Raw genomic sequence first — 143880 nt, 5'->3', positions numbered from 1 at the left:
TTTGACTTTTTTCCTGGCTTTCCTGAATCTTGTTGTGATCTGTAAAATGTTACAGATCACACCCTTGATCAGTAACTGAATTAGACAATTGTAATTGCTGAAAAAATATTAAAATGTTTTAACAAATGGCTACATTTAAGCTCCTTCATTAAGTGACGCTACTTTGATGCTGTAGCCATTAAACTGTCTCATAACTATTCTATGAGTATAACCTGCATGTCCTATTGATTGTCAGATGGGACGTTTTTCCAGGTGAATTGTTTTGTTTTTGAACTTGCTCAAATCACAGTTTCTCTTGACTTTTGTAGACCTTGTAACTAAGATATGGTCTCTTGTTCTTTGTTTCTAGAAAAAAGCTGAAGAGGCCCATAAAGTACTGGAAGGTCTTGGTCCTATTGTTGAGCTGGTATGTGATTTATTGGTCAATGATGCTTTTTCTCCTTGCATATTGAGGTCATGCTTGGCTCAGTGGCAATTTTAAAAGGACTGCTTGTCTAACAGCTAATGATTAATCCGCTGGTTGTCCGTGGTCTGCTTTCTCTCTTCTTAGCCCCTCTACAATCAGCCGTCAGACACCAAGGTGTACCATGACAACATCAAGACGTGAGTATCTACATTTCTCATAGAGATTCATTTCATGAACATCTGTCGGCCTTGAAAAGGGCAAGAAACATCACATCAGACGTGATGCTTACCAGACCGAAAGGATAGACACCGTCTCAGCGGAGGAAAGTGTTGGATGTAGTGCTGACATCGGCTGATAATTCTGTCCTAATCTGATTGCTGAGTCGAAAGGAAGCCACAGAACGAGCGTCTGAATTAGGTGTGTTTTCAAAGTAGGGTTGGTTTGGGATTTGAAGGCCAGACCGTCTAGGATAAAACCGCTTATCAGTGTGTACCGGGAGAGCGTCCCGTCTGGCTTTTATCTTTTTATCAGGACAGAGACCCCCTCTGTGTGAATCTGCTGCGCAGGCCACACTCTCTGGGTCGGCTCTCTCACCATTCTCTCCCCACAGCCACCGGCGGGTTTCAATAGAAGAGTTCCCAGGATTTTCGAGCTGCGACAGTGAAAACAAACAATGATGTCTGTGTTGGTTTTTTGGCGGGGGTGTTGTAAAATACAATCTCTCTAAGAATGTTCTAATTTACAAATGTACACTTGAACTAACTGAAGGGACGATTTCTCTCTTTTCTGCTGAAATAATCAATAACAATAGGACTTCTTGTTGGGCATTACTTTTTTATATGTTGCGCAATGCTTTCTGTTAAATACCGCACTCATTTTGCTAATGAACACATTAATATCCTCATTTCTCTGATTAAGTGTTCTTCTCTTTTAGCAACCAAGTCATGCGGAAGAAGCTGATTTTGTTTTTTAAGAGGAGGAACCACGCTCGTAAACAGAAGGTAAGTGTCCCCGCTGTTAGGCAGGCATTGTGGAAGTTCCAGGTATTTGTGCCAGTGCTCTAGAAACAACCTTAGAGGCGCCACCCATTGCCACGGTCAGTGTAACGGTCGCATCATACCATCTGGGTGTTTGCACTCCGCTGACCAGGGGAAATATTATTGGGATTGTCAAAGCTTTTGATAGGTGGTCTCTTCCCTGTTTACTTAAAGCTGCGTAATATTGACACACTCTGATTCAACAACGTTTGCACACTCTGTGAGAACGCAGTTTTATTGAACATGAACATGAACTGCATACTTTTGCTCTAAAATAAGAAAGTCTTCTAATTACTAGGTGTCTTTGTAGTTTGACATGTAGAAATCGTGGGCTGCAGTCTTGCCAGCAGCCCCGTGAGGCTAACATGCCAACCTGCTCAGAGTGACGACGCTGATGTTTTACCATCGTCAGCATCTTAGTGTAGTGCGCGTGTTAGCATGCTGACATCTGCTAAAGCAAAGTGCGGCTTACAATGATGGGAATGCCATTAGTTTTGCAGGTATTTGGTATTAAACCAAAGTATTTGACTAATTCATATTTTGACATGATGATGAAAGTTAATGATTCATTAAAGTTATCTCAGTCTATTCGGGGGCAACATGAATGTCTGAACCAAATTTCATGGCAATCCGTCCGATAGTTTTCAAGACATTTCACTCACAACCATCAACCAAGCCAGTGGGCTGTTATCTGGGGACCACGACGTCTACAAAAGTTCATGGCAATCAAGCTATTTCAGTCTGAAGTGGTGGACCGACATTTCCATCACTTGAGCCACATTGTTAGCATGGCTGATAAAAACAATGCGTTTTATTTAGAGCACAGGGAACACTTGGGTTTCCTCTTGTTTGTTGAAAGGTGTATGCAGCAGTGAAATTATAATATAAATATTGCCACATCGGAGAACAGATCTGAGAAATCCCACCGTTTCTCTTCCTTATTGGTAGCTAGTGATTTCAATATTTCTGAATCGCCCCATGTTGAAACACCTGGCTCTTTTTTTGTTTTGCAACGGTTCAGAGAGTCCCACTTTTCTCTGCCTGTTCCCTGTCGGGGTCAGACGGACCTTTTGGACTCTGAACAATGGCAGAGTGCACATGGCTTCATGCCAAGAGGAAGGTGAATTGTGTGTCCCTGGCTGCAGAAAGTGGAAATGAGGCTGCATTGTCCTCCCAATACAGGAATCTTTCCATATCTTTCCTAAACATTTCAGCTCCTTTTGATTTTAGTTTTTGATATCGTAAAAGTGCTTTAAGCAGGAAAACTCAGATTATTTCTCCTGTCCAATTATAATCTACCAGACCAAATGTAAATAGTTGGATGTGCTGATTGAACAGTAAGCTTCTGTAACAACATTGCAATGAGCATAAATTCCTGAACGGCGTGTTCTCTCTCAACTCTTCTGCTCCCACAAGTTTCTGTCGTTCTGTTTATGTTTCTTTTCATGTTCAAGATAAACCCGCAAAATTGATTTCACCGACACGTGTACTTAAAAGATAAGACTGTCACTGATTCACTTCACTTCTAGACTCTAGGAATTGGAGACATTACAGTCTTTGTTGCCAGGTACTCAGGTGGTTAGAATTTGTATGAGAGGTTTCAAATAACCTATATTGAGGTAACATTATAGGTACGGCAGATCTCCGTATCCTTTTTAAATTGTAACACAGTCAGTTGTTTATGAAAACACTGTAGATGCAGGTGATTTCATTTGGGAATCCAAAAATACCGGCTCCCTCGTGGTATTGTATCCTCGTTGTATTGGCATGAAATCATTTTGGCTCTTACTGTAGTTACTCACTCCCACGCCTGACGTAGCATTTTCAATGCTGTGTACGCAGGAACAGAAGATCTGCCAGCGCTACGACCAGCTGATGGAAGCGTGGGAGAAGAAGGTGGACCGAATGGAGAACAACCCCAGACGCAAAGCCAAGGACGGCAGAACACGGGAGTACTACGAAAGGCAGTTCCCTGAGATCCGCAAGCAGAGAGAGCAGCAGGAGCGCTTCCAGAGGTAACAGGACTGGTCTTCACCTGTGACATTAGACTACGTTTGGTTCTTCAGAATTTCAGAGGTTCAGAAGCACACGAATACAGGTCTCCCCTTTGCGTTACAGTCTCCCTCCCTTGTAGTGCATATTGGTTTACATTGGCACGATTGAACCGTGTCGTCATACAGGCTGAGGCTGCAACTAACTTTTTCATTATTAATTAATCTGATGATTATTTTCCCAATTGATTAATTCATTTTGTCTTTGAAATGTGAAAAAATAAAATTGTGTAAATCCTCATAATTTCTGTGAGCCCATGTTTACATATTTCAACTGACCAATTTGATTGACTAGTTTGGCTGGTGGAAGGAGATGAACGGTATTCCTCCGTTATATTTTTACGGCTTCTTTTTAATACTGTGAACAGAGAGGATTGACATCGGACAAAGTGGAAGCCTACAGTGAAATATGAGCTGTTGCTTGCATTTCATACGGGAGGAGCGGCCCTTTCTGTTCGCACTAGATTGTACACATCACCTCAAATTGCACAGAAGTAAAAAACCTTTTAGTTTAAACAGTGAGGGATCTAATTAATGTCGGGACGTGGTCAAAGATGGAGGGACTAGAGTGAAATCATGATCACTCAAAATCGTTTGATGCTTTGATAATGTTGACAAGACATGTAGCGACACACCCGGACATTAAAATGGTCTCCTCCATCTTAACGATGTTTGTACAGCGATCATCTAAATACAGGACTGATTTGGGCGGAGACGCTGGCTGTCTGGGTGCCTCTGGGAAGGGAGGGAGACGGGGTCCAGCGTCTGGTTGTTCCTACGCTTGGAGATTTTAACGAAAGCACAAAGTGAAAATGTCAGTTCTGTCTCCTGTGGCTCATCTTAGCAATTTGACTGTTTTTGTTTGGAAAAGAAACAACTGTGAATAAGTCACGGATGCCTGGAAATTGTATTTCCTCTGAAAAGAATGGAAGTAGAATGAAACTGATATCGTCTTTGCACAGCATACACATTTTTTGTGACAAATTAAATTAAAGGTTGTTTTTTTTGTAACACACCATGGTTTCCACAGGGTTGGACAAAGAGGAACGGGCCTTTCTGCAACAATTGCAAGAAGCGAGCACGAGATCTCTGAAATCATAGACGGCCTTTCTGAGCAGGAGGTAGGTCTTATCTGAATACATTTAATCTACACGAGACACAAAGGCAGGAAGCAGATTTCCATAGGCAGAAAGATGGTTTACTGAACAAGGGAGACTGTTCTCTAGTGGAGTAACTGAGGTCCATGTCCCACAGAACAACGAGAAACAGATGAGACAACTGTCCGTGATCCCTCCCATGATGTACGACACCGAGCAGAGGCGAGTGAAGTTCATCAACATGAACGGCCTGATGGATGACCCCATGAAGGTTTACAAAGCCCGGCAGTTCATGAATGTTTGGACCGAACACGAAAAGGAGATCTTTAAAGAGAAGTGAGTTGTTTTTGTTGTGTTGTGTCGGCACGAGAGTGTCTGTGCCACAGCTTGTCCCTGTAGGTCTGAAGTGCAGCTGTGGTTTATAGACCTTAATGCCACCTTGGACTTTCGCTGATGTATTTTTTTGGCTTCGGTACAAAAATAACTGCTGGTATCTCTTTCCAGGTTTGTCCAACACCCCAAAAACTTTGGCCTGATTGCCTCCTACCTGGAGAGAAAGGTAAACTGGTGCCAATGTGCTCATTTTTGGATTATATAGCAGGATATTATTGATATTTCTTTTGTCAGAAATGCAATACTATAAATAGTTGGGATCCATGACCGTAATGCTCTATAGACCCTTTTACAGCAGATGTCATCAAAACTATGCGTGCGGAGGTGGCGTTTTGCCCCAGCCATCCGGACGAGTTAGCAAGGCTTACGTATCGTTGATTTAAAAGTGTTCCCGTCATCAAAATGTCTGGTTGTTGCATGGTCGGTGGTCACAATCGATATTCCAACAGCAGACTCAAGTTCTACAGAATACCCACGAGATCACGACCGTTTCAGAGCAGCAGGTGTTTCAGTTGACAAGTGGCCGTGTTAACTGGTGACTTTGAGCCAAATGCGTCCGTGGTTTCTCGTAGTAACTTACCATTATGTTTGCAAGCTATTGAACGTGTTGACTAAAATAATGTGCTTTTAGCGCCTGTTTTAAGGCTCAATAAGTCTATCTGAGTCTATGTCATGGGGATCGACTGTCGTACATGACCACAAATCAGGTGGTTGGAAGCATCTAATGACTTGAATTTTTTTAGTTTTTCTCCACCAAATAAATGTATGTATGTGACCATTAAGTATTGGGCCACTTGCTAATGTATTCTGTCAGTAATACCACGCGTATCCAGAAAGTCAACAAAGGCTGCATTTGTGATCAATACCCTTGCATAGCTTAAAAACTACTTATGTTGCCAGACTCTGTGTGCAACTGTAAAATGTTTATGTGATCACTATTTCATCATAAAAATAAACTTAGTTTCAAAGTTGTAATTGTGTCCTACAGGCTGTAATGAGGCTTTTGGCAGTGAGCTTTTATTTTAACACCTTCTAGACGGATCCAAACTGCTTATTCTGGTCTATTGTGTACAAGATAGTGACGTGTTTTTTCTTCTTCTTCTTCTTCTTCTTCTTTTGTTCAAAATGAACATAGAAATATCTTAAAAACTCTGCACTCTTTGGGTCAGTGTAACCCTTCACCCATTGGTCACACACACACATCAACTTTAAATGTGACATCTTGATGATGGCAGACTTGGCCATGTTGCCTCCGGTTTCAGTGTCACGTGTTTAATAACATGCCGTTTCTTGTTTCAGTGTGTTGCTGACTGTGTCCTTTACTACTACTTGACCAAGAAGAACCACAACTACAAGACGCTGGTGAGGCGAAACTATGGAAGACGGAGAGGAAGGAACCAGGTAAACCTGAGACTTTATTAAATATCCATTTGTTCCTGTTGTGGTTTACCAGATAAATGGCCACAGATGAAATGACAGGGAGTTTACAACTCTGCCACGGGACTATGGGTGTGATGGTTTCACATGCTGAGTAGCAGCATTGGGTTGGTCTGACATTTGGTGCACCAGTTTCATGTCTCCTCATCAAGTCTGTGACTGTGCAGTTAGTGTATGACAGATAAATATCTACCACATATATCGCACATGCGCCACACCTCTTAAGGAGTTGTTTTCCTACATAGCTGGCACTATTCATGGGGCAGAGAGCGAGTGAAACAGGAACCACTCCCCTCCTATTCTTGAATTATAAGTAATCAACCCTTAGATTATTTTGTCAGTTCTCTCATAGATACACCAGCATTATCTGTGAAAGATACAGCATGTAAACGTCATCAAATATAGATTAATATATTATATTTAATTATATAGATAGGAGTTTGCACATTCTGGAAACCGACGCTGTGGCTCTCAGTAAATTATCGTTCGGCAAAGTTTTGAGTCTGACGACAGTTGAACCAAGTCTTCCAGCGTACATTTTGAGTTTGAGACGTCCTGAAGCAGCAACGCTGTATAGAATATTAATTAGCAACAAAGCTGATCATATTCTCCATCAAATATATATAATTGCACACTGAAGCTTTTAAGAAGTCGCTCCAGTTTGTCTCTATATTTGACGCTGTGAAGAAGCTAGATTGATCATTTTATGAACATCTGTCAGCATGCTATAGCTGTCTCTGCTGCACGGGGCTCCATAAAGATTTTTATTTTCCTTCTCAAGCCTTCGTGTGAAATTACTGTCAAAGCTGGAATGTGAACTTTGTGGATGCCATCGTAAACTACAAAATGACTGCTGTGAACATTTGTTGTAGTGCACAGATTGTTGCTTCGGGCTTTATATAAATGTTGTCTTGCACCAAAATCCAGTAGAAAAAGAAGCACCGTCTCACAAACCCTGTCTTGGCTGACATTAAATATTGATATCACTCATTCTGTTGGATGTTTTTTCTTCCTTGCTGGGCTTTTTACCCACTTCACTGATGCCACAGGCTCTGAAACAGGACATTCTGTCTCTTGTGTTGTCGAGCTCATGTGCTATGTAATACCGCTGTGGACTGTGTCTCTTCATGGGAGGAGGTACCTCTGTGGGTTTTTTGGAGTACGCTGTCTTTTCAAACGGTGGATCAATACTTGCTTTTTGCGCTTACAGTGTTTGTTGTCCATTAATGCAGAGTTTGTAAAGGTGGCGTGGGTTTTGTCGTTCTTCGGAAGTTATACCCTCATCATTCACCATCTCATTGAGATCATCAGAGAAGGGATCGTTGCTCCAATACTCGTTTGACTTTTGAACACTGGTGAATATGAGGTTGTTGACGTTTACACAAAATCCAGTTCAGCATCTGTAGTGCTGGTAATATGGATGTCACCGTTTTGTAGTAATTCAATTCGATATTGTTTTTACACGTGTTGCAGGATCAGAACACTAACGCATGTTTTTATGAGTTGTCACTTTAATTTAAAAGTGGATCTAAGATGGCCTCTATTATCAGCTTGAGATTCAGGTCAGTTGCTTAAATGGCTCCGATGTTATTTCCCCCCCCAAAAAACCATCTTGTTGTTGTTGAGAATGTAGTGAATGCAGTTGTTTTTTTGTCTTTGCAAGAATACACATCAGGATGTAGTTGATTTCCGAGCTACTGGTGTGACTTAACAAATGCAGGGCGAGCGAGTCATTAGAGAGGGGAGGAAGGGGGCGGCGCGAGCAAAAGCACGAGCAGTGGAATGTAGGGCGAGTGAGTAAAACTGAGAGAAAAAACCCTGCGCGAGACAGAGTCAGCGCTGGCAGTTTATCCGCTGTGTGTGTGTGTGTGTGTGTGTGTATGCGCGCGCTATTGTTTTTTCGGCTTCCCATTTCCTCTTTCTTCTGTTCCTCTGAGAGAGGGAGGGAGAGAGAGAGAGAGAGAGAGAGAGAGAGAGTCACCCCTCTCTGAAAGAGCGGAGTTGGTACAGCCCGGCCATCTGACAGGCCCAAAAACTCTCTGTGCTGCTGTGAGTGCCAATCAAAGAGGAGTGCTCGGCAGGGATTACCTTGAGTGACCCTGCATAGATTAGTGCGTGCATGTGAGATGGACAATTCTTTGGGCGGCTTAAGCGGCCTGATGACACGCTTTCCCGGAATATGTGCGGCGGTGCCGTGGTCCGGCAGCCCTTCTAAGGAGCTCTGCTATGGTGCTGTCCTGCCCCTCGACTGCTACCGTTACAACCGCTATGGAAGTACTGGAGGGTAAACTCACATTTACAACACCGGTAAGCTGTGGCTCGCAGCACAGCAAAAGGGGTTTTATGACCAGCAAATGAGCTTGCAGGTATGTCTCTAGTTTTGAAACCACAGCGTTTGATTTTTAGTCGATAGCGCACTCCGTTTGTTTTCTCCTGTTCCGTATCTTCTTGCTTTTTTCCCCCCTGTGTTGTATTTTTTTTATTGCGCTGTTGCGGTTCGCTTCTTAGCCTATATCTTTACTTGAGGCTGGTAGGCAGTCAAACTCGGCTATTTTAGGGTAGTTTTTCTAGGACACGTGGAGACCAGGGTTTTGTTTTAACAGTCGAGCCAGAACTATGTAGAATGCATGTGTGCACGTGTTTATGCTATGGGGGAGGGACCTTTTGAGTGGAGAAAATGTATCCGTTAGTTTTTAATATAGTTTATAGTGCATATAGGCGTTAGACACGCTGGCAGCTTTATCAAATTCCTTGAGAAAATGTGCTTCAAACATTGAAGTACATGTCCCCCATGAATCTAAATAACTGCACCTTTTTGGGTCGAAATTAATCCGCTGACTCGGTTTGTGAACACACAAACATGACAACAGTAAACTCACATTACACCCCCCCCCCCCACACACACACACACACACACACACACACTACGTGATTTGGTTATTTTCAAAAGTAGAAGTTGCACCATGAATAGCTTGTCACGTCTGAGGTTCTGGTCGCTTATATTGCTTTGGTCTGACAAACAACTCGGTGGTTCATCCATTAAAAACAGTTTTGCTCAGTAAAGGAACATTTTCCAACAATCATTTGTTTCTTTGTGCAGCTTTAGTGTTACTACTGTTTATATGCAGGTCCATTTCAGACAGCGGTGGCCAAACTGTTTTGATTTTGAGCCATATACAGAAAAATCTAAGAAGTCACTGGCCAAACAATAGTAAATGTGTAGTTTTCAACCAGTTACACTACAAGAAAGTCAGTGTTCCTGTACCAGAAAGCCCCACGTGCCTTAGAAAATGAGTTTTCTAGCAAAGTAACTACACTACACTAATAAACAGTTTAACATTTGACATTGCAGTCAATTATTGGTGCCCACATAATACAAACAGTATTTCTGTATCTGTTGTCCTTAAATCCTATTTTTAATTAAAATGCCTTTGTGAAATATTTAGATTTCATGTGTAAATAAGTAAAGTTACAACACACAGATATTGCCAAATATCCCTTATTAGTTTCTGTTCAATGCCTAAGTGCCTACTTAACGGTTTCAATGCAAATGTAGGATATAAATCTGATATTAACATGTAACAAACGGCAGAAATGATAAAATATTGGTTTCTGCGCCAAGAGCTTAAGATCATTTCGCAAAATGTAGTCGACATCTAGTGTTTGTACTAGGATGTGCAATGTACATACAGTGCAGGTTATAAGAAACATGTTCAAGCCATATGCTCATTTATTTTAAAAATTCACTGTGGGCCTTGTAAAAACTGGCAGCGGGCCGTAGTTTGTCCACCTCAGATTTAGGACAAGCTGCAGGTCAGTGTGGCATTTTCTTACCTTCTGTAATTGATATTAAATGTATTGATTTGTAATATTTATCTGCTTTAGAAGAGATGTTATTATATTATATGTAACTTAATGCTGCAACTTTTACATTTATGTCAGTGACCTCCCAGGGCTTCACTGTGAAAACAAAAAGTATTTTTTATTCCAGTGTATTTGTCAGTTTACACAGCGTAAAGTTGCAATAATGTGATTATCGTAGATCACTGGTTCACCACAGTGCCCTTTAATCCTATTTTAGAGAAGTGGTTATTATCCGTTATCAGAATTGTCAATGTTTAAAAATGTTTTTTTAAATTAGACACATTGTCAAGGCAGGAATTACAGCTTTCATTGCAATGCTGCAGAAATAAATCCAGTTTTACTACACTGATCCCTTAAATGTAATCTGATGTTCAACAAAACCCTACAGGCCACATTTAGTTGTTGAACTTGCTAATGCAACACATTCATCAGAAGAGCAAAAGTCCAGAGGATGTTTGTGGTAAAATGTCCGAACGCAAAATAAACAGAACATCAGCACTTATGACGAAAGGTGTAAGAGATGTGCAGTTGTCAGTGCAACGTTTTAGTAGTTTTACTCAATTTAGCTGGTAGTGTTTTGAAATGTGAAATGTTTCATTCATGAAGATGTTACTGAGATAATATTGCTGTTCTGGTTGGTAAAGTGTATAGAATAAAGTAGACTGATATCTTCTCTTGGAAACATAATGTAGCCATCTCCTCTCTATTGTTTTAAAATATTATTTCTTTACATTATGGTCAGTATACTCCATACAGCCTCACATATGTAAGGTGGGCAACATATGTATTACTCTTTGGACATTTCTGTTCTTTTCTATGGGGGTCCAAAAAGGCACAATGTACCTTGAGAGCTACTTTCTTTAAAGTTTATCAAGCAGTTAAGTAGATTTTTTTGGCGAGCAGTTTTTCCCTCACAGAGCTCCCAGTAACCAAGGTAACTGTGGCAAATGCTTGCTATTTTTTACCCTTTTGTTTTGACAGTACATTTTTCTAAACATGATCGCTCGAGATGGTGCATTTTACCCAAAATGAATGCGAGCCATATACTATGGGGTTAAATGCTGCTGTTAAATGTATTTGTTTACATGTATTTCCTGTTCTTTTCATTCCGTTACAAACATTGTTTTTTGTAGTTGTGTCAGATGACGGCAATATCTGTAAAGAATTGCAATAATGGAGGTGATGCATAGTAATAATGCAGTAGATTTGAAATGTTCTATTCCTGCAGTGAAATAGCCCGAAGCCAGAGTGAGAGATTCCTCTGGTGGTCTAAGTTCTGTGGTAGGAAAGGGAAGATTGACTTGTGGCTCTGTCATTTCCTAAATCAAACAGCACTCGTGAATCAGCAAAAGAGGGGAGAAATTAAAACTCTTAAAATATTCAAGCCAGGTCAGGAAAGAGCTTCATTTAAAAACAGTGAAGGAACCACAGAACCGCAGGGCCTCATTGACTTTTGGAGAACATCTGTGTAGAGGCTCTTTTTAAGCAGTGTGGGAGAAGAGGCAGGAATGCCACGGCTCTCTGACCACCTCCAAAGCAAACACGAGCGCTCCCGGACCAACCAGAACAGTCCCACTGAAAGACATGTACAGGACAGGATAACTGATCTAAAACAGACCGGTCCGCCCTGCAAAAAATGTAAGTCTCTGAAATGGTCGAGCGCCAAAAACATGCTTTGCAGACGACTGCAGGCAGGAAATGAGTCAAGAGTTAAAGTCCCAGTCCAAGTTTGACATGGTCCTCTCTGCATACATCAACCTGCAATCTGAGCTCTGAGTCTGCAGGGCTTCCCTTCAAAATATGTTCACAGTGGAGCTGCATCATCATACCAAAAGTTACTGTAAATACTCCCATGCTATTTTAGCGTGCGATATTCTAAATATGGGGTAACGCACTTTTGAAATACTGTAGAAAGCACCGTCGTATAAGTCTGATCTGCATCAAAATGTAAACGCGAAAATAGCTCGTAAGCAACAATCTTGACGAATGAAGAGCTAACGGCGATGACATCAACTAAGAATCACATTTTCGTCTCCAATCGGTTTAAAGCACAAGAAGGAAAGGCTGTGAACTGAGCAGTACATGTGGGGTAAACCTGTGAGAGCATCACATGCTGTTTGCTTTACATTACTGAAGATTTGGTCTTGCTAGTCATGTAGCTCCATCCGAGCAGGCCAGACCCATGCGATTATTAGCAGTCTTTGGTTAGAGCTGGCTAGAACAGCCACTAAAAACAAAATAATAAAACCTTTATTTCAATCGTCACATCGTGTAATTAACTCATCCTAAGCATTTAAGGATCAGTACTAAGCACTAAAGAGCGCTGATTCAAACCGTTTTTGTGGAATTGCCAAGCACTTCTTTCTCACACTTTACAGTATGACATGGCAGGCAGACTCCATGTGTGCAGAAGCACGCTGTCGTAAAGTAGACAGGCGGCCATAACCCTGTTTTTTTTTTTTCTTTTTTCAGTTGTACCCCCAGTCTTCCCTCTCTTTGCCTCAGTCCATATCTTTTGCCTTTACCATTGAGCGGAGCACATTCCTTGGCCCCATCTGGTACCAGCATGGGATGTTTGGCTTGGCATAGCCAGACTTGTTCCAGCACAGCGCTTTCATGGAACAGGCAGGAGGAAGCATTCTGTGGTTACCGCGCCAGCGCTGATGAAAAAGAATGTTGCTCTGTCCTCAATCTAAAATTGACTTTTGAATGATGTTTTCACTCAACGCTTGCTGTACTTATCTGAACTCGACTCTCCAGCCGTTTTCATTTTACATACTTAGACGATCCTCTTTTCTACATGAGGTATACTTTTCATCTGTAGCAGTGTGGGATAACATTTGTAATGAGTGTTATGGTCAAGCCCTTTTCTCTCTTCGAGGGATTTACTGAGACTTCGGCCCTGTTTGGACCCGGCATTAACATATTAACATGTGTCTTGGTGGACGGGTTAGAGTGCACCCACGACACCATAAGGACCCTTTGAGATTTGATCGCACAGACCCCGGTGGTCACATTCTTTTAGCTCAAACGTTTTCTGGTTAACATTGAAGGACCGCCTACTCAGCTGAAGTGTGTGTGTGTGTGTGTGTGTGTGTGTGTGTACACTCGGGTAGCTTCTCTAGCCAAGGGTTACGTTGTTGCGCCTCTCCCACTTGTGCAAATGAATGCACAATGGCTTCACCAATATGCAAGTGAGAGTATGACGTTACTTTTAGCAACTGTTGGCGCTCGTGCCAGCTACTGTCATTGGAAAAGAGTTTGCAACACTGCACAGGACATACTGAATTTAGTTTTCCACAGTACCTTTTGTTTTTATCCACCGTGCACCATTTCCGCTACTGGGAACAGTAACTGCAAAGAAATGACATTGATACTTTTGGGGAACTGGAGATAGCTAACAATAGCTCCCGGGGAAAGCAAAAGCGATACCCTGTTCCCATTTTGGTTGCGCAATGATAATGTGTGCAGTGGTTGACGCACTTCCTTTGTGCCAAATATCGAGCCTTCATTTCCCCAGGAGATTGTACCCCGTGGCAGACAGAATAGCATAGTGAAAGCGAGGCTTATATAACCTGACCAGCCAGATGGTTTGTTACGCAGAACCACCTGAGAAGACGTCACTGGAAACCGTGTGGAAAAGGGCAGACTCAGGGGTCAGGAGAAGAGCAAATGCATCTTATGCATAGAGAAAAGCCCATAGTGCAGTTCTCTGCGCTTCTTCTTCCTGATATAACTGATGCTCTTGCAGCATCTACGCTAACTTCTTTAGGAGCCGCCATTGTTGTCTAGAGCAAACGGCCGCCTCTCTCCGCGTCGTCCCGTGCACATCTAAGCAACGCCTGTCGCCGCCAGTCGGTCCTCACAGGAGGCTGATTGGTCCGCTCACTGGCTCGCCAGACACAAGCGCCTTACATGAATTCTGACGAGATGTATATTCGTGTGATGTGTGGTCCGCCGTTTCTCACGCAATCTCGTGACATTGCGAGAATCCAGCTGCCATGCAAGGTGAAGGCTCATAGGGAACCAATCTAAAAGCTGACCATTATTCTATAGCCATACGTTGTGTAGTCAACATTTCCGTCACACTACTAAGTTAAAATTAAAAAGAAACGTGTCTATTGCCACTTACATTTAGTAAATAAAGCCGACCAATCAGTGAACAGTATCTGCAATTGTGTCATATCTGCCGATGCTGGACTATGTAAAGATTATCAATATCAATCTGTACAGAATGTATGACTAGGCTTTTCATCTTGTAACTTCAGTCCTTAGATTTACCGTTAGTCGCTATATTTGGCGTATTACGTTAACATTAGTGTTCGCATATTAGTTTTGAGGAAATTGTGCAGCTTGAAAGCAGTGGGTCTGATAACCAGATGGCAACTTACATTTCTGCTATTTACCTGACTTTGTGCTTATCAAGCTGAATATTTAAGCACTCTATTTATGTCCATCTTCTGTTGTCCAGTTTTAGATGGTCCTCTGGGCTCACAGGGCCAGTGCAGGCACTGCTATACAATTTGAAGTTGCTACTGCTTGATAGTATGCAGGAAAACTGGACCAGGAAGTGTGTAAAAATGTCAGTTTCCGACTGGTGGAAGATAAATTCATAGGAGGAAAAAAACAAGCGTGAATGCTTGTAGTTTTTTGAATGACCATTTAAATGTATAACAGGCTAGGTTTTTATATCTTCTGATATCTTTAAGGACTGAAAAGTATTCTCTGCTTTGTGTGTTGTGTGTTTTTCGGCAACCTAAATCACTTTTAGTAATCTACACATTTTTTCCTTTTTTGTTTCAGAGAAACTGCTAAATATTTTCCCTGTGTTTTGTTTCCAGCAAATAACACGTCCCTCACAAGAAGACAAGTCGGACGAAAAAACTGAAGAGGAAAAAATTGAGAAATCTGAGAAAAAAGAGGAAGAAGAAAAGAAGGACGAGGAAGAGAAAGATGATAAGGAGGATCCTAGGTGAGATTGTGGGTAGTGGTTTGTTCTGGTGTCACTAAAGTCCATCAAGCCCTGCAGTTAAAGCTCTCCTCCACATGGTGTCCGTCTTGGTTCCATACACTGTGATCGTTTTGGGAAAGGTTTGTTAAAGGGTGAATGCATTTCCTGATATTTCAGTGCATTCAGTTAATTATCGCAGTCATTATATGCAGCTCGATTACTTTTAATGCTCTTATTTAACATAACCCTTGATAGTCCAACAACCCTGTCCGGTTACAGAATATCAACAATATTCCTCCAGCCTATAAATAACTGACACAACTGTAGCGTGTGCTCTTTATGAAGCAATCCTTCCTGGACCTATGAATAGGAATGAACACGAGAGCGAAGATTCACACAGCTTGCTTCACATTCAGCTATGAGGGAGCAGTAGGTGACTTTTATCATATCGTAAGATTCAGTTAGAGTCATTGAGTTGCCAATGATAACTATGGTAAACTGAAAAAAGTAATGGGAAGTGATGGGAAGATTGAACAACCCCAGGCCCTCGAGGGAGTAATGAAGCTTGTTCGTGACTTGGAAAGGGAGAGCAGTGTCTGTTTTGGCGCGTGGCCAACAGACGAGACAAATTGCTAACTTGTTTATAAGTGTCTGGCTTGGGTACAGACAAATTCTCATGTGCTTTTCTTGTGTTTTCAGTCATAAAGGAAAAGAGCAGATTACCAAAAGGGCCTGCTATTGCTGAGTCAAAGGGGAATAGATATTTGCTGTACCAACAGTCTCTAATGCTGTGTTTTCTTTCCCATCTAAAACCACAGGGACATTGGCAAGGACAAAGACAAGTGTGACGGTGTGGAGGACGACGACGGAAAGGAGCAAAACACGCCGCGTGGCAGGAAGACTGCCAACAGCCAGGGCCGACGCAAGGGAAGGATCACCACACGCTCCATGGCCAATGAGGCTGCATCTGTGGCGGCTGAGGAGGCTCCTCCCACTGCCCCTGAGCCTGCCTTGCCAGATCCTCCGCAGCTCCCTAAGTCTGATCCAATGCTAAAGTCCATGAAGGAGCCTGCAAAACCCCAGACTCCAGTGGCTTCCATGGATGCTAATAAAGGTGAATCCTCTTGGGGGTGCTCTCTCGAGGTTGTTGAAAATGTTGTCCTACAACACAACTACACACTTAATGACACAGAACTGAGGGAAAGGAAGTTCACAAAAAGTATATATGTAAATATAATGCTTTCACTATATTTTTTGGACAGGCACGGAAAATAAAACATTTTCTAGTGTCACTTCTTGACTTTTTTATGCAGGCGGAGGCAAATTCACGAGAGGATTGCACAAACCTGCACAAATTAGACAAAAAAAAAAATGTAATTCCCAAAGTTCCCTCGAAGGATGAAATGCACCCCCAACTGTGCTGCCAAGCAAATAGTGTCCGGCGCCTCTGCGTTTTGCACATATTTAAATTTGGTAATATGCACACATTTGGCCCTTTTCTTTCCAAATGAGTCTCATTGCAAAAACAGTCCAACTCTAAGTTCAGCGCTAATAGCCTCGCATAGTTAGTGGAATTATTGCAGTGTGTTCCAGAGAGTTGATGCATACTGAAGTGCATTTATACTGGGATAATAAATCCCAAATATGGTTTAAATTCCTTGCCTGAAGTAGTTTTGAGGAATGCCTCTGCCCCTCGTTGGTTAGGGCCTGTAGCTGAAATCTTTTTTTCCCTCTCTCTCTTTCTGCCACTTTTCTTCTTACTGTGATCTTGGCGCAAAGGCAACGTGTATATACTTAACCACATGCACAATTGCAATCAGATGCAAAACCTTATGTGGGCATGTTTGCGCTGTAATGTCATTAGTGCAATGGCTAAATAGATAATATATACATAATATATAAACATTCAGTGTTGTATTTTAATTATAAATTGTGGACTTTATGATTGCAGCAATTCATGCAACCAACATTAACAATTACTGTTGAGTAAACACAGTGTCCATTCTCTGGCGTCTCATATTTCTTCTTAAATGTCAAAGTAGGCGAATAGATACTTTTTATTTTTCTCTCGTGAATGATCAGTGCTGTCACGTCCTGGTGTAAGGGAGAGTGTTCATACGGTTTGCTTTTTGACTTGTGAGAATTGAATAGTAACACGCCAAAGAACAACAATTTTTAGAGACACGTCAGAGTGTTGGTCTGCTGACTTTCTCCCTCCTGATATGTGTAGATTCATAGCCTAGAAGTGGGCAGCGGGTTTCAGGCGCTCTTCGCCAAATGTCAGACTGATTGTGTCCTGCGCTGCTGCTCAGGAAGCTGTATATCATCTGTCTATCACCATGGCAATGTGCTGCTCTGGTTGAGCTGTTGTCATGGTTCTCAGTCACGCACTTGTTCTCTTCCACCCTCCGGATGTCTGTCACTGAGACGATGCTAGCTCAGGTTTTCAGGTGTCCCTGTGTGTTAAGCTTGTTGTGGCGTTAATCTGTATCATTAATTCACTGTTTGGTGAAGTGTGCTTTGGTTCTCCACCACCTGCTCCCTCTGCTGTCTGCTGAGCTCGATCTCTCCCAACAGCCCGAGTTCTGCTAGGTCCGACTTATAATGTGATTAACTAACCGTCAGCAGCGTGTCCTTCCATCGTCATAAACCCTCTTGACCTTTTCTGGCCCTGTTCTGGGCGTATCATGGTTTACATAGGACTGGGTCAAATGTAATCTCCCTCAGTGACTACATTGTGGATTTTGTGTGTCTGTTTGCTTGCTCTGTTGTAACCCTGTGCCGCTGTGGGGGATTCTTGGAAGTAAGTGGGCTAGGTGCTAAAGGGTAGATATCTGTCAGTCTTGCCCAGTTGAAATGGTGTCAGGCAAGTTCAGGAAGCTGCTGATTCAGGGGGGGGTGATCTTGTTTAATGGTGTGTGTGTGTGTGTGTGGGTGTGGGTGTGGGTGTGGGTGGGGGTGGGTGTGTCCCGGGGGGACCTTTTGGTAGGAGCCGTCTGAACAGTGATAATTGATCTCCTCATCTTTGAGGTTGGGGGGGGGGGGGGGGGGGGGGAGAGAGACTCCTGTTGATGTCAAGGGTACGTACATCTGCTGCTATATTTGTCCAAATGTTTACACAGTATCAGTGGGTGCTATGAAGCAGAGTGGGCTAGAGTTCACTCGGCCCCCTCTGCACCAACCGTGCACTTCTGTGAATTTTGTGTGTGGCGGGGGGGGGGGTCGGTCGGTCGAACTGTGTGTGCGATGTGCAGTGTCATAGTAGAAGGGGTGGGAGGGTTTTGTGCTGGCTTTTCTATCTGTCTATTTGTTTCCATCCAAGGCCATTTCCCAAAGAGAGAGGCAGGGCTATCAACTCCTTCACTGTCTGGTGCTACATCAGCTGACCAAAGCCCTCCCCTTGTGGATTAGAGAGGAGGAGGGCTTGCTCTGGGCTTGTGGGGAAGGGGAGTGAGAGAGAGAGAGAGAGAGAGAGAGAGAGAGGAATGAGAGGGGGAGAGCGAGCTAGAGCAAGAGTGCAAGAGAGGGAGCAGGTCTCGGCAGCCCCTGAATGTAAACAGATTATTAGATTAGTGGCCATGAGAAGGAGACAGCCGAAGGGAGGACTGTCACTCGCTCGCTGTCTGTCTTTCTCTCTTTCTTTCTGTCAGTGCTGACGGGGCTGTGTCTTTTTTTTTTTTTTCTTTGCGATTTAGCTGGTGCTGGTGAAACCGGAGAAACTTCTCGCTGGACCGAGGAGGAGATGGAGGTCGCCAAAAAAGGTAGTGTTTCAATTTCTTTCTTTTTTCCGCTTTATCTCTCGGTCCTTCCTCTCTTTCTCTGTGTTGCTGTGGCTCCTCTGCTTTCTATGATCTTTCCTTTGCCCCCCCCCCCCCCCCCCCCCCCCCCCCCGTCTTTCTCTTTTCCTTCTCTGATTATCAGATGTTGCCTCACCCTGCCTGTTTCTTACATGCACACAGGCATGATCAAATAGAAACTCGTGCTGGTGCTTTACTGGAAGCTGTCAGTGAACCATGAAGGAGTTTTAGGGATCTTTTCTTCTTCTTTTCACTGTACTGCTCCGCTTGCTTCTCAGAAGTGATCTATTAAGGCCGTCCATCAAGCAATAGAACGTGACAGTTGCAGCTTGCTCCACTATCTATTATTCACATTTTAAAACTTTGTCAAATCCGTTACAATTTTTTTTAAGTTTCTTTGGTCTTATAAATTCTTCAAAATGTTTGTTGCACTCCGTGCCTGGTCTCAGGCTGCACCGCTGCAGTCATTAGTCAGGTCATGTGCCATTCAAGTATGCTCCCTCTCCCCCTTTTTGCCCGGCTTTGTTGATATAGGCTCTTACGCAGGGTTCCCTGAGTACCAACACCCATAGACTGGGGGAGTAAATAAAGGGATTAATGTGGATTAATTAAGACTCTCTTGGAGATTTGCCTCCCTCTCAACAAAAATACGTTGCTGCTGTGATCTCCGCAGGCATTGAGACCTTTATGCTAGACATGTCTGTGGATTAGTGTACTTTAAAGAGACCTGCACAACCTCCTCTAGTCAGACAAAGCACGTCTAGAAATCACTTTTATCCCACGCCGCCACGAATGGCCGGTCGTGCAAGCACATTGAACACATTTCCCCTGTAAGTCGTTGTAACCTGTTGATCTGCATAAGTCTCGCTGTAAATACCAGGCTAACGCATCTCGGGCCTAGCAGTCGCATCAGCGTTTTCATGGAGGAAAGAGGAGCTCGACTCTATCAAGAGAACTAGAATAGAACATTTTTGTATTGAATGTAGTTTCTCAACTGCATTGATTTGGTCATTAACAAATTGACTTTAAGCAAGTCAGAAAGTCCATCTTCCCTTCCCTTGTGTGATCAAAGATTCTCGTCGTATTGAGCTCAGATATTATGGTCAAATACTGGTATTCAGGGAAGTTGGAGATATTAGGGCTTCAGACATAGGTGCTTGTTGCAAGCACATTATTTGGACAAAATAGAACACATACTAGTTAAGAAATGATGCAACTCCTCTCTTACAACTTAACATTGAATGTTATGAGCTTCACAAAGGTGGCCTTGGAAGTTATTCCTTAATACATTTACAATCATTAGATTTGCCTGCGGCAAGTATCTACCAAACCAAAATAACAAAAAGAAGATGAAAACGTCTTCTTTGCTCTCTCAAGGACGCAACCTGCGCGGGTAGATCTTTGCTATGGTAAACTATTTTATGTATTTATGCAACAAATGTAACTGTGAAGACGCTTGAGCAGCCAAGTGTGAATTTATCTTCAGACATTTAAGTGAAGGGTGCCACAACTTGTGAGAACTCTTTCTTGTTGAATGTGTTGTGTGCGGTGCTCAGCTGTGCTATTAAACATCTAGGTGCACTTTGTAACAGTGTAGATTCTTTCCTGCTGACAGCGATCGTTATGTGCAAGAGCGTTTCATGCCTATTTTTTATGGCTGCTAGATGGAGATACCATACTGGTCAAAACAAAGGACATCACTTTTTACTCCAAACAAAGATGAGTCACTCCGAAAAGTCCCAACGCCCCCATCCTCTCATTTAGCTGGAGCAGTGATGGGGGTTTGTGTTTTATCTCTCTGGTGATTTGTCAAGCTGCCAGTATTCCTCGTCTCAGTAGAGCCGGGAGGGGAGGGGGGGGCAGGGGTCACAGGGGTCACAGGATTTAGAGAGGAGAAGCCCTGATGTCAAAGGTAAATGGCAGTCTTCCAGTTCACCGCAGCTTGACAGAGTCGTTTCAAAGTTTAGCGAGACCATCAAAGCTGATTGTGTGCACAGCTCAGTGTTAATCGGGACGGGCAAGACCAACAGCAAAACCATAGCAACCGAGGAGAGGGTCATTTCACAGAAATACCAAAGGTTTGCAGTCAATCATGTTAGCAACTGCAGCAACTTTCCACTCGGAAGAGAGACTGTTGAGAATGCATTGCGATCATCTTCTTGAATCATAGTAATGGCACTAATACAGCATAATTGGAAATATGAGTAATAGAAGTATTGCATGATGTCCAATCAGATGATCATGATGCCCAATCAGGCTTTGATGGCTTTGCTTCACCACTCTGCTGTTCCTTTAGATCATTTCAGTTGAATCCCATTTAAAGTGCTTACAATTACTGTAATTAGTCTGATAGAGCATTAGCTCACGACACCTGACAGGTGTTCACCTTCTCGTTAAGTTGTATTCTTTCGAAGCGTCTAAAGGCTGCAAGTCCTTCATGCTGAATTGTCTGTTTGTCCTGCACCAGGGCTGGTTGAGCATGGGCGAAACTGGACAGCCATTGCCAAAATGGTGGGCACCAAAAGCGAGGCGCAGTGCAAGAATTTCTATTTCAATTACAAGAGACGTCACAACCTGGACAACCTGCTCCAGCAGCATAAGCAGGTAAGCTATTTGACGTTCCGCTTTCTGTTATGGTTGCTCATTGAACTGTTGTAACAGCAACGCACGAATGCAAAATGTTTCCTCTTTCTGTTTCCCAGGACACACGGCGGGCTCGTGCTGATAGGTCTCAAGGTGAAGGTCTAGCCACAGCGTCACCTGACGATGACGACGATGACGACAACGCAGATGACAGTGAAGGTCAGAGAGATGGATGATAGGAAGCACGTGTTCATCATCAAACACGCAGATTTGATGCCCAAACACATTTGTTTTGGACATAGTTAAGTAAAGCGGGCAGAGATAAGTAGCGGGAAACCCGATCCAGAATGCCCTCTGAATTGTCGTGTAAGGATTTCATTTGAGTTGATGGCACTTGGTTTGCTCTCTACTGACTGTAGTTTTAATGAGAGAGGGAAAAAAAGGATCAAATGAAAAGAAGCAAGAGGGGGAGAGGTGGAGATAAAAGATATGAACCAATTCTGAGTACATGGGCGCCTGTTGCATAACAATTCTTGGCTTTGAAGACTCAACAAAGGCTGCTCTTTGAACACAAAGTACCGGTCCACTTGTTTGATCCAGCGAGGCTGCCTGTCTACCCGCCTCCCTGCTCTCCAGAGGTCCTTATCTTCACACGATTAAGGCAGCCCCCTATGAAAAAGATAGCGTGCAATATAAGGAAATAGTTTTTTGCTAAAAGGATTTCAGCAAAGTAAGACTGTCCTTTTTGTTTTAAGGCTCAGCAGACTTGTATGTAATTTGAACAGCCTCCAGTTGACATGACAGCAGTGGGGAGGTCACAAGGTTTTCTGTCATGTTTATTTGACTTTGTCTTTGTTCCATGGAAACCCAAACTGCGCTCTAGAGGTCTCCGTGATCAGCAGCCTGTTGATCTCACATTATGTACATCAGACTGTAGAGGAGGCATTCATACAGCTCTGTTCAAGTGTTCTTACCAACATTGTAATGTTTGCCGTGTTTCTCTGATTTTGGTTTGATACATAAAATGCATCTGCAAATTGTTTTTGCATAGACATACCATCTGGACTGCCATCACCATGGCAACAACTGCAGCGGTAGACAATAGGCAAACCAACAGAGGCAGGAAGATTTTTAAAAAATACGCAGTTTCTATCTTCAGGATGTATGATGTTCAGACATGAATTCATTTTTTTTATCCCTTTTTTTAAATTGCAGCTCGCTCAGGGTGTTGCTTTTGTCTCATGTCTATGCAGTTGACATTTAAGATGCTTCAACTCAAGTGTAAAAGAACAGATTATTAGATTTATTATTATTAGATTATTTGTGTATTTTGAAAGTCTGTTTTGTCGTATCTTTGAGGCCTTGGATTTAGTTTAGGCAATCTTAAATGGTATGAAGTAAGATCATTAATTAAACAAAAAGTCTTCATAGATTAGATTAAATACAAACGGTCAATTACGTGTGTGCTGAAGCAAAACGTGACTATGGATAAAGTCCAGATAATAAGAAAGAAGTGTGTGAACTTTTTGGATTATTACATGGAGCCTGTATACCACTTTTTAGTTTTTTTGTGGTGTCTTGGGTTAATCATTGATTCGATCATTTGTTTCACGATCCTGATACAATCGGTCTTCTAAGTGAGGCTTTTTCTACATGACGGATCACCCGTCGGTAGATTCGGGTCTTGACTGACCTTCGTTTATTGTCATTTTCAGAATTGTTTTATTTAGGTAGTCCTTTTTTCTTAAAAGGCATTCAAATGGGCTTAAACGTCTTCAGTTTCATGCATTGTTTGACTTGTACTAATTCATCTTCTCATGCTTCCTCAGGCGGTGACAACAGCTCTGACACAGAGAGTGCTCCCTCCCCCTCTCAGTCTGGCGACTCCAAGAGGGCAGACAGCACTGCAGGAGATGCTCATTGCTCTGACCAGGACAAAGGTCAGGCCAGTAATGGAAAGGCCCTGGAGCCCTTATACAGAGGACTCTGTGTCAAGGAAGAGAAAAGCCCCGAGAGTGAGACTGGATCTCAGGAGGAAAAGGCCAGGATGGCTTCCTATGCAGGCTCAGTGCATCCCAAAACTGAACCTCAGGACGTGGACATGAAGTCCGGAGAGGTTCAGATCAAGATGGAGCCTGACATCAGGGAGAGAGGAGAAAAGGGAGATCACGGCGAGAGGCACAGGGAACTCCACTCGGATAATGACTCCAGCGCCACCTGCAGTGCTGACGAGGATGTGGAAGCGGAGCCTGAAAGACAGAGGTGTGTTTTCATGTAATTCATGTTCTGTGTACATAATTGCGGTTGACAAGAACAGTACATGCTTATGGTTTTGAGTGTGACATTTATATATTATGCTTTGTGCCTCTGCAGAATATTCTCCATGGACAAGCCTACTTTGCTCAACCCTCCAGGCTCTGTGCTGGTGTCCTCGCCCAAGCAAACCCAACTCAACATCCAGCAGATGCAACAGCGGGCTGCTAACATCCCACCTATGGTTAGTCACAGCTTCAGGTTTATCCATTTAGACGGGCACGGAGGCAGGGCATGCATTAGGGCTCTCTGTGCAATGGAACAACAACACCTTTTCCCTCCTTTGTTTCTCTAGGTGCCCGGCCCTTTTGGCCCCGGCAGTGTGCCCATCAGTGGCTTCGCCATGTTGCAACACCAGATCAAAGCAGTGCACGAGTCGGCGCACCAAGAGGAGAAGCAGAGGCAGGATCAGGGAGACCTGGAGCGCAGACAGCCCTTCAACACCCGCAGCCCCACCGTAATAGACAGAGATGGTAAGAGAACAAAAACTACCCTCATTCTGTCCTCATCGCTCCCTCATCCTGTTCATCGCTCCGTCAGCCTCGTCCCCTGTCGCTGCCAGCAGTGGAGTATTTTTAGCTAATGCATTTCTTAGGCCCCATTCATTTTTCACTTTTGAGGGTGATCTGGTCGTAATGTGGTTCAGCCGGAGCCAAGAGAAAAGCATGTTTTAGATGTGATGCAAACTCAGAGGTGAAATCCTCATTGATGCCCCGCTTGAAATGCCTTTTGGATGAAAAAGGGGACTTGCTGCCTCTGGGCTGTCAGGCATAGGTCAGCCACTTAGTGTCAGAAGGGAGCGTGGTAATGTCACTTGGCAGACTACGTTGCGTCATGATTTTTTGCAAAGCTTTTAGCACCTTTTAGTCAGGGTGCTGAGAAGAGCAGCTGAGCTTTGACACAAAGCTATTTATTACAAAGGTGTCGGCGGGTGTGTGTCCAGTTGGCGGTGTTAGTTGTACAGAGACGTCCATTCAGCGCGATGCTCGGTGACCTTGCGTTCTTGTTTTAATAGTGGTTGTCTTCCCTTTGTCCTTTGTGCCTGTGTACTGCAGGTAAGCCCCTACCCTACATGCCTTATGACATGAAGCTTGCTCTGGACCAGGAGGTCCACTCTGGTCGGCCAGGCTCTCCCTACAGACTCTCCCCCAGGGAGCTGAGCAAGGCCTCCCCCCAGCCTGACCCCAATGCCTCCCGCTACAGTGTGCCACCAGGTAAAAGCACACATGTTCGCCTCCTCCTTCCTTCCCTCTTTGCCTCCTCCCTTCCCTTGCTGATACAAACAAGGCTTTCCTGTCTCCCATTGAGTTTATTGTGTTTGACAATGGAGGCACTTTTTAGACTCCCTTGGCAATAGAATGTTCTGTCGTTTGGGCTGCAGTATGCTTTATGTTTGAGCCCCTCTTGTATTTCACTTTGACATGTACAGATATCTATATTTTACAGCACAGCCTGTTTTTATATTTGGATACAGTTGCTTGATTGTCTTTATTTGAAGCTAGAGGTACAAAGCAGGGAGCCAGAGAAATAAAATGTTATTTTCTGATTGTTTCACTGCGGTTTCGTATCAGCCTCAGAGACGCGTGACAAGCGTCAGTATTTGACGGGCTGCACAAAGCAAAATAATAAGAAAAGAGAAAACACAGGCATAGGGTGCACACTTCTAGTTGGTCATAAATGACAATTGACTGGGATTATTTTTGTATGAGTCTATATATTGTTTTTGAGAAAGTTCCTTCATATTACACCTTAGAAATTGTAGCAGAGTTGTTGTGGAGCTTTTAATCCTGTCATAAATCGGGGTTTGGCAGTGTTTTGAAGCACTTGTGCATTAGATAAGTCGGGTTCAATTTCCTCTTGTCCAAAGGTTCATGTTCACACATTGCGTTCTTGTACTGAATGTATTTAGTCAATGTTGGCTGACATGAGGAGTATATTTTGAAACTTGTGCCAAAGTTCTGTCGAGGAATATGAAATGCTTTTCTAGTATTTTAACATTTTTACAATGTGCTGTTTTCTGTAAAGTATGTTTTGGTTTAATTTACATTTAAAAAAACTAATTTGGATATGTGTGTTTCGAGGCCACGCAGAGCCGGTATCCCTGCACTTGTACACGTGTACGGTAGCAGTCAAACAATCATGAGCCGGCTCTCTCGTTATATTCTCATACTAGAGATGAGGTTGGTGATTTTATTTTTATATGGCGATTATGTCAATGCATGAGTCATTTTTGGTCTGTTCGCTCGTGCACAGAGAAAACATTAGCTCGCTTCTTTCACCCCGAATTTTGGCTTTTGTCCAACATTCTGACTCAAAGAGGCTGAGGTGGGGAGTGAATCGCTGCCTGTCAACAGTTGCCATCACCAGCTTTCTTTTGTTGTTGTTGTTAGTCACACGTCCATGACTAAGAAGACGGCAGAAAGCACCATTTGTGTTTGTATTGGCTTAGTCAACCACCGACAGTCATTTATTCTCCATCTCCTCACTTTCACGCATGTCGCATGTCCTGAGCCCCATTTGCTGTGAATATGATGACATGGCACAGCGACAATAATGGAGTTTTTTCTAACCCGTTTACTTAATGGGAAAAACATAAATGCATAACAAAAACACACCTTTGTAATTACGTCCCAATTAATCATGATGAATAACTATATTTAATCTATAAAGCAACATTTGTTTTTTTCCTGCTCTGAAGTCATGAACAGAGGAGAGAAAGCTATTTAAAGCAGACTTAGAAAATGGATCACCAGAAATCCTTTTCCTCACTTCAACATAAAGGAGCACACATGGCTAGAAATACCTTTTACCTGTTTTATACACATTTTTAATGTTCTCGCACTATTGCACCATGAACTGTAATGAGACCCTTATCATCAAATAAGATTTCTTTCAGTTGAATTCCTATTCTTCTTCACTTCTTTTAAACATGTATGGCGAGCTTCCTCCCCTGGCCCATCACAATCATTATGCTCCCCTTAAACAGGATGTTTGTTATTGCCGTTGAGACACTGAATGAAAGCGGATCACCCAAGATTTTATGCATGCGGGACGTTTTTCAGATACTTGCAAGGATTTTATAGTGATACAACAGCCAAGTAATGTATGACGGGAACAGTAGTAGCATCAAAACTATTAAGAAGTCTGACGACGATCCTGCTGGCAAAATAGTTTCTCATTATTTCTAAGATCCACATTCATTTACTATATTTCAAGAATTATGGTTTGAGGACAGCAGCAAAGGCTTGCTTCTGCTTTAGGAAGCCAAAGGGGTGCAGTCCACCAAACTAGGGTGCCTAAAACATTTCCTGTGGAACAGCTGTTGTCGGTTTGGAGATGACATTTGGACTTTTACTTGAGTTTGACAACAATAGCTTTTCTTGTTTGCCATTTGGGGCAAACATACATCCCATGCCCTGACAAATTAGGGCGTCCCTGATGGTGAACTGCAGCATGAATGTTAATGTTTGACACACAGTCTCCCTCCAACAAGGATTTATAAATTTATCATAGAGCTGCTTGTTTTCCTGTCTGTCCCCGTATGAGCCAGCAGGATGGTGACGTCCGTTCCCCGCTGGAGGAGCTCTCACACAACCATTTGCATTTTTGATTTTGTAGAGTGCAGAGCATGAGGCGCACTCCCTGCATGGAGGTTACTCCCGGTCTAGTGTTTGTGCGTTATGATCCATTTTCTTTACTCAGCTTTCCCAGGAGACGGTAAATCAGACAGCAGACATGGGCCAAGGTTACCTCAAGTTGAGGACAGACTAGTAACTGAGGTCTTCAGTGCTGACGGGAAATGGCGCTTAATGGAACCCTTATGTTGGGTTGGTTGAAGTTGTGGTGTCTGGCAGGCAGAAGCATTTAGTGGACCGATCTATATTACTGCGTGAGCAGATATTCTGGGGTTTTTTGTATGCAAAAAGTTTTTACTACTGTGCTGTTTAGGTAGGTATCTAATCCTCAAATGTTGGCTGGTGAGCCGTCATCTCAGATTATTTTTTTCATATTCCCAACAGTCCTCCACCCTGCCGCCAACCAGCTGGTCCAGACGATGCCAGATGGAGTCCGCGTGACGTTCACCAGACCCAGTCGACCTCCGAACATTCCCTCTCCTCCTCCGCTCATTCCAACCTCCAAGCCCACGGACAAGCCCTCCTTCATCCAGGGGGGCTCCATCTCACAGGTAAGACCCCAAGGGGATGTGGTGTACTGTTGGACCCAGCAATCGTCCTCTTACTACCCACACCACGGACATTCCCACCATAGCGAGGACAAACCTTAAAGGGTCTTTGTGGAGTTTCTTGTAGTAGTGCTATGGAGATGGGGTTTTTAATTTAAATTTTTTATGAGTGGGTCCCCGTTTACATTTTATGTGATACATGTTCCTGCAAATGGCTTCACAATATTCCAAGCATGTTAACATGAATATAAACAATACTAGAAATACTTGAAAATTTGTTTTTTTGCAAATGTTTTATGAGAAAGGAAATGCATACAACACATTTGCTAAAGGTCAAGGATACACAAAGTGTTTTTATGAGTAACACTGAACGCAATCAACTTTTATTTGTTTATAAGAAAACTCCACAGAGAACCTTTTAATCATTAAATTCAGACGCGCTTCATTTTATGATGCGGTTGATGTTCCAATATATTATGAGAAAATTATGGACCATAAATTAAAAAGACACAGAACTTTGCATTAGACTTACCGGAGATAAGGGACACCGAAATGGATGCAACTCAAAAATGGATGCAGGTCTTGTATAAGTATTATTTCCTATAATTCTTTTCAGTCTGTCAAAGAATATTGGAAAAGAAACTTTGAATAAATAATACGTAAAATTATAAGTAATACAATTGTCATCCATTGAACTTGCCAGGTAGAATAATGATTCTTTATGAAACAAAATGATATTTGTAGGAATGGAAAGGAGCAATGAACATGTCTGCTCTGTCTTGTTTTTTCGTTGACCATTGTTACATAGGTTTATTTGGTACCACAGCTCGGACAGAGATGGAACAAGCTTCCTGTGTCTTGTGCATCATAGTGCTGACAGCGTGATCTCTTGGTAACAGTCAGCACAGACGTATCCCGAGTAACTAGGCCGTAGTAAAATGTCTATTAGTCAGGAAAATTAAGACTTTGTGTTTATTAGCTGGTATCATATAATTTACCTCAGTTTATAAATGAATAACTGAAACATTTAAAAGAATATCAACTTCACTCGACACCACTTTTTTGTTTACATGAACTCATTGACCTGACCTTGAAATGTGATCTTTGTTCCTGCTTTTCCAGGGAACTCCTGGCACATACCTGCCGTCCCACGCTGTCTATGGGCCAGAGGGGACGAAGAGCACAGTGGGCTCCATCTCTCTGGGTCTGCCTCGGCAGCAGGATCCTAACAAGCCTGGTAGGACACGGACTGTCACATTACTAAGAGTAGGCTTGAAGCAGCTTTAGACATTAAGTCCCGACCCGGCCTAGTTCAACGACACCTCTGAGGGATTACTATATTTTGAAGGCTGTAAGGTTTTTATCTCTCTGCATCATAGCATTTCGCTAAATCAAGCTTTTATTGAATAATGGCTTTTTTGCAAGCTCAAACATATTAATAAAAATAGATGGATCACTCATGGCACACTTAAAATATCCATGCTGTTTGGCAGTTGTTGTGATGACTAAAAAGTCAAGTTATATAAATTCATCCATACAGAGAGAGACAGAACATGGCCATGAGAATAATATTTTAATTAAAGATCACATGAACATGAGATACCAGGGTTTTTTATGGGAAGCGGTGTCTTTACTGTCATTGAGCCTGAACTGGATCAGTTACTGTTCCTTAAAGCTACAACCATTATATTAAAGCTCGTAACCTACAAACACTTATTTTGCACATGTTTTTGAAGTTTCATCGTCTGTAATCAGTTCTGTGTTACCTCATTCGACGACAGATCTTTGAGATTGTTACTTAAACTCTTCTTTTTCCCTCTGCAGTTCCATCCATACAGGATGGCAGAGGCAACCCAGCAAAGATGGGCGAGGGTCTGACAATGAGAGGATCAATCACTCAGGTAATAAATGGATGCAGTGATTTTTGCTGTGAAATAGACAAGTGACGGTTTTCAGTGGTCCAATATTTGAGGCTCTGTGATTCTGCTTTTTTTATGTTTCATTATATCTTTGCTCTTCTCTACAAAATAGGGCACACCGGCCCTGCCCCAGTCCAGCATTGCTGCTGACCTCCTGAAGGGCACGATCACAAAGTTGGCCACAGAGGACCTGAGCAGCACAGACAAGGCAAGGGGAGAGCAGCTATCTAAAGGTCATGTCATCTATGAAGGCAAGAGTGGTCACATACTCTCGTATGATGGTAAGTGCTTTGATTATTGATACAGCAAATAATTATAGCTGGTGTTCCTTTACCAAGCACACAAACTTCATCATGTATTTTTGTGTTCAAAAGCTATCAAGAACCCCAGGGAAAACACCCGCAGCCCCAGAACAGGCCATGAGCTGAAGCGCACTTACGACATGATGGAGGGACCCATGAGCAGGGGACACCCTGGAAGGGAAGGAGCTCCATTTGAGGGTACTGCGCGTGTGTGTGTGTGTGTGTGTGTGTGTGTGTGTGTGTGTGTGTGTGTGTGTGTGTGTGTGTATACATGATGTGTCATGGTTTGTTTGTCCTGTATCAGGAGAGTGATTGCGCTCGTTTGTTTCTCAGGGTTGATCAGCAGAGCCTCGCCCAGAGAAGGTCCACATGGAGATCCCAAGGAAAGACCATTGATCACGGGATCTATCATGCAAGGTAGCTCATTGCAAAGCTAGCCACAGTCCCATAAATCACCCACGTTTACAAGTAGCATCAAATTCTGATAAAAGGCAGTAATACCTTTTCATATCTTTCCAGGAACACCTAGAACCGCCGCAGAGACTTATGAGGATGCCATGAAATATGGAAAACAGATAAAGCGAGAGAGCCCACCGATCCGCTCCTTCGAAGGGGGCATCGGCAAGGGCAAGCCCTATGAGGGAGTCAATACTATCAAAGAGATGGGACGCTCCATTCACGAAATCCCCAGACAGGATCAGTCTGGCCAGGACATCTGCAAGACCCCTGACCTGTCGGACAGGAGGGTTATGGAGGGCTCCATGTCTCAGGTAAGACAATTTGACTTTTGACTACTGCCATTCTTTAGATCAGTCCAGTGAACACGTTACCATATTAATGGCTTTGATATTGAGGCTGTATTTTACCGCAAACCTTTTGATATATGAATATGCTAAATAAACAAATAACCTATGATATTGGTGATGAGTTGATGACTGACCTGTTGTTACTTTCATTTACCAGATTCACCCTCTCAACCAGTCTACTATCAAGCACAACGTCAAGTCCCTAATCACCAGTCCCTCTAAGCTCCCCCACAGCATGCCCCAGCTCGAGGCCATGGAACGTGCCAAATACGAGGAGAGCAAGGCGGTACGCCACACCGTGGTCAACTCCACCGCCTCTGTCCTGCGCTCCACACACCAGGAGGCTAACAAATCCCAACTTAGCCCCAGCATGTACGAGGACGCCAACGCTCGCAGGACCCCGGTCAACTACAGCACCAATCCCGTGTCCAGAGGATCACCCATGTTGGGGCGTGGACCAGAGGGTATATTACCATTTTATTTACAAACTATGGAACTTATGGTTTTCAGCCATTCATTACTCGCCCAGGGCTCTAAATTCAACAATTATAGAGCTAGACAAAATGTATTGAGGCATTTATCTTGCTAAACCAGGTCATCTTATTTGCTAGAATAATGTGCACCCAGTGCTGAGGGCATTAAGTTAACATTTATTTGGTTTCTTTTTCTGTCAGGAGATGATATTAAGTTTTTGTTCAACAAAGCAATAACTCATTTGATGAGCCTTGTGTGTTCCTCTCTTTTACGAAGGTGTTATGAGCTCTGTGAAATCTGCTGCTCATGAAAGAAAGAGTGCCATTACCCCGACACACAGGGACAGTGTCCCAGCCAAGTCCCCAGTGTCGGGTGGTGACCCTCACCCTGGAGCCTCTCACAGCCCTTTCGACCCCCACCACCGGCCCGTTGGACCCGAGGAAGTGTACAGACCCCACCTGCCTCCACACCTCGACCATGCCATGGCCATGACCCTCCACAGAGGGCTGGATCCTGGTACAGTGTTTATATCCTTTCCACAATAACTTCAAACAGAGCAATAATAGCCTTGTTTCTGAGTAAATTGACGAAGGTAGTAGCTCAGGCCCTCTAAATCATAGGGACTACATGGCTGGGATCTTTTTCAGCTATTGACGTCAGCAGTGGCGATCGGTATCTGTGAGCCTTCTGTTCATATGTTTTATGTTTGTTTTTTTTTCCCTCCCGCCGTCTGCTACAGCGTTCATGTTCCCCAGGCAGCCGTCTCCAACAGGCTACCACAACACCTACCAGCTGTACACCATGGAGAACACGCGGCAGACGATTTTCAACGATTATATCACTTCCCAGCAGATGCAAGTCATCCGACCTGACATGGCCCGAGGGTTGTCGCCACGGGAACAGCCCGTCGCTATCCCTTACGCAGCCGGGACTCGAGGTACGGACCTACACCATCTGACCCTCTCTCACCTGCCACAACAGGCAGGGGAGAGGCCGTGGGAGGGTGGGGCTGTAGTATGCAGACTGTGTGCTTGTGAAGTAGTGGCTACCTTTTCCAGACGCCCAGAAGCAAATGACCTGGTCAAATTGAGCTGATTTGCTCTTAGTATTGGGGCTGCAATACTCAATTTATCAATTGGGTATGGTCATCCAAATCTCCATTTGCTGATTGGTTGCCTCATCCAAGTTGACCACTATTCCACTCCCTTTGCAGCCCTGTTGCTTACTGATCAGATGAAGGTGGTGGGTTACAGCTAAATGTATACGGTGTTACATACATTCACAAATTGATGGATCGGTTCTTGTTGTTCACCGTTGGCCCTTTGCTTCTGTCTGTAAAAGGGATTATTGATCTAGCCCAGATGCCTCCAACTATCCTGTTGCCTCACCCTGGGGGAACAGGTACTCCCACGTTGGAACGCATCTACCTCCCTGGAGCTCAGCCCCCTTTCCCTCCTAGGGCTTTCAACCCAACCTCCATATCGCCAGGTGAGGACCCCTCCCTTTCCCATCCCCACACGTGTTCCCTTATCTACCCTGCCACGATCTCTGTGTTCCCTCACACCTCTGTATGAGTGCAGCCCTGCACTGGCCTGAGGCGTCAAAGGTCAGCTCTGCTTGTCCAGTGACGGATCAAGTCGAGTCTTAATGCAATCACACTGGGAGGGATTTCTCACAAAAAGGTTTTCTTTGTAAATATGGTAATATTCCTGAGACAGAATATTACCATGCTTATGATATGAAAGATTCAGAAGTTGTTCGCAAGGCCTTTTGGTTCAGATTTCTAAAGGAAGCCTGATCCGTCCTGCTGAGTCCCTGTGTGTTTTAAATCTGTGTGTGTATGATGTCTTGTCATTGTTGTCTCCAGGCCACCAAGCCCACCTTGCTGCTGCAGCTGCTGCCAGTGCAGAGAGGGAACGGGAGCAGCGTGACCGGGAGCAGCAGGAGAAAGAGAGAGAAAAGGAAAGGGAAAGGGAAAGGGAGCACCGAGAGAGGGAACGGGAACGAGAGCGGGAAATGCGAGAACGAGAGCGGGAGAGAGCCAATGAATACATCCGTGGAGGTGAGTAGTTTTGTTTCTGTTTAAAAGTCGTGAAAATCTCAAATCAAAGTCATTACCTTTTGAGATGCCGCAGAATACGGACGGTTTCAGAACCGTTTCCCCCCTACTATGTTATGTATAACGTATACCTGGAGTATCTTAATACCGCCATGATTGTCAAACAGTAACTGCTCTTGGGCACTTTATTTTGAAACCCACTGTTTCAATGTTTCATGATTGTGTGTGTATCAGGTGGACCAGAGCAGCCAGGACGGCCAGGAAGTCGAGGTTATCTGCACTCCGTTTCTCCCTCGCTCAGGACGCAGGATGTCGTGGTTCAGCAGCGGCCTAGCATCTTCCAGGGCAAGAGTGTCATCACCGCTCTAATGTAAGTCTCAACCGACACTTAGATGAGCTCACTTTGTAAAATGTCTGCTCATCTATGCATGAGGGTTTGTGCTCAAGTTATAAGCGTGTTTCAAACTGCATGTCTTTTAACCGAACCCATTCATCAGGAAATATGGTCCTTCATCTCTTTATTTTACTCTTCAGGCCCCATGCAGCAGCAGCAGCAGCAGCGGCAGCGTCGGCAGCAGCAGCACAGAGTGGCTCTCGCTACAGTACTGCAGCTGATGCTCTGGCTGCTCTGGTGGATGCCGCTGCCTCTGCCCCGCAGATGGATGTGGCCAAGGTGAAGGAGAGCAAACACGACCGGGATGACGACATGTCTTCGTCGGCTGCAGCCCGGCGAGCGGCCAGCCTCTCCGAACAACAACAGCAGCAGGAGGCAGAGAGGCGGTCCATGCAGTCACCATATGGCGCTATGTCTCTGCCAGGGGGTAAGCCCCATCCAGCTTACTCTGAGGGCCCTGGAGCCGGGGTTAAGGACAAGGGCCCTCAAACCTCAAAGTCCCGCATCGAAGAGGAGCTTCGGACTCGTGGAAAGACGACTATCACAGCCGCGAACTTCATCGATGTCATCATCACACGGCAGATAGCCTCGGACAAAGACTCGCGAGAGCGAGGCTCTCAGAGTTCTGACTCCTCTAGCAGCTGTGAGTGTGTTGGACACATGTGGATTAAGAAGTAGCTGATGTTATTCAAACTGCTCATACGTGCACTGCAACGCAGCTGAGTGGACAAGCACACATAGGAGTTAAACCTTAAATCTAATCTTTATTCTTATAGAAGAAGATGACCAAAGCTTAAGATTGCGTCCTTTGCTGAGCATTAATAGTAACTCTTGGTCCGTACTTGTCCTGCAGTGTCATCCAGTCGATACGACAACACCGGTGGAGGAGCCATCGAGGTGATAAGCCCTGCTAGTTCCCCAGTCCAGCCCCAACAGGACAAACCTGAGGAAGGGCAACAACAGGCAGCAAGTATGAACACCCCAACTCCGTTTGAGCATATGATATTCTCGTGTAAGTAGTATAGCGAAAACGTTTCAATTCATTAAAAGATCGTATCAAAGATTCTGTGCTTCAAGTCAAAGAGGACATATAACAGATTTGGCTGTGAAGGCTAAATTTAGCTGCTTGGCTAATGGAGTAAATGACTGTAACTGAAATGACTTACCCCACTGACCTTGTCATGTGAGACTTTCAGTTACATTCCTTTGCATCAGTCTTGTCACGAGACTCCACTTGAAGTTATTACTGTCTCCTGCAAACAAATGTGGATCATTTGTTTTTGGCATACAGTGTATTAGCTCTTCCCTGTCTCTCTACACCTCACCCTGACTGTCTCAAAACAACTACGCTCTCTCCCTTGTCAACCTTCACCAGCTGGCATGCGGGGCTACGACATGAGTCGTTACCGGCAATCAGGGGAGCCACCACAGCCCAGTTCCCAGCAGCCCCCGCCCTCTCAGATTGAGAGCTACTCCCAGGTTCCCAAGACTCACAAGGTCATGACCTTAGCAGACCACATTTCGGTAAGAAACGTTGGGGAATCTAAATAAAAGTATTGCGGCACATACTAGATTTACCATGTTTATCAACCCACCATACATACCTAACCTGTTTTTATGGTCACTCCCTGTCCTGCAGCATATTATAACCCAGGACTTCGCCCGGAATCAGGACCCTCCTCCTGTCTCCTCCTCAGCTTCGGCCACATTCCAGAGCGCGGTGCCATCTTCAGGGCGAGCCAAGATGCCCAGCCGCTACAGTCCTGAGAATCAGGTTCAGGCCTCACACCACCAGAGACCCTCCAGCAGAGTTTCCCCAGAGAATGCCCCTGACAAGCCTAGATCCAGGTACTTAGAGCAGCCTGTTAACCCTGAAATGATCATAGTGAATCTAATTTATTACTCACCTGTCAACAATTTCTCTCTCTCTGCTCCCTGTCTAGGCCGGGTAAATCTCCAGATCGAGGCGGCAGGCAGATGGAGAACTATGAACCCATCTCTCCACCACAGAGCTACCAAGGCATGGAAAAACAGGAGGCGATCGGGCCTCCGCCCCAGAGGCGAGAGGCTGACAACTCCGAGATCAGGTACGGGATTTCAGAGTTGTCATAATAACGTTTCTTTTTTTACAACTAACACTTGAAATGATGAAGGCACTTGCAAATGACATGGTAGTAAAAAATGTAAACCATACTCCACTTCATATACTTATTTTCTTCTATGAAACAAAAATGAAATCATACCCTCTAAACTAAAAATACATCTGGTTTGAATTCATCACTAAACACTTTAATTATGCTTGTTTACAAGATGTTCATAGTATTTATATAAGCCAGTATATCTCTTAATACTGTAGCTTAAAATTGATTCAGAGTTAGTATTGATATTAACATTGTAGGAATATAGTAACTGACACAATTTGAATGTTAATTAAGAAAGTAGTTCATAACAATAAAATGTAGACAAGTGTGCAACTTGTATGAATTGAAATGTAAATGTATTGTCAGCTGTAATGATGTTGTGAATATTACCAGTTTTTCTACACTTGATGCTAAAGTTATTTTGCTGTTGGCGCTCTGACATTTGATATATGAGACTGTAAATCTATTTCTTGTATGGAGGCCAGCAGGCAGAACGTTCCCCCCTGTCAGCACTCGTTTGACATCCCAGTGGGGCTGAGAGGGCCTTGTGCCAAGAGCTTGTTGCCCCAGTTGCTCCTTTGCTATTTGACTTTTTACCCTTTGTCTGGTTGAAGGAATGACTCGCGGTCCCCAGGGAATGTCACCTATCTGCCAGCCTTCTTCACCAAGCTGGAGAACACCTCGCCATTGGTGAAATCAAAGAAGCAGGAGATCTTTCGTAAGTTGAACTCCAACTCTGGTGGCGGTGATTCTGATGTTGGTAAGTGGGTCTTCTCTTATCCTCCTCCTTCAAACCAACATGCATGCATCAGACAATGTAACAAACTCTGCTGAAATGTGTGCACGCAAGACATTTGTATGTAATTACCTCATTCCTTCTCATTTTTCAAGCTCATTAAGCATGTGATAACACAGGAACATCTTGACTCATTGTATCACGTTAAACTCCGTTTCATGTCAGATATTTAGTTTTTTTCAACAGCAAAAAATTGTCTTGCAGGAAGCGCACAACCAGGCACAGAGATTTTCAACTTGCCTGCTGTTACCACCTCAAGTAAGTAGCAGTTAAACTCACTCAGAGACTTAACACCTCAGTCTAGTCTGTCTCCTTTTTCATTGTATATTTTTGTTCTGGTTTGTAGGCAGCATCAACCCCAGGAATCACTCATTTAGTGACCCGGCCAATAACCTGGGCCTGGAGGACATCATCCGCAAAGCCTTGATGGGCAACTTGGAGGAGAGACAGGAGGACCACCAGGGAGGACTAGGGGCCATGAACAACACACCCGGCCCAGGCATTGACGCCCGCCAGGAGGCCAACCCGTCACCCAGTATGGGTAGGCCCAATTTACATGATCAAAATGACACATGATCAGAAGGGATCTGATGTTTATCACGTTGCTGATTTCCACATTCTGCCTGTTTTGAATCGACAGGGAAGCAGAAGCACAGCAAAGCCAACAGCCGGAAATCCAAGTCCCCTAACCTTGGTCAGGCCTACGCTGGAGGGGAGCGCCCATCTTCTGTGTCCTCCGTCCACTCGGAGGGAGATTATCACAGACAAGCCCAAGCTCAACCACAATGGGGCTGGGACGACCGACCTTCGTCCACAGGTGAGCTGTCCTGCCTCTGCTGTCGGTGACTACAAAAAGTGCCTCCCGGAAAAGTCAACCTGGAGCTATCTTATCTAATTATTCTCAAATGTTCTCCTTCTTTGCCCAGGATCCATGCAGTTCCCTTACAACCCGCTGACCATGCGCATACTGAGCGGCACGCCACCCACCTCCATAGCTTCCCCCTCCATACAGAGCCAGCAGCAACAACAACAACAGCAGCAACAACAGCAGCAGCAGCAGCAGCAGCAGCAGCAGCAACAACAACAGCAGCAGCAGCAGTTGCCTCCAGCTGGAGCACCAGTGGCCCAGCAGCGTGTATGGCAGTCTCTGCTGTCAGAGCAATACGAGACCCTGTCTGACAGCGACGACTGAGCCCTCCTCACTACAGCCCCAAAAACCAGAAGAGAGGCCTGCGCCAAGGCTCGTCTTTTCTCACACACCCCCTCCCTGCCACCTCTCCCAGAACTATCCTCGCTCACTGGCGAGTGTGACAAGTAGATGGGACGGTGTCCTTTTTATTTTTGGTGCTATGGCGCCCACTGGCTGTTAGCTGAGAGTACAAGCAACAGCCTCTGACAGGCGGGGCTCTCCAGAGCAAGACTGGCTTTGGTCTGGAAGAACTCACCCAGCCTGTCGGTGAAACGCGACTGAGGGGATGACGTGAGCTATAGTGAAGAGGAAGAGCTTAAAATGTAAAAAGAAATGACATAAGAGACTATTTCTGAATTTTTTGGATTTCTGTAAAGATATACCTTGTCTTTAAGAAAATCATTGTATGTAAATAGAGTAACCTTTTGCAGTGTTTTTCTTAACTTGATTATTTCTTATTTTAATGTCGCTTTTAAATTGATCCACTTTAAATGGGAAGAATAGGGGTGTAATCTTTAGTATCACAGTTGGTCTCTCCCAGTCCACCCCCACACCCCACATGACCTGACACCCACTCTAATATTTTTACCATAGCGACGCTGAGAGAGACTGTACGTTTTGGTTTGTCCTTGACCATGAGACCGTGCCATCCCACCAAAGCACCACCAGAGCCTGAGCATCGTGGACATTCGAGGATGTAAAAACAAAACACAGACTAACATTTCAAACAGCATTGATATTTGATGACCATCTACGCCACACAAGGGAGACTGTGTGGATTGTAACTATCAGATGGTAGCGGTGATTACTAGACGGAGACATGTCTTCAAAACAAGTTGAGAACACTGGTGTCATAGCAGAAAGGTGAAAAGTCTGATATAAGCTTAATTTTGCCGGAAAATATATCCTTATGCCTACTCCTGGACCCCGTCTGAATAATACAAGTGAGCCAATGTTTTTTCTTTTTTTTTCAATAGAGCTGTCCATGGTGTGTCACATGTCGCTGTCTCTCTCTGCAGTTTCCAACCTGTCCAGAATGATCTGCTCTGCAATGTTGTCATGGTAAAGAAAGTAGTACGTCAGGTTTTGCCTTGTGACTTGAGAAAGAAGGCAGCTTTAACTAATTTTCTCAGAGATATACGTTGGTGTTTGATGTTTGTATTTGTTTCTGTAGTCCCTCTTTTCCTTTTTTTTTTGGATACTTTCCTGACAGAAATCTGAACTCTGTAAATTGTCTTTTCATTACAGAAAAAGACAAAACTAACCAAACATAAAGAATGGTCTGCACCATTGTTGCACTTTTTTTGCTTTGTAGCTTGTGACAAAAAAAAAAAGCATACTACCTGCTGTGTAACTTATTCAACCTCCAGCACAGGAGTATACTAAGATGTGCTTTAACCTTTTCCCACCACTCACAGAAATCTGGATGTTTGGACTTCCTGTCTCTTCTTGTAGCTGGTACATGATTTTGTAGCGTTGACACTTGCATCCAAGATACAGTTTTAGGTGTATGGTACCGTTAAATGTTTAGGAGTTTGCCATCAGGGTGATTCTTAACCGTGACCGCTTGATCTCTTTCATTGTCAATCAAAAGGCATACAGCTTTGAATATGAATTATTATAGGTCAACTTCATAAATGGCAGTAATGTTCCTTTGCAAGTACGTGAAAAAAAAATACCACACTTTGGCTTTCAGCTTTCACTTTTCTCAGTTAACAATCCCATTCTGCTTTAAACTTGATATTTCCTTTCTTCCCCTCATTTTGATTTTGAATCATTTGTTATAGCACATGTTCAGATTTTTATTTTCTGTCATTTTCAACATCTTTGTTATTCATCCTGTCTACACAGGATGTTATGTGTTTACAAAGGCAATGACAAAAAAAAAGTTTACAAACTTGAATCTTAAAGAAATCCGACATGAAGCCGAAAAAGAATTGGAGCATCTTTTCAGCTCTCTATCAAACACACAGTGGTGACTTTCTTTTCTTTTTTTTTGTCTTTTTGAAATTGAGACTTGAAAACCCGTGTATCCTATGATGTTGAAATGCAATGTTTGTATCGCACAATGTCTCTTAGTAGGCTATTACAAGAGTTCAGACCAATCAAATAAAGTGGATCAGTTCTCCACCGCTGAAAAGTGTAGAGGTTCTTGATAGGTGTGCCATATGAGGTGTACGAAAACTCTTCAGGTTAATTCATGCAATATGAAATGAAAACATTATGGTTTTAGCAATAGCAACTTGTATTTATATATACAGGTGAAGACGTGTTCAGTCCATGTCCTCACCTGTATTAATGTACAATACAGGTTTTGCTGCGGTCAGGTTTTCCTTTCAGGCCACACATTTAAACATGAGCCATGTGAAAAATTCACTTTGCATTCGGCCTGCCGTGTGCTAAATGAAGGATTTTCTTAACTCATTTAGATCACAATGCTTACGGCAGTGAAGTCGACGGTGTATTCATAATGCCATCCTGTTGGGAGCCTTTTCGTCTGAGACTTGACTGTCATAGTGCAAGATAATGGACTGTAATAGAGCTTGCTCAAAGCAGACGTTTGAGTGCTTTGATAAGGATCTGTTTCACGGCAGACATTTTGACATCTCGTTGCGGTAAAAGCAAAATGCCCCCGATGAGAAAGGGTTATTTCTGCTGACCTCTGCATTATACTGATTTACTGCAACAGACTACAAGAAGAGTCGATACCAGATACACAGCAAGGAATTATTGGTATGTTTTGTTTTTGTGATTACCTTATGCAAAATGTATTGAAAAGTCACAACTTTTACCTTCTAGGGCAACATAAGTGCATTAAAATATGACTCAAACCAAGTACCGCTTGGCATTAACATGTTAATTATAGTTGTTTGGTGGAGCATTGATAGCTTTATTCTAAGTTGGTATTCTATCTGTTTGGGACTTCCTTGTCTTTAACATGCACATGCCAAAGGAGACTATTGTATTGATAAAAGCAGGCGATGCTCTCATTAAACATATAGTATGAGTACATATACCAGGAATTTGACTCTGGCTACTTTTGCTCTTGTTGTACATAAGCAGAAATAAAACAAGGACAAATGTAACCTGGAAGCTGTTATGCACATACCAGGTGAAAGGGAGATAGTTCAGTGTCAAGTGATCACTACAATGCCTATAACAGTTGGAATATTAACAGAAGTGTTGCTTACGCAGCTGTTAAGACTTCACATTAGAAAAAGGTTAGTGTAGGGTTGCCAATATTGAAATTGGATCACAGAACATTAAGTGAACATACTATGGACTGACAAATCACAGTACAAACCTCTTCAATCTGATCACTAGTAGACTGCAGCGGGCCCAAAGAAAAACGCTTTCCCAAAAATACTTATGTAAGCACCGTTGTAGCTCAATAACGATCTAGGGCCACATATGCTTTTCTTGAAAGGAAAACAAATTTAGAATCTAAGGGTATTTTGGGGGAAAATGGATACAAAAGTATTCTCCCCTGTCGTGTAACACTGTGGGGACATCAAGACAAAGTAAGTTTTAATCATTTGATTACTATTCTTTTGGGGCCAAAACTATTTCAAATGTAAATGATACATTTGGTGTTTGAATTATACTATTTTTGTTTCTGTTAAAATAGTCATTGAAGTAAAGAAGAAAAACATCAGTAAAACAGGTGACCACAAACTTTTAAACGGTGTGTATACACACAACTGTTTCTGTGAATTGTAAACAATAGTGCAATGGTGCAGAGTGCAAATATGCTGGAATAAATATTGAATCTAAGCGGCTGCTTTATGTACATGATGTAGGTGGATATATACAGTAGCCTATATGCATGCATACCTGTCAGATTACAGTATATTCAGTGTATACAGCAGCTTAGATTTATAGGCCTATTTGACAACATGTACATGTTACGATTTTATATATCAGACACATCATTTAATTGATGTTAGTGTTCATCAGAGTAACGGCCTGTGGGAAGAAACTACTTGTGTCTAGTTGTTTTGGCGGACATTGTGTGAAGGTATGCAATAGTTGCTTTGGCCACTGTTTTGCCTCAGTGGTAGTGGAAACATTAAAATAATATCCACCTTATCCGTTTACAACGTTACGTTATGCTTTTACTTTGGAGGGAAATCAAAAGTTCGAGCCGGAAGTTGTAATGTTTTGGCTGCACCTTATTGGCTACCGGAATCGTCGGTATCCGGAAACAAAACGGTGTGAAAATGCGTTCATTTTTACCTGCAGTGGCCGAACAGCTTTTCAGAGATGTTCAACAAACACACCAGGAAACGTCCCAAAGTAAGTCGAGGCTGCTGAAGAGAGACACACGTTACAGTTGACCCGGGACAGTTACAATTAAAAAAGTATCTGTAGCATCAACGTTACGCGCTAATATAGCAGAATGTGACAAACTCGATCGCGTGACTTTTCTGAACAAACTTAACGTTAACTCCTTTGTTAGAAGTTATAACTAAATTGTTTATTTTCCATTTATTAAAAACGCAGCTGTCTTTTCTATGCTTTACAGAAAAGTTAATGTAGCATTTGGTAATTTACTTCATCTTGTTCCAGCGGTTTACAACGATGTAGTTCCATGTCTGGCCTGTGGGAGGCGCTGTTGTAACACATTTCTCCAGTCTTTTCTCAGACTTCTGTTACTTTACACCACAACAGGCCTACACGCCTTTTTCACTGCAGACATTTAGCAGGAAACATCAATAATGCCTCTTTCATTTCGGTGGTCTCTTCCAGGGTCCTGCTATGAGCCTTTTTAACAGCAGATATATTGACTTATGGCATTGCTAATGTTAATAGTTCTGTTGTGTTCACGTGTCCCCCTAATGCATGATACCAAATCAAAAGCAGTTAAATCGAAATTAGCCATTCACCTTTTATTATTAATATTATTATCATTATTTACACCAGGCTCTTGACAGACAACATTGCAGTTCTTTAACACTAGTTACATAAAGCACTGTTTTCCCCAATCAGTTTCTGTCGACAGAACATAACATATGCGAATGTTATGCCACCAAAAAACCTACAACAAGGTTTTGTGTGTATTGTCCATAAAGGATTACCTCGTGCCAAGCCCTAAATCCCAATATTGCTCTGTATGCCTCAGTGGATTTCTATTATCATTAGTCAGTGGTTGTGGTTTATCTGTACGCGGCCATTTTTTACCTTCCAAACTGAAGAGCACAGCAGCCTTGACTTTGGGAAGAGCTGGTATTGTATATTGAGTCACGCTGAGGGACCATGTTTCAGCTTTCCTCTCTGCCTGTCAGACTGTTCACTGGGAGTGGATAGAAAAAGAATCAAATCCTTTACCAAAAAGTAGCATGATCACAATGTAAAAGTCTTAACAGAACCTGGCGATGAGTGAAATGTGCAGTGCTTCCCATTAAAATGCAGGCTAGAATATAAAAACGCTGAGTATTCATGTCCGGGCAAAGTTCTCCAGTGGCTAATGTGAACCAAACATGTAATCAGGACGTAAAGGATCCATCTGTGTATCTGAATATCGTATCTTTACCTCAACATCAACACAAAGCATCTTCAAAACGCATACCAGATAGAAATTGCTTATTAAAGTTTCATCTCTTAAAACTGTGGAGTTGATTTTTTTTTGTAAAGAATAAATTAATAAAAATACACGATCACATGTTTAAAGAGATAACTTGTGTTTTTCTCTCTTTTTTTGCAGTTCCTGATGACCTGCTCATTGCGTAAGTATCAATCTTATCAGTTCCTGTATTCCCCATTAACTTCCATCACAGAAAATTATGAATAAGTCTGCAAACATCAATTATTTTACTAAGACAATACATAAATGTAGTTATTCTCCAACATCTGAGTTATGATCTATGTCAACAAAAAACAAAGGTCTGCACATGGCTGAATCTGAGTGGGTGTGAAGTGAAGAAACCACCACGAGGAGGAAGTGGGGAGGAGTTTTTATTCTTTTTATTGCACTGGCTGTATTTACCAGAGTGACGTAGCACTGAGACACAGAGTCGTGGTGCGGCTCTGTGTCTCTACTGGGACATTTCCTGGCATTGTGGTTTGAGCTTGTGTGAGTGAAGAGGTGCTCACTGTCTAGGTGAACACAGCCACATCCTGTCTGTCTGCCTGGAAGCCTCTGGTTTAGAGGCTCTTCATCAACTCACAAGCAGACATCGATCTGTTGTTATCTCTCTCTCTCTCCCGGTTTCTCTCGTCTCTGCCTCGTAAAAACTAAAAACGAACAAATTGAGTGGTTGAAGTTTTTCTTACATCAGAGGAGTTTTTTCTGATCTAATGCTTCCCGGGGTCGCTGTTCATTGCATTGAACGTCAATATGATAAACTTACATTTTATTTCTCATCCTTTTGCCATAATAGTCTTATCATATATATAGTTTCAGAGCAAGCCAGTCATAGTGTGGTCTACACTGGTGCAGTTATAGTGAAAGAATAAAGACTTTGACACTGGTACAAAAATCCTACGTCTTGTATTTTTACACCTATTTATTTATTTTTTTTTGGTGTATTTTTCATTGGATGCACGATGTTCACATTTAGATATTTCAAACGCAGCTACAAACTGAATAATAATGTTTTTTTGCCATATGAGGTTTTGGTGTTCGTCCCCTAAAATTAAGAGCAAGAGCTTCACTCTGACTAAAAGAGGCAGATAAGCTGTTTGTTCTCCCAACAGTACCCCCGCAAGCTCACTGCCCACGGGGGGCATTAAAACACGCTTATATTAATGAGACGAACACTGTGTGAGTGTTCGTATATATACATTAGTCTGTATGCATACCATGTCAAATTTCTTTAATTTGCATAACCCAATGTGGACGCCTGCACGTGTTTCTTCTCGGCGTCCTTCAGGCTGAAGTTTGTCTTCGGGCCTTGTGCGCTGCAGGCGTTGGACCTCGTTGACCAGCATTCAGTCACCTGCCTGTCTTCACCCAGTGGACGCCAAGCATTCCAGGTCTGTCACGCTTCTGTCAACTCTGAACATTTACAAAACGGTAGCCCCACACGCACATATTACAAACATATGGTCTGCATTCTAACAAAGATCATTACCACAATATCTACCTTCCCCCACGGCAGTATTTTAATCCCTCTGAGTCCAGCGAACAGATGTTATGATTTTACTGCCCATATAACATCGTTTTCTGAGTATCAAACCAGTTTAATATCAGTTTGTAAATGTAAATAAATACATATTTGCCATCTATAGATTAACAAGATAATCAGCACAGTTGATCGTCGGGCTTTTTCCCGCTCAAACGAGTGCAGGACTAAAGATGTGTTCGGTGGGCATCTCCAGCCTCGTTTGAGTCTAACGATTCAGTGATCTCTCGTCCTGTAGAGCATCTTTTTTTTCCAGCTGATCTTTCATGAGTCAAAACATTTGAGGCCTCTGTTCTGTGCCACAGTGGCTTGCACCAGGAAAAGGACACGCTCTGATGTTGTGTTAAAGAAAAGCTGCGACACATTTTGGATACAGGTGTTGTAGCTTTAAGTTTTTGATCCGGGGTGTTTCAAAGAAAGCAAAAATAAATCCCCTCAGTCGGTTGTTAGATCTTAACTTAATGAATCCTTTTCATACTGTGGCACATCCATTAGTCAAGTACCGGCATGGTTCACACAAACGCACACTACACTATTGTGCGTAGTGTGTGTGTTTGTGTGTGTTTCCTGGCATGTGACATTTTATAACGGTATAATAGAGGCACTGAGAGGTGGGTACTTAGTGACTCTAAGATCACAATAAAAAGTGTTTTTTCTTCTGTGGGTTATATTATAATATCTCATTAAAACGACTGAGTGTTTGTTACATAATTGAGTGAGTTCCTTGATTACGTTCTTAAATGATAATCTCAGCGGGACGTAGAGTGGCTGGTGGGAGGAACGAGGCCGCCCACAGCACTGAGGTTGTGGTCATTGTGACCCAGATTTCCTGTAAACTCCTTCAGGCGCACTGCAAAAACAGGTTTTATGAAAAGAAAGCACAATGCAGCTAAATAAAGACGTGGATTCTATTCTGATGGGACACTTTCAACTCAATTGTTGATGTCAACTTAATTTCCCTCAAGGCTATCCGGTACAGAGGAAGAGAATTACCAACTGTTTTCCATTCTTGTTCTTACTGGCAAAGGAACTTTCACAGTACAAATGATATATCTTTACTAATATTTAGAAATCCCCAAATATACTAAGCACCTTGTGATATTTACATTTTGAACATTGAGGTCTGTAACTCTACAAAACATCTTGTTTATACGAACTGAGCCTTAAAGGTCTTTCGGACTGTTGGAGTCTGTCGGAGAAAATAAATCTGCTATTATTGCTGTTGCTGGTTCCAGCGTCTCGTCCATGACGATCGGCTTCTTTTCTTTGTCATATATATGATGATAGATGAAATATGATGATAGATGAAATATGTTTAGCTTTTGGACTGTTGGTCGAACACCACACACACACACACACACACACACAGTTAAAAGACGTCACGTTGGGCTCTGGGAGGCGATGTGTGATGGGCATAGAATAAATTGAGAAAATAATTGCAGCCTTAGCGGTGATTCATGGCATTAGACTGTAAGTTGACAGCAGATAATAAACTGGATGCAATGTCTTGCAGGCTGTAGTGATCAGACGAAGTGACGTGTGTCTGAACCTGTGGCAAGGGCACACATTTCTCCGTCTCTGCTCGGCTGCATCGCTGCACTCACGGCTGTAGATTGATGGTGCTGGAAGCAGCTCGCCTGTTTCCGTCTGAGGGTGAAAGAATCTTCCTACCAGCACTCACTAACACGTTAGATCTTGTTTGTTTACTCCGGAGCAAATCAAAGTGTAAAAAACAACAAGTCGCGGTTTTGTGCAGTATTTCAATAACTTGTCGTTTTCACGGATGAACTTTTAATGTCTCAGACTAACACAACCGAGCGTTTATGACTTTAATTAGAGAGTAATTCATCAGGATGTGCATTTGGTGGAACATGTGAGTATTTAATGGATGGCTTATGGATATTATTTATATTATATCTGATGATCTACCTGCAGGTACAGGCTTCTCTTTTTTTACCTCATGTGGTACAAACATAACTCTCAGGGGAAGTTTAAAAACATTCGCAGCACGTTAACAATTACATAACGTTCTTCTTTCTCTTCGTCGTAAATCTTGGAAGAAGTTTATTTGGTGGCGTTAGCGGCGGTGAGTGTTGCCGCTGTGATCTCGGTCGCTCTGCTTTATGTTCGAACCGTTAGTGATGCATTAAGTGAGGCTTTAGTGTATCCGGTGTCTGTTCAAACGCTGGCGTCTCAGCAAATGTTTAGCTTACTCTCTGACTCGCGACTTTAACGTGACAGCGAGTGCTTCATTTAAGCAGCTGTTGAAAACAGACCCCGGTCTTCCCCCCTATATATCTGGAAGCAGAACGTCGCTGCCATGGCATTAAGCTAGAGTTTAAGTTGGCTTAATGTAATCACAGCGTGTCTCTTGACTTTTAAGATGTATAAGTTTGGAGGAAAGGGAGGCGAAGGTGCCGCTCTGATGATCAGTCTGCATGTTTCTCCCTCTGGGTAGACCATATTTGGGCAGCGCGTGGCAGCACTGTGAGTTTAGAAGAACGTTGTTCAACCTCTCGAGGGGAGTGAAAGCAGTGATGACATTTTGGGAAGCGGTGGCTCACTTGAATCCAGCCACTCAGCCAAGAGTCCTTACATATTTCCCGCGTGAGGAGAGGATGAGAGAGCAGATTTCTCTCATCAGATCATGAAAAGCAACATCTTCACAAAGCGGAGATTAGTTTCCAGAAAATCATCGGAAAAGGGAAATGTAAATGTATTCTTTGGCAAAACCGGGCGTTGAGTTTACTGGAAGAGCTGTGACGTGTGTGCTGACTGGGCACTGCGTCAGAGAGATGCTGAAGTAGCTGATAAATTAACAAATTTCACCATTTTTATGTAATTTCCTGTAAATATTATGTTTCCGTGGGACACAATGGAGTTTGTCATGTTGCCGAGGTTATTCAGCCTCCTCCCTCAAACAAAAATAACAAAACATAACTCATGAGCGCATGGCATTTCACTGCTGAGAGCTTTCACCCAACCTCATCCTTAACGCTCAGTGACCTTTTCCTATGCGATGGTGTAGTGCGGCCTGTTGGGGAACCCAAGTAGTGAGTGAGTAGTGTATTCGCAACAGTAATGAAACGCCAACTGCATGAAGACGATCCCTCTGTGGGTGAAGAAGGTGTTTGCTCGTCTAAGCATGGCACAAAATATGGAGGTTGCTGTGGAGGACAGTAGTTCTGAAACCAGTAGTTTTGTAATTGATTCATTATCATAGGATTCAGGCTATAATGCCAAACATTTTCAGGTTCCAGCTTCATCAAAGTTGAAGAAAAATTAAACTGTAAATTGAATATTTCTGGGTTTTGGACTGTAGGTTGATGAAAACAAGCGATTTGAAGACTTTTGACGTCATATGCGAGAATAATTTGGGTATCTTGACCACAGTAATGTTGCGGGATAGAAGAAAAGATATGAGCTGGGAGTGTCACCTTTTCTGTGCCTCAGGTCGAGTTTGGCATGGCTCTTCAGATATCCGATTAGTCTGTGGGCAAAGGAGCAAAAATGTCCTCATACGGTGGCGTCGTGATGATGCTGTGTTAACTCAAGTGCCTGGCAGCTGAACTGCATCAGTCAGCCGAGGACCTCATACAGTGTGCTGGAGTACAGATACAAGAGTTCCGCAGCTCAACGACTTCCCAGAGCTTTAAACTTCCCTGAAGCCTTGTTTGTGGTGTGGGGTCCGTCCAAAGTCCGGTTCCTCTGGCTCACGACTGCTTCCCGAGAAGTATTCCCGTGAGAGCCAGCATTTCGGGCAGGAGCCAGAGCTTTGCTGTGGCTTTAACTCTGCAGCGACTGAATGGCAGATCTGGATGCATAGTGTCGTTCTGAGGAGACCTGGGTACCTGCCAGGCAGTGGAGGCCAACTTTGCGGCGTGAGCTGCCGCAGAGCTGCAGGATCAATGATGACAGCTTACAACAAAAAGGCCCAAGTGTGAGCTGGTTTTCAATAAACGTGGCTCTTTAGAAACCGTAGAGGTCCTTGGCTCGGTCTCCACAGTTGTACTTTCTTTCCATCCCCATCCTGCTGTGCATGGTGCTTTATTCATCTTCACTGGGGTGCTTTAAGTCCATGTGACTGTCTCTTTTGTGCCTTATTCATAATGAAGTGTCACGTTGAAGAAATGGGACGTTTCTGCTTGTGTAGGTCACAGGGAACGGTAATTAATCTAGGCTCTGGAGAATAATGGAGCCTGCTCTGCCATCTTGGGAGGCATTAGTGTGTTGTGGAGTGTCGGGCTAATCCTCCGACCTAATGTCCTCGTGTCTCATGTGCATGACGACGAGACTTAAATCAGTCTGTAGACGGGGAGATTGAGCGCCAGCATCGGGGACACGAGGTTCTGTCAGGTGAGGCCATTAGACGCCACATACATCGTTTCTATCTCGTCTCCTCCAAATAACTAATGTGAAAGGAGGAGGATGATGATGATGATGATGATGATGGTGGTGGAGGCAACCTCACCCTCAACCCAACCACCAGTCTGTCACTTCTTTGACAGATGCAAAAGGAGAGTCCACCCCAAAACAGGATTGAAGTCTGGATATTCTAGTGATTTTGGACTGTGAAGTTAGTTTCTAAAAAGGTGGAAATCACTTCAGGAAGACTTTAAATTGTGACGTCTTCAGGTGACATTAGCTGGAAACAGTGACTGACTCTGTTGAGCTGTGAATTAGAAGATATGCCTTTTTTCTGTGTATTATGTTTATTCTCTAAAGCACAAAGAACACAATCATACACTCTACATGTACTTTCCTGTTTTCTCCCCCTCAAGTTCCTCCAGATTCCCCCAACACACAACAAATCCCACTGCCTTATATTCAGAGAGCACATTACAGTATTAATAACTCGAGTAGACACAAAATAACTAAATAAAATATAGATAAAGTAATGAGTTTATTAAATATACAGTGTGTGTATACATATATATATTTTTTTTAAAGCCCAAGGTAAATAAGTTATGAAAGTAACTAATGAAGTATTGTACGATCGGACCCCAAGTGGATTTAAATTTCTCAGGATGTCCCCGCAGCGCAAACTTAAATTTCTCCAATTTAAAAAAAGAACACCAGATCCCTCAACCAAATGTGGGGGATGAGGTGACTTCCAGTCTTTTAGGATTCTCCTTCGTGCCAAAAGGGTTAAAAGAAAATGTTAAAAGAAATGTTTAGTCGTTAAAAGTTTGACCTTCGTCCCTCTGAACACCAAAGATGTGCGTCCAGCTGTTGGGTGGAAGATTTAGATTGAGGCGACTCTGATAAGACTTTGAATATTCTATCAAAGTAATTAGTCAGTTGTGGACGGAACCAAAACACGTGTGTAAGACCTGCGGGTGAGTTGTGACATCTATTGCAGCCGTCCACTACATTTTTGACAGTTTGGAGTTCGAGTAGTGCAGGAGACGCAGTACCTTGAACTGTTAGTGTATTTAACCGTGCACACAGAGAGCTTTCATTGACCCTAATTAGAGCCTGGATAGAAGATAAGCCTTCATCCCAGTTAAAAACCAGGACTGCTGTCATCACGTGTTGACAGCTTGATTTCACACGTAAAGTAGCTGCAGGGCTGGTCGCTAGATGACATCATCACTAGCCTCGACTCTCTGCTGTGTAACTTTCCAATTCACAAGTATAGAAATTTAGATTTTATATGAACATTTTAAAAAGAAACATTTGATTTGTTTTCACTTTTGAAATTGAAGAGTTGTTTTTCCCCCGTTTGTCAGTGTCAGAACAGATGCATGCATGATTGTATGCACTATGATTTGATGTTATAGAACATTTAGATTTGGACCTTAAAGGTCTGTGAAGTGAGATGGAGGAAGAAGAGAAATGTACTCCGTAGAATGTTCACTACGTGTTCTCTCTGATGATATGAGCTCAGCCGGTCATGTCTGGACCAGTTGAGGTATTGAGGTATACATGGGATCCAGGAAAGAGCTTGTTTTTCTTCATGCCTTCACTGTCTCCCTCTGCTCCTCAGCTGCACTAAGCGCAAGCGGCAGCCAGTACAAAACAGCATTTTGATCGCACTCGATTGGGGATCGTCCTCCCTCCCTTGTCTCTTTCAAATGAGGTCAATGCGCACAAGCGTCGCCACACATTTACATGCACTTTGCATGAATCTGTTGCAGGTAATCGGAGGCTCGGGGCGTTTGTACACTTGCTTTGTATCCTGTCACTACTGCCCGTGTCCGGCCTTCGCCTACACCGTGCTCCGCAGGAATGAGGGCCTGCTGGTGAGTCTCCAACACACTGTTACACACAAACGTCTATACGTGCAAGTAAAGGCTGGCTCTGAATGCTTGTTCAGACATCTATTCTTCTTTGGGCATACTTTGATCTGTTTCTGATTTAGGTCATTTTGCTACATTGATATAAAAAAGTAGAAAGGCTGCGTAAACTGCTGTTGTTTTCATACACTAACCCTCGCCACTGTCCTTGGCTGCCATATTTAATATTCATGCTCATCCTCACCAATCAATTAACGAAATGAACCCCCCAATTAACAGAAATGCCTGACCTCAGACAGAAGCATAGTGGAAGTCTACATGAACACTAACTCAGAGGCACATATACATGGTACACAGTGTGTACAGCAGCATCTTTATACACAGATTACATGAAAGCCATTGTGTCTTGTCAGTCAGCCGAGAAAACAGTCGGCCGGTCAAAAAAGTGAGACAAAGCAAACGTCTCAATGTGTGCAGCAGATGTATTGTGGTCAAGTCGTGTTCTTGTCTGGTGTCTCCTCTATGACTGGCTGTTGCTCTAAATATCTGCAAGCAAACGGCCTCGGCTGCTGCTCCTGAGTATCAGGGAAACTCGGCTCCCTGGAGGATGCTGCTAAAATCAGTGTGAGAAGCAGAGAGCTGAAAGAGACTGTGGAGACTCCCCCACGAGCACATCGGCACCGCTGATATCATTCCCCATGAAAAGAAACACGCGGAAGACAGAAATACAACTTCTCCCCGCCTCATCAAAGCTTTATAGCGCGGTAGATAAAGTTAAGAGTCGATTTTTGTTTAGTTGCATGTGTGGTATCTAAAAGACGGTGCAGAATAAGGCTCATGGTTTTAAAATAACTGTCCAGTCATAAAGTCAAAGGGTCAAACAGCTCTCAAGAGACTGAGTTTGACCATGCAGTCTGCAGTCCTCCCCCCGCTGGAGCCGCTCTATAGAGTCCAACATGACTGGATAAGGCCAAACAAGGTCCACACTGCTCTGACCGGTAGGCCAGAGGACAGATAACGGAGCTCTCCCACCGACAGCAGACAGCCATGCGCTAATAAACAAGAGTCGACGGGAGGAGCTAGTAAACAAACTTCTGTACCTTTGTCCTCTTCGCCACCCTTTGACTGATCGTTTATGTAAAACACTAATCCACCGGCGTGTCACTGTGGAGGAAATCTCATTGCTAATGCATCGAATAGGCTGAGGCTGAAAACAAGTCACTGATTAACACGTTAATAGTAATGAGAGGAGCTTCTGCATGCGTTCAGTGACACATGCACACAGATGCAGAACCCCATATTTTAACGTCACAAGTTAGGATCTTATTCATCGCACAAACACTCCATTTTGGAAAGTAATACACAGTCATAACAACCCGCTCGACCACGGCGCTTTTCATTTTTAGAAATGTTTATAATTTGATGTAATTATTGGAAATTGTTGTGTCATTTGCTTTGTGACTAATATTCCTGGATTGAAGTTTGCTCTGTGGGAAGTTTCCAGCAGGTCTGAGCCAAGCAGCTCGTCTGTAGTCTGGTGTTTAACACGAGAACTTTGAATCTGTACTTGTTGAAGCCCGCGGTCGTGTAACGCGTCTGGCGCTCTTTTCTCCGCAGTGCAAACACCTCCTGGCCGTCTACCTGTGTCAGGCCACGGGTGGGACTCGGCAGGAGAGCGTGTCCGATCAGCAGATGTCCGCGCTGCTCGGCGGGACGGCAGCCCCGTGACCTCCCTCCCCCCCCCCCCCCCCCCCCCCCGGTCCCGTTCAGTGCAGCAGGCGGACCGGCACGTCGTCGTGGGCCCTGTTGGATGGTGTTGGACACTTTGGGTCACCGCGGAGCGGTTCGGAGCACGGGAACTCTACCACGGTTTCTGCTCTTTCATTCGTCTCTCTGAAAGACACCAGATGTTGCTTTATTTATTTTTTTTCTTAATCGGTTTCCAGGGAAACCACACAGCTGCTCATTGAGTATGTGCGGCTTTACTTTTAGGTTATTTTTATCTGGAGCTGCATCAATTAGGGAAGTAGTGGGCGTCTGCGTGCCGAAGAGACCTCAGTTTCCTATGTGTCGCAGAAATAAATAGTCATATGATGTGAAGTGGAAATGAAGGAATACAGGCTGATCTGTAACAATATAAACATCGCCTTTATCAACTAAATAGTCCACCATACATACAGGTTGCATCATGTTAAATAGCAGTATCTGTTCGCAGTTGTGTTGAAAGAAAGAAAGAAAGAAAGAAAGAATGGCCTCTTGACAGTTTGAACATCAGCGTGACCACAGTGGATGTTTCTCCTGATTAGTACAACAACACTATAGCATACTGACAGACTGATCGGTACTTCGGAATGAAAGGCAGGAATGTTGAAACGAGATCAACTTATTGTCCATCTTACCTTTTTTTCTTTTTTAAAATCACAAAAGAAGGCAATTGTTTGACATCGATCAATAGCTTGTAGAAAGTTGGACACCTACAGTACTTATTTTTACACGTCAATCAACAAAGACAAATGACACAACAGTACAGTGCAGTTACAGTATAGATGTCTCCATTGGAATGTACTAAAACTTTGGCACACTCCCGTATTTAGCCCTTGGAGTTAGTTAGAGGTGGTACACTGGACACAACGGCAAATGACGGGCGATAGTGAAGCAGTGGAGGCTCAACACTTCTTAAAACACCAACACGACATGGTTCATCACCGACAATAAAGCACACCAAACAGGAAATAATCAAAAATGTCAGTGCAATGTGTTTTCATTTGTGTAGTGATGGCTCTGAGGTGACCCTCATTTCTTTTCACAAGTTATACTCCAAACAAAACTGTGCTTTGCTCTGACTTAATTCAAATTTGTTTTCTATCACTTTATGCCAATTTCTTCAGTTTTATAAGCTCAACAGGACCATTCACAATACTGCCAACCCCTGCTCAATGAAAAGAGACGAAGCACAAGTGCTTTAAGATCAGACACGGTGCAAAGCAGTATTGCCTCAAACTATGATGCTGCATACGAGCACCGTCGAGTGCAAAGAAGTAAGAGTTTGATTCTCAGAAAACATTTCATTTTTGTTACCTACTTCAAAATGACATAATACTATTTGTTTTTGGGGGTTCAGCTGGACTGGTCGCCTATCTTTGCTAGAGCCTTTAGTAGCGCTAAAGCGAATTGAGTCCTCAGTGCAACATATTTTAGAGGTTTCACCCTTTAAACAGGAATGTTTTCTCAAATGAAACTGATCATCTGAGTTCAGTCAGTGACTTCAGCAGGTCTGACTGTGCCAACGGGGCCGATGAGAGCCTCATGATCCCAGCTGAGTCTGGGGAGGGGGACCGGGGGGTTCTCAATGTCAATGGTGCTTTATGCGATGTATACATGTGGGCCAGAAGCTTGGATGATGGAAAAAAAAAAGAAAAAGTATAAAAAATGTGATTGCTCAAAGCAAAATGTCTCTGTGCAGATGCCATGTTTTTTTATAAAGGGTACAATCATTTTCCCGCTTCCTGAGCTTTTTGTCTGAAGAAACGTCAACATGGAAATTATATGGAGCACCGCCGCAGGTGTGTTTAGCTAAACTACTTCTTATGTCTGGGTCTGCTAGACTGAACCAGAGCATGCTGGCCACAACAATGCTCTCAGCCACAGGGGTCATTTTGGGATGGGAGATGATTCATGGGATCAAGCATTTCTGTTTTGTCAAGCAAAAGCATTCCCCCCCCCTACTTCTAATTAAGTATGTATGAGGGTGCCAGTCGTTTTTCATCCCTCTGCAGACGAGCGTGTCCCTCCGCCTGTACAAACATTACGTTGTGGAGGACTTACTAGTGCAGCAGCAGGACAACACCGGCACTGATAGTTGAAGCAACAGCTCAAGAACATCTCGGCTATAAAAGAAGTACTGATACAGAAAATCTTTTTGTAGATTGATGCAGTATGAACGAGCCAAAAATAACCACAGATGTAGACTACTACCATTGTGCCTCTCGAGGTCCACAAGCACAGTTCTAGCCACACAAGGTTTTTTGATCTTTAAATATATTAATAAACACTGTTGACAGTATAAAAAGGCAAAAGGAGTGTTTGGAGTTGAAACGGGGGATTCAGAACGATAAATAGCGTTATAGAATGTAGTTTGGATCCGGTTCACAGTCCTGCAAATCCAGTTAGCTTCAACATGTTTTTTAAAAAAATCTGAACTCCTTCACAATACAAAGGGTTACGTAAGACTCGCCATTCAACATCACACTGCCCGACCCCTGATTCATAAATAAATGTCCACATTCAAGGCGCGTTTGACATCGGTTCTTCACATATTACCCTCGTTCTGTAAACATATAAACCTCAGTGGAAATTAAAGTCAAGACTGAAACATCAGAGTTGACGCAGGTGAAACTCCCCTCGGTCCCGACTCTCTCTATAGCAGAGGGTCGACGGTCATGTGGATCGTGTCTCTGTTGCGGCTGCTGCCGTTGGAGCTGAGGTACAGCTCCTCCCTGCGGCAAAGGAAGTGCTGGGTCAGGATCTTGCGGAAGGTGTTCCTGAAGTCCTGGATGCGGTAAGCGTAGATGATGGGGTTGACCGCGGAGTTGGCGTGAGACAGAATGATGGCCACGTACATGACAATCGCGGGCTTATCCAGCTCCTTGTAGAACAGCGTGAGGCAGTTGAGGATGTGGACGGGCAGCCAGCAGACGGCGAACAGTCCGACGATGATGGAGAGGGATTTGGCCACCCGGATCTCCTTCTGCAGCAGCCCGTGGTGATGGCTGTCCCCGTTGCCCACGCACTTCAGCTCGATCTGTCTCAGCTGCTTCCTGGCCACAGTGAAGATCTTCAGGTAAATGCCCAGCATGATGAGCAGCGGAGGCAGCACGCACACAAAGAAGTTAAAGTAGACCATGTAGTGCATGTCCACCACGCTCTCAAAGAAGCACCTGAGGTTGCAGCTCTGCACTGAGTCTCCGCCGACCCTCGTAGCGTTGTCCGCCCCAGAGCTGCCGTTCCTGCAGCTTGTGTACTTCAAGTTCCAGCCAAAGAAGGGGATGAGGCCGATGACAAAGGAGAGGATCCATAAGATAGCGATGATCTCTCTGGCGGTCTTTCCCGTCATCAACTCCTTGTACCTGGAGAAAACACAGCACAGGTAGCCGTCTTCATTATTTTCCTAATGTAGAAGTTTTGAACAAAGGTCGCATTCAAGAAATGGGCTCTAGAGCTCGAGTACAGCCCAGTTATAACAGATACAAACACATCAACAGAGCGAAAAGGGAACACCGTGCTAACATGAATCAAACTACAGTATATGAGCTCTGATGACTGTTGCATCTTTATTTTCTTTTTTCTAGAAAATCCCAACGTAGCTCAAAGCTAGCAGTTGTTTAGTACTTTGTGACTTTAGGAAGGCTTAAATGTTAATGATCAACAAGTTGTTCAACAATCCTGAAAAAGATTTGATCCAAAATTCACATATTTTGATTAAAAAAAAAATGTTGCAACGGAGAAGCGTCTGCAGAGAAGTTAGTTTTTTGTTTTGCTCGTAGAGCGTGAGCCGGTGTCGGCTTTTGTTTGTGCGGTTTGTTGCTGTGGCCTTTCTGACGAATCACATTATTCTTATGCAGCTCTGTCTGTGCACCAAGATGCACATCGGCCTAATAATGGCTATGAATCAGGCAGACCATATGAATGATCAAGTGCGATGGTGAATTGCTGTGACTTGGTGCATTCAAGTGTTTGTAGAAAATATATTATCTTCAGTCCGTTTTTCTTTTTGGTTTTTCAAACCAAACAACAAAAGATGAGACAAACACAAGCATCCATCCCCCAGGCCTCAGGCAATCCCTCCAATAATTGTTGAGACATTTCAGTCCAACAGACACTGTTAACATTAAACGTCCCAATGATGGACCTGATATCCTGAAGTCGGAGCTTCACACTATAGTGCACGAATGCGTCACAAACAAACAGAGCAGTTTGTGTTCAGTGTTTGTTATTAATTGGTTTGAACACTTGAAATCCTAATGAAGGGACCTTAGATGACTTTACCGGGACCTTTTTTAATCCACGTTCATGGTCTCGTCTAGGGGAGGATGTACTCTGGAGCCAGTGCAAAGTGAACCCCCGAATCAGTTATAAATGTCAAAGAAGACTAAATAGATTGATACAGGAAGCCGCATCTCATATTGCTTTATTTAGTTTTCCTGTTACATCTGAGCACATGATCAGCTGCTGAATGAAAGCATGACGTCTGCTGACAGTATCTTACATACGGCTTCGCTCAACACACATAAGCAAGGCGTGTGTGATTTTAGCAATGAGGTATTCAGTCAAGATTAAAGACTTTTTCTTCTTTTTTTATGTCTCTTTAGGCATCAAACAAAAAAACAAAGCACAAACTGTCATATAGTTCCATCTGTTGTTTTTCCACTGTTGATGAAGGGATGAATGTTGAGTATTTGATACATTTTACACAGATTCAGCATGTTTCCCATAAAACCCGTCCCTCAGTGGAATGTGGTATTAAATTATGAACGGCAGGTTCACAGAGGCTGCGTATGGAGATTCGCGGGTGACTCACACAAGTGTCGTCTTGACCGTCCCCATCATATGAACAGCGCTCGAAGCAAAAATGAGCAGTTTCCTCAAAGTGAATCAGGCGAGCGACCGCATGGTAATGACTCACACACACATGCTGACATCCGCACGTGCACACACGCAGTAGCCAGTCTGAGCTGGAGGTGCCATACATAATCTCATTTCAACAGCTGCACCTTATATGATCACATGATATCAGCACTAACAGTATGTGTGTGTGTGTGTGTGTGTGTATATATTTGTATATACATGCCCTCCAGCATGGTATTCACAGTTGGCCTTTACAGGCCGCGGCTCGTTGACTGCAGTTCCCTTTTGCTGCTGGATATATTAACGTTACAAACAAACGATTCCTCACTTCCCCGGCTCAAACGTGCACACACTCCCCTAACAGCAGCACTTCCGAGAGTCAGCGGACCGCTTCAAACGGTCACATACTCCAAATTGGCACGGCACTAGTGTCATAGTATGGTATGCCATTAGAGGTGTCATAAAAAAGTCAGAGTATGTTTAAAAATATATATACAGTATATTATATACCATTAAATTGTATTAAAAATATCAAAGTATAGTACTAAATGTCTTTGAAAAAATCATATTCTTTGTATATTATGTCATAAGAAAGGTCATAAGTCATAAAAATGGGGGCGGGGGGCGACTGCACTGGTTGCAAATAGTTGATTATATCGTAAGTCTATGAGAAAACTACCACGGCGTATTAGGACCATTGTAGGTAATAAAAAAATAATAATTGCAGAGCAGGGTTGGGATAATGACAAACTGGTGAAGCCAGCCGTCTGAATTTCGTTGCTCCTTAATTAGTGTTATTATGGTAAGGATGGCCTCTTGTGATAATGTCATAACTGAATAATGTAGTAATAATTTAAATGAAATCTCACAATGTAACAATCAGCACATAATTTAAGAAAACCATGAGTGCATAACGTAATAACATGTAATAAGTTATTACATTATGTGAGAATGATTACATTAAAACTAGGCAAAAACTATTGTTGAATAATGTAATAATTTTAGTGTATAATTCCTAGATTAATTAGATTAACTAGATTAATTAGATACATAATGCAAGAGGCATATTTACTCTTAAACCAAACACAAACAAACCTAATGTACAAGAGTACACAACAACATAACTCTGAAACTCAAGCTCTTAAGGGACATAATATATTGCAAAATAAAGGCAGAATAATCAGTAGATCAAAAAAAGATTATAATAAACTACAAAATACAATGTATATCACTAGATGGCAACACTTTCTATAATGCTTATGTCTATAATCTGCTTAAAGCATCGTACAATTACAGTTCTAAGCGCTCATAATTCATACTGCTTCATGACAATAATCACAATACCCAACACTACTGAATATTTAAACTCAGTGAATGTTAGTCAACTTCTGCACCGTTCTAGGTTCAAAACCTTTACAGTATAGAGGAACACAATCCATTATAAACTAAGACATTATAAAATATGCCAAATATTTAAAAAATATGTATTTTATTTGGAACCATCCAAACGATATGTGGCAAAGCACAATCCCCGCCCTCATCCATCGGGTATCTTGGCCAAAAAGCGGCTTGGGAAAGGCCACAGGTGCGTCCAGCTGCTTTGTACAGCCTAATAATGCTGATGCAGCAGTTTCTCTCAAGAATCTTCAATATACATTTTTGGCAAGAACGGCGGGGAAAGCTGTGGAGTCATGTGCATATATATATATATATATATATATATATATATATATATATATATATATATATATATAAATATATATATATATAAACAAGAGTTCACATGAAGTGACAGCACTTTTTTGGTCAGCTAATAATTAAATTAAATTCATACGCCAGAATCTCTGGATCTCTTGTCAAATATCTGAGAGGCTTCATCAACTTCCATCTGATTGATGAATGATGCGTCTAATGTCGTGGTAGAAGGGTTCTCAAACTCCAAACAAAGGAAAATGCCTTTTTTAAATTGCAAATGATTACACTATGCACTAAAGTTATTATTAAACTTAATCCCCCCAAAAAATGTCTTAGTTTATGATTTATTATTTTCTTATAATGTAATAAATTACATAAAACACAAACTGTTGTAATGTCATGCGCTCATGGTTCTTACATTACGTGCCGATTACTACATTATAAACTTTTATTACATTTAAATTACTACATTATGCGCAGGTTTTACATTACGAGTCGCTGCACCAAGGTCCTGAAAGACACATAAGACGTGTTCTTTTATGAACCTGAATAAATAATAATAATGTAGAAGTTACAGGAAGATAGAGACAAACAACTTCTATCTTTGAAGGCGTCATTTATTTCAGCAGAGCTAATACTACGAACCAAACTATGAGAAGACGTTAAAACGTCCAAACACACTGCGTTACCACAGTTGCACACTGAAGCCTTAAGGGCCCGTGCCCAGTTACCATAGAGTCGGTGAGAAGGGAAAACAAGACCACACAGCACTGCTGGTGTTAACGCACAGATTATGGGGAATTATGTCCGTAGTTTCCTGGGGGGGAGGTCCTGCTGCTCCAGCCTCCGATGAGAGATGAGAGTGGATGAATGGAGAGTCCGCTACAATATAACAACGTTACCACAGTGTTCAGTGGCATATGTGGTGTGATGAGGTTAATTCAAACCTTGCAAAGTGAAGCCATGGGGTTCCTCAACAACAACAACAACAACAAAATCACTACTTTTTTATTACAAAGGTTTTGTGCTCCACTATTTTTCCAACTTAAATCTCAGAAATTAAAATAGTAATAATATATTACTCCTGTCCACTGGCTCCATACTTGTTTTCCTCCCTACAATGGCCCTGTTGTAGACAATGATTCTACTTTACACTTGATTTATCACCTCAGTGAACATTATGAATGTGAGTCTACAGTCTGTGACGACCCTCCCAAAAAATAGTAAGGTGGGAGCTGGGGCTGTATTAATGCAGGATAATGGAAGTGGTGTTGACTGCCCGGTGAGTTTCTTTTCTAAGAAGTTCAACTCACACCAGTTAAATTACTCCATCATTGAAAAGGAAGCACTGGCACTGTTTCTGGGCATTGAAACATTTTGAGGTTTACGTGGGTGGTGGTGTAAGACCTTTGGTGGTTTATACTGATCATAACCCCTTAACCTTTCTCCACTCAGTCCAAAACCCAAATCAAAGGCTTATGCGTTGGTGTCTTTTCCTTCAGCCATATCATTTAGATGTACGTCAGGTAAAAGGCACGGAAAATACAGTGGCTGATGCCGTGTCCCGAGCTGTAACTTTCAGTTAACTTGTGTTATTTTACTCCCTGCAGTGTCTCTTTCTATCTCTGGTTTTCTCCTCTTAAATTACTTCTCAGGTACCAAAGTTGCAGAGGGGAGGACTCTGGATGGTCATGTTTGAGATTGCCTGCAGTGAGGATCCCAATCTTAAGGGAGGGGGTGTGACGACCCTCCCACTTGCCAGGCTGTGGGACCTGCTCGCTGGTGGTTTCCTGGTGGGAGGAGCTGGGTCAGTCACCTGCTCCTCAGCTGCTCCTCAGCTGATTGGAGCCTCCAGGATAGCATAAGAGACAGCCCTCCTGGGAGGCTAGGTCTCCCTCACAGCAGGGCCTGCTGCACCAGCCTCACCCGTTGTTCGCTATGTGGCAGTTGTGCAGCTAAATAAACTACATTTGGGTTAAATCTCTGTGTGGCCTCCCTTTTGTTGCCAGCCTTGAGTCAGGTGGTAACAAGTCTTATTCGCTAGTTTCAAGTCTTCTTCAATACAGCCTGATGTCCTTTTAGGCTACCTTGTCACTACCACGGTGATGTCCGGTCTGTGTTTTCCTCTTAGAACTTTAACCCTTTCACACTGTGCTTTCAGGTCTTGAAAATTAATTTGAACATTTTGGTCGCCTACAAAATTCCGTATTCCTTATTCCATTGTACTTCTCCAACCTTAAAAAAGCAAGATGGCGACGGTCAAAAACCAACCATATCAAAACCACTGTTCACAAACCAAAGGGTGAAGTCATGGTGACTATGTCTACTTCTTATATACAGAAAAATGTCATAAAAACTGTAATAAAAAAAAAAGTTATAGTACAGTGATACTCAACGTATGGCCCCGCGTGGCCTGCCAACCATTTTCTAATTCACAATGAAAATGAACTGATTCACAATGGGAACCTGTTTATTAACTGGCCTACTGTCATTTTGCAAAAGTGTTCCCCGGGCAAAGACAGCTGGGTGTCCCTGGTATGGTATGGTCATGAAAGTCATAAAAAGGTCATAATATAATATGTCAAAAAACTAGTATTATATACCAGAAAATTGCCATGAAAACGTCATCATACAGCGCGCCATGAAAACATCACACTATAGTACGTTGAATTCTTGAGAATGCTGCAAGCAGCACTTCAGGTGGCCAAGCACCTTCCAAACGGGCCTTTTGTTTAAAAAAGACAAAACAATATTCACATCCCCACACCTACATTCAGAGAGCCACTGTGGACACATTCCTCGTGTGATTCCAGCATGAAGAACTTCTCTCTCTACACCGTATATATATATATGTGTGTATATATATATATATATATATATACACACACACACATCTATACACATATATACATATAAACATGAAACACCCTCTATTGAGCCATTGTATCGGGTTGTTATAGATATAATCCCCACCACAATAGTTTGTTTTGCTTCGGTAGGTGCAGATAGTGCTGTGTTGAGTTAGGACAGAAGAGGACAGAGTTCATCGTAATGACCCACCCAGTGGAACGCCCTTTCTTCAGTTTGTGACTGTTTTTGGACAATAAAGTACTTCTGTGGCATGGAGGTCAAATCTACGTCACCACATCATTCTCTGTGGAATTGAAATGTAAATAAAGCGATAAAACGAAGCCATTCGCTAAGAGGCTGCGAGATACGAGAATGAAACCAGACTATGAGGAAGTGTGTTCAACATGCGGCAATTCCCTCAGACTTTTAATAGCGCAGGTAGGCAGTACGCGCCATCGACGTGTTGTTTCAGAAGCAGAGACGTTGCTGGTAAATTTAAATTTGTGTTACTGGAAGGACACGTCTCGATCATTCGCCCAGTCTTCCTCTAAGTGGGCATTCAAAGCGAGAAAATAAAGCCCCGTCTTATAATAACTAATATTCCCAACACTCAATTATTTACCAGTGGTGTGCCAGCTCCGCCTCTGTCCGGCGACCCCCTGCAGGGAGACGAGTGGGTCGCCCCGGGGGCCATGAATAATGGAGCACTCTGCCCGCAGAGGGAGGAGAGGAAGCTCACAGTGTCCTCCTCACATCGCCGCACCGTCTCCCTGCTTCTCTCCTTCTTCTACTGCCTCTATCCGTCAATCACAAGTACAGCAGGCAGCACAAGGTCCGTTTCCCAGAGGGCCCACTCCCCCGCCCCCCCCCCTGCCCTCCCACCCTCTCTTTCTGTTTGGACGCAGCGAGCGGGCAAGCCGCTGAATGGATTAGTTCTGGCATGACAACAGCACGCTGGCATCTATCTTTGTTTTGCTTTCTTCCCCTGCACCATTCTCCATACATCCCCTTCTCTTCTCTCTGCCGCTGTGCTTCCGCCCGGGGCTACAGACCTCTGCCAGGCCAGGCCAGGCCACACACACACACACACACACACACACAAACACACACACTCTCTAAACGCTCACAATAACTGATTAAATGTGCGGCAGTGTCCTCAGTCCTGCTCCTTCAATCACATTCTAACAGGTGGCCATTCACACAGGTAGGTGTGTGTGTGTGGGGGGGGGGGGGTTATACTTAAACACGGTGTGTGTGCAAACACAGCTGTTCATCATTTGCATTATGACTTGTATTTGTGAGCATGTCTCAGTTGTATAACAAGGTAAAGGCACATTAATAAAGACGTGTAAACACAGATCTGAATTTGTAAAGCGTTCACGGCCAAATTAAAATTAGGATGTGGTGATGCAATGAATTGTTTTGACATAAGCAGGAAAGGTAAATGTCGATCAGACAGCTAAAGGACAAACCTGAGTGAATGAGTGGAGAAACAGTCATGTAACCATGTAGAACTGAGCTCTTCACACATCCGGTTCAATTAGTCCATACAACAAATAATCTGGTTATTATAATAATGAATAGTTTGGCATTTTGGGAAACCTGCTTTTTTTTGGTCAAGATGAGAACAAAGTATCAACCTTCTCGTCTAACTCAGCAGACGGTTGAGATAAATGTCTTTGGAAATCTTGAAATTTGTTTTTACTTTCTAGACAAGCTGCAAAACCCACAACACTGACACCCACTCCTAAACCCGACCTCTACCAAACCACACAGGGCAACCTACACACATTTTTAACTTTTTCCTTTCTTTCAAATTGCACATCATTGTCGCCTTAACTCCACAGCTGATCCCAGGTCATTTCAAGACTGGATTACCTATGCTTCATTAAAAGTGTGAGGATGATGCGTCCCTCACCGTGCGTCTACATCTTGAAGCGCATTTCCACCAGCTTCTTGTATTGTACTGTCCACCCATCAACAGAGCCTTGACTGCTTCTTTAACTCTAATACCGGAACTTTTCAACAGTTTTCATTATTTGTAACTCACCAGAGCAGGATGTTCATCTAGGATGACATTGTATCACACCCACTGCACCCCTAAAAGTGCTGAAACAAAGACAGGAAGACTCTGAAACTGCCCATTAAAATGATGATGCCCACTATTCCTGACCACCCTGAGGCAGTGCTGCTAGTGTGGGTGTGTGTGTGTGTGTGTGTGTGTGTGTGTGTGTGTGTGTGTGTGTGTGTGTGTGTGTGTGTGTGTGTGTGTGTGTGGGGTGGGGGGGTCCTTTGAGGTCTCTGATGTGCTAAAGGTTATTTGAACGCCCATACAGGACAGAGGAACAAAATAGCTAGAAGTTATTTTTCTGACAACGGCAAACAGTGAAGACGGGGGCTTGAAGAGAGCGTTGACTGGGTGGGTGTGCCCATCTGTCATCTCAGGGGGTTTAAAACATCTGGCTTTGGCCTTTCACTTCCACTGGAACCATCTGTGAAAACACTTTCATCCGAGAGCCCCAAAGGCCTGCAGACTGGCCAAACTCACACACACACACACACGCACGCAGCCACCATATCACTGTGGACATGTAATTTGAGCTGAACGTACAAACTGGTCTTATTATCGCATGCGTGTGTGTGTGTTGTGAAGCTGGGCTTTCAGAGGAAACCATAAAATGTGACGTTGTTATGAGCGTGTCGCCGGTTTGGAGGCGGCTTAAGTCAGTGTTGTTTTACTGTAAGGGGAGGCCGAATATGAGGTTTGGTTTCTGTCTGTAAATCAAAAATAGAAGCACAGATTGGGACTTTTACAAGCCACTAGGTTGGCGGGGGACAACGGTTTTCCCAGACTAGTGTCAAACTGTCCTTTCCTGCCAGCGTTTGAGCCGAAATGGAAATGACAGCACACGGCACAAACAGCCCCCAGAAGCACGTCCAGTGCCCACAACAATCACTGCAGAGAGTGTCGCCTTTAAGAGGAAAAACTACTGACAACTCTCTGACATGGTAAAATGCCCAAAACGACACAACACCTAGAGACAGACAATTCCCATCTGATAATAAAGTGTGTATTCATCAATTCACGGAAATATCAAAGCAACACTGTGCCGGCTGTCTCATTTCTGTCCCCTCAGGCTCAGAGGCTGCACAGTGGATTTCGGTGGCCTTTACCATCACGGCCGGTAGAAGCGACACAGTGTGGGCAGGTATTGATCCGGCAGGCTCTGTCAACGAAGGGGAACGTTTCGTGCCTTGGGTTGTTTTATGCAATATCACTATGAATCTTTCACATCAAACAGCTGCACGACAGATCTGTGCATCTTTTTAAAAGCCGCAGGAGTCGTCAGACAACAAACGATTTCTCGGGTCTCTACTGCTGAAAGTCACAACCATACTGGGTGTAAAGGACGACTTTATCTAAACCCTGCAGATTATTCAATCAAGGTTGTGAAACAGTCACTTCAAAGTGTTTGCCGAGTCCGTCTCGAACGCCAGATTCAAATGTTTAGAGAGGTTTTATCTGATTATCATTGCTAGTTGAGATATTAACGATGCTATTTATACACAAGGCATAAAAGCCAACAGGAAACTAATTCATGAGATCACAGAGCTGATATTCTTCCAGATCCTGAATTTGATTATTTTCCACAGGGGACACAGGTCAATTTGTAGGACTCTTGTCAACAGGATGAGAGCAACTCATATTGTTCTGCATATTTGGCACATTGTGTATTAACAAGTGAATAAACCACAACCACTTTTCATAAAAGTCAGTCCTTAAATCACTTTGATTATAAAAAAAACAACTAATTATCGTTTTATCATCTTCACCATTATCTTGTCAGATGAGAAAAATAACTTTCACCGGCTGAAGAATATTCTAATTAATTCCACATCAGTCATAAAATAATAGTACTCACCTCAGAGGAATTTTGACGGCCAGATATCTATCAATTGCAATAGCAAGAAGGCTGAAGATGGAGCTTTGTGTCAGTACCAAGACGAAACAGGCCAGGAAGAGGCATCCGTAGAAGTCCAGATCTATGCCGATGCTGATGGTTATGGCAAAGGGGATGGCGAGGCAACCGACCAGAATATCAGCCACAGCCAGGGACACGAGGAAATAGTTGGTGGCGTTCTTCAAAGTGGTGTTTATCGCGACAGCCCAGCAAACCAGTACGTTGCCGGATATGGAGAGAACAGCAATTACTACTTCAATCACGATGTAGAACGCATTCATCTCAGCAAAGTGTGTTGGAGGTCTCAAACCTGCAGGCTGAGCATAACAGAAGACGGTCATCCCCAACATACACACACACACGCGCGTGCGCTGCTTCTAGTCACAGAGGAGTAAAGAAGTCTTTCTGCTGTAATCCAGGAACATCCCACAAGTGTGAGCTGCAGAACCAGCCATCTGTTGGAAAGAAAGGAATTCACTTTAAAGCAGCTCTTGCGTCACAGAGTTTGACGAAAGCTGTGTAACGCATGGATCCTCCACGCCTGCCGCAAACCCGTGCACAGAGAACAGACAGAAAGTCACCGGACGATGCGTGTGCGCTCACCTTAATGAACCCGCACATCGTCTCTCTGCGACCGATCTGTGGAGCGCTCAAGCGGCATCTGAGGATCTGTAGCGCAGGCAGTGAGTCGCACAACTTTCCCCCCACAGACGGCAGTTATGAAGAAACGCAGCACAAGAAAGGGGTAAAGGAAAGAAATCCCTCAATTACACAGAGAAACCACGCCCCAAACACAGACGCGCGCACGCGGTTGCAAGTTGCGCGATGTGGGTGGAATCCCAAACGAGCGTACCGCTGTGCGTAATTACGCGCCAATTTAACACCGTTCAATGACGCCTCCACGTGCTTTCCGTTTAATGTAAATGCTGTCGTGTTTGTACAGCACACACACACACACATGTGCTTCCGCACTGCTCACAGACACGCCGCTGAATATGGTTTTAATTAGACGGAAATTGCGGAGTTTTTGCTCCCCACGCGAGAGAGGAGTGGAGGCAAAAGCAACCAAAACAACTCGATTTACTCACGTTTTTAATGTTTCGCTTTCCTTTCGCTTTTGGCGACACATGAGATCAGTATATATGATCATCAGATATATGATATATGAGATCAGATGTATATGAACATTAGTTTTAAAGAGGAAACCCAAACTAAGTTTGATTCTCTTCAGACCCATTTTATTGCGTTAAGATATTTCCATTATTTTTTACCTGCTGCCGAAATGTGTTTAAGTAGAACAGGTGTGATGTGATGAGCAGGCAACACTTTTCCAGTCAGTGTTCCCACATGCCCAAATGTTTCACAAGCCTGGCACAGAGTGGAAAAGTTTAACCTCAACTAGAGCGACACAGCAATACTCACACAGCTGCTTCAACTCAGCATCTTTGTGTCAAAAGTTTAAAAAAAGTGAATCATTTCACAATCCTTTATTGAGCAATATCCATCCGCCAGGACTCCAAATCTGACATCAGTAAATAGAAAACTGCACACTCTCTCACTTTTCAGGATGACAGTCTTGTAAATAAATAAATAACACTTTAATCTTCCCAACACACTCTTCTCTGACATGTAAAAGTCATCATCTCCTTCAAAATGTAACATGACAACGCCAAATATGTATATTTTGCAAAGCAGCCGCAGTACCATAGTTGTTGAGACGGTCTTGATGGAAAACGTGAAGAAAACACAGGAGGGCACGACACGATGGTTCCATTCTGCCAATCCTTAAATCCTATTTAGTTTCGCACCACACATGGCAGCTGGGGTTTGTTTGATTTCTATTCGGAAGAATGCACCCAAAGGTGAAAAATATAAAGGCTTCAGTTCTACTCAAACCCGTCAGTTGAAAATACTCTCTGCTCTGCAAAGTACAACTCCAACTCAGTATATGAGAGTTGATCCAGTTCTTTAAAGCAACATTTCAGCAAACGGAACAAAATTTACCGTAAGTTTGGTTTCACACAGCTTCCCTCGTGACTGCCTGTTGCTCAGTGGAAGTAGACGCCACACGGAGCACCCAGACAGCAGCTCAGGCTACACTGTCATCATGCATAGATGGTCTTGAACAAGTTGTGTCTTGGAAGAAGATTTGGCACATATTGAGAACGACCAGAACCAGAGCATTGGATTCACAAACACTGATAATTAGCAAATAATGGAAAAATATCTTTTGTATATGTATTTTTGTCTATTCTTTCAGAGTCAATGGAGAGAAAAGAATGTGTTCTGAATCCTCTCTTAGTCATGCTGCCACAAGGCTTGGAAAGTATTTTCACCATAATGTATTAGTCTGCTCTCATTGGTTTGTGAATCAGATGCTCAATTGACACTTGAAGCTGGTAAGAAGGTCATTCCTGTTTCCTGACTGCAGTCTTTGTCAATGTGGGCCTCAGCGCTCACAGTAGTGTCCCGTTAAGAAAAGAGAAGAGAGCAGCTCCGTGACTGTTTGAAACCTCTCACAAACGTAGAATTCCTCAGTCATGTCCCTGGTGTCAGTGAGCAGCATTCGGTCTGTCTGGAAGGTAAATGTAGACATAAAAGTGCTCCAGTGCCTCCGCTTCATCGGCCTCCAGCTCCTCTCTCCCCACGTCGGTCAGGTCTCAAAGTACTTGTAGATCTGAGAGACGTACTGCATGACGCTCTGCCAGTCCGGCCGGTCCGTCTTCATCAGCTCCTCCATGTCCTGTTTAGAACCGGAAGAGGAGTGAATGAACAACGACAGAGAGTTCAGGTGTGAGTTATTGGTGTTTGGATTGTAATCTGTTTGAGTCAGGCCAATCAGAGCTAAAGATGCTGCAATAGATCTGATCTGATCTGTTTTTATGTAAATATCTAATGTGAGCAGCATTCAAGTCACTGCAGAGAAGAGCGTCTGCCATATCTCATGAATATGGATGTTAAAAGATTTTCAGAATTACCGCATCCAATCACCTTTAAACACGAGAACGTAGAACAAACACGCAACCAGTGCAAGCTCACGTCACACAGACAGACACGACCCCAAATAATGTAATCATTTGCAAGAATCACTGTTGATTCAATCACTCATTGAGGAAATAGATAAGACAGGTGGCCAATGAGGTGTTTGAGGGGATTTACATTTGTTTTTCAGTTCTAAATGGTTTCTTATTTACATGCTTTTTGTGGACTTTCATTTTCCTTTTGTATTAATTTTTTATTTTGTGTTTTAGACTACTATTACATAAAGTATTCAGTATGTGTTTCAGAAAATGTGCTGAAGCTACTGTGTGCTTCAAATGAACTCTAAATCCTGACCCGACGGTGATGAGTCAGACAGTGAGCCAGGCTTTCACATGACTCCACATGGAGCCGGCGTCACAGCAGCTTCCCGTAGCGCAGATGTATACAGAGCTTCAGTCCAGTCACTCCCATGATGTCTCAACCTCCTAACGGGACGATGATCAGCTACTCTCTGTGTCTAATGCTTCTGTTTATGCTGCAGAGCAAGAAGCAGTTGAAAAGTGGAAAGTCATTGACATGGGAACTAGCTTCCCATGTCAATCTTGCAACCGCAACCACAACCAAATTAATAAGAAGTGTGACCTTTGGTCTCAGAGAAACATTGAAGCCTAATTCACTTCCCTGATAACGTCTTCCACATTTAGAGCAAACTGTTCGACAGTCAGAGAGAATGAATATCCAACAGATTGTTTGCAGCAGACCCTCGGCAGAGTCGAGAGTGAACTGTTGAGTTTAGCTTCTTTCACACGAGACATTTCTGAATCCGTCTGTGCTTTTCTCAGCGGTTTGAAGTGGGCGGGGCTCAGTTAAGAAAAAGGTGATGTCACGTACTTTGCAGCACCAACGAGGATCAAACAAAACATTTCAGTCAAAATCTGATGAGAGGTAATGTGGTTGTTTGCTCGTGTTGCTAGGCTACAGTCAATCCAATCTGATCAAACCACACCCACACAGTCCTGATGAAGAGTATTAGGTCAGCTTGTGACAGTTATTTAAGCTTTCAATAAACAAAATAACTTTTAACTTTTCGATTGTTTCTCATCTAGTATTCAATATGTTATAGAGAAACTATTTATTTTAAAACATTTTTTAAACTCCAACCTAAAAAGAATAGTTTGACATGTTGGGAAATGCTGTACGCTTATTTACAACTTTTGGAAGGATTTCTATGAAAATGGTGTCCACACATTTATGTCCCCCTCATAGCGTCACTGGCATGGCTCTCGTTACACAAGTGTCTGTACGCATCAAACAAAAGAGACGCGTTAATGCGTGAGCTTTATAGGTGCTTTCTTAACAACCTATGGACAGACTCGAGCTAGCCAATACCCCCTGCTTCCATTCTTTATGCTAAGCTAAGCTAACAGCTTCCAGACTCTAGCTTTGTGCTTGACAGATATGACGGTATCTATTTTTAAACTCTAAGCAAGAATGTGATGAAGCGAATGTGCCAAAATGTTTGGACTATTCCTTGAAGAGAAGGACAGCTCCCTCCACATTTGCTACCATAAGCCCGTTAGCCCGTTGCACTGCTTCACTATGATCATACTTTGTTCACTGCATCACACAACATGGAGGGATTTTATGCTCACATAAGTCATTTCTGGGGAGGGATGCGAATGTTATCACAAACAAACTAAGCTAATCAAAGTCAAGTTGTATCTGAATCATGTATTGGAGGAGGAAAAGTGGTCAGATTAAATGGTTGTGGGGCATCTCACATCCTGAAATGTGCTGTTTACAGTTGTCTAATCAAAGGGTCTTTCTGTGTTATCTCTCTGTCTGTGTGTGTGTTTGTGTGTGTGTGAGGTCTGTGGCAGCTCAACTCACCAGAGAGGGTTTGATCCCGATGCTCTCGGCGGCCTGGAAAGCCAGGGTCAGATTCCGGTCCTGAAGAAAAACAAATCATTGGGTGTTCAGACCCCGTCATCCCGCGACACCACACACGGAGGTTTGAACGGCAACAAATACAACGTGTAAACCCCTCCAGACACCTAAGAGACAGTCTGCAACATATGCGAACCATAGCTTGTTTGCATGAGCCTTTCAGTGTGTTATATTATCCACCATGTTTATTTGAAGTGCAAAGCTATACTGTGACATCAACATCCCCATGAAGTCGATTCCTTTAGAATTAGCCCTAATTCTCCTTATGTCGACTTTTGTATCATTAATTCTCCTACAGAACAAAATCCAAACAGACATGAGACACTTGACATCATGGATGATGTAGCTGTAGAACAATTTCTCCCTTATTTGACCTAAAATATAAGTCCAACTGTGATGTTGTTTGCTTAAAAACATCTCTGTTAAAGGGCATAGGAGGGCAGTAATGGGATTACTGGAAGAACAGATTATACTGGGAAGAGGTTGGGTGTTTGGGCCTCAGGAAAAGTCACTCAGCAAGAGTTATTAAAGCCAACAGGGGTCTATTTAATTATTCAGAGAGATGTCTCTGTCATCAGCTCCGTGTTACACACACCTATATCACTAATTCGTCACGTAGGATATGTCGGGCCTGGTTGGAGGTGTTCGTCGATTGTCTATTGTTTTAATGTCGCGGCAGGCTGAAAGACCCGCAGTCCCCGGAGGGGAACTATGTTACAGGTACTGTATATACCACCTGCATGTCCACAGAGGAACACATGAGGCTGAACATACACTTTGTTTGCTCTACTCACAAATCAGACAGGACATTCTCTTCAGGTTCAAATATATTCACAGCGGTACTTAATTAAATACAGACTGAGCTCTGGCTCTTATGAAACAAATGCAAATCTGCCATCTCTGATATAATGTTGTATCAATTCAACATAATTGAGCAAAGCAGCCAGTCAGTGTTGTGGTAACCTTCAAAGGGCTCTGCGTCATCCACTAGACTCTGATGTTTCTTAACATCTTTATGGCTTATTATACGATGACTTCTTTATGGACCTTTTCATGACAGACTATACTGTAACTTTTTAATGACATACTTTACTTTGACTTATTTATGACATACTATGTTATGCCTTTTCATATTTTTGAACATATTTTTTACATAGTATACTGTGACTTTTTTCAACAAACTATACTGTGATTTTTTACAACATAATATACTATGACTTTTTTATGACTTTTACTCTGCCTACTATTACAAAGTCTTTTTCCAACAAAGACACCATCAGGAAAAGGCCCAGCGGAGGATGTGCCTCCTGCGCTGGCTCAGGACGTTCAGCCTGCTTCCAGAGCTGCTGATGCAGTTCTATACTGCAATCAACCCGTATTTTCCCTGCACGTCCATCGGTGTGTGGTTTGGATAAGCCATCAAACAGGCCATGAGCAGACTACAACAAACAGTCAGGAATGCAGAGAAAGTCACTGATGCGAGCATGCCCTCAATGCCGGGCTTAGACACCTCCAGAGTAAAGAAATGGCAGAAAATAACACTGCAGACCATTCACACTGTGGACACAAGCTGTTTCTGCTTATCCCGTCTTGTAGACAACACAGAGAACTGTCTGTAAAACAACCAGACACAAATGATGAACAGTTGAACCAGTTATATAGTGTCAACATCGTTTATAAATACACTATATATTTCATAGTTTAAATATCCACTGTTCTTTGTGTGTGAGTATCATCAGTACCCACATTGCTGTATACTTTGTATATTCTGTCATATCCTTACGTACCTCATGCATGTAAAGCAATCGGTTACATGAATCATTCCATATTTATTCCAAAACATGTTGCACTCTGCACCATTGTAGTTTATATTTCGATCTGTACATATTAGTCCCAAGTCATATGTTTATAGTAGTCAAATGTGTATGTTTACCTTATTCAGCGTTGTTGTCCCTGTTTTTAGCCGTATGTCTATTTCTGTTCATGTATTGTAAGCAGTGAAATACCGTCAATGTCCTTGACACTTGACCATTAAAATTGATTCTTCGGTTTCTGATTTTTTAAGATCATTCTATAATATAACTTTTGCAACATACATACTAGACTTTTTTGTAATTACTATCCTGTGAACTTTTTACGACATTTTTAACATACTACACTATGGATTTTGTGGATGTGCTATAACTTTTTTTTGACATACTACAATCTGACTTTTGACAACATACTAAACTATGACTAAACTAAAACATACTAAACTATGACTTTTTACTTTATTGAACATACAATGCTATGCAAATCTACAACTGCTTTCGAAATAATACATTATGACTTTTTAATGACTTTAAAAATATAATATAGGACGACTTTTTAATTACTATTTCTCAACCTACTATACTATGACATTTTTTAATGACTCTTTCTGACATTATACGATGACTTTTTTCGATTTATACTACGACTTTTTTGGCGTACTATACTGGGACTTTTTTAGATTTTGTAACCACCTTTACGGCACTCGTTCAGCGGTCCAGGAAACAAACCAACCAATTACATGTGTTGTAAATCACATCACGTGACGCTACTCAGCCAATCAAATATGTGTATTCTGATAAACGTCCTGACTCGAGTAAGATTTACACACGGGGGAGACGGGGCAAAAGACAGAGTAGTTGGAGAATAATACGTGAGTAAGAAGTTATTTCACATGGCGTTCTCCGAAAAGAGAAATTTGCTCAGCGAGACCCAAGAATGGACAGACTTTTAAGAGTTAATGAGGCTGAAACAAGTCGTTTCAACAACCACAGGTTTAGAAGGTGAGAAGAATATAATACCGTGGCTTTCACTTCAAACCTGAATTTAAAGCTGCAGGGCAAAGACAATTCAGTAAAGTCATTTTTCTTAAATCAAGTATTTTATTTGAAGTTAAACTTTTTTCAAAAGCTTTCTGTTATGTAATTTATTCTTTAATACAGACCTTATTTTACTTGAAACGAGAGAAAATCATTGATTTATTATTAGATTATGTATTATTTATAATTCATTCACTTCAATTTAAAAACTGACAATAACTATTGTTGAGATATTTTTCAATCGAACTTTCTCTATTTGATTTGACATTCAGTTGTTGACTACATACAGACGTTAATACAACTGCTAGGTTACTCCAATAATTATGGCACTAAATCATAGAGCAAGTTAGACCTCGTTGAATTTTAATTGAATACCTCTGGAATAGTATGTCGAAAAAAGTCAGATATAGTTTATCAAAAAATATTTATTATTGACGTTTTTTGACGTACTAGAACATGACTTTATTATGACTTTTTTCGATAAATTAATACATTTTTTCTCTACATGCTAGACCATGACTTTAGACATACTATACAATGACTATTTTGGACACAGTAAACTATGACTTTTTAAACACACTATAATATGATTTCTTTTGACATGACATACTATACAATTACATTTTGTTATGACAGTATACATCCCAATTTTTATGAAAATGCTATTCTCTGACTTTTTCTTATTTTTATGACATACTGCTTTTATCACTTCTTATGATATACTACACCATGACATTGTTATGACATACTATACTATGACTTTTATGACATGCTATACTGTGAAAAGATATACTATGATTTTTCCACGACATGCGAGATAGGACTTGAGTGTGTGCAATCTTCCTGTAATTTTCTACCTTATCTTGACTGATGAGTTCATGGTAAGGGATGTGGGCGGGCAGATATGTGTGCAAGAGGGCACAGAAAGCCAAGCCGTCACTCCAACTGTTGCTGAAGTTGGTCACATCAATATTCTGTAGACAGCAAAGAAGGGGACAGGTCAAAATCAATATCACATAATGATAATGAGCTTAAAGTGCCGATAATTTGTGTAAGAGAGCAAATAGCCTCTTTACAACATAAACTGGCCATTAAAAAAATCCATTAAGTCATAGAACCACAGGAAACACAATGAAAATTCAAATGTAATGCTATTGTATGCTGTTCTGGGTCGTATTTCCTTTGGAGGATGTTGGGAGGTTCTTCTTCTTGGACCCCATTTCAGCCTCCAATGTTCTTTCTAATCTCTCCCCTGTGTGAGGAATGTGCATAGCAGCACGTTCAGTCTGTTGTGTTTTTGTGTGTGTGTGTGTGTGTGTGTTTGTGTGTGTGTGTGTGTGTGTGTGTGTGCTTTTCACAGAGCATCGTCAGCCCACACTCTGTTTATAGCGTATTCAAGGTCTGATAAGAGTTGACAGTTCAGAGGAAAGACACCCTCCGGGCCATTGTTTGGCATTGCAGGCTCACTGTTAGATAGATAAGTTGTTTCCGGTGTCTTCTCATTTATCCCTCTCATGAGCTTTGGGAGTTTGGCTTCATAGGACTCCCATATACCGAACCACACACTGAACCAGAGGAAGTTACAGTTTGGCTATAAACCAGGTTTTGAAAATTTGACCTGTTGATGGCAAGAGATTACTCTTCATTTCATCCTCTGGGGAAGATGAATGTCTGTACCAAATTCCATGGCAATCCATCCAATTGCTGTTGAGACATTTCACAAAGAAACTAAAATATGAACTTCATGGTGGTGCTACAGGAAAAGTTAGAGATTATTCTCTGAGGGCAATGAATGTCAGTATAAAATATCACGACAAACCATTCAATAGTTGTTGAGATATTTGAGTTTGGATCAATTGGTGGACGGACCAAAAAGCCAACATTGCATTGCTAAAAGTGATATATTACATTTTATTACACTATTTTCTGATTGTGGCCCGGTGTGTGCAGACTTAAACCCCTGTTTGCATTAAATTGCTTCTCCATTGATATCTATTGTCATGCAGATGTGTGTGGTACAGCCCCAGCTGTGAGCTGAGTTGTGTCTTTCTAGATAAGAGAAGAAGCCCTGCCATACTGTTACCATACTGAAAAAAGCAGAAAGACAGAAAACAACAAGAAAGTTAAATGTGCACTTATTTAAGACTTATTAAAAAGGGATTACATTTTTTTTTTTGTATTGTTTGGGATAAACTGCACTGCATAAAAGATCTTTGGGTACATCTTTGTGTCCGTGCACAAAGCATTGGCTATAGTGAGATGCTACAGATTGGAAATGCAGCATGTGTTGTTTACTGCTGCTCTGAGCCGGTGGTCTTCAATGCTGGCCCTGAGACCCAGAGCTAATCTAACCGTAAATGAGACGCCAGCGCAATGTAATGTATTACCTGATATGAACTCTGGTAAAAATCACAGCTTTAAGTCACTGCAGTAATGACTATCCCCTGAGCTACTAGGAACTGTTATTTCTGTGAAAAGTGCAGCCAATCATTGTTGTCCGACTTGAGTCATCAGGGGAAGTCACAGAGCATTTGTGGTCACAATGATATACGAGGGAGCAGCTGGTTCATCCGAATGAAGCCAAACAGGAAGCCTAAGCCTGGGCTCAGGCTTTGTTCACGTTCAATATTATTTGTCAGGTGTGTGATAAAGAATCACCCCAATCAATCACAAACTTATGATTATCATAAGGGAAACAATCATCAAAAGAATATTTTTAAAGAAAACTCCCATCATTATATACTAAAAAAACACTCAGACACTAGCATGTACTACAGTATGAATTAACAGCAATGTTTTACTTCAAGGCAAAAAGCGATCTCTATTCTGCAGATAACATTTTGGTCATCTAACGCTTTCATATAACAGAGGCTGAGAATGAGGATGTTGATGAGAATGAGAGTATTTGGATGCTCGAGTCTCCTCTCCATCAGTCAATGCCTTTCTATTATGTCTGGAGGGCAGACCTGTGCAGTCATGTCATCCCACATTCTTCTCATAACTCCCCCCGTCTCTCTCTCTGGCTCATCAACAGCACTATGAGCACTGTGTGTGTGTGCTAATCGTGCAGACTGACATATACACACACACACACATACACACACAAACACACACAGAGGGCTAGATAGGGGTTGATCAGACCCCAGAGACTTTGAGACCAAGATAGACAATGACAAATAAGCTGATAAGAGAGGCTGCGACGTGCAGTTTGTATGTGTATATAGGTGTGTGTGTGTGTGTGTGTGTGCGTAAGAGTGTGTGTCTGGGTGATCTGAGGTGATTGCTTATCTGTATCATAATGCTGCTGTAGCGAACAAATTTCCCCTTGCAGGATTAATAAAGTATCTATCTATCTCTCTAATCCAGGCCAGGGCAGGTAGGATGGAGTTCAGGGTGGGAGATGAAAGGGGAAAGGGGTTGCGTGTGGGAGCTGGGCTTCGTTCAGGGTAGAAAGAGAGGGAGAGGCATGAATGCTAAAACAGCAGTGGACAACAACAGCTCTCTGGGAGCCGGCTCAGAAAAGCAAACACAGCATCAAGCGACAGGAAGCGTCTCACTCGGCACAAAAGGCAGAGCCGTGGCTTTTTAGGGCTCAGAGAAAGAGAATATATGAGAGAGAAGCAGGGGATTGTACAGAGGATGACTGGACAGAGAAAAAAAAAGAGTTAATGTTAAGTGGATCTGTATAGGCCTATATGCTGCATTGGTCTGCCTCCAAGTGGGAAGCAGATACGTTCTATGGTAGCATCAGTAGATGCATTTCAAGTGACAATGAGCCTTGAAAGTTTCATCAGGTAACAAAATGTCGACAAAACCATAAGACTAGAAGAGGCCCATGCTACAGAGCAGATTCTCTGCCTTTTAATGGTGCACATGCAATAAAAGCATGCAGCAAAAATATAAGCAGCTACTGTAGAAACTGCTCGTGGAAAAGTGGAAAAAGTGGTGGGAAGTTTGTGTAGACTTAATGTAATATTTACTTTCTATATCGGTCACAAAACATTATTTTGAGTCAGAAAAGAGTGTCCACTTTCCCAGAGCCAAAGACGCTGTCTTCAAATAACTTGTTTTGTCAGATAGTTATTATTCTAAAAGAGAAAATGCATTAAACAATTAATCGATCGTCAAAAATGTTCCCGGTTATTTTTCTATCGACCAACTAATCAATGAATCGATTAATCGAGTAATCATTTCAGACCTACATGGGACTTAAGCTGCAGAGGACATTAAAGACAAAGGACAGCATGAGCTCTGTTGTAAACCGTTTGGAGAAGGAATTCACAGACGAGCTGGACACGAGCCAATCACTGAAAGCAACACCGACGGCAATTTAACAGTGTGTGCAGCAATGGGAGTTAAGCGTGTGTGCACTCTGCTGCCACATGTAGAGCTACTGGACTGGTGTCTCTTCCAGAAACATGGAGTTGAGCCCCTCTGCTGTCATGCTCCCATGACACTTGGCACCCTGATGTCAACGTGCCATTATCGCAATGTTGAGCTCCCACTTACAGATCAAGAATGTCAAAAAAAACACGAAGCACAATGCAACATGCAGCGAGTGAGCAGCGAGGGATGGAGGATATCTGTGACACACACAGCTTGTTAAAAAGACATCAGTCCAAAGAGTGAAAGCAGGAGACATCATGCCCGAGAGCCATCTGACTGATGAGCTAGTCTCAGTGTATTTCCTGTCTCAGGATCTCTCCGCCTCACCTCGAATGAGTAGGGCAACCCGGAGACAAACGACCCAGAATGAAATGTGAGAAACAAAATGAAAATAAAAGAAAGAACAGAAAGAATAGAGGAGGAGAAAAAAAACTTAAATGAGATAGAAAGGTTGAAATGGAGTAACAAAGAGAGAGAGAGAGAGACAGAGAGAGAGACAGAGAGAGAGAGACAGACAGACAGACAGACAGAGAGAGAGAGAGAGAGAGAGAGACAGACAGAGACAGAGACAGACAGACAGAGACAGAGACAGACAGACAGAGAGACAGACAGACAGAGAGACAGACAGACAGAGAGACAGACAGACAGAGAGAGAGAGAGAGACAGCGAAGGGAGGACGCCTTAATGTACCATGCAATGAATCATAGTCATGAGCAGTGACAGGCTGAAAGCCAGGGCAGGCGGGACTATGGAGGAAAAGACAGGGCAACAGGGAAGGTCACAGAGCTGCTGGAGCTAGATAGTGCTGCTTTCCACAGACTCAGCCTGTCTCCACATAGGATCAGCTGATGCCCTGTGACAGATCTGCTTTTGACGGAAAAAATGTTCACCTGTGAAAATAACATAGCCTGTATTTATATCATTATAATCTAAAGGAGACCTCTGAGCCAAACATAATCATAGCTGTACCATTGATTTACTTTCACTCTTCAACTCAATTCTAATTTTGAGACTTAGTATCGTGGATCACTATATTGTGTTCAAAGTGATCCAACCGCCTCTAGTCCTTCTACTGAGCTAGGCTGTCCACATCCTGGACCTCTGTACTGTCAGACATAACCATTCAGCACAACCACTTGCCAGATGTTCAGGGTTACTCAATATGTTTTGGTTTTTTTTGCACTTAAGCCCAGACAAACCTCAAGTTTCTAAATTTGAACAAGTTATCGTTTAGTTATCATGATTATTGATAATTTGAATAATAAAAAACAACACAGTACATGTATTAATAGCAACTGTATTTTACACTGATGATCTCACTTACAGCACCATTACTGTTAATCCTACATTGTTAATATATACATTAATGGCTAATCTTTGAACTCCAAACCTCTTCCCCTCCTCGATGTCTGACCTCCATTCCACACTCGCTTTGGGGTTCATTCCTGTCCCTTCAATGGCTTTGTGCGAGTGTGTGGGAGTGTGTGTGTGCGCGCGTGTGTGAGTGAGTTTCCCAGACGTGGCCGGATGAGCTGTGCTCTCAGGCCCAGCTGAGCCTTTGCTCATTGTTCCCATCTTGAACAAACAGCGTATTTATTTTTGTTTGGCTTCTATGGTTAATTGAGAAAAAAAAAAGAGTTTAAAAAGTGTCCAGAGCTGTCCTAAATTAAGACATCAAAGAGCCTGATAAATATACAGTAGGAGGCTAGAGTGTTTAGAGAGCAGGAAAAAGTTACAGATATAGAAGTCACAAAACATCCAGCTCCAGGCCGTACAGCAACGTGTTCATTTGAGCCGGATCTTACAAACTGCCTTAAAAACCAGCGTAAGAGAAGTTGTTCAAAAGCGGTCTTGAGTTTCAAGTCCGTGTCCATTCCAGCGCTGACGAGCACAGAATCCCTTGTGAATAAACAATTTCCTGTCAGAGGCCACTTCTCTCCCACAGGGCAGAGTCAATCAGAGTGAGCTTAAGGTCTTCGCCGATCGATCTGTGCTTCCCAGAATCTGACATTTGTAGTGTCGGAGCTTAACTGGACTCACACATCCTCCGCGTTGTGAGTGTTTTACACAGGTCACGTATTCAGCTGCTCGTAGGACCTCTGCGTTACTGGAGTTTGGAGGCAGCTGTTGGGTGAACACACCCTTTCAAACACCGCATTCTGCCTCAGGGGTTCATGGGCTCTTCTCCATGGTGATGGCACAGCCGTCCTATCCATCCTATGCGTGTTTTTCTTTCCCTAACCGTGTTAGCTGTCACAGTTCATCCAGGGACAAGATCCACATGGCAAACAATGCACCAACACATCCATACACACGTCCATACACACACATGGCTCCACAGGATGCATAAGGCACTTAGGCCATGGTTGCTGCTTTCCTCATGTTTTCTTCCCCATGTCCCCTAAATGCATTAAAGAGGCAGATAAGCATGCATTTGCAGAACCACACCTTACCTCACATGGATCAACAAGAAGACGCTTCATTCTTCTTTTTTTTAGTCCATCACAACCTACACTGGTGGTCGAATTTAATCTTCTCATTGTGATGAGTACAAGCACTCATCTCTCTCATCCCTTTATTGATCACAGTCAACAGGCGAAGTGTGACTCCATGGCTTTGTGTCCAGCTATAATCACAGAGATTTATTGTGCCCTCGGCAGCTATTTGCATCTAAACATCAAATAACCTCCCGGCGTGCTTACAATAGCTCCGGTTTTCAGTTTCACTTTAATTACGCTGCTGTTTGACCAAAAGGTCCGACAACAATGGGACTGTAATAACAACTGGCACAGGGCTGACCCCGTCGGCTTTGTCCCCGTCTCACACAGCAGCATTTCTGACTCCACGCTGGCAGATGAGCACGATATAAGAGCTTTGTTATCAAAGTAAACAGCTGCCTCTTCCAAGTAACCATTAATTATGTAGCCTGAAGAGGTCAAGCGTAAATTACAACTGGGTCACTCCAAACTTAAGAGCCAATTAGTGTTGAGTTATTACCTCTTTGACCTTAGTTCACAGCAGAGAAGGGAGGAACTGCAAATTGCATATGGGTGTATTGATAAAACTTAACCTCCCTGACCTTTATTAGAGCAGAACACAAGCATGACAGAGATAAAGAAAGACAAAGGCAACCTGGATGTCGCTGTATTTCAGGCGACCGTCGCCGTCTCTGTCCTGGAGCTACAAACCACGGTGACAAGTCAGGCGGTCTCTGGGCATTAGGCCTGTAATTAGTGGCTTCCATGTGGACGGTGGCCTTATAACACTGTAACAGCGTGACCTTTCACCAGACAGATGAAGCGCAACACGTCGTCCTCGGACAGTAACCTTTTGCCGAAAGCTTGCCAGACTCAAGCGTGGGCCTGTGGCCACTCTTGTTCTGGTGCAGACTCAGCTGGGCTCCATCTACTGTAAGAGACGCACGAGCACTATATGAGACACACGCAAAAATACAGTGCACATCCACGGATCATAGAAATCTGAAATCCCTGTGGAAGGTGCTGGAATTTTACCATAAAAAGCAAAAATCCCAAGAGGTCAAACGAAGCCTCTCTCGTATAGCTCTGCTGGGAAACTCAAATTTATGTACAGAATTTGGGGTTACAGGGTCTTTTGCTCAAAAGATCTCAGATGTCTCAACGTATTAGGGCATCTTTGACTCATGTGCTTCTCTTAATCTACCTCTTTGTGCTTTATGCCGATGAACAGTCGTATACTGTACCTCGCATTCTGAACACATTCTTGAGTGTATTACGTAATGTTAAGAAGATCCATCTATCGACAGATATAAAAGCAACCTGTCCTTGTTTATTTGTAAACTTGTGTATGGACGTTGTGAGCAAAGTGAAACCCGGAGTCAAATCCCTTGTATGCGTACGCATACATGGCCAATAAAGCTGATTCTGATTCTTCTTCCTTTTAGATATCAGGTTTGTGAAAAACCCACACAAGTTCCAGCCACAGGTTCAGTGGGAGCTCATCCATTAGAAATTAATTAGATATGCAAATATACATGCATCATGATGAACTGCTCTTAAAGCAATACAGTAATGTGCAGTCACACTTGTTCTAAAAATAGACTTTTTTTTTTAATGGTTAACTGCCTAATAGTCTGTGAATGATTTCCGTTACAGGTCAGGCACGTGGCACAAACACGAATGATCACAGCTCGAATCACGGAGCAGTTCCTCCAGGAGGGGACTGGTTATTCCACAGACTGAAACTCTCCTAGTTGCCAAATCGTCTTACTGCATTCCTGATACTTGCAAATAATCACACTGTGTTGCTAAGCCCTTTGTGAGAGGGGATCATAGATTCCATACCTAAATGGAAATGAGGCTCCATTCAGGGTTTCATGTCGCTGGACCCAACTGTCCTGAACTGAACTGAGATTTGCAATTCCATTTGGGTTACTATTTAACAAGAGTCCGTTTGAATTTAAGCAGCAGTGGAACGTTTCTCAGCACATTTACTTAAGTACTATACTTAAGTACAATTTTGAGCACTTTGAGCACTTAACTAAAGTATTTTTAATTCAATGCTACTACTTTACCTAGTACTAGTTAGAATTAGCTCCACCGTGATAACTGCAGCGCTATCAATCAATATTAGCAATGACTGCTCAATCAACAGAAAATGAATTGTCAACAAACAAAAATGACAAATCTTCTCTGGTTCAAACGTCTCAAACGTAAGCCCCATATATACTGTATACATCACAACGTATCAGAAAGGGGCGAGTCTGCATTATTAACACTTTTGATGCATTTCCAGATCGTAGTTCTGTACTTTTAGAAAGTAAAATTCTGAATTCAGGACTATTGCTAATAACGTGGTGTTTGCAGACTGTAGTATTACTTCTTTTACTTAAGTAAAGGATCTGAGTACTTCTTCCAGCACTGACTATTAGCTGGTGCTTTTACCCAGAGCAACTTAAAATGCCTGAAAACATCAGGCCGCATGACTTTGTTAAGCCTTTTTAATCTCTCTTAAAAACATGTTTTTAACAACTTGAATTTGCATGCTGAAAATATTTGCCTCTGTCTTTGTTCTGAATGAGCGGAATTACTTTATGTTACAGTGTCTACTAATATAATTAAGCTCGTTGCTAGTTTTCCTCTGCGGCACTTTGAAAGTTCATAAGTAAATAAGCATGAGGCTGGTGGTGGAAATGGTTACTGAACCAGTGACCTTTCATTACAAGCCAGTGTCATTAACAAAGGACTGTAAAAATCTAAACAATGTGAGCCACGGCAGTCCGTACACAAGTCCGTCATCTTATGACAGCAGATCATCAGACTCTCTGTTGCTCAACAGCAGTTTTATCTCATCTGTTCAGATATTTCCATCACAGATGATTTTCTGTTGTGTGTTTTACCAACACTGTCCCGTGTGACCATCAAACATCCAACCTCAGATGAAGGGAGGGTGACTCAAAGTTCACTGAGCAGCATTGTGCTTGAGAAATAGGAACTATTGATCTGACAACTCATCCTATTATTCAGAGCATTTCACTGGCTAAGCAGAGTCTATTTATAGCAGTTATTGACACCCGTGCTTTTCCACACTTGGTTGAGCCACAGATATACAAGCTAAAGTGCTGAAAGGACTCTTTTTCCTTCTAAACGAAGGTTTGCAGGTTGGGACCAGACTGCCTGCCGGTAAGAGTTTTAGCATTCGCTAGCTGGCAATGTGGCACACAAACATGATGATTACTCTAATCCCACTGGGCTCAATGGGCTCCTTAAACTGGGTATTAGGGGAGCAGCTAAGCCAGGTGATTGTCAGCACTTGGCTCCATGGACACGGGGAACACAGATGGAGACGCGACACAATAACAATGCATAAACAAATGGGCATGCATAAAAACAAGCAGGGCTATATAAATACACACCTGTATGAATCCAGTGTGTCGGTAACATTGAGTGCTTTGCATCATTGTTTCCATTACCTCTGTGCCACAGTGACTTCATACCCCCAGTGAGATGACAGGTGGGTGAATGACGGGTCTCCAAACACTTATGTGCGACTACACTCTAACACCTCAGTGATGGCTGACCAAAAAAAAATGAAATAACTACAGAACCCGAGGCCATTTAGACAGTCCAGAGCTGCATCGACGCAATACAGAGCGAGGGACTGGGAGCTGTCATGTCACTTTTGAATGAAAACCCGACAAGATTAAAATAAAGCTGCCGGACAACGTAGCAGAGAAAAGCAGGGTGTGAAAGTGAACGGAGCCCGCCTTGTATTTGAGAGAGGTCTCTGGCCTGTGATCCCTACCGGATAGCCTTCTGTTTTCTTCTGGCACCACTTCAGTAGAGCGTTTCTCTTAGATCCTCCGTACTCCCGCGCCAGTGCAGCCAAGGGGTCCTTTCTTTCCACACTGTCACCAGGGGAACATAAACAGCGATCACACACACACACACACAGACAGAGAGAGAGAGAGAGAGAGAGAATGAGGAACGGTTACAATATGTCATAAAGTCACAATAATTCAAGTTCTGTAAGTACTTACTGACAGTATAAGAATGTATAAATGTTAGTCCTTATTATTTTGTAAATATTGTTTTTATTACATCAGGAAAGTTAAAAAGGGTAAGCAGCTCTGTTTACACACCAGAGGGAAAACAGCTGAAAACGACCATGTCGTGCAAACAAATTTGACCATGAACATTGTGCATCAAATTATGATAATGAGACCGTTAAATATGATGTCTTCAAATAACATGGACATATGTAGCATCAATATCAACGCCACAGCTTATAACCTAATACTGTAAACATAGAGGCAGAATGACAGCATGATATTGTATAATGGTCTGCACAGAACGTACCATGATGGAGAAAATAAAAATACGTTCTAGTATCAAAGAATTAAAGTGATCCATTGATACAATAATTTGATACTGCTTTACTTTCCTACATCGTTAATCTAATTTCCAAACGTTCCCTCTCTGAAAACCAGGATTTCCATCAGCAAGAGGAACTCTATTATTTGATCTTGTGTTATATGTTTCTTACAAGATTGAAGCGTCTCTGCAGTTCAGTGTATTTGTGTTAAGAGTCTAGAGTAGCTCAAGATTACTTTGGAGTGAAGCCAACTACACACAGCTCAGTGTTCAGTTTGGCTTTAAGTGTGAGATGTAAAGCTTTAGCACAGGCTTGTTTTGTTTTTTTTACTTAATTCCATCTACATGTGCTCATGCTTACATACATACAGTATACTGATTGCACTATCATAGGACACAGAACTTACAAAGTGGTACAACAGATTGGTTAAATGGTTTCAGGGTCTGCTCCCCGGGGGTCTGTGCTGGACCTGAGGCCATGGGAAGACCACGAGACACGGTCGTCGCTCTGAGCATGGTAAACATTTCACAACTCGCAGCAGCTCTGCTGTTAAATTCATTATTTCTCTGCTTAAGGCACCGCAAGGCCAGAAGCAGCAAGGCCCTGTCCAAACCGATTTTACGGGGGCCAGAGAGTGCGTGTATACGTTCATCAGCAGTGATAGATTAGCTATATCATGACATCAACCTGAAACCATACCAAACACGGAAATGTCAGCTGCTGATCTGCTGATTGAGAGATAAGGTCTGCAATACAGCTACACGCATTTACATTAATAAAGTACAAAGATGTTAATATGTGAGGGCATTTAGACAGCTTGATAGATAGATAGATAGATAGAGGAAGAAGAGTTGCGGATGGACAGAGAGTAACACTGACAGGAGTGTTTATCAATGTCAACATCACATAATATGTTGGTTGAGGGTATTGTCTTGTGTGACGATCAAGGTTTTGACTGACTGCTTCTCACTTCTGCTTGTCTCAGCGTGACGACATGTAAACTCAAACACGAGCTAAAATCCAATTGGCTGCAGTGGTAGTTGAGCATGGGTCGAACTGAATGGAGTGCCACGATTGGTCACCTTTGTGTGTACACAGAGAGGAGCGGTCTGTACGGGAACATGCCTGTAATGCCACAGGTCAGAAGATGTTATATCTTTGTTTAATGTCTCTCTTCCCTTTCTGATAAGCCGAACTCCATTTTCTGTGGGAAAGCCATCTGTGTCAACACTGTGGGCAATAAAAGTTGTACATCTCCAATCTCTCAACTGGGACTTGAATATTTAAAATTGCATTGTAGTATAATATGTTGTTACTTAAAAAGCCAACAATGTTGCAAAGTAATAGTTACATTACCACCAAAACCTGTTATCAAGGAATGAAGGGGGAACTTCTGTTTCACTAAAATGTAGAACTGTTTTTTAAGTAAGTCATTATTATTATTCCACTGTCTGTTTTCTTGCATTTTTGTTAGAACCAGACAATGTGTGAGCGATTGCATATGTGTTACAGAGAGCACACACCTGGTTTCTGCCTGATTTCCTGCGTATTTCAACCAACAATCATGTTGCATGTAGAGAAGTCACATATAGAAACTGATGTTCACCTCACTAGTTCCAACCTGCACAGCTAAACAAGTGGAATTATCTCACAGTGAATGAGACAAAATCATTTGGGTGAGCCCACCTCAGTTTGCTGTTGCCTCGGTTGTAGCTGAAGGAGGCGGGGGGTTTGATGACAGACTCGAGAGAAGGGCTCTTCCTCATCAGGCTGTTAGGTTTCAGGTCTTCACCGCAGCCCGACAACTTCTCTGCGGTAGTCAGAAACAGAGGGAACATAATATATTTTATAATGCATTACATATTTGTAAAGTAGGACTGCAACAAAAGTATGGATGAGTATAAACATTCAAGAGCAGGTTTGGAAAAGAGAAATGGAACAACTGGAAATGGAACGCAAATTCATACATGCTACTATAGGACTGATTCTAAAAGGTCAGAGATTTGTCAAATCTACTACGAAATGTCACAGTATGGTCCCAGGGGTACTAAATAGGAATAGCCCGTCACCTTCAGTTTTCAGCCTATTCTTCAAAATAAAACATGCCTGAGGAACTCTGTCTTGCCTGAACAAGTCTCTACTGTAGCCGCTGTCGGCACAAAGACACACCTAGTGAAGTAATGAGGCAGGCAGTGAAATAAGATCAGGGAAGTGATGCAAACTTTCTTTACCTGCTGTTTGACTGAAATAGTGCCCTACACGGTAACACCTTCTATAATGCCCATGCACATGTTTTCACTTTACTTAAAGCACCCACTGACCACATAGAGTAACATAATCACAGCATTTTCAAATAGATTATAATGTATTACAACCACGGGAATTATAATACACTATGATCCTTGTAACAAACTTGTCAGTTTATGAAGTATTATGAGAATTGACCTTAGAGATCATTATAAAATGTGTTATGAATATTGTTATAAAGCATTATGAATATTTGAGTGTCACTATAATTATGCAATGCTATAAGAAGATTATAACGCATTATAAGTATGTTTGTAATGCATTATAGATATGGGTGTGCACATGTTACTGTATGTTTCTCAGGCAACTTATCAATGGAGGAGCTGGAACATCTGTTGACTGTAGATGCAGACATTTTAAGAGCTCAGTCGCCACTTTTACAGTATTTGCTTTCAGAGAATAAAATCAGAAATCTACCCACAAAAACAACGGAAGTCGGATGATGGCATATCTATATTTATCTCATGATTTAACTGTCTGTGTAAACATTTCAGCCCTACTCATTTCTAAAGGAACTGACTCATAGTAACACTTTGGCTGGCTGGCCATTGACTTTAAAGCAGTGTGCGAGGCCCTGAATTGGTAATAATAAATGAAATATGGATAAACATGTAAATTAAACACCATGACTTCCAGCTAAAACCACATTTGCGTTACATACCATGATGATGAGAGAATTCTCCATGGTGGATTCTTTTTTCTAATGTCTTTGATAGTGGCTTTATGTACGTGTGTCTCTAAAAGAATATAAAACAGAACAGAGATCTCATCACATCAGAGTGTGAAACAGTGAATCACTTGTAGGAAGTTATTTTCTTTACATCTGTACAGGAAAAATATCCCGGTGTGTACCTGGACAGGGGAGACGGCAGCAGCAGGAGCAGTGCGTACAGGGATCCCACTCAGCGGGGTTCTGGGAGAGGAATGCATTTGAACCGTGTGGCCTGGTCCATCTGAAAGACCAGATAATATACCGGTTGATTATTGTAGAGAGAGAAAACTGTGAGGCAGAAAGAAAATGACTCATGTTTAGTATAGCTTGAGATAAAAGAAAAGAATGCAAAAAGCAGCAAGGAGAGAAGTGTAATATTTAACATTGTTTGGCCTCAAATACTCTTTTCAGACTGAAATCTGTTTATAGTATCCACAACACACAGTCGACATTCATTTTGTTGGTCAGATTCTTAGCCTTGTTTACTTAAAATTCATTATTTGAGTATATGCAATGTCCACTTTATTAGGGGCACTTATACAGCCTAATGCAATCCAAGACAACTCTTCTGCCATAAAGTCCACCTTTATGAGGCCTATAATGCTCCGTTTTTGTTGACACTGTCCTATATGTCAGCCCAAGCCACACAGACTCCAAAACAATGAACTACACATGGCTTCGTAGAGAAATGACAGAAATCCACACTGGAGATCTCACCAGCTGTTCTCCTCTATAGTCACACTGCTGTTTTGGGATTCCCTGTGTGTGTGTGTGTCAAAGTGCTCGGTGCTCACTCTGTCCAACAGTATCAAAGGACTTAATGAGGGATTTGACAGTAGCTTCGGGCTCTGAGTCTGCATCTCCACTGGCGTCGGAGGGTGTGGTCGGGATCATGGAGATGCCGCACCGGTGACGGTTGATATCGGAGTCGGACACCCTCATCTCGTCATCTTGGGACCTAACAGACAAAATGAACAGGGTTGCTGTGTAGAGACATATACAACACATACACCAGTGGAGAGGAGGATCTAAAAGAGACAGCATGTGCCTTTGCAAACTGGAGATGAGACTCAAAACCCCTTACTTTACTATTTCTTTTGCGAGATTATCTGCCGATTAGTACGAATGAACGTTCTACAATGACATGTTTACACAGTGTATTGACAAGATCATGTGAACAAAGTTTGAACTGAAGAACTGTCAATAACCAATGATCAACTGCAGATTTAAACTTGGAACACAAAATCTGAGCAGTGCGGTCATCGAGGCACTTTGTATCCATTGGCCCCCGTTGGACATTGGACTCCAGGCTGCAGAGTGAGGGGATTTGGACTATCTTTTCTTCAACATTGCACTAAACTCACGAAACTCACCTCCAAAGAGTGTAGACTGAAAGAGACACAACCACAGTTGGACTGGAGTAATGTCATTTATTCATTTGCCTAATGAGCAACAGTCAAGCAGATATACGGTACACTTTTATGTATTCCTTCACAGACATAGAACCAGTCTTTCTTTGCACAATAAATTAACAACACATTCACTGTGTTGTTTAGTAAATGGCTTCACCATAGACAGAAAATGATCTATTACACAATTACCATTTTGTTTTTTTCCTCTATGGTATTTCTGAGCACATCCAAATGTTAACATGTTGAGCACCGGTACCTTATCATCTGGTAGAACAGTATGGCTTTTAATAACATATGCAGAAATTGATTTTCTCTAAGAAAAATTTAACTTCTCTAAATGGAACCTGAGATCCTTTAATATGCCATTATACTACAACACAGGATAATGGGTTTGGCTCAAAGGTGAAATATATCAACCATGTGATAAGTGATGCATCTTTTAAAGTGAGCAACATCACACTATGAGGATCAAAAGGATGCTGAAGAAATCTCTCAATATGTTTAACATAGTGATTCAAGATCGACCAACAAGTAGCAAAGCCTTGAGTGTCCTTTTGAGGTTCAGTTAAAAAGTCTACGTGTTTTATTCTCTGTTAACTTGTCAGTAATGTTGCTGAAAAGAGGAAGAGTAAAAAAGTGAGATCAACTCATCTGACAGTGGAAAATATAATCATTTAAGAAATCTGTTGCACAGTATTCTTATTGGTTGTGTCAAAATGGACCATTAACCTTTTGGTACGTGTGAGGAGAGTGAAACTTGACTCTGAGGTACGGCTGTTTGCGTTTGTGGCAGTTCTTAAGATCTAATTTTGGCAATATTCTGGATCTGCCTACATGGCTGACATCAGACTCATCCTGGTTATTTTATCTGTAGATTGAAAAAAAGTTACATAGCAATCATCAAAAACACATATACAAACAGTAACGGAGCAAATGATACCAGTATGTCCACATTGAGGACACCGGTATGGAAATTGAGTGTTCCATAGTGCCATCTATTGGCTAATTAATGAAACTGCAATCATCTTCATTTCAGGAGCAGAGACCAAAACTTATATCTTAAACTACAGTGAAGTTGTGGTTTTTTCAACAGATCATAAATGTCACGTTTTAAAGTAAGCAGACAGACGTCAAAGTGAAAGTAATTTGACTGATAGAGAAATAGTATAAAAACCATGAGCCAACTGTTTTTAATATCGACTGGACTCAATTCTGCTGCATTGCTCTTGCCTTGAAATGTGGATTTTCTGATGTTACGTTCTTAAGTCTGACTTTGTTCTGGGGCTTCATGTAACAGATTATTACCCTCTACTGTACCATCTCAACTTTCTTAAAAAAGGCACAAATCAGCTTTGCACAGTATGAAAACGAGTCTTCCGTTTCTTTAACAAGGGTCAAGGAATTTACAAAACAAAGAATACATTCATTGAGAACGAAAAATACAGAATTATTATTGAAAAGGTTCCATAAGACATGTAAAGAAATTGAAGCCAGACTCGGTATCACGAGACTCTTTGTGTACTGCAGCTTCACTGGTCACTGTGGCTTTCAATGAGACTGGTTCACCACATTACATTTTCAATGACACAGAAAGCAAATAAGTGCAACAATAACACTGTCTTCACGCGGTGGAGGGCACTTCTCTAGTGCCCTCCTACTGCCGTCTTGGTATCAAAAGTGGCTCCGGTGCTTATTCTGAAAAGAAAAGAAGGAGGAAGATAAACTACTTCATACTGTATTTAAACATGACTGTATATGTGCATTGTACATGTGCAGCACATCTTACATTTCTTCTGAACATTGCTATTATGAAAAGCAGACTTCTGGGCACTTCTGGACTTTTTTTTAAAAACTCCGTTCCATGCATACGTCATAGAATCAATAAGGTCACTCGTAATGTATAGTATGACTAATTCACTCGGCGATGAAGACACTATGCAAATGTATCTGAGCACATGATGCATAGCATGAGTTTAATCCAGTCATGCCGTGCAGCCCGTCCTGCTATCTCACCAAAAACGTAGGAGAGTTATTCATTCCAAGGACAGCAGGTGGCACCAGATACATCTACTTGAACGGCAGGTTTAAAGAACGAGGCAAAGCAAACCAGAAAGCTAAGATAGTCCTGAAGGTGCAATCAGCCAGCATACAGAAAGACGGACAGAGTCAGACGGGCTGTAGCAGCAACATGAAGCCAAACACAGAAAGGAAGGTCAGTGAGCAGCAGCAGCAGCAGCACACAGAGGAGGGGGATGCAGGCTGGCTGACAGGAGGGCTGACAGGGAACTCACCTGGACTTTACAAAGGGAGGCTTGTCAGAGGTCATCACAGGGAGCTGCTGGAGGTGGGGAGCGGACGCAGCGTAACGGCTAATCTCGGGGAAAGTTCGCTGTTTTGTCTCAAACTAGTGAAGTCATATACTAAATTCACAAGGACTGCATGACATTTGAACAAGTCATATTTGGTTTTAAACCAAATATTTCTTAAACACTAAAGCTGCTCTCATGAGGTTTGTGAGGTGATATAGTTTGACTGAATAAGTTTCAAGTAGAGATCGTTTAGAGAAATAAACAAGAGAGCTCTACAGTAGCAAATCTAAACAGACTTTGCCACAGGAAGTATTTGACCTGGCATGATAATGAAAGGGGACAACACTGTCATGAACACCATGGTATTTGCACGCTCAAAAACACTTATATATATATATATACACAGTATACCCACACACAAACCAATGCAACGCTCTCTATAAGTACATCAATCACATAACTGCATGGCCACAGTGCGACAACACTACATCAAATCTTAAATAGCATGATACATAGGCGTGAAATATTGAGTTACACTGGCTCCTGTGTTGAATTGTATAACACTTCAAAGCAGCATCTATGCGTGTAGCACTTCTCTGCCTTCTCATGTAATAAAAATGTCCACTAATAAATATTCTGTAGTTTTATAAGTGTGAGGTTTGAATGTTACTATAGAGGGCAACGCTCAGTGTGGAAGAGGGAGACAGAGAGGGCAGCAGCTTAAAGGAGTAGAATACACAGAGGGAAATACCGCAGGAGACTGCTAATTTACCAACAGAGTCTGCCAAATCCCAGAAACCTAAACTCTGAAACCCCCGAGGATTTCATCTTGTGAAATACCAAGACATGAACTCAATAATGTCCACACACTGAATATATCCAGGTAAACATTTTATCCTGCTTTGACAACAAATAAGAATTTTGGAAACCTCTTAAGCAAGAGATTCTTGAGAGTTAAAATTATAATATATTACTGTTTGTATCACACGTTTAAAACCGTGGATGGGGATATGGCAAGACTCTGGCAGGTATCTCATGTCCACATTGTGTTCAGAGAGAAAGGAACTGCAGCCCGATGCTAAACAGGGGAGCCGGGAGGTGGGTGATTGGTGGAGTGGGAGGAACTTCAAAAAGTATGGTGGAGTTGGTACCTGACACCCTGCAGTGCTGCAAGGTCTGTAGAAAGCTTTGCACTGCGATCCTGTTCCTCCTGCAGCTGCCTCCTGAGTGTACGCAGCTCCTGCTGAGCCTCCACCTTGATGTCGTTTGCCACCACCACTGCCGTCTGGAGGTCCGCCTGGAACCGACGCCACTCGTCTTTTTCCTCCTGGAGACACAAACGTATGGATATACAGTGTACAATACAGGAGGATGCAAGCATCCACACATGCTAATTCGTACAGACAGAGGAACTGTTTGTGGACCCTTTGGATTTAGTTGGACGTTATTCAATGTTTAGAGGCAAAAATCAGTACCTTGTAGTTTTGTTTTTAGTTATGGCTTCAAGCTGTGTTTTTTCATTCTCAAGTAAGACTTGTGTGTCCATCATCAGACAGATGCATGACAGAAAGGAGAGGGGGTTCCAAGGATCACAGAGAGAGCACTGTAACCATTATAAAGGAGGTGGAAACCCAGGAAAGTAGTGTCTGGTGCACTTTATAATGTTTATTTTAAAGACAAAAAACAGAAAACAAAGGTGATGTTCACGAGGGAATATAAAAAAAAAATACATCGCTGCCTGTCTGAACAGCCCACCTGGATGCTACTGGATTAATACTCGGTGGACAGAAGCCTCCAAGGTCAAACATTTTGTCAAAAAAACTGAGCACTAGAACATCATCCAGGCCTTAAAGTGGTACAATACTTGCTCACAGCTTCCTTACCTTAATCCGTCTACTCAAGACCTTCAGCTGTCGGTCTGCTTCAGCTTTCTGCTCCTCCACCTTTTTGACGAGATCTGCAATGATTAATTATTCAAGGTGTTTGAGAAGCGCAGGTGTAAAGTACTGTAGATTCAGGGCAGAATCACGGTAATCAAACAGCATTCACAACTAAACAATCAGCATAAATGAGGACAGGCTCAAAATTGGAAACCACCACCGACTGATTTATTTCTCTTAAAGACATTTACGACAGCAGGTTAAAACACTCCACAGAGAAAAGGACTTACTCTCCATATCCAGGACGGCTTGCTTGGTGTGGCAGTTGACGGCCCTCTGCTGCTCCACCTGGTCCTCCAACTCAAAGACGGTCTCCTTCAGTTCCTTCACCTGGTTCTCAGCATGGATCCCGACCTCCTCCAGCGAAGTCACCCGGCTACCGAGATCCTGCTCCCTCATCTCAGCCCGCTCCTGAACCTGCTGGCATTTGGCCTCCACCTGTGTGCATTTGTGTGCATTTGTGAGATTATGATGGGTTCAGTACAGAAATGGATTCAAAGAAAGAGGCAGTGTTTCATGAGAAAGCAATTACTGGCCATCACTGTGCTAATTAGATGGCAGCACTTAAGTCACATTAGGCTCAATAAAGGATAGTTTATGATGTCTCCCAGACATCCTTGTGATGCAGTGAATCCATTTCCATATCTTGATGCTGCTTTTTTACATCTTTCAAATGATTAGGTAAAAGATGCTCTCAACAAAAAAAAAAGCTGCATCAAGACTTTTGGGTGGCTGGATGAAAAAGACAAGCTCTATGTGTGAGGGAACCACTGAACAAAATGTAAATAACGCAGGCTTTAATTACAGGCTTGTTTATTCTGGTGATCCATTATCTAAGTCTGATCTAAATGGTTTTCTCTCCCGTTAGTTCTGATCCTGGCAAAACGTAGATCTGACTTAGAAAATGGATGACAGGATTTTTTCATTTCTCACTTCTCAAAGCTGATCTGATGAAAACAAACGTTTAAAGATCAAGCAGTACAAAGTAAAAGGTACAAGTAACCACAAAGAGTCTAATTAGCCCTCATGCATTGCATCCTTCCCAGTGAGACTACTGCACATTAGTGCACATTGCAATGTTAGCGCAGCTTCCACATCTGTCACTTTATTTAACCAGTTTTTCAAATATGATAAAAGTCGCATAGAAATAAGGGTAAATGTAAACATCCGACTGGGTTGTGAATGGTAATAAATGGTTACAGCAGTTAAGCCGGAGTCCACACAGTGCTGTTTACACATGAGCTTAACTATGTCTGACAATGACTGTTTGGCCACAGTAATATACCAACAAGCAAGGTGACAGTGACTCATGGAAACAAGAGTTCAGTCTGGATGAGATCTGACTGCATCAACTATTGAATTACATACAAGCTGAAGTCATTGTACCATGATGATTGCTCTCATCCAGAAAGCAGATCTCTGAGCATAGTTTACGAAAATAAAATATAGATGTAGTTATGCAGGACACTCTCCCTCACACCTCGTGGCTCTAATAGATCAGGGTGTTTGTGAGTGAAGTTATGGAGTGGCCTCACCCTCACACCCATGTGGCAGAGAACAGGAGAGTGACTCAGGAGGGTCACACACTGGTGGACCACCCGACTGTTGGCACGGCAGTCGCAGTCCAACAATGACGACACCCCTAAGACGATGGTGACACGCCCAAATTTTGGAATCAACAACCCCCGACATGACCCCGAACTTACACAGCCTCATCTGGTGTCTGTGGTGCTGAAGGGGAAAACCAAAGTGACTCCTGAGAATCATATGAAAACTATTTGAGCGAACATGAGTTCATGTGCTGTGGTGGTGAAGTGATGAAAAGGACCCAACACCAGCTGCAAAGCCTGTTTAATGGTCGCGTTTGAATCATTGTGGAAAATGTGTGTCCTCACGTTCACATTCAAAAAGTGGTGAGCGCGCCAAAAAAGATAAAAAATGTTATGCTCTCCCATTTGACTTTCATTTTTTTTTTAAAAACCATTAGCAAATACTAGACACATAACTGTCGCATTCTGGTCTCTTTCAAATCTATTTCCTGAAAATAACTGCTTTGGAAGTACAGAATGTGTTTCTAAACGAGTGAACTGCTGCTTCGCTTTTTCAAATGTTACAGTAAATATGGATGAGAGATTGTTCTTTTGGGAACTCCTGAACGTTTTGTCAAACACAAGAAAACTAATGAGCTTACTAGCGTAACAAAACGTTTTGTGAACAGTGAGTCACATACAGTATAATTCAAGGCCCGGTTTTTACACCCACCACTTAGTACAACACAATGGAAGCAACCAAGTGGAAACAGGTTGAACTGTGAAGAGACATTCTCTAACCAACAGAGGCTTGTCCAGTTTGAAATAGATTCATTTGAATCTTTGTCGACAACATTTGTCTCAAAAACAAACTGTTATATTCAGTGATAAATACTAATTCTTTTTGTTATGTTCTGACTGAATTCTGTGAGTAATTCTCTACCGTTCAGTATTTCCTTTCTAGTGTATATACTGTATGTTATATAGTAGTGTATATAGTAAGAAGTACTACCCTGAGCCATCCACTTAGCACTTATTGTATTCGTGTTAGCTCGTTGCACTCATTGTATGCGTTTGTTTCAGCACTGTACGTTTGCTCTGGTTTATGCTCTTAGATGCTTGTTTAGCAAAGGAGATGCACTTATGACTTCTGGTGACTAGTAGTTCTCTTGAATACCGATGTTGAATACACTTATTGTAAGTCGCTTTGGATAAAAGCGTCTGCTAAATGACTGTAATGTAATGTAATGCAATGTGACCTTGCATCCCTCGTACCTTGGACATTATGGATTGCACATGCTCAGCCTCGGCCTGGGCCCGTAGCAGCTCCTGCCTCAGCTCTGTCTGCTCCACCTCCAGCCTGTCTCTCTCAGCGTGGGCTGTTTTCAGCAAGTCCTGCAGCTCAGTGCTGTCACTGGCACTCTGCATGGCCTTCAACTCACCGACTTTTTGCCTCTCAATGTCCACCTGCGCTTTCAGCCTACTGTTTTCCAGTCGGAGACTGTCTGCTGTCGTCCTCTGCTCCTCCGCGGCCTGTGCTGCCTGACCTCCGGCCTCCAGCTCCCTGTCCAGCTGGGACTGCAGCCTGTCCATCTCCTCTCTGAGGCAGCGCGCCTGGCCCTGGGCCTCCTGGTTCTCCCCCTCCAGAGCCCGTAGGCTGCCCGTCAGCTGCTGCTGGATGTCCACCAGCTTTTCCCGTTCGAAGCGCGAGCTCTCGACCAGCTCTGCATACCTTTGCTCCAGCTCGGCCAGCCGAGGCCCTTGGCTACCCAGCTCCTCCTCCCTCTGGGCCTGAGCCTGGGCTTGCTCCTGAAGTCGGCCAGCGAGCGTCTCGTTCTTCTGGGCCAGCATCTCCAGGCGCTCCCTCTGCTGTTGAAGTGAGGTCTGCAGGAGGCGCTTCTCCTCGGCCAGACGCTCGTTCTCGGCCGTCAGCTCCTGCACCACTTGCTGCTGGTCGGCCAGCTCCTGCAGAGTTGCCTGCAGCTCCTCGGCCGTGCTGTGGTGGCTCTCCTCCATCTTGTGAATCTGTTCCGTCAGGCTCCGCACCGACACGTCCTGCCCTCCTGCATTGGTTACTGCCCCCACTACAACGACTTCTCCACTGACACCGCTGCTCGCCGATACTGAACGAGAAGGGATCTTCTCAAACTCTGAGGAGTCGGGCGATGGCGAGTCCTTGGCGATGTCAGAACTGGAAGAGACAGAGGTTTTGAGAGGACTGGCAGCACAGGGGAGACTGTCCAGTTGCGGAGTTGCAGAGTTGGAGTCTGAGGACAGGCCATTCACAAAAGGCTTGGAAGGGGTGCTTGAGTCTGTACTTGAGAGAGGAGAGGTATCCAAGCAAAGCAGCTTTTCCTTCAGTGCCTGGTTCTCCTCCCTAAGCGCTGCCAGCTCTCTCTGAAACTTCCCGTTCTTCTCCCTCAGCTCCCCAACCAGCACAAAGGCCTCCGCCACCTGTCCCTGCTCTTGATCTGCAGCAGGCTCTTCCCACGAGACGGAGTTGGGTGAGGAAGCAGTGGAGGCTTTACCTTTGCAACACTGTAACTCCATCCTGAGATTGCTGATCTCCAAGTCTTTGGCCTTGGCCTCAGCCAGCAGATCTTTCACCTGGCACTCCAGAAGGCCCTTTTCCTGGCCCTCTGCATCTCCACGGGACTTGGTTGAACTGCGTGTCTGCTTTGCCAGGGTGGAGAGGCTGGAAGTGCTGGCACTAGACACCATCTTCTTAGTGGTGGAGCTCCGAAGCTGGTCCCTCAGAGAGATGCGGTCTCTTGTTATGGAAGAAGGGATCTCTCTAGGAGCTGGGATACCAGACTTCTTGGCTGCTTGTGCACCTGCAACACAGATCAAAACAGAGATACGTATTAAAACAGTGTCCAAGTACCGATGAGATCAAATCGGCATTTGCCGTAGACCACCCACAAAGCAGTTGATGGAGCTGTCTGATTTAGAAATGTAAATATGTGAGAAAAAGGTTTTCTTTCCTTTCTCTATTTCAGCTACATAGACACTCGAAATAAAGCCTTGAAAATGCCCAAATATGATACTGTCAATATATCCCTTTAAAGTTAAAAAACAAAATAATAACCATAACCTACATTCACCAATGAGCAATAGAAAAGTGTAATCTCTGGTTAAATTAAAAAGGGACATATTGCTACAATATCGGCAAACTTTACAAAAACAATACAAGCATTGACAGGACCGTGGATTTGTTAACGTCACGTAATGACACTTTTGAATGAGTTGAATGGACAGTGTGTCACATTCAGATGCTTGTATTATTCAGCAGTTTTATGTTGCTGGTCACTGTACCCTATTCACATATTGTTCTCCGCTTGGACAACAGAGCATCTGCCTGGCACTGTCTGTCTGTTGTCATTCATCGCTGCAGCGGAGCTGAACTGTGGCATTTCAAAAGGCATCAGCGTGGGTCACTGGCGCGAGCCTTTTTCCAGACCTCTCTCAGATATGAAGAGTATTTACTGATGTCCAGCGTGAGCAGGGTGCCGCCTGAAAACGTTTTATTGTTTATTTTTCCGATCATCAGCAAACGGCGATGCAGACACAAGGGGGTCGCTTGTTTCAGAGGATGACAAAGGTCCCTGTGCACGTGGAGCGTTCAGGCACAAATCGGTTTAAGCAGTGCTCTGACAAAGACGGCCCTGTGTCTCTCACATGCATACATCATCATCATCATCATCAAACCCACAGAGGCTAGACAGACAGCCTGTGTGCTGAGATAGACAACGCATCACCCTGAGCAGCACATGCACACATTTACAGCACACACACACACACACAAACAAATGGCCTAGTTTGGGATGGAAATCCTATATCCCTGTGGGTTCTTTAAGCACTCTGCCAGTGATAGGCACTTTGCACTGACTACCCCCCCTTATTGAATAAACTAGCATCTGTGGCCGGAGCTGCCAACACTGGCACAAATACTGGGGTACAAAGCCGTTTAACATTCCCAGAGTGTGCAGCTGTGGTTGAAAACGTTAGGTGGGCTTGCTAATGACAATTGTTGATTAAACAATCGAGGATGAGATTTTAAAGAAAACCAGGGACTGTAAAAATGAAGAGTGGCAGAATAACACTCAGGTCTGTCGGTTCTGAATGTCAGTGAGATTAGGCACTCGGGTCAAAAGCCACTCTGTAGAATTAACTGCTGTCATGTACGATGAATTTGCTGCTGGACAGAGCTGCACCTGACAAAGATCCAGTGTTGCCATTCAAAATCTAGTCACTTTTCTGCACACTTTACAGAGGATGAAGCCATGACTGATAGAATAAGGACACCATGCAAATGATGTACCGTCACGTGGAAGATGTTAAAACTAGATCAGCACTGGGTGTTATAAATTACTATTTACCAGTAAGCACTACCGGAGGCAGAATAACACACCTCACAGCTCTTTCATGGCCACTTGTCATATTCTCATTGTAGGTGGCAATAAAAACAGAGACAATAGGTCCTTGTTGGAGAGAGAGAGAGAGAGGAGTCTGATGTGATTAAGATCGGTCCGTTCCCACGAGGATGAGTGAGGAGTGGGACTGTAGTACAACCTTTCATTTGCTGTTCCTTCATATTCTGTTTCCCTCTTGCACTCTTAGTGAATAAAACCCAGATGGAGCACATGAACTCACTCATCTTTAGATCGCCCACCTCTTTAACCATGACATCACCACAGCTGCTTAACGTGCACACAGAAATGACACCGGTCCAGATGCCAGGAGTCAGCACAGACAGAAGGATCCTGAAGAGGAAGAAACAGCTACTAGGATACAGCGTCAGATAGTTAGACGATCTCTATATTACTTGGACATGCTCCCAGAAATAAAAACATAAATTCCACTGTTGGCTATGAAAACATTATTTGACCGAAAAAACAATATTGTTTTCTAAAGCTGATATTGGCCACCGGCGCTGACAGTGTATCAGCGTGTCTTTAGTAGATAAAATATAGCACCGCAGTTAAACAACCTGTTTCCAAGACCAACACAGCGGCTGATGAATGTTTATTATTTCAATTTTTTCATCATCAAGTGCCCACGTTGCCAGACACAGAGCCAACCAAAAGTCATGACTCCAGAAACAGTCTCTTAAATGTATTTGACAACCATTTTGAACAATCTAAAATAAACCTGATGTTGGATCGAATATTGGAGAGAGACACACTGAGGGAAGCGTCTCCCTTACTCGGATGTCCCTGAAAGATGCAATTAACCTCCAACTGCTCTCGCTGAGCTGCTGAGTGGTATCCTGTAAAGTATTAGAGTGACAATTACATCACCCTATTTCTTAATGGCGGCAGAAAAGGAGAGAGGGGTAAAGTTTCTAATGAAACGTCCACCCCATCATAAAGCTCACACACTGCATCACAGCAGTCAGCTGTAATTTGGTGAAATCTGTGCACTGTTTTTGTGAGGGCACAATAACATTTCTTTATGGTCTTCACAGATAATTACTTCTTCTAGGTGTGCAAATCTTTCTTTCACAAATAAGAACAAAAATATCCAAGACCAAGGTGGTTAAGAGTTAGCTTAGTCTTAATTTAGTGCCGTCTTTGATGTAGGCCGGCTCAGGTCCAGGACCATTTATAGCTACCTACCTCTGAGAAGCACTAAATCTGTGAAAAGGAGTGGAGTGGGCAGTTAGCTGGCTCATGGAGGAGCTTTTCTTCCTCTAGCAAGAAATAAATCCTCGAGCAGTCTGAGGAGTCCAGCTCCAAAGTCCAAATACTATCAAACACCAGTTTTGGAGAAAGAGAAGAAAATCATTCCCAATGAGAGAAAACATTTTACATTTAATATCTCAGGAACAGTTTCATACTCAAGTCATTGCTTACATTCAAGGAGAATCTTCAATTATTCCAGATTACGAATCTTTCATGACCAATGAGTCTTCAGAGAGCAGCTGTTAAATCAGACTTTCACTAGCATTACCGCCGTGCGGTTGTATGTTTTTGCCAACCAGACATGTTGCAGTTTACATCCATGTCTGTCCAAAATGACATCACTTCATCAATTTAACCAATTAGTCATTTGTGTGAAATTGTCATAATTAGAAATTGAATTCTTGAGTTGTGTGTCACAGTGACCTTTAACCACTAAAATCAAATCCGTTCAACCTCGAGTCCAAGTGGACGTTTGTTTCAAATTTGTTCCCGATACATCTCGTTAATGACAATCTTAGAGAGCTTCACCTTCGACCACCAGAATCTAAAACAGTTCATCCTCGACTCCAAATGGCCGGACACAACCCAAAAAGATGATGCCTCCATCCACGGATGTCGCCGGTTTAGATGAACACCAAACCTGATTGAGGCGACTGCATATATGAAATGATCGTGTTGTTCATATTTGATCTAAATTACTTGCACAGACTGACTTCCAGTACTCCAGACCAGTCAGTCATTCCATGGGAAGTCAGCTCCCTGATCACAGTAATGCACTGTGTTGGCTTCTTTCTCTCTAATGAAGATAAGCTTTCAAATCACAGCAGGAGCCGTGTGGCTGGACGCAGTCCAGCACCAGCCGGCTAACTGCAGCCAGCCCGCCTGCCAGCCAATAGGTGACAGAGTGCATTGTGGGCAGAGTGCACAGAGTCTTCAATTTAGAGAACAGTGGGGTCACGGGTGAGGAGGAGTCACGGTGAATTAATGGCCAAGTGTCAGAGAGAGTTGGCACCTGAAATGACGCACTGCCTTCGTCATCCGCACAAACAAAGCTTGTGATGGGAATCTCTCGCTGTCTTTCCTCTGTCTTTCCTTCTGTGTTCCAGGAAATGTGCTGTGCAGTTTTTTCAGTCAGGTGGAAATGGTGAGGAGAGACAGAAAAAGGCAGTCGGTGATTCTGGCCTTCCTGTTGTCCAACTGTCTGGGCATGAAATAGGTCAACAGGCGCCTATCAGTCAGACGCTGGGACTCCGAGGCATTCCTTTCCTCTTACTGGAGATAGACAGAAGCGAGGCTCCATGACACCCACAGACCCGCAGAGATTAGCCTGGGATGCTAAGCTGCATCACAACCTCACAATATACCACTGAATACCATGACAACACCACTTGTTGAGGATAAAAATGTTCTTTCATTATAATAAGGTACTTCGCACATCTTCAAAACCAAGGTACACAAGTTGGATAAATGAAACATTTCCTAAAGAAACTGCTGGAATTTCTGACTCCAGTCTAGGACATGACATCATATGCAGAGTGATGAATAAATAAGCAAACAGTACAAACAATACAAAACGAGGGCAATCTAATTCACCTTAAGAGCAGTGTTTGCACTAGTCAGCTGTGTAAACCAGATATATTTAACTACATAATAAAACTGAGATTCACTGACAGCTGTCAACAGTCCAACACCGTCGCTGAAACCAGATTTGAATGGCTGAGTGCACTTATGAGAAGTCCACCACAGAATCAACGGATTCCAAAATAAAATGTGACCTTTGGCTAAATGCTTGAGATTCATCGATGGAAGAGTCTGCTGTGACTTTTACACCCATAAATTAGATTATATTATATTTTGTCAGCTATTTTTTTTTACTAAGAACATAAAGTAGATCTGAGCTGGGTGCATACCTACTTGAGCAGCATTTGTTTTTATTGCAAAAGATATTTTCCTTCAGTATAATGGAGGCACAGTACAATATCATCAGAAGGCTCATTTCAAACTCTTTAATATAATCAAACGTATCACTGCAAAACCTTAGCTGCATATAAGGGTTTTAACGCTCAGTGCACTAAAAAAATAACGTTAAAAAGTATTTGTGTGGCGGTAACTATGTGATGGGAGTCAGGAGAAAGTTTGCCGTTTCAGTGGCTGATGTGCTGGATGCATGAGAGGAGGAGAGGAAAAGTGCTCATTAGCTGAGCTCATGGGATAATAATAGAATAGCAGAAAATTATACAATTTAGCAAATCAAGGAAACGTTTTGGTTGTGACTAGGTCATAAAGAGGCTGGATATTAGGAAAAGGTGGGAGGCTTAAGAAACCATAAAGCATTGACTGGCTCTGATTAATGTCGACTGACTAATGTGCAGAAATAAACCTCAATACATTCTTAGTCTTAAGTTATTACTATGACTCTGTCAGCAGGTGGCTTGTTAATCGTGCATACAACTGAGCAGGCAAACCCCTCACCCTGCCTTTATAAATAGAGACTTCATTGTGGATTTAAGCTGAGATGTTTGTTTCTGCCTGAGAAGTGAACAGCTCTGTGCTTCCTCTGCAGCACAGGATGAAAGTGCAGCATAAGAGCTGGCAAGCCACAGAGGGCCACTTGGCCCGGCTTCTTTGGCTCCTTTAATCATTGTGATTGAATCATTTCAACTGGCCTGCATGCTCAGACTTTTAACACAGCATCCTGATGCTGATCCACCCCGCTTTACACTACTTATGGAGCCAATACCCTACAGAGATATCCAATAGCGCGGACCACGAGCCGGCCAACTGAGAGAGAATTTTCTTTATGCTCCAAATGGAAAAACATTGAAGACAGAACTCACTGACGGAATAATCATATGCCATTTTACATGATTGCAGGTTTATAGGATCGGTGTGTGTGATGGGTAACAGGTTGTACTTGAGTATCGCTTAGTTTTAAGCTTCTGATGATTTCCATCTTAGCCTTATACCTTTGGAATACATGTTACAAGCCTTAGGGTGTATTAAGCTGTGATCTACTTTCCTGGATTGACCACAAAAAGGCTTTAAAAAAACATATTCTGTAGAAATATTAAGCCGTAAATAGGGTTTTGAAAAAAAACAACACATCAGCTTCTAAACTCAAGCAACACTTGGGTACTGTGGCTCCCTTTCCACAGCTTAAAACAAAACCAGAGGCAACCGCATCTAAAGAAGGGCTCAGTCTCACCAGTATTTAGAACATTTTAGACAAGGCAAAGTAAATTCACGCGTTGCTTTCAAGCACAGGGAGTTCCGCTGTGCCACTTTCTAGAGTGACGGGACAAAGACGCATAATCAACAAGATGGCACCCAGTATCGCCAAGTTCACTCTCAGAGAGCGATAGTGATCTGATCCGTCAGCGAGCTGCCGCTCTCAAGACATAAACACATGAACCTACATCCACAGAAAGGCCAGAGTGAGGACGGACCACAGCCAGCTGCAGAGAGATATCAGGTCGATTTGGTTTGCATTAAAATGTCAATTTTATACACTTATTGTTAGTTGCTAAGCCATAAAGTCGTGATTTTTATGAGCTTAGGCCTGAAGGCTACAATCTGCCAACTTTGATGTCCAGGCTGGAGCCTCCAGTTACACAACACACGCCTCCCTCTGCAAACACAAAGCTCTGTGGAACGGGCCGGCGTGTTTACTGTATCAACTGCTAACTGCCATGGAAAGTACGACTGATGTAACTTCCTCACAGTGTCCCAGCTGTCAGAGGTTGGACAAACCTGCTTCCTCATGTTGCATCCCTGCTCTACGTCACTTTGCTCCGATATGGTGTTGAGATAGCGCAAGAATCTGTGCATTTCCGTTGGAAGTGTGCTCTGAAAGGGAGCGGTACCCACCAGGCACAATGTCTCAGTGCTGCACCAGACAGATAAGGGGTTCACACAAAGTGTTAGAAGTGAAATGATGTGATATATTTGTCACAAAGGCCGCTGCTAAAATAATGCCAACAAGCAAAAATATCCGAATGTTTGAAGAAAATGGGAAGACAGATGTTGCTTTCGCTCGTCTAAGAGGAAGCCAAGCGCAGTGCCGTTTACCTGAGGATGAATATCGCCTAAACACAGGTGTACACCCAGCAAGAACGTGAACCTATTCCTATTAAAGCACAAGATATATGGCTTCTGGTCACCTTCGTGTTTTTGATTTATGAGCCAAGCTGTAATATTTGCTGAGTCATAAAATCTGCAAGAAGCCACTATGTCCCCAAGCTTCTAAAGCCAGCAGCTTCCTGTCCCAGCGGGTTAAGATACTGTTGCCTGGTGGCCACCTAAGTGGCACTTATCAGGGGATAGGAAGCAGAAAGCAATAAAAGTCGCCTTTTAAAAGACCCGGTCACCAAACTCCATGCACCAGTTAGAGTGACAAAGGCATTAGTGTAGTTTCCTCACACTAACAGATGCATCAAAGCTGACGGGAAAGTCAGGAAGACTTTAGATTTACATTGAATTTTGTGATGATCGGGTTCAAATTTGAGAAATCTCATCTGAGCTGAGCACCAATGACAACCAGCACCAATACAAAATGATAACTTAATGTCACTGTGCTGCAGTGTGAACAGAAACAAAAATGTTATTCCAATGACAACACACTATCTGATACAATGATGGCATCCTCCACTTTCAGAAATCACAGTGCTTTGCATTACAGCTCCCTTCCAGTATCCAAAAAAGACCACAAGTGTATGAAATGTCCTATTTTAGACCATGTGAAAGTCACGACAATCTATTTTACCTCACTACACAAACATATTTGAACTTTCCTTTAATCCTGGGCCCGAATGGGTACAACTGACAGAGTTGTAGCCCTGAAAATAGCCCCACAGTTATTGGACCATATATTACTGATAATTCATCAACAGCCGACAACAGCTGAGCCGCAGGCGCTGGTCTGCTGAGCCAGTGAGGAGACAGAAAGGCTCGGTGTAGTAGCCTTCACTGTAATTTGGTTTTGATAACGACCTCCTTATCACTGCTGCAGACTGCTTACTCCTTAGCCTGCCACTTCAGAGATAACACCATCAATCAAATCTGAACGAGTTCCTCCCGTTCCCACATTTCTTCCCTTACTTCCAGCACCAGAACTGTTATTTCTACTTTCCAAGCCCAACGTCTGACAAACCTCAGCTGGCCGTTTCCCCATCTGGGTGGAAGGTAAGCTTATGTTATAGTTAGATAGAGATATTGCAATGAACTACTGTTCTACGGTTTTAAACGTCTGTATGTGTACTATTACACTTCTACAGTGCCTTGCACAGTGCGTGTCTTTGCTCTTGGCTCTCTTGGATCGATAGCTTCCCGTCATCGGCAGGCATGATGGAGAATCAAGCTATTTGAAGATCAATTCTCATTTACTATAGAGGCTCCATGGAGAAAATGGAGATTGCTAATTTATACGAATAACAGCTCGCTCAATTAATAATATTGCTGACTGGTTCATTTCATAATGGAGGTTCATGTGGGAAGTTGGAGCGAGGATCGTGAAGGACTGTACCAAGCAGAGTTTAAATACTTCTCATAGCCTGGAGAAGAACATGATGGATTGCAGGGCGTGCGCGGCTGTGATGGCGTATTCTTTCGCTGGCTGAGCAAAGATTTTACTCTGACTCATTTCATTTTCATTCCCACATACCTGTAACCATCTCAGAATTATTGTTTGCACCAAGAAATACTCAACAACAAGCAGCCAGATTCTGCTTAGTAACTCGAGAATAATTAGTGAGATTAAAGACGATATTATCCGCCTTGGTTCCTACTTTCTGACTCAACAATCTTTTGTTTTGTGTATGATGTATTTACTGTTTACTGTATGTGTGCGTGTGCGTGGAGAGGAAACTGGGAGCTAATCTTTTCAAGCATGCAGCAGCTTGCTGCCATTGCCTTCTAGTATGAGCCTACTGTGCTTCAAGCAACACACGCTACAGCCATGAAGTGATGCAGCTTAACATCCACTACTGACAAAATACTTTTGCATTGTGTGTGTGTGTGTGTGTGTGTGTGTGTGTGTGTGTGTGTGTGTGTGTGTGTGTGTGTGTGTGTGTGTGTGTGTGTCTGCATGTTTGTGTCCGTGCCTGTTGCCCTAGCAAGGTTATACGGGCTATATTTAGCCAGCATACATTTTTGTTGGGATGAAAGCCTGGAAATGTAATCACATAACAGCTTAAAAATATGAGTATAGTTCTGTATATTTATATCTATATAGTGTGTGTGTGTGTGTGTGTGTGTGTGTACACATATGAGGAGCCTCTGTGCACATACACACATATAAGATGCAAATACTGGTTTTGTTAAAGAAATACGGAGAGGTTAGAGACGTGAAAGAGCTTGGTTTTCTTTCGATGAGCGGGAAGTTGCTGCTGAATGCAGTTCAGAGGGTCTTTGAAATGGAAATGTTCGTGAGGCGCAGTGAGCTCGGGGCAGTGGAGTGATGCGAGTGTGAGACTGATGATACCATCTCCTTTGACACTTTCCCTCATGCTTACTGTCGGGCAAATCTCACTCAGCACTTCTCCCCCCCCTTCCCCTATATCTACACCGAGGTGCAAACGGTGAATACAGAAACACAACACACAAGATCAGTGATTATACGCACACAAAAAGTGTGGACATGCTTGCACAAATAATGGCACATGAACAAAGCAAAACGACTAACTTCCAACGCGTTTAAACAGCTTCTATAACTCCAAGGCATGTTAGTCAGCACTCGTCAGTCAGTGCTCATCTGGTCCGTATTCATTAGTCAGGACATGCCGTGCCAGAGATATACTCTGACACGACATGACAAGAAAGATTATCTCATTATCTCTTTTGTATTCAGCAAATGCATATCTTTGCCTTTTACATCGTCAAAGACAAAGAGGGATCAGTGATGCTGAGGCAAACGGCCGAACAACAGAAGCAGACCTGACTCTGTTTCCTCCGGTCTCCCCGCCTGGTTCCCCATGTTGGTCCGCTCTGCGACTCCCACTCTCCACACCGGGGCGGACTAATCCAAGAATCCGTGGCTGCGGGGGAGAGGTGTGTGTGTTGGAGTGACGGGGTTGTTTGCTCTGTTCAGCGCCCACAACCAGCGCCGGTCAGTCACATAGGGAGGAGACCGCGAGAGACATAAAATCCTTCCTATTCTTCCCTCCTACTGGTCTTCTTTTCTTTTCTCCACTCCTTCCCAGGGCTGTGTGGGTGACTGCGTGTGTGTGCATGTGTGAGGAGGCAGGCTGCGTGTCCCGTCAGTGAGTGACTGCGAGTGTGTGTGAATGTGTGTGAATGTGTGTGCGCGTCCTCCGGAGCGGTGACAGTATGTCACACTGGCAGGCGGGCGGGCGGGAGGGCAGCGTCGTGTGCACTTCATTATTGCTGTGATGACTGGAATCAGCTCAGAGGGGGAGTGGCTTACCAGGCCACACACACACACACACACACACACACACACACACACACACACACACACACACATTAACACACCTCCTCCCACTGCTACCCGCCAGTTTACTCTCACCAATACCAGTTGAACAATGGTGAGATGAACCAACCCTCTGGTACTGAAAAGACAAGTGAGTATAAGAGAGAGAGAGAAAGAAAGAGGGTAGAGGGACGAAGGAAGGAAAGAGGAGCAGGAAGAAAGGAAAGGCACTATTTGTATTTTTGGCAGAGGGTGACAGTGCAGCTCTTGTCTTTTCTTGCTAAGGGAACTTGCAGACAGGGACCTCACACAAAGACTCCTGCGCCCGCTCCCCCTCACAAGATCACAACTGCAATTTCTCCACAAAAGTCTTGATAAACAGGGAAAGGAGATGCTGGTCTAGGGGATAAGAGCCCCCCCCCCAAGGCTGGCAGCCCCATTTTTCTCTACAGCTCGCCCAGTAGGGAACAATAGGATGTGCGTGTATCAGAGTGAGCCTACATGTGTATGGAGATGGGGGGTGGTGTGCTAGTTTTGGTGAAGCCAGTGAGGGTAAGGCTTGTTTTTTTTCTGTCCTTTCTCATTCACAATGTATGCACGTGTTAAATATTTATGATGGCACGAGCTGCTACATGGAGAAACCAAGTTGGAAGGAAGAATGCTCTGGTTGGTTTTTTTTGGGTCCCCAATCGTCATTGTTGTGTTTTTGTGTGAGCACGTATGTGCAACTATCAGGAATTCACCTCTTGAGAGTTTGGCCAAAACACAAGGAAGTCCGGAACTACTACTCTACGCTACAGGCAAATTGCCGTCATTAATTAATAATAAATAAATAAATAAATAAAGAGATAATCATAATTTGTCCATGGCCCAAAAACATCTATATCACAGTTATACCCAGTTACAAGAAGACAGCCCAGGGACTGTCTTCTTGTAACAAACAAGGATTAAAACCGCACAAATTGTTCAAAAGAGCAGCAACTAAAGCAACCAAAAGATGTTTTATTCACACCCTTCTGAGGAGAAACCTGTAAACAATGATTACAGTGATACAATGAGACGACACTATGTCCCGTTATCCGTTATCCGAGTGTCTGCCTCGCTGTTATGAGCCGAACTCTGTCAGCCACAAGCACAACTCTGTATGAAGTACCATTTATCAGAAATCAAAATTCATCTCAACTGCATCATCGTCATACTTGACACAGATAAGCAGTGATATTTTTAGTAGGATGAGCATCTCTGTTGCATAAGCTACAGAGCTACCATAACATTTCCTTCTTTTCCACGGCTGAAAAGAACCGTGGAAATTAAACTAAATAGGCAGAATACCAAAGCAATAGACATTTAAAGTGGTAGCTGCAAATAATAATACAAAATCCCCCATAGCTGTTAGGAAAGGCATGTCTGCTGCAGGATTCTGTCCATGTCAGGTTGAATATTCAACCCTTTGTTACAATACTGTACACGGCCGCTTCCGATCCTTTTTATATCTTATGAATGTTGCATAACCTGTTGGAACATTTTCCTGTTCCTTTCTTAATATTCTCCTCTCTCCTTGCCTCGGAGCAGCACATCTACCTTGGTAAACAAACATGCCTCCTAATCCAGCTAAGAATGTTCTCCTCACCACAGGACGTCCATCTCTGGGAGCCCAACCAGGCCTCTTTCAGGATCTGGCAAAGACCATTTCTCTCTGTGGTGCATCTTTAGGGGACTTGCTGAGGTCACGAGCTTCTCATAAGAGGAATGTCAAACTCGATGCCAAAACTCTGATCAACAAACCTAAAAGGGGCCAGGTGTGTTTATGCCAAGGTTGATGCCAGATGCGTAGATACAGTGGAGTAAAGCTATGCCCTTCAGCCACAATCCTTTTTACACTGTATAATAAACGGAGGCTGCACTATCATCCTGTATTGTAGTGTACACTTAGACTTGGACAGGGCAGTGTGGGGGACATACAAGGTAAAGGTGTGAATACCTTTGCATGCTTATTTGTGTTGTGTTCAACTTCATGTACATGCGTGCATGTCTTTCTACGGCTTGTGTCAGTTTGTGTCTGTCATGGCTGAGTGCTTATACAGGCTGAGGTGTCCCTGTGGACTGAGGCGTGTTTGATTAATTCATCTGACAGATATGAGGAGCTCAAGGACCTCTCTCTCTCTCTCTCTCTCTCTCTCTCTCTCTCTCTCTCTCTCTCTCTCTCTCTCTCTCTCTCTCTCTCTCTCTCTCTCTCTCTCTCTCTCTCTCTCTCTCTCTCTCTCTCTCTCTCTCTCTCTCTCTCTCTCTCTCTCTCTCTCTCTCTCTCTCTCTCTCTCACACACAGACAGAAGAGGCCCCTGCTGGGGCCAAATGTTACGGCTGAGTCTGCTGTCTGAGTTGTGCATAGTAAAGCACACACACACACACACACACACACACACACACACACACACACACACACACACACACACACACACACACACACACACACACACACACACACACACACACACACACACACACACACACACACACACACGGTCCGTAATAGTTTGAGCGCACCTGTCTGCTCTGCTTATCCTTAACGGTGACTATTAACTGAGGTCTGCTTGGACACTTGGATCCATCTTCCCTGTGAACTGGTGCTGTGAGGAAATGATATGAGCTCTGAGCTGATTGATAGGAGGATAGAAAGTCGTAGTCCGTCTGGTGCGGCTGGCCAACCTCACATATGGCAAGCAACCCGAGAGAAACTTCATGTCCATCGCTCACTGACAGCATAGAGCTGAGGCTGCTGGTTAACAAAAGGAACGTCCCGTGTCTAACTGATGGCTTTTTGGGGAATGACGCATGGTTTTCTATAAATCTTCAGTGTGCAGTACTTTGCATTCAACCACAGCACAAAAAAGCACGAGATATTAAACAGCATGCAACAACTCTCCTTGACTAGTTATCATGACAGCAATACTGTTAGTAGAGAGCACTATCAACTAGAATGTCCCTCACAGGTGAGGACAGAAAAGTGAAGACTTTGTCATGAGAGAGCGTGATGCTTCTTGGTAAAGCTAAGCTATTCCTGTTCATTCACTTTAATTGTCATGCTAAAAGGGAGATTTATGAGGTGACAGTACTGCGCCGACACGTTATCGCTCAAAAACCACATGCAGCCGAAACGCTGTAAAACTGGCAGATGCACGTGTTTTCAAATCTGCGAACTCTTGCAAAAGACTGAACGTGTTTGTTCTCAACTGGAAGGAAGAAAGTGACACTACAAACATACACGAGTGGAACAAGGAACAAATCATGAAATAAGGCAAAAGAAAATATGATTAGAGCAGAGCAGAGTTCTTTCTGGCTCAACCAGAAAATACAGAAAGTCGAGTTACAAAGCTTCAAATGGTCCTTTTAGGTCCCAATTGAATTTAGTAGGATACATTTTTGTCCTTTAATCTCATTTTGTATTCTATTTCCAATAATGTGGTCCAAATGGATCACATAGAGTATTTTGTAAAGCATTTTTTTGTTATCTCACATGATAGTCATTCAAATCTGTCATGTGAGGTACAACTGCTGAAAAACAAAGTAGCTATAAAAGTCACACAAGTTTGGGCCTTAAAGGGGGAATTTAAACACTAAAGTCGGTTTGTAGATCTTGGAGGGTACAATCACATATGTGAAAAAGTGATGTCACTTGAGTCAGCGATTGGAGCTGAAGACTAAAACTTGAAAATAAAATAAATCTGGATGTGTGGAGACAGAAAGAAGTGAATGTTACCAGACATCTGGAGCCTGCTGCTCCTCTCTGCTTGAGGCTAGTGGCTCAAGGCTACATTAGCTGCTACTAGCATACCACACCCCCCAATCTATCCATCGAGAGATTGAGACACAAAACACAAAATAAATGCACACCCCTCCTTTAGAACTCCATTGTGCCAAATGTTCTTCCACAGCATGAATCCGGCTCTGCTGATACTTCGCCCTCTGTCGCAATGTTCAACCAGCTTTGCAAGTCCCACAGAGTGAAGAGAGTGAGAGAGAGAGTGAGAGAGTGAGAGAGAGAGAGAGAGAGAACTTGAGTGAATCAAACAAGGAGAAGACTCACTGAAGACACTTATGTGAAGCTCAGCTCAAATCACCGAAACGTTAACGGTCAATGCGAGCGCATCGAAGTGCCCATTTGTAAAGTTATGCCCTGCAGTCACCCCCCACCCGCCACCAGGCCTGTTATTTATAGAGCAGGACAGTGTTATCTCCTTCTGTCTCTTCTCCTTGCACACTCCACAGGGACTCCTCTCCAAGTGAAAGCCTTACTGAATTATTGATGAGGTGTTTTAAATAAGTCATCAGGAGGAGGCTGGGTTTTAACCCGTTGTCTGACAGCACGGTGGAGTTGGTTAAGTGCCAAGTGGGATCGGGGGAAAGACTCCATTAGCAAGAATAACAGTTTTGACTCATTAGCACAGCATGCTGTGAGGGCAGACATGGGTGGGGTCAAACTGTCAGTCATCTGACCCTTTTAGCCAATACTGTGTGTGTGTGTGTGTGTGTGTCTAAATAAATGTATAGCTACTGGGCTTGAATCTTGTTTTTTGTGCTCAGACTTAACCTTTCAGAAGATAAGGACGATAGATCCATCATTCACATAGCGGCATAGCTGATGTCTAATTGGAACTGGAGAAAAGAAAGTACCGTAAAAATGATATTGAAGATCATAATAGTGATTGTAGCCGTCTTGGTTGATTGCATCCAGGGAAATCCAATTTCATGACTGAAGACCGACTGTTGCTTCTTCTTCTTATGGCTCTTCCCGTTCGGGGTCACCACAGCGGATCATCTATTTCCATAGTTGGTACCCTAGGGCTCGACAATCCGAAATGGCAATCTGATTTTATGATCGGCGTATCTTGATTTGCTTTTACACCAGATAATGAGACGGGGGGGGGGGGGGGGATACACCTGGAGGGGACCCACACGAACACAGGCCCACAGAAAAGGGCCTACGGGGGAACCCAAAACCTTCTTGTTGTGAGGTGGCAGTGCTAACCACTGAACCAATGTTACACAAATTACACAAGGCTGCTATATTGCTTGTGTCTTGTTTTCCCCTGTATGCACAGATTCTCAGGCACATGTGACCCAGTTTTCATAAAACCTGAAATAATAGATGATGCATCTAGCCACTGCGGCCCTCATTGCTACAATTAATCAGCAATGATTTGCTGACTGGAATGTACAATTACAGCGCGAAACAAGATACAGAAATTAGGTACAAATGATGGTGCATTGCTTAATAACCTTTACGAGTCCATGCAACTGAAGCAAAAGGATGTTGTGGCCACTCGGTGAGGATTCTGTCGTGCGTACACCGCCTAGTCACAAAATGTACTTGGATGGCCTCTGAGAAAAGACTCAATTACCGCCTGACGGGTATGATGACAGTTCTGATGCAGTGTGCCTTAGAGAATCTTGTCAGTGTGTAATGTCACATATCGACTAGGGAGGAGCCCGATCGGTTTATGACCAACCTGACGACACTGACGGGTGACAATATCACCAAGAAAAGCCTGAAGACATATCTCAGTATTCGAGTGAATGTGTTTATCCCAAAATGTCAGAAAGCAAACGCTGCACTTTTTTAATCTTCTCTTCGCCCCAAAAAAACTGGTTTCACTTCAGAGACTTCCCGTCCACATCAATAAATGCAAACACTCGAGACATTTCAGAGCATTACATCTCAACATCAAGAGTTCAAAATACCACAGATCACCACCCCAATCTATATTCAAATCATGGCATTTCCCCCCATGTGGATATTTCAGCACAACTCTCAGGTCAGGCTCAGCGACTTGGGATTGAGAGCAGGAGGCTAAATGACAATCGTCACAGCTTGCATGCATTGCTGCTCTTTCAGGTGTCACATTTGATTTTCCACTTGCTGATGAGCTTGATTTTTGAGACCTGTTTGACGTGTCTGTCGTTATATGTCTTGACATGCACTGATGTGTAGAGTCCCAACCCAGATGCAGAACAATACAGCTTGCCTCATGAGAACATTATTTCGATTAACCAGGCTTGATGACATCAAACCACCGCTTTATCTTTACTCGAGCAAATAAAAGAAAGTAAAGTTGGTTTCTTTTGAAGCTAATTGGATTGATTTTGATCAGTGATGGCAAACACCAGAGTTTATTTTACATAAAAGGATAAAGGATGCCACTCTCCCCGATGCAAATGTCAGCTACATAACAGCATCAAAACTCTGAACCTACTTTTAAGACCAAGAATGTTATATATTATAATATAGATAGATAGATAGATAGATGTTTTTTTGTCCTTGTGTGTGAAAACACTTAGAGCCCAGTCCAATGAAAGCTGAGAGAAATCATGGCCTAATTGTGTTTGAAGAATCGAGAGCCTCACTTGGCCTTGGTCTCTCAGCTCCTCTGGAGTCTTTTGTCAAGTAGAATTCAATTATCTTTGCTTCAGCACAACCCTTTTAAAAGGAGGATTTCACTAGAGCACAGCATCCACACAGTGTGTAGACGGGCCACCAAAACAAACAGTTATCTCCTCTCACAGAGGATTTTCCAACAATTGCTGGAAAAAACATTAATTACTGCAAACAAATCCCTGTCATGATCTACTGCCATATTCCTCCTATGTGTAATACATGTTTTGCTAACAGGTTTATTTGTTGTTGCTGTGCTTATCCAGTGGCACGCCCCAAAGTACAATACCAACACACAATTTAATGGATAACATTTTTTTTATCGTGACATGGCAGCGTTCTCAAGCAACACCCGAGTTGCAGATCTGCGTGCATGCATAATGTTACTTGGGATGTTTGCTGAATTCATTTACACGTTTACTGTGAACCTGCATTTACAAATTGCTTGTCATATGTGACACTTCACTGCATTTATGTGTGGATTATTGAGAATCCCCCGACGTCATTTAATTCACTAAGGCTTTATTTTCCTACAGGGAATTATCAATCACATGAGCGTGCCCCAACGAGGGTGTGATTTACGTCATGCACAGGGTGAGCGCTGTGGAAAGGAATCTCTCAAAAACTAGTCAGACAGCTAGATTTGGCGAAGTAGTGCAAACATTTAACTTGAGTTGAAAACAATCAAACCTGGACAGAAAAGTCTGTAAGGACCCCCCAAATAATCCAAACAAAAAGGGATACAGAAACTGGATGGAAGGTTACATCCAGACCACTTCCACCCAGCATGTTGCTATTGACAGCTAACGTTGGCTAATGCTAGCTGGCAGACACTAACGTTAGCTGTGTGGTGTTGTAAGACAAGCGTAGGTCATTTAGAGAATAGTAGAGCCCGTGCAGAGTGTTTGTGTGTCCTTGGGAAGTGAGTGATGAAGCAAAAGAGAGAGAGAGAGAGCAATTTAAAAGACATTGAAATTCCTTCCTTTGTGAAGAGGAGCCGGTTAACATGAAGCAGGGAGTCATTCAAGAGGTATGTGAGGCCACCTGGCCGAGGTTTTTAAGGACAAACCCAATTGTTGATGCTGAGATGGAACGCTATTGTTTCCAAGACGGTGTGCTCGGCACATAGAGCAGAGACCAAGGCAGCCATGAGCATAACCACCAAACTCATCAACCAAAACACAGTTATGCCACCAGCTGCTGCTGCTATTGCAACACCCAACGCCAACACTTTCATCCTGAACACCCCTGTTATCCCCCACACCCCACATGCCCAGGACTGTAAACCCAATAAAAGACAATTGGACATTCACAAGAACAAAGATAGTCAGACTGTGCAGTTAAAGGGCTCCTCCCCCAAATGTGAGTGGCCCAAGTCACTAGCCACCCTGTGCTAACTAGCCGTCATCTGAGAGTGAAGAAGAAGAAGAAGACCGCTTTACATCCTGGTCAGTATGATGGCACCACGGGTTGGAAAGATTGTCTAGACCTGTTTGAGAGCTGTGCTAAAGCTAATAGCTAGTCAGAAAATACAATGGCTGTCCAATTTAAGTTGTGTTTGGTGGGTACAGCAGGGGCATAATCTACGGTCTTCTCAGTGGGACTACTGCTGCCTGGGGGAGGAGATGGAGATCAACTTTGCCCCTTTTTCAGAGTATACTGCTGCAATGGCCATTGAGCTGATGCACAAACTGGGTGAGGCTCTTCGTGTTTTAAGAGACGTCATATGTGGAAAAAGTGTCAGTAGCCTATAGCGACAAAACTGTAGGGAATGCAGAAATTGTACAGAAACTGCTAGAACAGCACTCCACACACTGTCTCAAGATCATGACACCATCCGTCACCATGAAAGCTCCAAGGGGGCAGCGTCGTACGTCAACAGCTTCATGCAAACCAGAGCACTCCCAACTTCATGACGTTCGGCGGGAGAGTGAGTGAGCCAGTTTCACCAGTTGCCGTTTCCCTTTGTTTAAACTCTTTTGAGATCTTGACAGACTCTGCTGAGGAGCACAAGTCAAATGTTCGCTAAAGCTAGCTGTCTGATTTGTTTCCTGGAGATTCCTTTCCACGCTGTTCTTAAGAGCATACCCTCGTACGGGCGTGCGCTTGTGATTGGTTGAAAAGGAAGGAGACATTTGATGGGCTACAGACAAATCCCTGTTTTGTGAATAGAGTGAAAATTGCCAATACTTTTAAATACATGTATTTATGGATTTCTGGTACATTTATTTAAAACAAGAAGCACTTGTGTGTGCATCAGAGACATTTTTGTTAAGAGAATCATTATACATACACATACATATATATATATATATATATATATGTGTATGTATATAGCACAAAATACATTTGTGAATCCTCGTTTGTGAAGCCTGCATTCATTAATATTGAGACTGATGTGACCCCATAGCAAAAGACCAGCCAAAAACCCCACCAACATCATTTTCTCTCTCTCTTGTCCTTCATTTTTCCTAATTTGTCATCTAAAACACAGCCTGCTGTTCACACGGCTGAGCAGATGTTGTGTGAGGAGCAGACTATGAATGCGTCCAGTCTCTCAGTTTTGGACCAAAATCCTGAGAACCTTCCTCTTCAGCCACCTGCATCTCATCAATGCCAACCAAACAAGAAGAAAGAGTAGAGGGGATAGAACAGCATCTCTCAAGCCTCTAGTTAAACCAGTAGCTTGATACAGGCAGCTTCAGTGGTGTACTGTGGCCCTCTAGTGGGCGCATGTGGTTAGTTGCACTACTTTCCTGCTGAAGTATGATCTCTGAACTCTGAGACTAAATACAGATCACATCTATAAATTGTGAAGATAACAGCTGTTTCCCCCACTTTTCATCATCATATTGCTTTTTTTTTTTACATTAAACCAAGTCTCTGAAACGAGTTATTTGAAGATATCTGATGAGAGTGGTAGTTTCCTACCAGACAGGCTGCGAGGGCGGGCCTCCGGGAGATCTGAGATGGCTCCGGTGGTCACAGTCTTCTTCATCCGGGAGCCAGCGGCTCCCAGAACAGGCTTTGTCAAGGCATCGTCACTGCTGGCTCTTTTCAGCTAGAAACACATCTGCTGTCAGTATCAACAACATATGGTCTAATAATGTTCTGAGGTGATTTAATCAGTTTTGTCCTTTGTGTAAAGGTATCATCATGGTAGTTTGTGTTAGATTGTAGTGTACTCGTGGACCCACCCTGCTGAGGCGCTGGTCTGAGGCCAGCGTGTTAGAAGATCTGGAGGTCTTCATGGCTGTGGAGGTGGTGGTGGTGGAGGAAGATGGGGTCGAGGAGGCTTGCTTGCTCCGCTCCTGGAGTCCCGGCTTGGGCAGCCCCACCTTCGTGGCGCCCGATTTCATCATGGCTGTGCGTCAGCTAACTACACCTGAGAGAAAGGTCCAGAGAAGAGAGGACATTGTTCAACAACAAACTTCTGTATGGTTATCCTCACACATTCATATGTCTGTGTATTCAGCCCTCCTAGAGCTGGTGGGCAGATTCTTCCAGAACAGATGCTCAGTAGGCTGATTGTCTCATTGAAGGTCTCTCTCTTTAACCACTATGCCGAAGGCAACAGCACAAATATCAACACATGATCTTCCATTCACTAAAAAAGCTCTGAACAAACAAGTCTCTGAAAACAACGAGTGACACTGTGCGAAACTGGCCTTTGACTTGTAAAATTGCTGTTTTCGACCAATATTTAAAAAATAAAACTAAAACTTTATAAATACAATTAGTTACGAATAACTAGACTTTTAGCCTCACCTACATATAATATTTTGACTACAATCTATCCATTGATTAAAAGTACATATCAATATTGGAATTGCAAATTAATAATTTTGACTAAAGTTGATTTTTCTGCCTCTTTCCTTTATCTGTCAGTAAATAAATCTACTAAGGAAATTACCACTACTGCAGAAGAACACGCATACATATATACATATATATATATATATATATATATATATATATATATATATATATATATATATATATATAAACAAATATATCAATATATAAAATATCAAGCAATAAACAAATAAAACTGTTTTAGCAATGCACTAGTTATAGATGCGAGTCAAAATTACATTCCACAACAGTCATGCCTCTGTCAGGAATATGTTCATAAAGTAATACAATAATGGCTTCATTTTTTCCAGCTCCAACAGGATGTGGTCACACAGACTGTTAAAGGTGTGCATTTGACGTCCAGAAGGAAATGTGCTCATTCAGACTAGAAGTAGGAAATGGAAGGAGGTAGGAGTGCACTTAACCAAGGAGAGTGTGTACTGGTAAAGACCTCTGGTGCTCCCTGATGACTGGCTGAGTCATTGATCCGGGTTGAGGTAACCCGATCTTCTGCCTCTTTAATGGGGATATCCTCTAGTCTCTGCAAGTACAGTCCCCGCTCTAAACTGCTATACATATTTCATTTACTGCAGTGACTGAAATGTTGCATGTGTAGCACAACAGGTCACAGTTCAGAGCAGGGAAAAGCGATGCTGCAATAAAATAAACAGCCTATAAATAATGTTATGATGTGTGATAGGAGCAGTGTAGGCACCACGAGAGACAGTCACATCACCACATCAGCAACATGTTAACAGGACATCCAAGGGATGTTTCTGGGTGCTTATCTAAAGAGGATGCAGGCCCATCATATGATACTAAGACCTCTCGAGGCAAGATCCTGTGACTAACTCCTGCCTGGCCTGGTAGTCTAACATCTCAGCTGGATGGCTCACCTGATTTCAGATCAGTTTACAAGGCGAGGGCTCCACTCATCGCTACGATGCCTGTGGAGGACTAATGAGGAAGTGAGGCAAATTGAGGATGTTCCACTTGAGGTTATACTAGTTTATTTTGATAAATGGGAGGGAACTAAGCAACAACCAAACAAATAAATCAGGCAATTTGTGAAACAGTAATGTAATGTTTGAAAACATATGCCCAAAATCCTGTCCAGTTTAAGTTGAATATACTTTGTTTTTACCTTCTTTGGACCACTGTGGGACTCATTTCTGTAAATATGACCGCACCATATTCATCTGCAGAGATCAGATCCTCAGGAGCCAGAACTGTGTCCCACTTACTTTACAACGGCCTAGTTAGGAAAAGGAACCCAAATGTCTTTGAGAGACAGACAGCAGGGTTGTATTTTAAACATGAACTAGCCAAGAGTTAAGAGTTGGGCATCTTCCTGTAAAAGCAACTCCGCTAACAAAGATGACTACAGCGTGCACGGTCTGACAGAACAAACATGTAGGATGACGACCTCGTGGCTTATACAAGGCTGGTAAAAAGCTATAAATGGACTTTGCTTGAAAAGAAAAAGACCAAATCTCAAAAAACAAGTATAACTTGTAGTCACCACACAGTCATAAGTAATGGGTTGTCATCTGCCTTAATTATATTGCTTCCAAAAACAGGAAGATGAATGTAAAGGCTTAAATATGGGACGGAGTGGTGTAGGAGCCTCTCAAGTTATTTCTGACAGTTGCTGTTGTACTGCTGAAGGAAAATAAGGAGAAAGCACCAACTGTTATCAGTTTGGTTTAAACCATCTCTCACACATCATCTGATCTGAGTCACACCTGAGGGAGTAGACAGCGTGCTTTTTAATCACACAAACAAGATCCACACTCATACAGTGAACTGCTGTTGAGACAAAACCAATAATTACTCTGCACTGCAAAAACCCAATACTATGCAACAGCTACAGAGGAAATACCTTCTTGCACGAACGTGTAACTTGGCTGACGAGGGAAATCCGAGCCAACCGGTCCTGACCGTTCTCTGACTTTAAATGCAGGCTGCCTTGCTACAGGACAGGCCATGTGAGCCACACTTCAATTATTCAGTCGTTGTGTATTTGTAGAGAACGGAGCAGAAGAGAGTGAAACGCTTCCTCCCGTCACTAGGAACGGTGTGTAAGTACCAACTTCCTGTCAATGAGTTTGTTAAACGTCTGCATAAATAGTTATCATGGGAGGAAACAAACTGCAGGCCTGCAGAGAAGTGGCTGCAAAGCCTGCCGCCTTCCTGTGGCGGCCCTTAATTAGGCAAAGTGCATTCAGGTGCGACTGTTCTGCTTTCAAATTAATATAATTTATTCTATTATATCTATAGAGAATAACTTTGAAAAGATTCAAGCGTTGTAACACACAACAAAGCATAACTGAACAAGGTTGAATTGAGGTATTTCTTTATAATAACATGGGCATTAAAATGTCTGTTTTATCACATATTCATGCTGACCTACACCACCAAAAGCAGCAACGTGAGTGATTCAACTAATATGCATCTTATATGCTCCTGACCGCATTTGGAAACATAAAAGGATATAAGATGCTAGGTTGAACGTGTCATCACATCCTCTCATGTGTTTTTTCTGACCCAATGGTTAGCAAAGGCTAACATAAACCTAAATATGACATACGAAGCATAACATAAGCCTAAAAAAAATCTCTGGTTAGCTGCGGTTGTAAAAACGTGAATAAATACTACTCCTGCATAGAGTACTTCACAGGCCACATTTCCTTTCCAACATTCTACTTTCGGTGGCTGACAGAAATGTGAGAAACCTGGCAGAAGAAATATCTGCAGCAGATGTTCTCACTTCACTTTCCTCCTAACTTATCATACACAATGACTTTTCCCTATTCAAAACGTTTCTATTAGAATGACCAATCACATGTTCCAGCCCGAACAAACTGCATTGTCCCTTTTAAAGCTGTAAAACAATGACGGGAAGATAAAACAACATATCCAAATAATATCCAAGAGCTCAAAAAAGTGTGTAATGAGAAAGAGGGTGGTGACAGATTGGTGTCAGAGAAAACGCTTAACAAAACAAAACAGCGGTGCAGTTCACTCACGTGTTCGGTACTCAACGCTGTCCTAGAGCCTGCCCTCTGCTCAGGGAGCCCTGAAGCAAAACAGACCAAAATATCCGTCCTCTGCCGAGCTCTTCGAAGAGACTCTGAGGGCCAATTCAAAAAAGGTCAGGAGCAACGGCCGTCTGCCTCAACGCGGCAGTCAGGATGAGGAAGTACTGCAGGCGGCCAACCGCTGGGCTGTATGTGCTGCTAACTCTTTCACTCTCACACAGAGTCTCAGCCATTGGGCATGTTTTTCTCCTCTCACAGGTTTTTTTCCAGACTTTTTTCTTACTTGAGAAGAACACACGGCAAGAAAGGGAGAATGGACGAGGAGGAAGGAACAGATCTCAAACATACCGGGCCACGCACGGTGTGAATAAGGGTAACAACCTTCTATTGGGATCACGCAGCCCAAACCGCTGTTAGAAATGCAGGTGTCTGCACTTTGTTCTCAGGGCAGTGGCTTGTAATTGGATTTAACGTGGGACCGTGTGCGTTTGTGGTTTGTGTTCTTGAATTAAAAAAACACCACGCAAAGCAAGTACTTGTTGTGAACTATGTCCAACATGTCTGAAAAATAAAGATTGCTTCAGGACATTGTTATGAGCTCTTTCTTTCCTACGTGGACTGTGGGCTGTTTGGGCACAAACAACAGCTACCAACACTGACAAAGCCAATCTTTGTGTGAGAAGCGCTTCTTAATGTGAGGGCGGATCATTTGTGGAGGGGTCTGCATTTCCTGCTCCACCACACTGGTCTAATTTGGATCCCACAACGTACGGCATGCCAAGGCCGTAAAGCATGTGGGTAGAGAGTGTACTGAACTCTGGTCCGGGATGAAACAGCCTTCAGTTTGTGGCAAGTGGTAAATTGAGGAACTTGGTCTGACCACACCCCTACACCACCATAAAAACTGCTTTTCAAAAAAAGGATGCTGCAAAAGGGTTGAGAAACAGTTCAGAATGTTTTTCACTGCAGGCTGTTTCACACCCCGCCACTGCAGATGTAGATGTCGAGTGTGATTTGACGCATGCTGCATGCTTTCGACTACACTGATTCTGCAATGTTGCGACTGGCGGACACTAACAAATGCTGTCAAAACATTGTACTGTTCCTGTGATTGTTCAGTGACCACCGAAAACACTTGTTTCTAATGTTTAGACGGTCTCTGTTAAAATGACGTATCATGACACTTGAAACATAGTTCTAATAAACAGTCTAACTACTGTTTAATTTGTTTGTTTTTTAGGAAAGTCATCCATAGAGATATAGGAGAGAAATTGTCTTTGTTTTCTATTCCAGTGTACCCTTTATGGGTGGCTGCAGATTGAACAAACATGCCTGAGAGCATATTTGTATTATCAGGTCTGGAGAGCCTGCTGAAGATGGGAAACTTTCAGCAAGCCATGCAATAGCTGTTGAGACATTTCACTCAAAAGGCATGCTACATGACTTTTCCACCACCATGAGGTTGGTGCAGGGGATCCCGACCAACTTGTAGGAGTCTCCAGTGCAGCCAACAGTACATCCCTTTCCCATTGGTAAGTGGCCATAGTGTAAGAACAATAACACTGTCCGAGGTGTCCCAATATAGGACATGGACTTGGAGGAAAAGCTTACCACTCGAGACTTGTAATTTCCAGTAACTGGACCAATTGTTTGCCATAAAAACAGCCAACTGACATCCTCTTCCATACTGCCAGGATCCTTTGTATAAATTAAAACCGAACACTTACAGAAAGGAAAGAGGAAATAGCAAACCCCCGGAGTATGAAACTGGCCAGACATTCATAAATAATGATGGAACATAGAGCGATGTGGCTGGATGCTCACTAGGTGAGGTGGCAGCAGACATGTTGAAGCTCCTAAGAGCCGCCTGCTTCTCATTCTCTTCCTTTTTTCCTCCCTGTGTCTACAGGAAAAAGCACTGAGTCACACTCTACACACACTGTCGCAAAGGATGTGAAAACAAATGTATAATGATGGTGAGTGTGTGCTTTTTCCATGATCATTGAAGGTAGAGCCTACTTTCATTATACAACCAGAAACTGTACAAAACAACTGTTTCAATTGTAAAGACTCCAAAGTCATGCAAGCTTCATGCCAAGCTACAACTTTGCGAAGAAAATAATAGATCATGTAACACTAACTGTGGTTCATCGGGGCTTGTAACAGTGGCCTGGTTAACATTGGCAACCTTTTTGAGAAATTGGCAACCAAATATTGGCCTTTGATTGCCATCAGTGGCAACCACCACAGCAGCTGCACATCTAACATCAGCACAAGAGCTCGTGAAGCAGAACAGATAACTTGCTCTACAAATATAGAGTGTGCTGTACAATCTTTCACTTTGTGTGCTTACACACATGCCTTCATGTATTAATTGTGCCTGACCACGTCGGCAGCTCTGAAGCATCTGTACAGCACCTGGGTTGAAGGAAGCGGTGTGTGCAAAGTCATTAGCTCAGCTAAAGTGAAACAGGAAGTGAGTGTGGGATTAGTCTGTACCCCATGCTGTGAGATGGTCTCTGCTCTCCCTCTGGGTTTCCCCTTTAGTCTGGAGGGATCTGAAACCAACGCAAAACCTCTTTCCCAAACGCAGCATATGGGAAGTGGAAGCCTAGATTCGCACTATTGCAGCTAATGTGTGACATATTCTGCAGTTGGTGAGAGTTGAATGTGAGCAAAACACAGTAGAATGCCCACAGCTGTACAAATATAACAGACTTTAAATGGTTCAAATTGCACTCCTGGGAATGGAGCCCTGAATCTACAGCTAGGAAGCAGTGGTTCACAAGTGGTATGTCTGCTTGAATGTACTGTGTTTGAGGCTACTGATTACTGTGCCAACTGCCTTTTGTGTGGAGACTTTGATGTGAATAATTGCTGGAAAGAGTCAAACAAGAACCCCATCCAGCCTTCTAGTATCATCCTATAATGTCTCTACCAAGACACAGAAAAACTACTCCTCGCCATTTGAATTTGAAATAGCCTAAAGAGGAGAGCTGCTGCTTAAATCAGCATCATTTAGTTCAAGAAGAGATGAGATGAAGGCAGAGCTGGTGAGGAAAGTGCTGAGTTGATGATTTCCTTTGATCGGGGTATAAATCAATAGGTTGTTTGGCTGCCTATACAGCAGGGGTTCTTACCATGAGATACTGGGAAGCTCATTTCTCCATTTGATAAAATATTCACATTTTGAATCTGCATCAGTAAAGCTACGCAATTTTCTTCACATCTTGTGCTCAAATTGAACTTTTAAAATGCCCTCAATACCAGCTTCTATACACATACTGCTTTCGAAAACATGACATAATATAATTTTCTATTTCATAATAAGAAATGACTCGCGGGCATAATAATTAAGCCTATTAGCAAATATTTGTAACTACTACAGGCTCAGCGTGGTTTCACCAGACAAACCAGATAAAGCAGTAGGAGTTGATATAGATACAGTCATCTTGCATATTTAATCTACTTCGTCTTCTGTTCTATCTTTCTCAGAGCCGGGCTCCCTCGAGGGCCAAACTTCCTGCTCCGATAGTGTCAAAGTTCTCGTCTGATAAACAGTCAGTCAGAGCCACGCTGCACAGACGTCAGCTGCTTTCCTGTCTGCCTGGCTGGCTACATGTACAGCGAGTGGGCGGGTTCCATAGAAACACTAGCATAGCATCCATGAGAGCCGCCAGGGAATAAAAAGACAACCGCTGAACAGAGCTCAGTGGTTTTCCACAATGGAACCTCATAGTACAATTACTGAACAACCTAAAAAGGACCAATCCCTGCTCTGTCTTTTGAGTTTGTAACAGTACACAGACTTTGTGGCATGAGAGCTATTTGATGTGCATTGTGGGTGTGTTCAATGTAACCTGTGTAAGAGACAACAATGGGTCAGAACTATTTCAGCTAAGCAAACATTTGAAAGACATCGACACTCCCCACGCATGTGTGAACGTCACACTTGTAAACTTGCGTAACCGGTTTACCTGGATGAGATAAGTCAATAATATATCAAATCATCTGTCTTATCACCTCTGCAAGACACTGAGAAGAGTGGAGAATGGCCTGACATTCATGTCAAAAGGCCATATATTTGCTTTACCTCAGACGTGGCCCAGATGACCCATTTACAGAAACGCTAGCATTCCTTGGAGCCAGTGAGTTAGACTGTGATGCTTGTCAAGTATGCGGTCTGTTTCCTGGACGTTCTTGAACTAAAGAGAGAGCGCCAGAGGAAGAAGATGCTTGGCCGATACCTTCCTTCACAGCGTATGTATGCAGCTAATATATAGTATACCTCTCAGACAGAAAACATTGCTGTGCCAGTGCTGAAGTTTTTCTCTCCCCCTGAGCCATTTGGAAGGTGAAGCTTGAGAAGAAACTGAGAGAAGAAAGTCTGGCAAATACTGTGGAGTGTGGAGGCTGGGAGCCATCTGTGTGTTTGCAAGAGGCAAAAGCACAGAGTTAAAAATATTACGCAAAATATCTGTAACCTGCTGACAGCACACTGAGCAGCCTCACATTCTGTCAGAAATAGGAGTGCTTCTATTTATCAAGCTGACTTAAGGCCAAATCAGTGCTCATTCCTGCTCCAATCAGTCCATCTCCTCTTATCTCCTCAATTAAAGCCTCCTCTGCAGTGAAGGACGTGCCACTCCAGCTGTATGCAGGCCAGACCTCGCCTCTTGAGGACAGATTACAACTCTTTCTTCTCAGATTACACTGAGTTCTTTCCCCTGAATGTGTGTGTGGAAGAGAGTGGGAAAGAGAAATGTGCTTCTGACCGTATTAGTATTTCCCTAAGATCCTCATGCTGAAGAGGGTGAAGGCTAATCCTGTTACAAACAAGAGCGTCAACATCCACAGCTATAAAGGGCTAAATGAAGGGTTGCATAGGGACAAACAAGAGTTCTCTGGCAAACTAACCTCAACACAAAACAATTCAAGCTACTGTAGAATGCACGGAGCGTCTTGTGATGAGCTGTTGCGATGTTCAGGTCACTTAACAGTTGTGTTGCTCAGGATTCATGACCTTTACCCATTCAGCCTGTCTTAATGGTGCCACATCTAGCACCAACCAGGCTAGGGTACATTTACATATCATCTATTCATTCACTTTTAATCCATACACACAATCTTGGGCCTCATTTATATTTGAATCTTAAATACAATAGCTCATTTCAAGCCTTCTAAGCAACACCTTGCCTTCAAACCGTATGTTGCTAATGGCTTTACCTGATAATAAACGCCAGGGAAATCATTGCTAGGTTGATCCCTTTATGAACCAGGACACAGTGCGCACATGCTTCCAGAACTGCTCTGCTCCGACATAGCCAGCAGGAAATCCACCATCTGGTCATGAGTTTATTAGAGATAGTCATTTTACCTCAAACTAAGGCTGCCTCCTCGTAGTCAATTAGTCCACTATTATGCTTTTTTTACAAGATTAATAATTAGTAGAGAAATTGTTGGAGTGTTAGTCGACACAGAGTTTCTTTGGTTGAGGACAGCCCGACCTCAAACTACATTCCTGCAAACAAAGACTACTGCTTGTCGTTACTAAAGATGAAATCTCACAAAAACATTTTATAAATGAGGCCTTTTCCATTGTGAAGTGACCTGCAAAATATGTTGGACATCTATCTGACTTTGGTTGCCCCTCAACACAGAACTGCCCCCACATTGATTGACAGGTCATTTCAGGGAAACACTACACAGCAACATATGGACTTGATGAACTCAGCCCACAAGTTCAAGCTGGTACGGCTCAGCAGCCTCCTTCATCCTCATCATAATGGGGAGTGGGGTGGTGTGTGTTCTGGTGAAGACGGGTATCTCACCTATTACTCCTTGTGGCCAGAGTTTCATGCAAGCTCAACATGGTGCTGGTCATTGTACTTACTCAACTCCGGCCCCGACTACTCACATTGTCAAACTGCGCCCACGAGACCATTCCTCCTCACAACTTTATTCCCCCAACACCACATTGCATTATTAAATAAATCTAAGTCTTGATTGAATCTTAAATGCCTGACCAGCACTGCTTTGACTAAATAAAGTAGAGAGATGTATTTGATTGCATCTCTTGACAGCATTTAGACTTGCCATGAACATATTGGGATTACTGGATGCCTGATAATTTAATTTACCCCATTATTTAGAGTGTGAGAACAGATTGATGTCTTATGGTTCTAGTGCACCTACCGGTCGTTATTATGGTGCGATCTCATTCTCTACAGAGCAACTGGGAAGAGAATTCAACATCTGAGCATCTCACGTGTATACGACTACATCCCTGCAGTATCTGCCTTTCACCCTTCTTACCACAGCAGTACAAGGTTAAAAGAAATGTCGTCACCTAACCCCCCCCCCTCCCCCCCTCCACCCACCCACCCGTACTCATTTCACATGTCGGTGACAGACTCCAGTGCCGCTGCTAATTTTCTACTCACAGTCCCTAAGTGCGTAGTGAATCCAGGACACCAGCACTGGTGGCACTCAGTTGATGTTCCTGTGTGTGTGTGTGGGACAGCACTGAGAGGAGAACATGAATGTCCTTCAGAGCGTCACACACTGAAATCTTCCCATCGAGGAGAATGCGTGAGGAGATCACCGGGTATCATTTTCTGTCTCACAAAACAAGCCACAGCAGCGCTGTACCACCAGACATGGGTGCTCCCCACCTAACCCCTGGCTATAAATAGCAATCCAATGACAGGAACTGCCTGGGTAATGCGTTGAGCAGAGGATGAGAGCAGTTCTAGAAGAAAAACTAGGGAGATTCAGTGTTTCAGGCTCTACGAGGGCATGCCAAGTATGCATCCAGGCATAACAGATCCTTCTACCTCCAGCAATGACAAACAGAACGTCACGATATCAATAACAAATTAAAATGCATCAATCCTATTCATTGTTGTTCATGCGATGTTTCTCTTTCACTAGACATCCCAGACATCCATCAGTAAATGTCAATGGTTAACAAACTGTTTCCATCCCTTTACTGTCCGTCATTACGTTGACACAAGCCTCCTTTGGTGCTTTTTTGTGTCTAGCGCCGCCTGTCCTGAACACAACCCAGACGCCAAAGACAGACTTCCAACTATTTCCCCTTCTTGGATGGTTAACCATGAGAAAAAAAACAAAAGGGTATAATTACCAACAAACATCCACATTGACCGCCTCTTAAATGACTGGCGCACCGCTCGTGTTTGAACTCTCCTTTCTCCTGGCATGATCAAAAGGAACAGAGGAAAGTGAAAGCTGTCATTTGTTGCCCATTTGGTTTCTCCCAAAGAACACATGCGCGTTCCATTGCAAGGCTGGCCTCTCCTATAAACACAAGACTGCAATGTAAGGTCTGCAATTAGGATAACTTACAACTTCACTCTCCCCATTTATTTTTCATTATTGAGATGTCCAATTTTGCCGCACAGCAAGCCATGACCAACATAGAAAAGGTTTATTATTCAAGCATCACTCAGTTAGACGGTGATGTGATGTTTATGGGTTACAGGTAAAATGTTACGTGGCAGGAGTAAAATGACTCACAGCAGCTTAGTCAGGATAGTTTGCTGTAATTAAGCAATTAAGGGCCTAATAAAGGCATTAACAACCTTTCAAAAAAAACAACACCGAACACAACAGAGCCTTGTTTGACTGCTTCACATGGCACTGATCTAACGAGGAACAAATGGCTGATCATGTGAAGAAAAAGTGCTTGCAGTGCTCAAGTGGTTCCAAAGGAAACGTGCCATTAACAGCAAATGTACAATGTACATTAAAACACAGGAAAACCTAAGCAGTACAGCTAATTGAATTTATACATTCCCAGGTTTATTTTAGGAAGCAAAGTACGATAACCTTGTGAAAAAGCAGGTGCTAAACAGTGCCTTGTTGCTATCGTTCATATAGATCTGAGAAAAACTTTAATTGATTCAAATCCTTGAAATTGAACGATGAAAGTAAATATTTGAATTGTTAAAACATCTTCAGCTCAGGGCTCTGAGGTCATGTCCTCTGTATTTCCAGGGAGAAGTTGGTCTTTACATTTTAAAAACATACACATGGTGGGTAGTCTATAAACCAATTCCAATATTTAAAGAGTAATTTACATTTGACTGAGTTTAAGCTAAAACAAATAACATTAAATAAATAAAAGTCACATCATCTCTCCTGCACATAGACAGGCTATTCCTGGCTGTGTGGAGGGCTTTGAAGCAGCATTTAGACTTTCATGTCTTCTTATTCTTTAAATAAGATTTAAAGAAAATATAGCAAAAAAACTAAATGTTATAGTTTCTGGATTATGTAAGGATGGTGTGTGAATGTGAGACAAAATGACTGATAAGTCCCTCAACACAGGACAGCATGAACAGAGATGTCGGGTAAAACATTACTAGACGATAACATTATCACTGTATTATGACTTTTACTAACTTATAGCCGTGGAGGAAGAAGAATTGAGCCAATCAACGGGATGTTTGTAAAGCAGATGTGGAGTAACGTTATCGATCACGTCCGCGGTTGAACTCACGACTCACCACACGGTGCAGGTTAGTAAACACACACATCCAGGATGAGTATCTGAAGACCCGGGGCACGTTATTTACGTCCTGCACGCTGATTGTTATTCGATTTATTTGACCAACATCACAGCCACGCGCTGACACGTTGAATTAGCCAGAAAACAACCTGTGCTTCGGCTAATATATGACAGTCGTCGCCGTGTCAGGAACGACACGTCTGCTCCAGTCATTAAATTAAAGGAACAGGGACGCTGTAACAGACGAGCTGCCATCAAGTCACTTTGACTCTCGACTGATACCGACTCTCTGTGACAGCTTCGTCAATGTCCACCGACAACCGCGTTAACGATAAAGTTTACACGTTTTAAACTCAACACTTTGGTGAAAAGAAGAGGAGATGCTGTTGACACTCAGAAGTAAATGAGTATTCGCCATTAGCTTAGTCTCACCTGTTCAGTATTACTGCTGCTGTTGTTTGCTCAGGATGCTGCCGCCGCCTCCGCCGCCGCCTAGCGCACGCGAGTCATTAAAGTGTCACCACCAGCCTGTCCTGGAGCCAGTAGGTGGAGCGCGTGAAGCGAGTTTGGTGCAGTGCTCGCGTAGATTTCTGGGACATGTAGTCTTTTTGTTGGATAGTTCATTCCACTCACTTAGGGGACTCAACACCTCTCTGTCACAGTTGCAACAACAATGAATACATTCAAGGTGAACAAATATGATTTATTGTAGGGATAGGATGTATTAAAAACAGTTTAACAGTAATATTATTCATAATGCAGGGCTGCTGTTGAAGTCTTGTGTCGAATGTGCTGACGCGAATTTAGATAAATCACACAAAAGAGGGTTTTAAGCTTTTAAATATAAATATTTCCTCACTCTTGCTAATTTCTGTACGTATACAAATATATATGCTTAAATTGTGTTCATATTATTTCCGTTTTCTGACATCAGCCACAGACATTACAAATGTAACGAATCTGCAGCCACTCCTCTTTGTCTGTATTTACCTACAGCGCTGTCTGTCATTGAGAAACATGGCTGCCTCCACGGGTGTTGCAGACGCTGCTGCCTCCGACTTACAAGGTCCAGCTTCGGCCGGTTCGAGTATGGACAACCAGCCGATTCAGTACAGTATGATCCTGGAGCATCTCATCGGGGACAAGCGAGCCGTGAAGGACCTGAGCCCCGGCGTTATGGGGGGACTAGGGGTGCCTGCTAAAAGCGACGAGCAGAAGATGATCGAGAGGGGAATGGAGAGCTGTACCTTCAAGGCGGTTCTGGCCTGTGTGGGAGGTAAGCAACGACACTAACAGCACAGCTGTTCAGTATCTGTGTGTGTCTCTTCCCGTCCAGCTTCAGGTGAATAAACTGGTGTCAGAGCTCCGAGCTCTACTGCGTATGTGGAAGTGGATTAGAAGGAGACACTGGGTTCGGGATTTTGGGATGTGGTTTCTGTAATGTAGGGCTGAAATGATTAACTGATTGACAGAAAACAACATTCTCTTGAATCACTTTAAAGATGACACCTTGGGTGTTGGGAATCTGTGATGATGATTCAGTATTTTACAGATCAAAACGATTGATTGATAAAAGAAAATGCAGTGACACCCCTACCTCAATGTTTCCTGTACATTACGCACGATCAGTATGCTTAAGGCAGTATTATTTCCCAGATCAGAGGAGAGTAGTATCTTGTATTGCTTTCAGTCTGTAATTGTTGTGATTTCCTGTGTGTTTTTGTTCACCACAGGGTTTGTCCTCGGAGGAGCTTTTGGTGTTTTCACTGCAGGCATCGATACCAATGTTGGCTTCGACCCTAAAGACCCTCTGAAAACCCCGTCAGCACGAGAAGTCCTCAAAGACATGGGCCAGAGGGGGATGTCATACGCCAAGAACTTTGCCATCGTGGGCGCCATGTTCTCCTGCACAGAGTGCATCATAGAATCAGTAGGTCACTTCTCTTCATTGTCTCCTTATCTGGTAAACACAACACAGCATCAGTGTGAATATGATGCTACACACCACTGGAGTGCATGATATAAGAATTAAATCAATTTAAATCACATTGAATGCTATATAAGATGCTCTACAAGACAACTACATTGAACAGAATTACAGACAAGAGCTCAAAACAAACTATTAAATCAGTTCCTAGTTCCCTGTAGCAAAACAGGGAATAGACAAAATAACGTGAAGGATTGATGTACACGGTTTTAAACTCCACCTTTATCACTCAAGTGTCTTATTTATTTCTAATTTTATGTTGAAACAAGGTCGATAAATGAGTTAAAAAACTGATATGATCCACTCATTCATCTTTCAGGAATTGTTCTACAATCTTTGTGTCCAGATTGACTTGAGAGCAGTGTTTTATTGGCTTGATTTATTATTTGGCCTCATAACCTGGTTTCAAACGATCTCTGATGGCGCTTGGACAGTCACAGAACTAATATGTTGTTATTGTTTAGCCATTCAATATCCCATGTAGAATGTTTCAGATGTTTTGGGAACCTCGCAGTAGTTGTGTTCTTTTTTTCCACCTCTGGCTCTGGTGCACAACAATTTATTAATTTCTTTCTTGTGTCTGTGTTTCATTCGCAGCACCGAGGGAAATCCGACTGGAAGAACGCGGTGTACAGCGGCTGTGTGACAGGAGGAGCCATTGGATTTCGCGGTATGTAACCTGGTATATATTTTGCTGTGATGTTTTTAAATTGAAGGTTAGACTATTTCTTTTATCCTCACGTGTGTTGTTCTTCTGTTTTTGCAGCTGGTCTGAAGGCCGGGGCTCTGGGATGCGGAGGCTTTGCTGCGTTCTCCGCTGCCATTGAATATTATTTACGGTGAACCACAAAACAGTGACTCTATTCGGACTTTATGGATGTGCGCGTGGACGAGCCCTGTGACGAATAGGACTCGTCGATATTTACCTGCACATGGAGGATTGAAGCAGAAGCAGAGCTGATGTTTTTGGTGGAAGTTCCTATTTGTGTACAGTGTGCAGAAAAAGTCATTACTTTTACCATATGGACAGTTTAAGCAAAGCAACTTCATGTGGAGAATCTCCAGAAACTGAGCAGAGTGGATCAGCTTCTGTGTTGAAGGCATAGTGATATGAAATGACATGAAAATGTTCTTATTGCTGTTCTTATTGTAGAACATTAGTATGATGTCTACTGAAGTAATCTACATCAAATTATTTTTATTAAACATGTTTGTTTTTGTTAACTTGTTTAGAGCTTTTCTTCTTTTAGTATACAAGTGTTCATGACAGTACAATCTTAAACTGTCTTTAAATAAAAGAACCTGAATAGTAGAGATGAGTATAGTGTCAGTAAGCCGTCGTAATGAAACATGTTGGTTAGATGTCTTTGGGAGAAGATATATCGACCAACATACTATTGTCTGAGGTGCAGGGGAATGTGTCACAGACTTTCAGATGTGAAATAATTAAATAACATTCTAGTGAATGAGAGAGCTTTAGGGCTCTCTTAGTGTTTGGAGCTAAGTTGTATTTCCTAAACGTGCAAAAGGACAAAATATCGATGTTTTAAAGTATCAATTTTGTATCAGAAGGCACATTTGTGAGGCTTATAAGGACTTAAGTGTGAAATGTTTGCCTAAAGCAGAACAGCTGGAGGTTAGAGTGGGTGACAACAGCCGCTCCGCTACCGCCCCCTTCTGGCCTGGACAGGATCCCACACTGATCCTCTTAACATTAATAACTAAGTTCATTTGATGTCAAAATAAAATAAATACGTGAATAACAATGTGACTACATGGGTCACATTCTTCTAAAGATACAAATATTAATTTCCCCAGATTTTAGTTTACATCACCGCAAATATGAATACAAACCACATCACATGTATTTTACAGCATCCAAAATATGCTTTCCAGGTCAGATCAGAGTTCAATCACTGAATCCATGGAAATATTATAATGCATGTTTGATTCCTATATTTAAAAATGTTTGAAAATGATCATCCCACAAATATGAGTTGCTGTCAAGTGCACCTTTTAAAATGTTAAAGTGATATTCAGAGATTATTAAATTAATTCAGGTTTGTAATTGTTTTAGCCTGAACACATTGGTCAATTGTTATTGGGGTGGATATGTATAGATATGTTAATTGTTGGAATGCTGTCCAGTTTTGTATATTGCGCTGGAGCTCACATTTCTAACACCACAAACATAAAACCCACATCAGCGCGTTCGCCAGAGTCTTATCTTTCTCACGGTATCCATATTTTGGCACTCAGACTCCTGCTTTTTGTTAAAAGGAGGCAGGAGTTTGGTTCAAAATCACTGTTTACTGTAACGTTTCTTAATCAGTCTGCTTCTAACACCAGGTGCGTCCTCCAGTAGAAAATATGCAGGTATCCTTAGGTCGCTGGTTCAATTCAGGCTCGAAGGAAGTACTTATTGTTGTTGTCTGTTCAGACTGGATAGATGGGCCTTATTATCAGTAATCAAGTCCAGTTGATTGACAATAATTGAATTATCTTCTTTGTGACTTACTTACTTTGTACGGAGACAAAGGGATGTGGCTTTTTCTCATGTTTGACTCTTTGCATTGTTGAGTGTTTGCAAAACAAACTTTGGTTCGGCATCAGTTTCAGCCTCGGTACATACGCTGAAAAAGTGTGAGTCTCTGGCTCCCTTCGATAGCTCAGTTGGTAGAGCGGAGGACTGTAGGCTGATGTTTCCCAGTAGAAAATATGCAGGTATCCTTAGGTCGCTGGTTCAATTCTGGCTCGAAGGATGTACTTATTGTTGTTGTCAGTTCGGACTGGATAGATGGGCCTTATTATCAGTAATCAAGTCCAGTTGATTGACAATAATTGAATTATCTTCTTTGTAACTTTGCAAGAGTTTTAAACAAGCATGTACGGAGACAAAGGGATGTGGCTTTTTCTCATGTTTTACTCTTTGCATTGTTGAGTGTTTGCAAAACAAACCTTGGTTTGGCATCAGTTTCGGCCTCGATACATACGCTGGAAAAGTGTGAGTCTCTGGCTCCCTTCGATAGCTCAGTTGGTAGAGCGGAGGACTGTAGGCTGATGTTTCCCAGTAGAAAATATGCAGGTATCCTTAGGTCGCTGGTTCAATTCCGGCTCAAAGGACGTAGTTATTGTTGTTGTCTGTTCAGACTGGATAGATGGGCCTTATTATCAGTAATCAAGTGCAGTTGCTCAGCAATAATTGAATTAGCTTCTTTGTGACTTTGCAAGAGTTTTAAACAAGCATGTACGGAGACAAAGGGATGTGGCTTTTTCTCATGTTTTACTCTTTGCATTGTTGAGTGTTTGCAAAACAAACTTTGGCTCGGCATCAGTTTCAGCCTCGGTACATACGCTGAAAAAGTGTGAGCCTCTGGCTCCCTTCGATAGCTCAGTTGGTAGAGCGGAGGACTGTAGGCTGATGTTTCACCGTAGAAGATATGCAGGTATCCTTAGGTCGCTGGTTCAATTCCGGCTCGAAGGATGTACTTATTGTTGTTGTCAGTTCGGACTGGATAGATGGGCCTTATTATCAGTAATCAAGTCCAGTTGATTGACAATAATTGAATTATCTTCTTTGTAACTTTGCAAGAGTTTTAAACAAGCATGTACGGAGACAAAGGGATGTGGCTTTTTCTCATGTTTTACTCTTTGCATTGTTGAGTGTTTGCAAAACAAACTTTGGTTTGGCATCAGTTTCAGCCTCGGTACATACGCTGAAAAAGTGTGCGTCTCTGGCTCCCTTCGATAGCTCAGTTGGTAGAGCGGAGGACTGTAGGCTGATGTTTCACCGTAGAAGATATGCAGGTATCCTTAGGTCGCTGGTTCAATTCCGGCTCGAAGGATGTACTTATTGTTGTTGTCAGTTCGGACTGGATAGATGGGCCTTATTATCAGTAATCAAGTCCAGTTGATTGACAATAATTGAATTATCTTCTTTGTAACTTTGCAAGAGTTTTAAACAAGCATGTACGGAGACAAAGGGATGTGGCTTTTTCTCATGTTTTACTCTTTGCATTGTTGAGTGTTTGCAAAACAAACTTTGGTTTGGCATCAGTTTCAGCCTCGGTACATACGCTGGAAAAGTGTGAGTCTCTGGCTCCCTTCGATAGCTCAGTTGGTAGAGCGGAGGACTGTAGGCTGATGTTTCCCAGTAGAATATATGCAGGTATCCTTAGGTCGCTGGTTCAATTCCGGCTCGAAGGACGTACTTATTGTTGTTGTCTGTTCAGACTGGATAGATGGGCCTTATTATCAGTAATCAAGTCCAGTTGATTGACAATAATTGAATTATCTTCTTTGTAACTTTGCAAGAGTTTTAAACAAGCATGTACGGAGACAAAGGGATGTGGCTTTTTCTCATGTTTTACTCTTTGCATTGTTGAGTGTTTGCAAAACAAACTTTGGTTTGGCATCAGTTTCAGCCTCGGTACATGCGCTGAAAAAGTGTGAGCCTCTGGCTCCCTTTGATAGCTCAGTTGGTAGAGCGGAGAACTGTAGGCTGATGTTTCACCGTAGAAGATATGCAGGTATCCTTAGGTCGCTGGTTCAATTCCGGCTCGAAGGATGTACTTGTTGTTGTTGTCAGTTCGGACTGGATAGATGGGCCTTATTATCAGTAATCAAGTCCAGTTGATTGACAATAATTGAATCATCTTCTTTGTAACTTTGCAAGAGTTTTAAACAAGCATGTACGGAGACAAAGGGATGTGGCTTTTTCTCATGTTTTACTCTTTGCATTGTTGAGTGTTTGCAAAACAAACTTTGGTTTGGCATCAGTTTCAGCCTCGATAGATACGCTGGAAAAGTGTGAGTCTCTGGCTCCCTTCGATAGCTCAGTTGGTAGAGCGGAGGACTGTAGGCTGATGTTTCCCAGTAGAAGATATGCAGGTATCCTTAGGTCGCTGGTTCAATTCCGGCTCGAAGGATGTACTTATTGTTGTTGTCAGTTCGGACTGGATAGATGGGCCTTATTATCAGTAATCAAGTCCAGTTGATTGACAATAATTGAATTATCTTCTTTGTAACTTTGCAAGAGTTTTAAACAAGCATGTACGGAGACAAAGGGATGTGGCTTTTTCTCATGTTTTACTCTTTGCATTGTTGAGTGTTTGCAAAACAAACTTTGGTTTGGCATCAGTTTCATCCTCGGTACATACGCTGGAAAAGTGTGAGTCTCTGGCTCCCTTCGATAGCTCAGTTGGTAGAGCGGAGGACTGTAGGCTGATGTTTCCCAGTAGAATATATGCAGGTATCCTTAGGTCGCTGGTTCAATTCCGGCTCGAAGGACGTACTTATTGTTGTTGTCTGTTCAGACTGGATAGATGGGCCTTATTATCAGTAATCAAGTCCAGTTCATTGACAATAATTGAATTATCTTCTTTGTGACTTACTTACTTTGTACGGAGACAAAAGGAGGTGGCTTTTTCTCATGTTTGACTCTTTGCATTGTTGAGTGTTTGCAAAACAAACTTTGGTTCGGCATCAGTTTCAGCCTCGGTACATGCGCTGAAAAAGTGTGAGCCTCTGGCTCCCTTCGATAGCTCAGTTGGTAGAGCGGAGAACTGTAGGCTGATGTTTCACCGTAGAAGATATGCAGGTATCCTTAGGTCGCTGGTTCAATTCCGGCTCGAAGGATGTACTTATTGTTGTTGTCAGTTCGGACTGGATAGATGGGCCTTATTATCAGTAATCAAGTCCAGTTGATTGACAATAATTGAATCATCTTCTTTGTAACTTTGCAAGAGTTTTAAACAAGCATGTACGGAGACAAAGGGATGTGGCTTTTTCTCATGTTTTACTCTTTGCATTGTTGAGTGTTTGCAAAACAAACTTTGGTTTGGCATCAGTTTCAGCCTCGGTACATACGCTGGAAAAGTGTGAGTCTCTGGCTCCCTTCGATAGCTCAGTTGGTAGAGCGGAGGACTGTAGGCTGATGTTTCCCAGTAGAAGATATGCAGGTATCCTTAGGTCGCTGGTTCAATTCCGGCTCGAAGGATGTACTTATTGTTGTTGTCAGTTCGGACTGGATAGATGGGCCTTATTATCAGTAATCAAGTCCAGTTGATTGACAATAATTGAATTATCTTCTTTGTGACTTACTTACTTTGTACGGAGACAAAAGGAGGTGGCTTTTTCTCATGTTTGACTCTTTGCATTGTTGAGTGTTTGCAAAACAAACTTTGGTTCGGCATCAGTTTCAGCCTCGGTACATGCGCTGAAAAAGTGTGAGCCTCTGGCTCCCTTCGATAGCTCAGTTGGTAGAGCGGAGAACTGTAGGCTGATGTTTCACCGTAGAAGATATGCAGGTATCCTTAGGTCGCTGGTTCAATTCCGGCTCGAAGGATGTACTTATTGTTGTTGTCAGTTCGGACTGGATAGATAGGCCTTATTATCAGTAATCAAGTCCAGTTGATTGACAATAATTGAATCATCTTCTTTGTAACTTTGCAAGAGTTTTAAACAAGCATGTACGGAGACAAAGGGATGTGGCTTTTTCTCATGTTTGACTCTTTGCATTGTTGAGTGTTTGCAAAACAAACTTTGGTTTGGCATCAGTTTCAGCCTCGATAGATACGCTGGAAAAGTGTGAGTCTCTGGCTCCCTTCGATAGCTCAGTTGGTAGAGCGGAGGACTGTAGGCTGATGTTTCCCAGTAGAAGATATGCAGGTATCCTTAGGTCGCTGGTTCAATTCCGGCTCGAAGGATGTACTTATTGTTGTTGTCAGTTCGGACTGGATAGATGGGCCTTATTATCAGTAATCAAGTCCAGTTGATTGACAATAATTGAATTATCTTCTTTGTGACTTACTTACTTTGTACGGAGACAAAAGGAGGTGGCTTTTTCTCATGTTTGACTCTTTGCATTGTTGAGTGTTTGCAAAACAAACTTTGGTTCGGCATCAGTTTCAGCCTCGGTACATGCGCTGAAAAAGTGTGAGCCTCTGGCTCCCTTCGATAGCTCAGTTGGTAGAGCGGAGAACTGTAGGCTGATGTTTCACCGTAGAAGATATGCAGGTATCCTTAGGTCGCTGGTTCAATTCCGGCTCGAAGGATGTACTTATTGTTGTTGTCAGTTCGGACTGGATAGATGGGCCTTATTATCAGTAATCAAGTCCAGTTGATTGACAATAATTGAATCATCTTCTTTGTAACTTTGCAAGAGTTTTAAACAAGCATGTACGGAGACAAAGGGATGTGGCTTTTTCTCATGTTTTACTCTTTGCATTGTTGAGTGTTTGCAAAACAAACTTTGGTTTGGCATCAGTTTCAGCCTCGATAGATACGCTGGAAAAGTGTGAGTATCTGGCTCCCTTCGATAGCTCAGTTGGTAGAGCGGAGGACTGTAGGCTGATGTTTCCCAGTAGAAGATATGCAGGTATCCTTAGGTCGCTGGTTCAATTCCGGCTCGAAGGATGTACTTATTGTTGTTGTCAGTTCGGACTGGATAGATGGGCCTTATTATCAGTAATCAAGTCCAGTTGATTGACAATAATTGAATTATCTTCTTTGTAACTTTGCAAGAGTTTTAAACAAGCATGTACGGAGACAAAGGGATGTGGCTTTTTCTCATGTTTTACTCTTTGCATTGTTGAGTGTTTGCAAAACAAACTTTGGTTTGGCATCAGTTTCAGCCTCGGTACATACGCTGGAAAAGTGTGAGTCTCTGGCTCCCTTCGATAGCTCAGTTGGTAGAGCGGAGGACTGTAGGCTGATGTTTCCCAGTAGAATATATGCAGGTATCCTTAGGTCGCTGGTTCAATTCCGGCTCGAAGGACGTACTTATTGTTGTTGTCTGTTCAGACTGGATAGATGGGCCTTATTATCAGTAATCAAGTCCAGTTCATTGACAATAATTGAATTATCTTCTTTGTGACTTACTTACTTTGTACGGAGACAAAAGGAGGTGGCTTTTTCTCATGTTTGACTCTTTGCATTGTTGAGTGTTTGCAAAACAAACTTTGGTTCGGCATCAGTTTCAGCCTCGGTACATGCGCTGAAAAAGTGTGAGCCTCTGGCTCCCTTCGATAGCTCAGTTGGTAGAGCGGAGAACTGTAGGCTGATGTTTCACCGTAGAAGATATGCAGGTATCCTTAGGTCGCTGGTTCAATTCCGGCTCGAAGGATGTACTTATTGTTGTTGTCAGTTCGGACTGGATAGATGGGCCTTATTATCAGTAATCAAGTCCAGTTGATTGACAATAATTGAATCATCTTCTTTGTAACTTTGCAAGAGTTTTAAACAAGCATGTACGGAGACAAAGGGATGTGGCTTTTTCTCATGTTTTACTCTTTGCATTGTTGAGTGTTTGCAAAACAAACTTTGGTTTGGCATCAGTTTCAGCCTCGGTACATACGCTGGAAAAGTGTGAGTCTCTGGCTCCCTTCGATAGCTCAGTTGGTAGAGCGGAGGACTGTAGGCTGATGTTTCCCAGTAGAAGATATGCAGGTATCCTTAGGTCGCTGGTTCAATTCCGGCTCGAAGGATGTACTTATTGTTGTTGTCAGTTCGGACTGGATAGATGGGCCTTATTATCAGTAATCAAGTCCAGTTGATTGACAATAATTGAATTATCTTCTTTGTGACTTACTTACTTTGTACGGAGACAAAAGGAGGTGGCTTTTTCTCATGTTTGACTCTTTGCATTGTTGAGTGTTTGCAAAACAAACTTTGGTTCGGCATCAGTTTCAGCCTCGGTACATGCGCTGAAAAAGTGTGAGCCTCTGGCTCCCTTCGATAGCTCAGTTGGTAGAGCGGAGAACTGTAGGCTGATGTTTCACCGTAGAAGATATGCAGGTATCCTTAGGTCGCTGGTTCAATTCCGGCTCGAAGGATGTACTTATTGTTGTTGTCAGTTCGGACTGGATAGATAGGCCTTATTATCAGTAATCAAGTCCAGTTGATTGACAATAATTGAATCATCTTCTTTGTAACTTTGCAAGAGTTTTAAACAAGCATGTACGGAGACAAAGGGATGTGGCTTTTTCTCATGTTTGACTCTTTGCATTGTTGAGTGTTTGCAAAACAAACTTTGGTTTGGCATCAGTTTCAGCCTCGATAGATACGCTGGAAAAGTGTGAGTCTCTGGCTCCCTTCGATAGCTCAGTTGGTAGAGCGGAGGACTGTATGCTGATGTTTCCCAGTAGAAGATATGCAGGTATCCTTAGGTCGCTGGTTCAATTCCGGCTCGAAGGATGTACTTATTGTTGTTGTCAGTTCGGACTGGATAGATGGGCCTTATTATCAGTAATCAAGTCCAGTTGATTGACAATAATTGAATTATCTTCTTTGTGACTTACTTACTTTGTACGGAGACAAAAGGAGGTGGCTTTTTCTCATGTTTGACTCTTTGCATTGTTGAGTGTTTGCAAAACAAACTTTGGTTCGGCATCAGTTTCAGCCTCGGTACATGCGCTGAAAAAGTGTGAGCCTCTGGCTCCCTTCGATAGCTCAGTTGGTAGAGCGGAGAACTGTAGGCTGATGTTTCACCGTAGAAGATATGCAGGTATCCTTAGGTCGCTGGTTCAATTCCGGCTCGAAGGATGTACTTATTGTTGTTGTCAGTTCGGACTGGATAGATGGGCCTTATTATCAGTAATCAAGTCCAGTTGATTGACAATAATTGAATCATCTTCTTTGTATCTTTGCAAGAGTTTTAAACAAGCATGTACGGAGACAAAGGGATGTGGCTTTTTCTCATGTTTTACTCTTTGCATTGTTGAGTGTTTGCAAAACAAACTTTGGTTCGGCATCAGTTTCAGCCTCGGTACATACGCTGAAAAAGTGTGAGCCTCTGGCTCCCTTCGATAGCTCAGTTGGTAGAGCGGAGGACTGTAGGCTGATGTTTCCCAGTAGAAGATATGCAGGTATCCTTAGGTCGCTGGTTCAATTCCGGCTCGAAGGATGTACTTATTGTTGTTGTCAGTTCGGACTGGATAGATGGGCCTTATTATCAGTAATCAAGTCCAGTTGATTGACAATAATTGAATTATCTTCTTTGTAACTTTGCAAGAGTTTTAAACAAGCATGTACAGAGACAAAGGGATGTGGCTTTTTCTCATGTTTGACTCTTTGCATTGTTGAGTGTTTGCAAAACAAACTTTGGTTTGGCATCAGTTTCAGCCTCGATAGATACGCTGGAAAAGTGTGAGTCTCTGGCTCCCTTCGATAGCTCAGTTGGTAGAGCGGAGGACTGTAGGCTGATGTTTCCCAGTAGAAGATATGCAGGTATCCTTAGGTCGCTGGTTCAATTCCGGCTCGAAGGATGTACTTATTGTTGTTGTCAGTTCGGACTGGATAGATGGGCCTTATTATCAGTAATCAAGTCCAGTTGATTGACAATAATTGAATTATCTTCTTTGTAACTTTGCAAGAGTTTTAAACAAGCATGTACGGAGACAAAGGGATGTGGCTTTTTCTCATGTTTGACTCTTTGCATTGTTGAGTGTTTGCAAAACAAACTTTGGTTTGGCATCAGTTTCAGCCTCGATAGATACGCTGGAAAAGTGTGAGTCTCTGGCTCCCTTCGATAGCTCAGTTGGTAGAGCGGAGGACTGTAGGCTGATGTTTCCCAGTAGAAGATATGCAGGTATCCTTAGGTCGCTGGTTCAATTCCGGCTCGAAGGATGTACTTATTGTTGTTGTCAGTTCGGACTGGATAGATGGGCCTTATTATCAGTAATCAAGTCCAGTTGATTGACAATAATTGAATTATCTTCTTTGTACCTTTGCAAGAGTTTTAAACAAGCATGTACAGAGACAAAGGGATGTGGCTTTTTCTCATGTTTTACTCTTTGCATTGTTGAGTGTTTGCAAAACAAACTTTGGTTTGGCATCAGTTTCAGCCTCGGTACATACGCTGGAAAAGTGTGAGTCTCTGGCTCCCTTCGATAGCTCAGTTGGTAGAGCGGAGGACTGTAGGCTGATGTTTCCCAGTAGAATATATGCAGGTATCCTTAGGTCGCTGGTTCAATTCCGGCTCGAAGGACGTACTTATTGTTGTTGTCTGTTCAG

General features: G+C 42.8%; 5 protein-coding genes across 10 annotated transcripts in view; 3 read left to right on the top strand and 2 right to left on the bottom strand.

Moving 5' to 3' along the window:
- ncor1 (nuclear receptor corepressor 1) overlaps positions 1 to 40989 on the top strand; it is a 50943-nt gene extending 9954 nt beyond the window's left edge. The window contains exons 7-46 of one of the 4 annotated variants that reach the window (XM_079171713.1): positions 350 to 406; positions 551 to 603; positions 1341 to 1407; positions 3286 to 3458; positions 4525 to 4615; positions 4749 to 4927; positions 5096 to 5150; positions 6284 to 6385; positions 15127 to 15257; positions 16055 to 16350; positions 18932 to 18997; positions 21501 to 21637; positions 21736 to 21835; positions 23446 to 23878; positions 23990 to 24113; positions 24225 to 24402; positions 24985 to 25143; positions 27949 to 28115; positions 29235 to 29349; positions 29937 to 30013; positions 30144 to 30312; positions 30406 to 30531; positions 30667 to 30750; positions 30853 to 31103; positions 31297 to 31603; positions 31890 to 32129; positions 32353 to 32550; positions 32955 to 33101; positions 33481 to 33675; positions 33907 to 34042; positions 34207 to 34709; positions 34920 to 35036; positions 35442 to 35590; positions 35706 to 35914; positions 36010 to 36153; positions 36822 to 36967; positions 37208 to 37261; positions 37350 to 37544; positions 37644 to 37820; positions 37930 to 40989. In XM_079171713.1, the coding sequence (XP_079027839.1) occupies positions 350 to 406; positions 551 to 603; positions 1341 to 1407; positions 3286 to 3458; positions 4525 to 4615; positions 4749 to 4927; positions 5096 to 5150; positions 6284 to 6385; positions 15127 to 15257; positions 16055 to 16350; positions 18932 to 18997; positions 21501 to 21637; positions 21736 to 21835; positions 23446 to 23878; positions 23990 to 24113; positions 24225 to 24402; positions 24985 to 25143; positions 27949 to 28115; positions 29235 to 29349; positions 29937 to 30013; positions 30144 to 30312; positions 30406 to 30531; positions 30667 to 30750; positions 30853 to 31103; positions 31297 to 31603; positions 31890 to 32129; positions 32353 to 32550; positions 32955 to 33101; positions 33481 to 33675; positions 33907 to 34042; positions 34207 to 34709; positions 34920 to 35036; positions 35442 to 35590; positions 35706 to 35914; positions 36010 to 36153; positions 36822 to 36967; positions 37208 to 37261; positions 37350 to 37544; positions 37644 to 37820; positions 37930 to 38195 (6573 nt within the window). In that variant the 3' untranslated portion in view covers positions 38196 to 40989. Of the gene's footprint in view, positions 1 to 349; positions 407 to 550; positions 604 to 1340; positions 1408 to 3285; positions 3459 to 4524; positions 4616 to 4748; positions 4928 to 5095; positions 5151 to 6283; positions 6386 to 15126; positions 15258 to 16054; positions 16351 to 18931; positions 18998 to 21500; positions 21638 to 21735; positions 21836 to 23445; positions 23879 to 23989; positions 24114 to 24224; positions 24403 to 24984; positions 25144 to 27948; positions 28116 to 29234; positions 29350 to 29936; positions 30014 to 30143; positions 30313 to 30405; positions 30532 to 30666; positions 30751 to 30852; positions 31104 to 31296; positions 31604 to 31889; positions 32130 to 32352; positions 32551 to 32954; positions 33102 to 33480; positions 33676 to 33906; positions 34043 to 34206; positions 34710 to 34919; positions 35079 to 35441; positions 35591 to 35705; positions 35915 to 36009; positions 36154 to 36821; positions 36968 to 37207; positions 37262 to 37349; positions 37545 to 37643; positions 37821 to 37929 lie in introns of all 4 variants that reach the window. The other 3 variants (XM_079171712.1, XM_079171715.1, XM_079171714.1) reach the window with 3 other exon arrangements.
- Positions 40990 to 42412: 1423 nt separating this feature from the next.
- zswim7 (zinc finger, SWIM-type containing 7) lies at positions 42413 to 53283 on the top strand (the record flags this gene model as incomplete). The annotated part of the gene is made up of 5 exons (XM_079171522.1): positions 42413 to 42488; positions 43897 to 43918; positions 45065 to 45167; positions 51457 to 51561; positions 53173 to 53283. 5 exons carry the CDS (start codon positions 42413 to 42415, stop codon positions 53281 to 53283), a joined length of 417 nt encoding a protein of 138 aa, XP_079027648.1.
- Positions 53284 to 53297: 14 nt separating this feature from the next.
- adora2b (adenosine A2b receptor) lies at positions 53298 to 67402 on the bottom strand. Its single transcript, XM_079171521.1, has 3 exons — positions 67290 to 67402; positions 66648 to 67141; positions 53298 to 56681 (listed from the first exon to the last, which is right to left on the bottom strand). The coding sequence occupies exons 2-3, from the start codon at positions 67034 to 67036 to the stop codon at positions 55973 to 55975; spliced, it is 1098 nt and encodes a 365-aa protein (XP_079027647.1). The 5' UTR covers positions 67037 to 67141; positions 67290 to 67402; the 3' UTR covers positions 53298 to 55972.
- An 814-nt stretch (positions 67403 to 68216) lies between these two features.
- specc1 (sperm antigen with calponin homology and coiled-coil domains 1) lies at positions 68217 to 131364 on the bottom strand. Of its 3 annotated transcripts, none has more exons than XM_079171674.1 (15): positions 131313 to 131364; positions 118649 to 118836; positions 118383 to 118512; positions 97187 to 98745; positions 94613 to 94820; positions 94326 to 94399; positions 93594 to 93769; positions 89516 to 89679; positions 88862 to 88962; positions 88671 to 88746; positions 87389 to 87512; positions 85133 to 85235; positions 75322 to 75438; positions 71559 to 71618; positions 68217 to 69429 (listed from the first exon to the last, which is right to left on the bottom strand). In XM_079171674.1, the coding sequence occupies exons 2-15, from the start codon at positions 118811 to 118813 to the stop codon at positions 69340 to 69342; spliced, it is 3147 nt and encodes a 1048-aa protein (XP_079027800.1). In that variant the 5' UTR covers positions 118814 to 118836; positions 131313 to 131364; the 3' UTR covers positions 68217 to 69339. The 3 variants fall into 3 exon arrangements, with proteins under 3 accessions (XP_079027800.1, XP_079027801.1, XP_079027802.1); XM_079171675.1 differs by lacking the exon at positions 131313 to 131364 and adding an exon at positions 129495 to 129543; XM_079171676.1 differs by lacking the exons at positions 118383 to 118512; positions 118649 to 118836; positions 131313 to 131364 and adding an exon at positions 108526 to 108874.
- On the top strand, positions 130838 to 134509 carry timm22 (translocase of inner mitochondrial membrane 22 homolog (yeast)). The gene is made up of 5 exons (XM_079171677.1): positions 130838 to 130890; positions 131877 to 132156; positions 132614 to 132810; positions 133465 to 133537; positions 133634 to 134509. The coding sequence occupies exons 2-5, from the start codon at positions 131898 to 131900 to the stop codon at positions 133708 to 133710; spliced, it is 606 nt and encodes a 201-aa protein (XP_079027803.1). The 5' UTR covers positions 130838 to 130890; positions 131877 to 131897; the 3' UTR covers positions 133711 to 134509.
- Positions 134510 to 143880: the final 9371 nt, after the last annotated feature.

Source organism: Pholis gunnellus (assembly GCF_910591455.1).
Source record: "Pholis gunnellus genome assembly, chromosome: 13".
Lineage (NCBI taxonomy): Eukaryota > Metazoa > Chordata > Actinopteri > Perciformes > Pholidae > Pholis > Pholis gunnellus.
The sequence above is the reverse complement of the archived record's forward strand: the minus strand, read 5'-3'. Positions and strand labels throughout refer to the sequence as shown.

Bases quoted from the DNA above. Each gene is read 5' to 3' on its own strand.
- adora2b (XM_079171521.1), bottom strand. From the start codon at position 67,036: ATGTTGGGGATGACCGTCTTCTGTTATGCTCAGCCTGCAGGTTTGAGA. The intron at 56,682-66,647 runs GTGAGTACTATT...TGTTTTCTCCAG, and splicing joins GCCGTCAAAATTCCTCTGAG to GTACAAGGAGTTGATGACGG.
- specc1 (XM_079171674.1), bottom strand. From the start codon at position 118,813: ATGATGAAATCGGGCGCCACGAAGGTGGGGCTGCCCAAGCCGGGACTC. The intron at 87,513-88,670 runs GTATGTAACGCA...TGACTACCGCAG, and splicing joins AGAATTCTCTCATCATCATG to AGAAGTTGTCGGGCTGCGGT. The intron at 85,236-87,388 runs GTGGGCTCACCC...CCCTGGTGACAG, and splicing joins CGAGGCAACAGCAAACTGAG to TGTGGAAAGAAAGGACCCCT.
- timm22 (XM_079171677.1), top strand. From the start codon at position 131,898: ATGGCTGCCTCCACGGGTGTTGCAGACGCTGCTGCCTCCGACTTACAA. The intron at 132,811-133,464 runs GTAGGTCACTTC...TTTCATTCGCAG, and splicing joins CAGAGTGCATCATAGAATCA to CACCGAGGGAAATCCGACTG. The intron at 133,538-133,633 runs GTATGTAACCTG...CTGTTTTTGCAG, and splicing joins AGGAGCCATTGGATTTCGCG to CTGGTCTGAAGGCCGGGGCT.